The sequence below is a fragment of the Malaya genurostris genome, chromosome 1, assembly GCF_030247185.1.
Source record: "Malaya genurostris strain Urasoe2022 chromosome 1, Malgen_1.1, whole genome shotgun sequence".
NCBI classification, from domain to species: Eukaryota; Metazoa; Arthropoda; class Insecta; order Diptera; family Culicidae; genus Malaya; species Malaya genurostris.
Genome location: NC_080570.1, coordinates 132,650,890 through 132,795,068, shown reverse-complemented (window position 1 = coordinate 132,795,068; position 144,179 = coordinate 132,650,890). Strand labels below are relative to the sequence as shown.

General features: G+C 36.7%; 1 protein-coding gene across 1 annotated transcript; it reads right to left on the bottom strand.

Moving 5' to 3' along the window:
* Window positions 1–117,242: 117,242 nt before the first annotated feature.
* Window positions 117,243–118,512, bottom strand: LOC131425301 (cathepsin B-like). The gene has a single exon (XM_058587088.1). The coding sequence runs from the start codon at window positions 118,475–118,477 to the stop codon at window positions 117,521–117,523; it is 957 nt and encodes a 318-aa protein (XP_058443071.1). The 5' UTR covers window positions 118,478–118,512; the 3' UTR covers window positions 117,243–117,520.
* Between the last annotated feature and the right edge of the window lie 25,667 nt (window positions 118,513–144,179).

Genomic DNA, 144,179 nt, shown 5'->3' with positions numbered 1-144,179 from the left:
GAATTGAACAGCATATTCAGAAAAAAAAAACAGACACAAAAAGGGTTGGTGGGATATATTTTATTCAATGATAAATTGTGAAAAAAACAGCAACCTTCTGGCAGCTCGTACCGGAAGGCCTCAATTAAAAATTAGTCATGGAGACGCCCGTGTCCGCTGGACGTGCTGATAATTAACAGGTGCTCGGTATGAGTTCCGTGTTTGAAATTGTTTCTTCAATTTTTTACGACGAATCTGTTCCTTTGCTACTGGAGGTAAGGTTTTTTCAGTGACAATCTTGATTCAAATTATGCAAATGTTTAATAATTACAAAACTGTAGCGTCCGGGGTTGGTACAGGATCTGCAAAAAAAAACAAAATTGTTACTTCAGTTTTAGCAATGACTAAGTGGAAACATGTATGAGAAACTCACAGAAAAGAAAATTTTTTGGAAAAATATAAGCTCAGAGACAGGACTCGAACCTGCGTTCTTATGCAATCCGTGCCTACACTCCACCATTTCGCCACCCTAAGCCTTGTGATGGACACGACTCTTGCACAGAATTAGGCTAACCCCTTACATATACAGGTATTTTAAACTATGTCAAAGATTTTATTTTTTATTATATTGTTAACTTGACAAAGACAATTGTTAGAAGTGAATCTAAATAATTTTAAAAATTATTTTTTTGTTCTTTGTAAAAATATTTACTTTACGTTAATCGCCAACGTTTCGAAGGTTCAAGAGGTTAGCGTCAGGCGAAAATGACTGCAAACGTTTTCCGTCTAGTAATTATTTTAACCTGAAGATGAGAGAATAAACCTTCAAAACGCCTTTTAACGTGAAACAAATATTTCAAAGCAACAAATGACGAAAAAAAAGTTATCTTTTTTTGGTGTATGAATTAGTTCGTGCCGTTTTTTACAGATGGCGTAACTTTATCGCTATTCCAGTGGTTTATCTTTTCTATTATGTGATGAAAAGCTACAGTCATACAGTTTCAGAATCATGATGTGTCAATTAGCTGAAACGTACACGACAATACTTTTTTCCTAATAAAAATTTCGAGCTTTTTTGGTGAACAAATTGTTTTTTCGGGGAGTTGTTTGAATAACGATCCGGGGCGCCACCAAAATTTAAAGGTGAAGAATTGGAGGAATTGCCCGTTCTAGACCCGTCACAATCGCAAGAAGAACTTGCAATATCACTCGAAGTTAGTCATTTGACAACGTTTAAAATCAATGGGAATGATCTTAAAGGTTGGCAATTGAGTGCCGTATGAATTGAAGCAAAGGTATTAAGGAAAATGTTTTTCTATCGAATTGCTACTGAAGATGAAAAGTGTATCCATTACGATAGTTCAAAACGTCGGGTAACTTTTGTATGCAGAGCAAAAAAAAATGTATCTGTTGGATATTTGTAATCTGCTGACACAAAAGACGAGAAGGTTTTATGCCTGTTGGAAAAAGAGGTTTAAAAAATTTCAGCTGCAGGGTGCTTTTCCAGGCTATAAATAAACAAATAAACAAATAAACAAATAAACAAATAAACAAATAAACAAATAAACAAATAAACAAATAAACAAATAAACAAATAAACAAATAAACAAATAAACAAATAAACAAATAAACAAATAAACAAATAAACAAATAAACAAATAAACAAATAAACAAATAAACAAATAAACAAATAAACAAATAAACAAATAAACAAATAAACAAATAAACAAATAAACAAATAAACAAATAAACAAATAAACAAATAAACAAATAAACAAATAAACAAATAAACAAATAAACAAATAAACAAATAAACAAATAAACAAATAAACAAATAAACAAATAAACAAATAAACAAATAAACAAATAAACAAATAAACAAATAAACAAATAAACAAATAAACAAATAAACAAATAAACAAATAAACAAATAAACAAATAAACAAATAAACAAATAAACAAATAAACAAATAAACAAATAAACAAATAAACAAATAAACAAATAAACAAATAAACAAATAAACAAATAAACAAATAAACAAATAAACAAATAAACAAATAAACAAATAAACAAATAAACAAATAAACAAATAAACAAATAAACAAATAAACAAATAAACAAATAAACAAATAAACAAATAAACAAATAAACAAATAAACAAATAAACAAATAAACAAATAAACAAATAAACAAATAAACAAATAAACAAATAAACAAATAAACAAATAAACAAATAAACAAATAAACAAATAAACAAATAAACAAATAAACAAATAAACAAATAAACAAATAAACAAATAAACAAATAAACAAATAAACAAATAAACAAATAAACAAATAAACAAATAAACAAATAAACAAATAAACAAATAAACAAATAAACAAATAAACAAATAAACAAATAAACAAATAAACAAATAAACAAATAAACAAATAAACAAATTAGCAAATACACAAATAAACAAATAAACAAATAAACAAATAAACAAATAAACAAATAAACAAATAAACAAATAAACAAATAAACAAATAAACAAATAAACAAATAAACAAATAAACAAATAAACAAATAAACAAATAAACAAATAAACAAATAAACAAATAAACAAATAAACAAATAAACAAATAAACAAATAAACAAATAAACAAATAAACAAATAAATAAATAAACAAATAAACAAATAAACAAATAAACAAATAAACAAATAAACAAATAAACAAATAAACAAATAAACAAATAAACAAATAAACAAATAAACAAATAAACAAATAAACAAATAAACAAATAAACAAATAAACAAATAAACAAATAAACAAATAAACAAATAAACAAATAAACAAATAAACAAATAAACAAATAAACAAATAAACAAATAAACAAATAAACAAATAAACAAATAAACAAATAAACAAATAAACAAATAAACAAATAAACAAATAAACAAATAAACAAATAAACAAATAAACAAATAAACAAATAAACAAATAAACAAATAAACAAATAAACAAATAAACAAATAAACAAATAAACAAATAAACAAATAAACAAATAAACAAATAAACAAATAAACAAATAAACAAATAAACAAATAAACAAATAAACAAATAAACAAATAAACAAATAAACAAATAAACAAATAAACAAATAAACAAATAAACAAATAAACAAATAAACAAATAAACAAATAAACAAATAAACAAATAAACAAATAAACAAATAAACAAATAAACAAATAAACAAATAAACAAATAAACAAATAAACAAATAAACAAATAAACAAATAAACAAATAAACAAATAAACAAATAAACAAATAAACAAATAAACAAATAAACAAATAAACAAATAAACAAATAAACAAATGAACAAATAAACAAATAAACAAATAAACAAATAAACAAATAAACAAATAAACAAATAAACAAATAAACAAATAAACAAATAAACAAATAAACAAATAAACAAATAAACAAATAAACAAATAAACAAATAAACAAATGAACAAATAAACAAATGAACAAATAAACAAATAAACAAATAAACAAATAAACAAATAAACAAATAAACAAATAAACAAATAAACAAATAAACAAATAAACAAATAAACAAATAAACAAATAAACAAATAAACAAATAAACAAATAAACAAATAAACAAATAAACAAATAAACAAATAAACAAATAAACAAATAAACAAATAAACAAATAAACAAATAAACAAATAAACAAATAAACAAATAAACAAATAAACAAATAAACAAATAAACAAATAAACAAATAAACAAATAAACAAATAAACAAATAAACAAATAAACAAATAAACAAATAAACAAATAAACAAATAAACGAATAAACAAATGAACAAATAAACAAATAAACAAATAAACAAATAAACAAATAAACAAATAAACAAATAAACAAATAAACAAATAAACAAATAAACAAATAAACAAATAAACAAATAAACAAATAAACAAATAAACAAATAAACAAATAAACAAATAAACAAATAAACAAATAAACAAATAAACAAATAAACAAATAAACAAATAAACAAATAAACAAATAAACAAATAAACAAATAAACAAATAAACAAATAAACAAATAAACAAATAAACAAATAAACAAATAAACAAATAAACAAATAAACAAATAAACAAATAAACAAATAAACAAATAAACAAATAAACAAATAAACAAATAAACAAATAAACAAATAAACAAATAAACAAATAAACAAATAAACAAATAAACAAATAAACAAATAAACAAATAAACAAATAAACAAATAAACAAATAAACAAATAAACAAATAAACAAATAAACAAATAAACAAATAAACAAATAAACAAATAAACAAATAAACAAATAAACAAATAAACAAATAAACAAATAAACAAATAAACAAATAAACAAATAAACAAATAAACAAATAAACAAATAAACAAATAAACAAATAAACAAATAAACAAATAAACAAATAAACAAATAAACAAATAAACAAATAAACAAATAAACAAATAAACAAATAAACAAATAAACAAATAAACAAATAAACAAATAAACAAATAAACAAATAAACAAATAAACAAATAAACAAATAAACAAATAAACAAATAAACAAATAAACAAATAAACAAATAAACAAATAAACAAATAAACAAATAAACAAATAAACAAACACACACACAGACATTTTCCGATCTCGTCGAACTGAGTCGAATTGTATATAACACTATGGGTCTCCGAGGCACCGTTCGAAGGTCGGTTTTTCCAGCAATTCTAATACCTTTCTATAGAGAAAGGCAAAAAGCACAGTTGTATACGCTTAAAAACCTGTTTTAATCTACCTAAACCTTGTCAAGTCTACGAATCAAAACACCAGATGTAATTCAGGAATTATTTGGGAATAGGGATGTTGGAAATTTCAAATTACTCGATTATTCAATAATCGAGTATAATTTTGATACTAATCGATTAAAATTTATTCGATTATCTGGGTTATCAATCGATTACTCGATTATTCATTCGATTATTACTATGGGATTTTTGCCTTTCTCTATAGAAAGGTATTTGAATTGCTGGAAAAACCGACTTTCGAACGGAGCCTCGGAGACCCATAGTGTTATATACCATTCGACTCAGTTCGACAAGATCGGAAAATGTCTGTGTGTGTGTGTGTGTGTGTGCACTTTTCGAAGATATTAGAACGCGCTCAAATTTCTCAGAGATGGCTGAACCGATTTTAAAAAACTTGGGTTCGTTTGAAAGCAACTGTCGAACCATTGATCAAGTTCGAAGATCAAATGGCTGTGACTTTTGGTTCCAGATATATGATGGTATAAGTGACGTAGCCGACAAAACACCTTGATTTTTACCGCTCTTATATATATATAAGGGTGCCAAAATTTTGGGATCACCTTTATATTCGTTAAGTTCTAGTGCTCAAAAGTTTAAGCACCTCGAAAAAAGCCTTCATGCAAAATTTGACCTAAATCGGACATGCGTAAGGGGTGCTGCCCGGTGGTAAAGGTTTGACAATTTTCGATTTTGAAAAAGCACCATAGGGGAAAGTACATGAAATTTCCAAAATCGAAAATTTTTTTTGATGCCGAAACTCTTAAAACTGCATGAAACATCAAAATTTAGTGTCATCTCAAAAAAAATTTTTTTAGAAAAATCAACTTTCTAGGGCTTAGAAAATTTTTGATATTTTTCTAAGTCCCAAAAAGTCGATTTTTGAAAAAAAAAATTCCTAGATGACACTAAATCTCGACGTTTCATGCAATTCTAAGCCTTTTGGCATCAAAATTTTTTTTTTTCGATTACGAAAATTTCATGTACTTCCCCCTGTGGTGATTTTTCAAGATATATGAAAATTCCACTAAGTGGACTGAGAAGGGTTTTGCCTTTCTCTATAGAAAGGTATTAGAATTGCTGGTTTTAGATTAGCATCACTGATTACAAATAGGCAACACAAATGTCAAGCACTAGTTTGGAAAAATGATGCTGACTGTGTGACATAAACACTGAAGCATGCTTTTGTGAACTACTCGAATCAATCTGAATCAATTGGTGTCAAAATTAGTATCCAAATTTATTTAATAAAAGTATGAAACATATTTTCATGAGACTGTTATGAAAGAAGAGAAAGGCATTATCACACCACTAGGTGGATTAAGAAGGGTTTTTAATTATTCGATTAGCTCAATAATCGAATATTAGTTTTAAGCTATTCGATTAAATATTACTCGATTATCTGGGTTATTAATCGATTACTCGATTAATCGATCAATATTACGATATGGGAATATAAGACCTTCTACTTAAACCTAAGTTCATGAAAATCGGCCAAACCATCTCTGAGGGAATTGTCTGAGTTTCATTTTGAAGTATTTAAACACTACTTTCGTTGCTTTCGGTGCGTTGCTTCTTCTGCTTAGCATTTTTTAACACTCTTCACTATGTAATTCCGGAACCGAAAGTTGTATTCGGATGAAATTCTAGAGCTTTGTATGGGATCATAAGACCTTTTATTTGAACCTAAATGTGTGAAAATAGATCACGCTATATCTCAGTAAAGTGAGTAAGTAATCGGCTAAGGTGCTGGTTTTTATTTTCCTTATAGCGTGCACGAAATTGAACCAAGCCCGCTGTGTGAAATTGTTTGTGAAGTCGAGTTGTGTTTTCTTTTTGCGTGCCACCGCGTACCGGTGCGTACTGGTTTTGTATCGTCATTTTATATGGCGGTTTGAAAGCTTTGAAAGTTTGATAGCTTGCCCTGTAACTGCGGAAACGGAAATTTTTGAGACAATATGAGCTAAATTGAAAATCAAGATTTGTGAAAATAGGTTTAAGCATCGCTGAGAAATCGTAGTATGTTCTACTTTTGGAATTTTTCTTTACTAACTTCGGTGCTTCCGGAACAGGAAATGGTGAATTATTAGTGCCGAGTTAAGTTTATATGTCAACAAACTAATAAGTTCTGTAAACTAGAAGAATTTATAAGTCAGTTTTATGAGATTTATTTTTGTTTTGCTATCGTTTGTGAAAAAATACGCAAGAAATTGAAAATTTTCTGCTCATTGCACCTGCATTCCTAGTTTCATTGCTACTGCATTCCTAGATTCTAGTTCCGAAATAATTTCAAGACCTTTCGTTTGAATTTGTTGTTGAAGATGGGTTAACAAACTTCCGAGAAAATTGAGTGCACATTTTATATTTAATTTTCACATACTACCCTATAACTCTGGAACCGAACATCGAATCCAAATGAAATTCAAGGATCCTTCATTTGAATCTAAATTTGTGAAAATCAGTCATCTCTGAGAAAAGTAAGTGGATATTTTTGATAACATACAAACATACACACACGCACTGTCTCTATGAGAATGCAAAACGCATAAAAGAATGTTCCATATGCGGAAGAAACAAAAACTGCTTCCTGAACACTCGAAACAAAAATTTAGCGTACGAGTAACTAATTGACAATAGTTGCGTAGGACATCATAGCAAATTGTAACTGAATGGAAAAATGTCCGGCAAACAAGGTTGGCTTTTATCGAATCAAAGAACGCTCTCTAGCCACTCTTCGCACGATTCAATCAGTGCCATCAAAGAGAGACGGATATCATCTCAGCAACAAAAACCCGGCATGGTTCATTGAACATAGAATGGACACCAGTGCGAGAGCGAATTTCTCGCGATGACCTGTCTGAGAATCAAAAGTTAACTCGCTGCTGTGGGGAGCAACAAACGGTCGCTCATTGTCGTTTTGCGATCCGATTCCATATGGGTAGTAGATAATTGCGATATAATCTGTTAGCGCAAAAACAAATAACTCATTTGAATTCTAGTATTTAAAATTGAATTTAAATTTATTGATGTGTAATTGAATTTATTGAATTTATTGTAAAACCTAGATCACAATACACTACTTACCCTAATTAATTTGAAAGCAATCTAAAATTTGTAAAATCTAATAAGCTAAAATAGTACGACAATTTCATCACATGCGTAAGCGAGATACAATGATTTGATAGCAAATCAAGGCCAGTATATATGTACTTTAGAGAACAATAGATCAGGCCAATAAAAGGAGTTAAGAATCCTACAATCGAGAGAGTAATAAACCAGATTGAAACGATACACATCGTCTTTTCGTCGCGCGCAATAAAATTGCTAGTCTGCACCGGTAGTTTGATTCGGTAAATCGAACATCCGAACATTCTTTGGGACTTAGAATCTTTCCGGAGTGTTGCATAATTCGAATGCTCAGTGGCTTGCCCTGCACTTTCCAGGCAGAAAGTGGGGAAGCAAAATGCATTAGTGCACACAGTCCAACCGCGATTGTGATACAGAGGTGTGTTGTGAACGTGATGACAACCAAATTTTGGTTGAGGCTGAAGGCCGTTGAGTAAACCTTCGTATTCCGTCATCTCAAGCCCATTCGCTTGATCATAATCATTTTACTATTGCCGCTTATTCTAACTATGTGCATATAACCTTTGTAAAAGTTGTGTCTATGAAAATGTCTGTGAATGCTTTGAAATATTGTAACCTAGTATGAGAATTATCAAGTCGAATCATCGATTCGATTTTCTGTGATAATTGTCAATTTGCGCTGCTGTCTTGGTAAATTCCACACAGCACCAATCATTGCAAAACTGTATCTATTTTTGTAAGGGCCGTGAAATACTCAGAGTATGAAGTTGAGCGAAGAAATGTAGAAAAATTCTCTCACGGTACATGCATTGAGAGACAACGAGTTCTTGTAGCATCATCTACCAGATTGACGATTGGCAAATAAGGTGGGTGAGACTGAATTTCCCATTTCAGCGTATACAAATAAATTTAACGGGGACTGGTATAGCGTGATGGGGTAGTCGATGCCTTTCACGCAGCCCACCTGGGTTCGATTTCCAACACCGCACATAGGGTCAGAAAGTTTTTCTGCACGAAGAGGCAAATGATCTTACGGTTAAAACCTCTATAAACTATCTCTATCTCAACAAAAAAAGTTTAGAAGTTTTTTTAGCACGGGTCTGCATCGAACAACGTTTAAAAGCTTCACTTTCAGGGGCGGGTAGGGTCTAACGCATTAGAAAAATCATTTATTATTTTCTTATAGTACAACATTTCATGAATATTCTGTGAAATTTTTAAGCCTATTGGAACGAAATTCTGGAAGTTATGGACCTTTATCTATGGATATCTCATTCTACGAAGAAGCAAGAGCTCGTCGCACAGGCCGAAGACTTCTACTTCGATTGACTTCAAAACTTGACAAAACATTCTTGAAATGTTTCGTTATAATAAATTATAGAAGAAAACATATGAAAAAAAAACTGCTGACGCACTGATGAGATGAATGCGAAACGTAAAAATAAAAACTAGTCATGTGCACTTTAGCACAAAACGGTACACTTGAGGTACCAAACCCCTAAATGAAAAAATATGATTTTTTTGAAATGTTAGACCCTACGGGCTCCCTGGAATACTAATTTTTTTCAAATGATTTTATAGACAAAAACTTTGGACTCGTTTTCTCAACAACAGGTTTTGAAATTCCGTGTCCATCATCATTCAAAACTACTGCACCAATTTTTATCAAATTTTGCACACACTTTCTACATACACTAAGGTCTCTTTTTACACGGTTTACTTTCGCACGGTTTTTTTATACACGGTTTTTTTTACACGGATTCCGGAATTAACAGGGTTTTCTTTTACACGGATTTTTTTAACACGGTACGTAACCCCCGTGTAAAAAGAGACCTTAGTGTATAAAAATCAGACCACAACGTTTTCTTTTTCGTTGTTTGTTACTTTGGAGAGGTTTAACAGCTACAAAATGGCGGATTTTTTCGTGAAAAATCGTAGTTTTCACTTTGAACAACCACCAAAAATTAACGAAAATCAAACAGAAACGTTAGGGTCTAGAAAAACTTCTACTCTAACTATGCTGCGTTCATTTGTTCATTTCTGATTAGTCTGCGCTGAGATACAGTGGACTCCGCAAATCATGATTTTTAAGAAGCGTCTTCAAAAATACCTCTTCACCGACTGATTTCTCAATATTTTTCCACGAAAAAATACAAAATGTTGTTCGAATGATGCTTTTTATCATTGAAAACAGTTGAATTTATTTTGTTGAGCGATATTTCTGGTAAAAATTCGTAAAACTGATGATTTTTATCATCGTCTAACGAATTTTGGAGAAATGGCTACTATCAGTCATCCAGAAACACATCAGTTCTGTATTGTTTTGGACTAATTATTGTAGAGCCTTTTAGAAATGGTGGCAAACAACATAAACATTGTACTAAAACTAAAAAAAAATTGTATGTATATTGCACTGTTAGTTTTGTTCAGTTGGATCTGTCGTATGCTAAATTTTCATTTTGTTTCGATTATAGAGGTTCTAGCCTTAAAGTCACTTGCCTCGTCGGGTCTGAAAAGCTTTCTGTTCCTATGTTTGGGATTGGGAATGGATCTCAGATGGATTGGCATCGTCTTACCCATCGCGTTATACCCGTCCTCGTTATGCTCAAATGTAATTTCCTTACCGGGGGTCGAATACGACAGCGCTCGAGATCGTTGACGTTTGACAATAATTGCGGACTTACTGGCGCCTTTTGTTCGTTAGATTGGCTCATCTAGATCATATCTCGATAGCGATCCGATTTGTTAACTTCTCATTAGGAGCTTTCAACTATGAATTTCCACTGGGATACCATCATTGATATCTATCTAGAAATTTCGATATATATTACATTACACAACACATCAAAGATTTAATCAATGAATGCAAACAACAAACGGAATAGTAGTTCTAAGAATATCAAACGTGACAGATATTATATCAACTAATGACGGCTTTTCATATGATATCAATATTACACAAAGAACACTTATTTAAGTTCAGCCGGGTTTTAATGTAGGATTGCAATCATTGCTTGCACGGCTCCTCCGCTTATCAAAGAGTCAATAATGCTTCGAAGCAGTGAGGGTGTTAAACGATAATTAAGGCCCACTTCCAAAGCAACAGTCAATATTTGCTAAAGGCTCTACTCTGCATTCAAATGGAAATGTCCGGCTTCGGGGAGTGTAATGACCACACGCACACAGCTACGTGTCGTTACGGTAATTTTAGCAACCCGTTCCTGGGACGTAAATGTGTGTTTCTCATTCACGAGTCTGCGAGTGTGACCGACAACGGATGCAAATATAATCTCCTGCGCAAACATTTGGCAAATCCAGATGCCCTTTTCCCCACCATCCATCCCGTCTGCGGCAACTCAATCCAGAGCCGGAGATGATACACCGGAGAAGATTAGGCACACAATAATGACACGGCCGAACCGAGCCGATGCGATGCTGCTGGACGGCTGGCGGTTATTTACTTTCTCGTCCTGATGTGTCCGAGGTGACCTGTGCTATTCATTAACGATTGGCCATTGCCAGGAATAATTGCTGGAGAGACGCTGGAAAGGGTTTTTCTTAATGACAAGGGACTAACGGGCCTTCCCAAGGGGAATCTGATCTGCGACCCAGCAGACGGTATGAATCGCCGGTCTGGTTGTCACTGCCGGTTTGCTGATTATCAACGAGGATGACCATTTATTTGGATTGGAACCCGGCAAAGCTCGTCGAATTGAATGACTGCGGATGGCCGGTTGATTTGAGCGAAAAAGAGGTTCCCGGAAAGTGTGCTTAATTAACCGACGAAGTGAGTGGTTGTCTCGATTGCTGAACGTCGGAGGGGTGGGTGATAAACGGTTCTGGCTGAATCAAATCCGATCTGAAAGAAACTCGTAGCACGAAAGCTGTGTTCATTGATTTTGATTGGTTGTTCTATGCTATTCTAAGGGTGAATTTAACACTATCGGTAATACAGAAATTCAACATAATCTTTAGAACGAATTTCGAAACGCCTTACGGTATATCCACTAACGATGGGAACAACAATCGCACCGCACCGGGCAACTGCTTAACTAATTAGTTTGATTGATGATATGTAGCTTGTGATGATTTCCAGGCTTGTAATGAAATGCCTGGTCGATAAAAAGGCAAGCGCCTAAATACATATGTGTTCTTTCCGTAGATAACATTTCAACGGCAATAGAATAAATGATTAACTTGCAGATGTCCTGACGGCCAGAATACCATCGATAGATCGAAAAAGATATTTATTATGGTTTTCTGAGGATAATGATAGTTTGCTAGTGAGTCGATCGTCAGTATTTTGAGTACCAAGTTGTATCAACGCGTCTGAAATCGTGGCGTCGAAAAAGAATCGAATGAAAAATTACATAGTTGAAGTTTTTATTTGATACGATTTTATAATAATCATTATATTTTGGAAATTGAATTCAACTTCGCTCACTGGAAATTGCTCAGTCTGGAACTTAGACAGTTCATGATGTTCTAAACAGAAATAATTAACATCGGCAGTATTATTCTATCCAACAAACGAATTTGAGAAACTGCAACCTTCAAATTAAAACGGCCGAAATGCCATCTTAGGTCTAAGAGTGTGACAACTAATATCACAAGAAATGGAATTATGCTTACTTAGCACTCCTAATACCAAGCCTAAAAAAGCTACGCGGGGTACCAAGCCTGAAAGAAGCAAGTTACTTTCAATCAACAAATTGTAAAAAAATCGGATACATTATCTTTGCTCCGACTCTAAGAAGCAATACCGCAGAAAATTGGGCAATAGTACTGTCATAGTCATTAGTCTACCGAACAGAGAAAGATCAGATGTCACTCTAACTAATGGTTTTCGTATATGAAATGACTTCTGGAGCTGAGCTGGATGGGGGTGAAATTTAGGAAAAGAGAGACTTCACCATTCATCAATCTCAAGAAATGCTTAAACAATTCTGCAACTTTACAATATCAGAATTTATTTACGTTACATATTACTCCAATCCGTTCAATTTACGGTTACTTTCCTCAAAAAAAGGAAACTAAAAAAATCGTTTGACACTTATAAATTGAGCTGTGTATTGGTATAGGAACTAGTTATTAATTTTCTGTCCATGCGTTTTCGTCACCACTTTTAACCCTTTTCGTTTTAATCTGAGAATGGTAAAATTTGCAATTCGAATCATATATCAATCAATCGAACTTCTATTGCAAAGTTAAAGTTAATAGTTTATAAAGCTTTTACGATTTATGGTTAGTCTTACTTACCTTACCTTACCTATCAAAAAGGCGGGTAGGTAATGTCAGAGACATAACTGGATGACGTGAATACAAACAAAATGAATCGTTCAGTTTTTATAACGATAAAGATTCTGAATTCTTTAACTAGAATTCAGGAACCGAATTTTTGATCCGAATGCTAGAGTAGAATTCTGAAATTCAATTTCGATGCTAGCTTGAATTCTGAATAGTTAAACTTATCACTTAACCTGTGTTGTGGATTCTTTTTCGGCTCTGAATTCTGAACCTGAATCCTAGCACTGAACTCTGGACCTGGACTCTGATCCGCTGAAATTTAGTTACACAATTCCGATCTAGGATTTCGTTTTCAAATTCAGATCCATAATTTTGCTTAGAAGATCCAGAACTTTGTTCAAAGATCTTCCGAATGTAGTTCCTAAGTTCAGTTATATTTCTAGAATTGTAGAACTGAACCTTGGAACCAAATTATAGTAGAATAATATTTTAACACCATTCAATTCCACTATACAATCATTATTCCAGTGAAATTATTCTATTCAACGCTCAAGTGACAAATTAGTGACCAAATGGTCTAGAACTCCGAACCCGGACTCTGGAATGAAGTGTAGAACTCAATTAATGAAATACAACTTAACTTTGGATCTAAGTTCTGTTCCCGGATTTCGGTCTGAAGAATACAGAATTTCAAAGTTTTCTGAACTTGAATTCTGAAACTATATTTTAAATCTGAATTCCGGCCTGGATTTTCTGAACTGAATTCTGATCTGAACCACGGTTCCAGAATTCAATTTCAAAATTCAGATCCAAAGGCCAGGTCTCGAATCAATCCTGATCTTGGATCCAAAATCCCGGCTTAGAATCAAGTTTTGAAATTCGATTACAGTTCCAGAATTTTGGTACTTGGATTCTTATCTGGACTCAACAAGTCAACTACGTAGACAATAATGAATAAAGCATCAATTAGAAGGGTTGATTTTGTATGATTCTAAGCCGGGATTCTGCTCCAATGCAAACGACCAGCAGCAGGATGACGCAATTGCTTTTGTTTGAAGTGAAACTGGCTCTGCAAACGTCCCGCTTCAATGATGAACTGAATTCTTGATACTAGAACTGGAACTGAGCTCTGGACCTGAACCAACCGGAATGATGCACTTACTTTACTTCCTGTTCAGTCAACTGCGCAGGCTGGAATGAACGAAATATATCTAGTGTTAACCTTTTGTCGTGAATACGACTTACTTTACTATGGGGTGCCTTTTCAAAATTTACCCTCTGAGAGAGTGATAAGTTTTTGATCGTGAATATCTCTTGTTGTATCTAACGAATCAACACAATTTTTGCTACCTGCCATCGGAAATATGATTACAATTTTATGATAATTATTTTCAGTTGCGTGACATAATCTCAAATAATTCAAAATTAAACTTTACTGAAATGTTTGGTATAAACGAGTATCAAAGAGGATAATTCATAAGGCGCGTTCACCTTTCTCGTATTTTTAAAGCTCATAGCTCAGTGATCTGTGAAAGGATTTATATAATCTAACTAACACATGGATCAATAAGTCCCGAGACTAACAATGGAAACAACTTTTTTTTTGCAAAATTTTTTTTTATTCATCAACACAATCACCTTTTAGGGTGATACAATGGTTCCAACGTTTTTCCTATTTTTTAATACCATGTTTATAAAAAAATTATCTTTCGCTTCAAAATAAGCTTCAGTTTCAGCGATGACCTCCTCATTTGAGCCAAATCTATTTCCCTGGAGCATTTTTTTCAAGATCAGCAAAGAGCCAGTAGTCACTGTGGGCTAAATCTGGCGAGTATAGGGGGTGGGGAAGCAGATCAAAGCTCAATTCGTTCAATTTCGCCATTGTTTTTATCGGCTTGTGGCAGGGTGTTTTTGTTCCATCGAAAGCAATCGCGGCACCCACTTGGAAAAAACCTTTTTCGTGCTCAATTTTTCATGAAGGATAATAAATACACTTTCATATGATTCTGTGTCATCTCAGCAATCTCACGGAGCTTCACTTTACGATCTTTCATTATAATTATTGTCATTTCACTCACATTTTCCGGTGTAACGACTTCCACAGGTCTACCCGAGCGTTCCGCGTCATTTGTGTCGGTATGACCACGTTTAAACTCGGCGAACCACCGACAAATCGTTGCTTTTGATGGACAAGAGTCCGGATAACATTTCTCAATCCATTGTTTCACTTGCACGGTGTTTTTACCCATTAAAAACAATGTTTCTTCAAAACACGAAACTCGGTTTTATCCATTTTTTAAACAAACTACAAAACGAATTTACTCCAACCTCGATAACTCAGCTGTTTCTGGTCGGATCGACTTAAAATTTTGACCCGTTTCAAGCAAAGGGGGCAGAGCGCCATCTCTGCTTTAGTCTCGGGACTTATTGATCCATGTGTTACCAGTAGAATCGAAATTTTTTAACTTAAACGTGTACAGCAAAAGCATTGAAGTATTTCAATAGTACAATATAGAAAAACCTGTCTCATTTGACCCACGTCAACATCAGCCAATCAGAACGCGTTCTGAGAAAGAGAACAAAGTATAATAATAATTATAATAATAATAATAATAATAATAATAATAATAATAATAATAATAATAATAATAATAATAATAATAATAATAATAATAATAATAATAATAATAATAATAATAATAAAAATAATAATAACAATAATAATAATAATAATAGTAATAATAACATTAATAATAATATTAATAATAATAATAATAATAATAATAATAAAAATTGCCACCTGTCATTCAAGGCACATTTCGAAGAGGTAAAGGCATGCTGTCAGCAACGAATCCAGTTTTTACGAAGCGTAGTGACCAGAAATTGGGGAGGTGATCGTAAAACATTACTGAAGTTATATCGAGCAACAGTACTAGAAAAAATGTTGTATGCAGCACCCATAGTTTCAGCTGTCAACGATCAAACTATGAAGCAGCTAGCCATTGTCCACAACGCTGGATTAAGAGCAGTTTGCGGGGCATTCCATACAAGCCCTGCAGAGAGTATATATGCGGAAACGGGAGTTCCAGACCTTCGAACAACGAGTAGCGATTTTTGCAGTGAGAAAGACAGCCCAGAGAGAACAACTAGTTCCAGGCGACACGTCATCAGCTTCGGAGGATACATACGATAGCAGCTCTGGAGAACTATGGAACTTACCGAGACCAGCAGTGCCCTACAACGCAATGCACCGGGGGCAGAAAGTCCTAGCCAATATCAATGTAAGGTTACCACCATTAAGCATCTTTACTCGACGATCACCGATTTCAACCGATAAGAGCCTATTGACGGAAACCCGGAAAGGAGCAGCCCACAACGAACTATCAAAAAGTTTTCTAGAAACATTAAGCTCCAAATATTCCATTTACCGCGTCATCTACACGGACGGCTCCAAGAAAGGAGGGCGCACAAGATTTAGTGTCATTTGCGAAGATACAGTTATACGCAAGAGAATAAAGGATTTGAGTAGCATTTATCAGGCCGAATATCTAGCGATAAGAGAAGCAGTATTATGTTTAACTGAAAAGGATGAAGTTGGAGCTTACTTGATATGTACCGATTCACTTAGCGCTATCGAAACATTGGAGAATCGTAAAATAAACAGTGTATGGAGGGACGAGATGGTGAACCTGTATGATAGAGTGATAGGCAATGGATCAGCATTAACCTTCTGTTGGGTCCCTGGTCATGCCAATATTGCTGGGAATGAACGAGCTGACGTTGAGGCAAAAAAGGCATTACTGGAACCAGTTCATCCTGGCTCAATGATTGAGTTTAAAGAAATGAAAAATATTATAAAACAACATGTTTCTATAAAATGGCAGTTAAAGTGGGATACCGTAACAAATAACAAGCACAGAGAAGTGAAAAACACAATACTACCGTTTGAAGCAGCATTTACCGGCCTTAGAAGGGATGACGTCGTGTTGGCGAGACTGAGAATCGGACATTCACAGTTGACGCATAGCCATATTCTTGACAAGATAGACCCACCGAAATGCAGTTGGTGTAAGGCAAGACTGTCGATAAAGCATATAATTCAGGACTGCCCAGGTCTGGAAGGCGAAAGAAGAGCTGCGGACGTACCAGCCAACATCAGAGAAGCATTATGTGATGACAAAGATAGGGCAAAGAAACTTTTAACATTCTTGAAAAACATCTCTTTATATAATTGTATTTAAAAATATAAGGTTAGTAGAAAACCATGAAATGTTATTTTGAAAATGAAATGTAAATACTGAGTTGATGGACCCGAATGACGTAACGTTAGAAGGTCCTAAATAAAAAATAATAATAATAATAATTATAATAATAATAATAATAATAATAATAATAATAATAATAATAATAATAATAATCTGGATGAATGTCAAACCAATTTAAAAATGTTTCACCTGACATATGTTAAAATTCTTAATTTTCTTTTCTTTCAACTTTTTTCGGATAAACTTGGCAGAAAATACATGATGCCTAAGGTTTTTGCTATCATTCCTGTGAAATTACGATCGTCCCTGTAAAATTCTAATCGTACTGGTGAATTTTACCTCTCGTTTAAAACTACGCAAAACATTGCATTTCGTTTGTGTGCATTAGATATGGAGTAATTTTACATGGATTTGGCGTAATTTTACATGGACCACGTTACGAACTGCCCAGATGAGCTGCGAAAGTTTCATATGTCGGTATGTGATCACAATCGATGAACTACACAGAAAAAAAAGGCGGGTGGGTAATGTTAGAGACATAACTGGATGTCGTGAATACGAAAACAACTGACATGTTCCTTAACACTTCCGAATATCAATTAGTTGATCAATTGTATGAATTATGCAAGCATTCCCCTTTGCACTATTTTCGCAAAAACAAAGAAGGCTTCACTTTTTGTTGAGAGGCTTGTTTCTACCTGATTTCGTTTGTAGCTTTATCACTAATGGGCGGTCCTAACGGCTATAAAAATAGCCGCATTCAGAATTTTAATGTTGATTATTTCATTTCAGATTTGCTTAATATCAATATGCTGAAGGGACTCGTTTCTAGCATTCAGAAAGGTCAAATTGCGTAATTCTCTACGACATTAAACTCTGGAACATTTTTCGCAAAAACAAAGAAGGCTTTACTTGATCTCGTTTACTGTGAGTTTCACACAGCGAAATATGCACAAATCTAACCAAACTGTTCTTGATTTGCACTAAACTGAGGATATTTACCTTCGATTTGCGAACAACAAATCCTAACAGTTCTTCAGAAAACTTTTAGAGCCATGATTTTGTGCAATGCTCTCCACCGTTGTTTTTTCACCAATGCTAATGACTGGCAGCTGTGACGTAATCGCTCTTGACGAAAGCGAAACTAGCTGTGCAGGCGACACAAAACACATCTGCTCGCAGTGGCGAAAGAATCCATACTGATCCAATTTTTGTTGAGAGGTTTGTTTTTACCTGATTTCGTTTGTAGCTTTTTCACTAATGGGCGGTCCTAACGGCTATAAAAATAGCCGCATACAGAATTTTAATGTCGATTATTTCATTTCGGATTTGCATAATTCATTGAAAGAAACTATCAATATGTTGTAGGGATTCGTTTCTAGCATTCACAAGGACCAAATTGAGGAACTCACTGCGATATTCACCACTTTTCGGAACATTTTTCCCGGACGATTTGTTGTACAGCAGCAGATATTTTGTTCTTTTCCTTAGAACGCGTTCTGATTGGCTGGTGTTGACATGGATCAAATGAGACAGGTTTTTCAATAGTGTACTATTGAAATACTTCAATGCTTTTGCTATACACGTTTAAATTGAAAAATTTCGATTCTATTGGTAGTTAGATTATATAAATCCTTTCACAGATCACTGAGCTATGAGCTTTAAAAATACGAGAAAGGTGAACGCGCCTTATGAATTATCCTCTTTGATACTCGTTTATACCAAACATTTCAGAAAAGTTTACTTTTGAATTATTTGAGACTATGTCACAAAACTGAAAATTTTATCATAAAATTGTGATCATATTTCCGATGGTATGTCGCAAGAATTATGTTGATTCATTAGATACAACAATAGATAATCACGATCAAAAACTTATCACTCTCTCAGAGGGTGAATTTTGAAAAGGCACCCCATAGTAAAGTTAGTCGTATTCACGACAAAAAAAATGTGAAATTAGGTGACGTAAATCCATAAGAACCTAATTCGTTAAATGATTGAAATATCGGTCCCAGAAAATATAAGTTTACACGATTTGTCGAGGTGTGTAGAAACAGAAAACTGTCTTAACTCTTAGCCCATTTCGCTAAACATTAGAAGAATTATCCACATGTGATTATTTATTACTCTGAATGAATGTAGTGAGGGGATGAATTATGAATACACGTGTCTCCCATTTTTGGAGACTGGGATCATCTCGCAACCGGATGTAAACAGGAAAATATAATTCGTCGATACTTTGATACAACATTTTCTACTACCCATCAAAGTGTTAGTCTCAAAGGGTTAATCGGTGGGTTAATTCGAACATATGACTGCAGCATAGGATTACATAAATTCGGTGACAGTACGTGCGTCGTACAGGAGATCAATTTTCTATAATTCCATCCAATCCGGAAGATTTCAGAAGGGGCCGTCTGTAATTGTAACAACGATGACATGAACCGACAGAAGGCACCAGATGCGAGTTTGATACGTGATTGAAACTGTCTGTCATTGAAGTCATCCTACGTAGGATAAGGGTGGCAACTGAGCGCGCTTGCACTTGATTTTTCCGCTTGATCCAACCGTGTTTGAGGTGGTGTTATCGAGTTTGCTCCTGGGGTGGATGGATTTTATTTTATTTTTTTAAACTGATGTTCCTGACTGAGACGGAACCTCAAAACCACCGAAAATTGATTACAATGTCAAACTATCACAATCAATTAGGAAGAAAACAGTGCGTTTTGCTACGGGTGTTTCGCATTTCACCCTCCGCCGCGGTACCGCGCTTGACGACCGTTCGTACCAGCACCGATTAGGGGACAGAACCGCGGCAGTCAGTTGCTACAATGCGGCTAAAAATTTGATTAAAACATGCTGACAGACGGACGTCGACGGAGAGGAAACGAGAAAGAGAAAAAAAAAATCTGCAGCTATTATTAGTATGCAAATCTATGCAAATTGTGTTTATAATAGTGTCAATAAATTGTGAAAATTCGTAAATTATAAATAATAACACCGATAAGCGGAGCAGCGAGCTTCGGTCAAGACCCTCCCATCCTAATCGTTTCGTCGCGTCGAACAGAACAGGAAGAAGACAATACGACTTCGTTTCTGTTCCGATGGAAATTGTGAATTAGAATGGAAGGGAAGGAAAGGTGCGGTGCAGTGACAAAAATTGTTTGCAATAAAATATTTTTTATTTTCGGGTCCCACTTTCTCGGCTCTCTGGTTGGAGTTTCCGTTGTTTTGTTGAATCAGGAAGGCTATCTTGGAAGTAGGGAGAAAAAACAAATTGGCCATCGGTGATCTGACAGAGCATGGCAGGCACTGTAATCTGTATTGTTATGCAAATGTTTCTTCTTTCGAAATGGTCGAATTTAATTTCGGAAATTTCTTTACTCGATGTAAGTGAATTCTGATTTTTTGCTTGATAAGCAACTTTGAAATATAAATGTTTTAGATGAAATCTGATTTGTAGAACATGGCACCATTCGATGATGTTGTTGTAAAATTGCACTGCAGTTGGTTTCAAAACCCGTTTGCCCAAACATTTTCCTCAAAAAGTACTCGTCTCCCGAAAACCCATCGCGACGCTTCTCTGTTACCAAATTATTTACGAAGTTCAATTAAATCCTCACTCTACTGACAACAACAAAAAATAAAACACATAATTCTTCAAATTTATGACACCTGAATGTCCACACTGAAATACACCCATATTGGTTTCAGCACAACAACCCACAAAGAAAACAGATTCTTATCAACAATTTGCCTGACGTCCCTGTTACTGCCGTTGTTACTGGCACTAAAGTTATGTGATGGAGATCGCGTGACACATCATTTTTTATGTGCTATATGGTACTATTATGCTACACTTTGGCCTCCCACTCAACAATGCACCGGGAAGGAATTTCCTTTGTTCAGCACTCGTCATGCACGGTGCGCCGGTGGTTTCGCCTTCTAAGAGCTACTATCAGTCTGACGGGCATCTAGGAAATGCCTGCTGCCCCCAAACTCACCCTTTTGGTTCCCTTCACCAGGAAGTAGCCACCTCAAAATGGACACTAATAAAATTAATTAAATTGACTATTGTAGCTGTTCTTTCTTCGAATCTATTATATTGGCTAGTTGTCGTGACTGCCCCCGGGGCCGGATGAGCGGATGAATGTCATCATAGATATATCAGGAAAGAATTTTCCTTCACCAGATCCGGACACGATAATGCTGCAATCGGAATTCGTTCCACTACTGCCAGCTAGGACCATTAATCTGTTCCGTAATGTGTTTATTAGGTGGCCGTAAAGCGCTGTTATTGAGGCCATTATGGAGCTGCACGGTGATTGATGGGTTTCCTTCTGGGCGGAACATTTTCGCAGTTATTCTCTAGTGCACGGAAATCGACTTTTGTTATGTCCTAATGGAATCCACTATTTTTGTTTTTAATCAAAATTGTCTATCTAAGTAATACTATCAGTTCATGTAATATCCTGCGTGTGCAAGTAGACTAAGAATCGATTTTAATTATCAAGTACCCTTCTAATGATGGTTATTACTAAATAAAAACTAAAATGGTTTGATTTTGCACCTGTCCCAATGGCGTTCCAACGTTTTCACTGCACTCTTGGGCAACCTTTTCTTTTTCATTTTTCAAACATTTCAGTTTCAGCGATGACTTCATCATTCGATGCAAATCTCTTTCCAGCAAGCTCCTCCTTTAAATCGTAGAACATAAAATAGTCACTGGGGACTAAATCTGACAAATATGGTGGATGCGGCACAAATTCGCATTTTAGTTCATGAAATTTCTAACCTATCAACATAATTTCTGCTGCTTGCCATTGGAAATATTTCATGCATTTCATGATAAAATTGGATTTAGTTGTATGACATAATTTAGAATTAAAATTTGCTAAAATGTATTAAAGAGTAAAACTCACGAAGCGTGTTTCTTTTTCTTTTACCCGCGTCGACGATTTTGAAGCAGTAAGCGACATTTCATTTCTACGATGAATGAATGAATGAATATAATTTAAAGTTACGTTAAAAAATGAAGTAAGTTCTGCGTTGCCTACTGGGTATGTACAGGGTCCGGCACTCGAAGTGTAACCAATTAAAAAGGCCATAAACTCAGTTTGGAAAATTACTTTTACTTAATTCAAAGTACAAAATGTGTAAAAATAATACAAAATTCAGAATCAATTTACTTTTGCTCGATATGACCACCTTTTGCCTTGACTTGATGACTTGAGAGAGCGAAGGAGTTGCTTCGTTTGGCCGAATGTGACTTGCAGGTATTTTGGCCCACTCGCGGACAATAACTTTTTTCAGCGCCTCGAGACTGGTGTATCTTTTAGTTCGGACTTTGCTCTCCAAAATGGCCCAAAGAGAATAATCCATTGGATTCGCATCTGGTGAATTCGAGAGCCATTGTGTGGACGTGATGAAGTTCGGAACGTTGTTTTTCAGCCATTCTTGGTTCACTCGAGCTTTGTGAGACGGTGCCGAGTCCTGATGAAACGTTCATGGTCTGCCACCGAAATGTTTGTCTGCCCACGGCTTCAAAGCAACCTCCAGAATACTTTCCCGATAATATGTCGCATTTACCTTGACGCCAGGCTCGATGAAAACGATTGGAGAGCGCCCATCTGCGGTTATAGCGGCCCAAACCATTATCTGTTGCGGGTGCTGCCTCCTGGTGGCCAATCGATGACTCAAATTCTCGTATGAACGGTCGGTCAAGTAAACCCTATCGTTTTGAGAGTTTACGAATTGCTCAATTGGAAAAATTTTCTCGTCAGAAAATACAATGTTCGGAAATTGACCGCTTTCGGCCAAACGAAGCAACTCCTTCGCTCTCTCAAGTCATCAAGTCAAGGCAAAAGGTGGTCATATCGAGCAAAAGTGAATTGATTCTGAATTTTGTATTATTTTTACACATTTTGTACTTTGAATTAAGTAAAAGTAATTTTCCAAACTGAATTTATGGCCTTTTTAATTGGTTACACTTCGAGTGCCGGACCCTGTATAAACGGTTAACACTTGATGTATTTTGTTCATTAAGGCCTGCGCAGTTGACAAAGGAGTAACTAATGTCGTTTTTCATTGAGAACACTCGTGGAGTGTTTTGCTCGATTCGTGCATTTTTCGTGCTGTCGGGCAAAACAGGTGCACTGTGTTTCATTGATTTGCACCGCACGAAAAAAATGCACTTTCGGGGCAGTTCGCGGGCAACTATTTTGCACCCGTTTTCTTTTCAGAGCAGCAAGCATGCAAACCAAACTCTACAAAACCGTTTCATTGATCAACTGTCAGGGCAAAACACTGGCACCGAGCGAGTGGAATCAATGAAAAACGACATAAAACTCAGTTCCTGTCGAAGTTGTCGGACGCAAACAGAAACACCGTTTGATAGCAATCTTGTTTAATAGAGCTTCAACTGAAATTAATTCCAATTAACATAATGAACTCATAAATCTTTATAAACTTACAATTACGGTTTCCTACTCGCAGTAGTATTTTCTGCTCGTCCTACCGGATTAATTTACTGTAAACTATTTTACGAAAATTTTCAATAATTCAACAATTTCTTTTAATTTTTCAGCTATTCTTACATTTTTCTTCCAGGTATTCCAGGTAAGTACAATTTTAATTCACTTTAACTTTATAATTTCAGCGACCGATCACTTGAACGTCCGAATAGAAAAGAAATTCTACGTGATAAAACGTGGTTTTGCCGGTGACGTTTCCCACTGCTATCGATTGACATTTGTCATATGATGACAAATCGCGTATAGACGGTGCGTTGCTCAACTCATCTTTGAGGTCGGCAGTGTGCCCAGCTCGATGGTTTCTGCGTTGACGTATCAAAATTCAGGTTCACAATTCAGCTTCAGATACAGAATCATACATTCGGTTCTAGATTTCAGTTTCATTTGGAGGAGGAATATTTTGCTGTTCCTGCAATGTACATTCTAGAAGAAAATTACAAAATGTTTCGCAAATAATATTGGCTTTGTACGTCGTTAGCAGTACATGCATAAAGATGCCAGGCAGTGTTGGTGATTGCTGAAAATTTGACAGATGCTGCTCTATATTGTACACAACATTTTCAATCCAATAGAAGATGCTACAAGAATTCGAGTCTCTCAATGCATGAACCTCGAGAGAATTTTTCTACATTTCTTCACTCCACTTCATACTCTGAGTATTTCATGGCCCTTAAAAAAAATTCAGTCTAATAATGATCACCGCTATGTGGAATTTACCAAGAGAGAATCTCAAGTTGACAATTATCGCAGTAAATTGAATCGATGATTCGACTTGATGATTCTCATACTAGGTTGCAATATTTAAAAACCCTTATGTGGAGCATTCACATACATTTTCATAGACACAAATTATACAAAGTTTATATGCATTTAGTTAGAATAAGCGGCAATAGTAAAATGATTCTATCGCAATTATCCACTGCCCATACAGAATCGGATCGCGAAACGAGAATATGCGACCGTTTGTTGCTTCAGAGAGAATCCCCACAGCAGCACGCAGACGGATCACCGAGAGAAATTCGCTCTCGCACTGGTGTCTATTCTATGTTAAATGTACCATGCCGGTTTTTTTTTTTTGTTGTTGCGATGATTTCCGTTTCTCTTTGATGGCACTGATTCAATCGTGGAAGAGTGAGCAATCTTTGATACGATAAAAGCCATCCTTGATGCCAGGTTCACAGATTAATCTAAGTTTGACCAATTGACATTCTAACACACACACTTCGCAGTCGCATCGAATGGGCATCATACCGTCCTTCATTCGATTCTCTCTCTACCGAAGCTCAGTTTAACCACTGTTATAGTTTATCTCTTGAAATACCAAAATATCTCTCGCAATTGAATGAGAGAGCGGCCTTCAAGTGAGGTTCATGTAAACATTCGAATTGTTTCAAGACAATGGATGAAAGATAAAACAATCATGATAACTGAAATATCAATTACAAAATAAACATAAAATAATTGTTCAGCTTTTATTTTGATTATTTCGAGACACATCTCAATACATTTCAAACAGTCCAAGTTATCGATTTTAACTTGCTGGTTATAATTGAAAATTTAAATGAGAGCCGCCACCCTCTATTTATCATTATGGCCGGAGTGAGTTTTGTGTTATCGAGTTGATGTCTATGACTAATCATTCCCACTTACTCACTACCCACAGCGAAAACAATGAAAGAGGTAGACTACTTGACACTACAAACTGAGCAAGCAAAACTTCAAGGGACTAGGTACGGTTATTCAATTGTCGATGAATTCTAGGAACAAAAGTAAAATGTATGAGAAGGGATATGCTGACAGTCAACGGCCATAAATTTCATTTTCATCAAAAAATATTCGATTGGAAATAGTTTGCTGTTTTTGTAACGAAAGAATGATTGTCATCAACAGGATGTTCTGCATTTTCTTTCCGGTGCGATTTTCATTTTTAGAAATACTGTAACTGTTTTTATCTCGATACTGTTTCAAATCTCCTATATTTCTGGTGTGTAAGCGATAAAAAATCGCGATCTTAAGCTTTTTCAAGGTGCGTAGGGTTTTCAACGAACGAAAAAGAAATAACTTTAGAAAAATAATTGTAAAATCATTTGGACCAGTGCTAATAAAAGTCATTCTCATTACCTAAAAAACAGACGAAAATGACAAGAAACTACTGTCACTTTCAGCTTCGCTTGCAAACTATGAGAACGAAATCCATGTCCAGTCAATGACATAAGCGTGACAGTGGTTTCAAAATTGTTTTTTCTTTCATTTGCCCTTCCAGTCATTTGCAGTTTTCAGTGAAAATCTCATAGTATTCAGTGCCAATATTCAACCGAAGCTGTGAGAATCGAAAATGACAGAAAAAGTTTTTACAATAACTTTTACCTGTTGGTGCTCGAATTTGTAGTAGTTTTGGTTTCCAAAGAGGTTCTGGGATGTAATTACTTCGATTTGCCATATTTTAGTTACTTTTTATAGCCAAGCGTCACCGATTTTCAATACATCGATGAAAGAATGAGAATTGAAATTCTGCTGATGCTCCCTGAAGACGTTAGTTTGGTTTCGTCTTGTCATAGAGGAGAGAGTGACGTTGGCAATTATACTCTCTCATTTTTTCGATGAGAAACGAGAATGCTTCGTCACTTTTCTTTTGTTCTGGTGTCGGTCATTTACGAATGAGACAGTAAAACATTGAAAATGAGACTGTTGGAATGGGTTCTTTCATTGAGTATGCGTGACAATTATAAGCTCTGATTTGGACAACAAGCGAGGCAAAACGAGATCGAAAATCACATAGAAAACAAAAACGGGTGGCAACTAAAATTTTGGAATTTTTTCGAGGCCTGTATGCTCAACAACAAACGAGTATACGGTACAACATTTTAAAAGCAAAAATGTTGCGGCTTCGACAGTTTACAATATCCTAAAATGCCCAACAACTGCTCGTAAGGAAGGTAGTGGAAGACCAGCCAAAATTATGGACCCAAAAGGACTTCGTTCTCTTTCTCGTTACTTCCCTCTTTCGAAGACGCAGATTCCTGCAAACGATCGATACTATTCAACGGATAGTTCTACTGCACATCCGAACATAAAATATTAGTTTAACATTAGTTCGAACAGAAAGTGATACTGTACATTGTCATTTCCGAGAAAGGCATTCCTAAGCCATGGTTCAAGCCCTCTGGTTTGGCAATCAATCAAGATGTGTATCAGAAGAAATGTTTGTAGAAAGTTATGATCCCGTTTTTTCAAAAACATCATGCTGATGGACGATACGTGTTTTGGCCGGATAAAGCGTCATCGCATTACGCCAAAAAAACACAATCGTTCCTGAATACCCATTCGATCTCATTTGTACCCAAAAACCACAACCCGATAAATCTACCTCAGTGTCGCCTAATCGAAGATTTCTTCGAGGTTTTGAGCTTCTTGGTGTACAAAAATAACTGGAGAGCCACGAATTGCTAACAGTTGATTGGTACAATCAAGAGATGCATTCGCAAAGTTGACATGAAGGCCGTACAACGCTCCTGTTCCGACATCGAACGGAAGCTTCGCCAAACATCCGATTACGGACCGTTTTCAAATGTTCACTAATTTTTTTCAACAATGAACAACGTATCTTTAATTTCAATAAATCAGATCTTCTCCAAGTATGTTTGTCTTTTTTTTGACAGCTTGAGAAAGAAATTCCAAAATTTTAGTTGCCACCCGTTATGAATTATAACTTAATTATTCAAATGACACAATATTCCTTTCGTACAGAATTCTACACATTTGGAATGTAATTTTCACTCGTCTACCAAGTACCGCTATTTGGATTTATATTTATCAATTATTCATCAGGCAGATAAGGGCTTCTGTGGTTCAGTCGATAAACTGACGTGGATTGTGATCTAATGTTTCTGGGTCTCGTTGTTGCTATTGATCCTTCTGTTTTTTGTTTCATTAGATTTCAAGCCATGTAATTTTCAAATCACACATTTTAAAATGTTCTTGAATATAAATTTGTGTGAAATACGACGCTCCATTTATGTGCATCTCAAAAGATGTAAAATCACAAGATTTTTTCGAAATGTGCACTAGATTGTGGAGTTTTCAATGCGACCCCTATGCTCATTTAAAGGGCATGAATCTAACAACGTTATACCACTGTTGACTCGTATTTCAGGCAATTAATGTTCTACATTTTCAAAAAATTGTGAATTTTCGTTCGTTGACAACCCTATGAACCTTGGAATGTTGGATATTAAGAAATTTCTTTATCCACAGGACTTTGTTTTTAATAGAAAAAACCTATTTTAATCCACCTAGTGGTGTAATGATGTCTTTCTCATATCAAATAAACTATTATTTATAATACTGTGGTATTCTTCAAAATAGTTTTTTTTCGATTCTTAAAAGATTAACTAGAAACGGTTTAGTTGACCGTTTACTGATAATGACTACCGATTGGAGTAGGTTTTCACGTTTTCTGTTTCGTCTCTTTAAGTGATGGTATAAAATTTTTAACACACTTTACCCTATATATCCGGAAACAGATGCGGATGAAATTCAGAAATTCCGTACAAGACCACAGGACCTTCCATTAAAACCTAAGTTTGTGAAAATTTGTCCAATCAGCGCTGACAAAAGTGGGCCTCCGGAATCGTAATCTGGCAATCAGGATAGCCGAAATCAGTTTGGTTGGCAGTCTACTTATAATGACTATCGAATGGAGTATTTTTGGGGTCAGTTTAGAATTTTTTCTTCGCATTTTCTTTCGCTCCTCTAAGTAATGGTATAAAAGTTTTTACACACTTTACCCTAGAATTCCGGAACCGGAATTTGGATCCATGAGTACAGGATTTTATCTAGATGACCTCTATTGATTTGTCTTTTCATTCAAATACTGACTCGAATTGCAGGTCAAAAGTGTTTAAGCTACATTCGAAACTAATAAAAGTATTGATGTAGAACACTAATAAAAGTATTGATGTAGAGCACAACAATATACTAGTACAGGTGTCGTTTCGAAGTATGTCGTGAGAAGAAGGAAGGATTTCATAATTAATAAACTCCTGCCATCTGACACCGATACGTTAATCCTCAAACACTGCGATATTTCGATCAGAGCAAAAAAAGGAATTTGCCGGTATTTCGCTATTGCACGAGAACATATTACGGTATAAAGTTCAAAGTCGGTTTAAAAGCCTATAAATCGGTATACCTGCCAACGTTGGCACTGACTCAAATTGCATTCCAAGAAAATGTTCGACAAAATTCAACCATTCAACTGATTATCTCCAAACTTTTAGGGAAACAAGTCAAAAATATTAGTTTTACTATGTTCGCTTTTTTTTATTTTCAATACCATATTCAAATTCAAGAACCTCCTCATAAGGTCTTGTAAAAACGTTTGGCCCAACATTTTTATCCATTTCTCCTTCATAAGTTTGTATATATCGATTGTTTTGGAGTTTTATCGGAAAAATGCGGCTTTCTCAGTCAAATGGATATAGGCAAACGATTTGTTTATGAAATTGCCCATATTTCTTCATATTTCGTTCGATTTTACTTCCAGTATGTTTCCAAAGCAACTTTTTCATAATGGATCAGTAAGTTTCAATTGGCCCCAGTTAATTATACACTGAAGTCTTTTTCTATGTGAGTTTACGTACCGTTGTTTACACTTTGCTCTTTCAGCTTTCAGCAGACAAATGTACAAATGGTGCACAGAACGCGGACTGTCACTGAGAAAGATAGCAAAACTGGAAGGAGTAAGTGAAAAAGCCGTGCGAAATGCAATCAGGAAGTTCGGTGAGGATAATACCTTTGAGGAAAAACCGAAAACGGGTCGAAAAAAAGGTCCTGCTAACTCTCAGTGGGATAAACGTATACTGAAGGCGTTTGAGCAAAAGAAGAAGGTTTCAGTTCGGGTTGTGGCCAAAAAAGTGGGCACTTCGAAGTCAAATGTTCTTCGTGCTAAAAAAAGGCGGGTGGGTAATGTCAGAGACATAACCGGATGACGTGAATACGAATAAACTGTACTTTCAATCGGATCACTGAACCTGTATTTTGGAAGTGAATTATAAAACTGATTTGCATTCAGGATTCAGTTTTCAAAATTGGATCCGGAAGTGAGCTTCGAAATTCAGCTTTGAAATCCAATCCAATTACACTCACACCATTACACTGGTTATGTCATACAACTGAAAATTTTATCGTAAATTGCTGATCATATTTCCGATGACATGTAGCAAAACTTATATTGATACGTTAGATACAACAAGTTATATTCACGATCAAAAACTTATCACTCTCTCAGATGTTAAATTTTCAAAAGGCTCCCCATAGTAAAGTAAGTCGTATTCACGACAAAACGTTTTAATCTTCTAACCTATAAGAAGCAGAAACAACCAAAACGTAGTCCGAAACTAGAAGCATCGATCAGGCCGTGGGTTCGAAAGCTGTACAATACGATTCTTGTTGGAAATTTGACGACGAAACCTACCTGAAACTCGTTTACAAATCCTTGCCTGGACCACAATATTATACGGTGCGAGAAGGGCAAGTGTTAAACCAGTCCGAGACATCGATTGAAGTCGAAAAATTTGATAAGAAAGCTTTGGTCTGGCAAGCAATTTGTAGCTGCGTTAAGATTTCGAAACCCTTCATCACATCTGCTTCAATGAACAACGAAATATACATCAAGGAATGTTTACAAAAACGACTTCTACCCATGATTCGAAGCCACAAGGATCCTGTTGTCGTCTGGCCAGATCTTGCTTCTTGCCACTACTCGAAATCAACGGTAGAATGGTAAAAAAAATACATGAATCCACCAAATTGCCCACAACTTCGACCAATTGAGGAATTTTGGGCATTAACATCTTAGGAAACATGTCTCGTCAGCCGAAACCATTCAACAGTTCGAAACAGATTGGAAAAAAGTGTCAAAACTTGTCGCTAAGAAGTCTGTACGGAATTTAATGAGGAACGTTCGCAAGAAGGTGTGCCAGCTAGTCTACAATGGCTAAATAGCAAATGTTGAGAATAATATTCTGTTGTTGTAGTCTAATATTATCAGTATATCGAATAAAATTTAAATATCTAACACTTGTGAATTATTTACAGCGAAATCAAAGTGCGTCCTTACTTCATGGGATAGTCTTTAAAGGCAAAGAAATTCCTCGATAAAATCTCAGGTTTTCGAATTTTTACAATGGAATAGGATGCCAATTGATACAATCAAGTTTACTTAGAACTTGCACTAATTAAGTTAGAGCTTAGATGTATCCAAAAACGGCAAAAACTTGGTATTCAACCTAATATTTTGTTTAAGGAACCTATGAAACATTTAAAGTGACACTTGCGCACTCGCCGACGAATGAAGCTTGCATGGATTAATACCGAAGGGTGCAGTTTAGTAATTTCATTATCAGATTTTTGATGTTTCCACAGTTCGAATTTCCCATGCAGTCGAAGTGGATGCAGACGGCCACTTATCATTTAGCGATGCCTTCTTGCCCGATCGATGTTGATGCACATTAATAAATCGTTTAAGCGAAATAAAAAAGTGCCATATAAATATAAATAATTGCAATAATGGTAGAGCCAAAATGGAAACTGCTTCATCAATTAGAGGCACTACACAGAAAATGTGAAAAACCCTTCATCCAGACGAACGCCGGTGCGTCAATATTTGTTTAACGATTGAAATCCGGCCATTTCCGGTGCTTTTAACTACTAACGGGTTAAGCGGGGGCGAGAGTGGTGTGTGGTCGGGCGAAAGTACGAAAATACCGCGCAATGCCCGCGGTTCAAGGGGTTAATTGATTCGATACCGGATCATTTTTGAAAAACCGAACAAAGAGATTTCACGACTCGCCGGATTCACCCGTGCTACCACGTGGGAGAATCTGCTGACAATGTCAAATTGACAAAATGGAATTTTGATTCGATTAATTGATTTCACACAGCAGTGTAACCGGTCAGCGAACAAATTACGGGCGGTCGATTGCCGCTTGATTTATACCTCATCGGGAATGCAATTTTTCATGACGATTTAGCGTTTTTCCAATTGACAATGAGTAAAATTGTCAATTAACTCGAATATATTTGGAACATGCATGTCGAATTTCGTAAAGCACGTGGAGCGTATCGTTTTGGATTTTTTAATACAAAGCCCGAAATTGTTGGTATTCAACTCAACTGTAATCCTCGGATCAATTTACTTACAAATTACATCCAAAGTATCCTCCCGGGCTAGAATAAACAATCCGAATGGCTACCGCATCGCACCGCAATCAAGGATACTCGATCTCAATTAGCCAAATCAAGAATAGGTCACATTTTTACAAACAGCATTTTTTTTCTTTTCGCTCTCGGCCAGTTCTTTTATCTTTCCTTCCAATCAAAGCCCTAACAGGCCGACGCTCCTCTCGTTGAGTTTGCATATGTGGAAGCCGAGAAAACACAAAAAAAAACGAGTTGCCCCCTTTACACGTATGCAACGGAAAGTCCAACCCCTGCGGTAACGAAGTGAAAGTGGTGCAGCATACCTTGCAGGGGCAATCTTTTCACATACGTGCCGCATCCAGCGAATCCAGTGTCCGTGATTGTTTTTATCTGTTTCTCTGCCGGGCTTACTTCTCCTTTGAATCGTAACCGCGAAATGCACTATTGAAATCTGTTGGTTTTCTAGAATATCGTAGATTTTCGAGGGTTTTTTACCGATAAAACCGATTTTCTTTGTATTTTTTCACAGTGGTTTTTTCCAGGACAGGCCGTCAGCTCCCTGAAAGGGTCAATTGCTGGCTTGCGAGGATTGTGTTTTTCTTTCTTCCGAAGCTTCCGCGTACGGTCCCGGGCTACTAGTCCTTTGCATATCATCATCGTCCTCCGTGAGCAGTAACAGCAGTTTCGCAGATTGATATGAGATTTACGCCTCCAGGCGATTTATGGGAGTGCTAACAACTGCTGCTACTGCAGAGAAGGCAGTTGGATGCTTGTGAGTCCGGATTCGGACGTTTGGTACGTGAGCAAAGAAGTGATTTTTTCCCTTTTTCGCAACCTTTATTGCAGCCACACCGGGGTAACACATGTAAGTGATGTAAATTGCAGATAGTCAGCCTCGGCAGCATTGCGAACGGAGTCGGAGTTCGCCCTATCCTTTTGATCCACCACAGACGGGGTTTGTCGTAATTGAGTGTACTTTTTTCCGAGCCTTTGGAGGGCTGCGGTAAAACTAAAAAACCGAAAGTCCATTCCGTATCACTGCAGGACAAAGTGATTCAGTCACTTCGGCCCGGGAGGGGGCGAATCTTCAAAGTAAATTGGACTGCACGAAATTGGAACTGTTATGCGAATTTGTTTTTCGGCTCATATTTGCAATGTCGGATAGATGCGATGCTAAATTTTCCAATGAATGGGAATGGGATATTTTGTTATTCCGGGCTTTCCATTGAACTTTCTACAGCAAATGAAATACACCTACACAATTTTATATTTTAGTATTATAGTTAAAAATATTTTAAATAACCACTTGAATGTTTCAAATTGACGTTCTCGTTATTTTAATTCGAACCAAATGACGAACTTGGCGAGATTTAACATTCCAAGAAAGCTTCCAAACAATAACGACCAATTAACCTATGCAGCATTTTCTTAAAGCCAAATAAATAGGATGCCAATTGGGGACGGGCATAGCATGATGTGTTAGTCGATGACTTACACGCAGCCCACCTGGGTTCGATCCCAACCCCGCTCATAGGGTCAGCAAGCTTTTCTGGCCCGAAGAGGCGAATGACCTTAAGGTTGTGAAACCTCTATAATTGAAACAAAGAAGAAGAAGGATGCCAATCGGCACAATGAGGATGGTTCTGAAGTTACGCTAATCGGGTTAGAGCTTGAATAATGCCAATAACTCCAAAACCTTGGTATTCAATCTAATGTTTTGTGTGAGGAGACTATAAACTAATACTGATACTGATAGCAACAGCCTTTACTTGAACCGAGAATCATTGGATCGCAAAATTACGAATTGGATCGCAAATCATTAGCACCACGTTTGGCTAAAATATCGGCTCTTTCATTGCCTGGAATGGAGCAATGAGCCGGGGCCCAAACTATTGTGATTTGATAATTATTATTCAATATTATTATATTATTTGTTTTTTCACCAATGCAAATGACTGGCAGCTGTGACGTAATCGCTCTTGTCGGAAGCGAAACTAGCTTTGCAAACGACACAAAATACATCTGCTCGCAGTGGCGATAGAATCCAAACTGATTCAATTTTTGTTAGGAGCTTTCTTTTTACGTGATTTCGTTTGTAGCTTTTTCACTAATGGGCGGTCCTAACGGCTATAAAAATAGCCGCATATAGAATTTTAATTTCGATTTTTTCATTTCGGATTTGCATAATTTATTAAAAGAAACTATCAATATGCTGTAGGGATTCGTTTCTAGCATTCAGAAGGACCAAATTGAGGAACTCACTACGATATTCAGCAACTTTTTGGAATGTGAAGAAATAAATAAAAAAGATTTGCTGATTACGGCACTCATACGATTTCCGAAGTTTACCCGCAGTTCAATTTAGGTCTCAAATAAGTCTAAAATTATTGATATCGATTAATCTATAAACTAGAAAATTGAGCGGTAATGAGTTTTGACTTTTACGTCACTTATGGCTTTATATCACTAGAACCATAAGCAACCAAACCTGTTCAATGAATCAATAGTAGTTTCCAAACGAGCCTAGTTTTGTTGCAATCATTATGACCATCACGAGAAGATTGAGCGGTAATAACACAACGCGATTTGTTGTTTACGTCACTTATACCATTATATCTTCGGATCAAGAAAAAATTTAGATTGTGTGTTTGGAATCTTGTAAAATTTCGTTTAAATCTAAGTTTATGAAAATCATTCACTCATCTTCGAGGAAAGTGAGTGCACAAAAATGTTACACACATACACAGGACTCACATCACAATCAACATTTCTAGCAAAATAACAAAAAATAAACTGCACTACTCATATCGTACAAGAATAGTGAGATTTCAAGTGCGGAGCAGCACACTCACATAAAAATCACTATAAAATGATTGTCGAAATAAAATTGGCGCCATAAAACAGTTATCGATTTCTTTAGATTACCGCCATAGGTGCTTTTTCGTTCTCTTGGAAACACTTCCTATTTTACGAGAGACCAGATTGTGAAGATTGTGATTGATTCGGTCCTGACCGATGGAACTCAAACCCTTCTGCGATTCTGGTAAATTTGTGCACCCGTATTTCGTACCATACTCTCCATCGCAGCAACACAAAGTACTTGAAAAGTTGCAGCTTGTTTATTTCCTCCGGACGTGGCGAATGCTCGGAATATAAACAAATCGTACCAACAGGAATCGGGACAAAAAGAGTTCATTAGATGAAAAGCACTAAGACTGAATTACAAAACGACTCGCACAGGGAGATGGAAGGGAACAACAACGATATCGCAAACGGCACTGAATAACGGGATATGGTTTGGGAATCCGTTGCTAAATTGACAACGAGCAGACAGAATCTCTGGTTCTAATCCGGTAAATTCTTTTAATCTCGATTGCTGTGCTCTTTCCGAGCTAACTAACCGAGAGCGTAAGGCACTGTCAGATGGAAGGAACCGGACGAGTTGGTTTATCATTTTTCTTTGTTTCGAAAATGTTGGTCTGCATTTCCTCCAACATTCAATTCAACTGAAATTATAAATACCAACGAATGCATCTTGAATTAAAATTTTACCATTTTTTCCAAAGTCGCACCAGCTTACATTGTTTCTGGTCAGAAGAAAAAAAAAGCACTGTCACGAAGCACGATGAATGTTCACAGATGCTGTTTGTGCTTTTGGAGATTATTTTCTCATTCTGGGATGTATTTCTGTTGGCTGTGCACTTACTCGAAAAAAAAAAGTCACTCTCAAGTAAAAGCGATTAGTGTACAAAATCCGATGGAGTTAAAATTAAAAATTCATTCAGCAATGGCTTGTTTGATTTTGCGAATAGCTTGTCATCGTATCCCAGTACCATTAGCGGATTAACAAAAAGGTTTCGTTTTGAAAGTGGACGCGCGGAATAAAACTGCTCTCTGAAACTGGAACAAGTTTTCATTCAGTGACAAATAAACGATAGGTTGTATGTATGGCCCCTAAAGCTCTGCATCATCGATGATGTATTGCAGGGTATGCAAAATTAGTACCGCATATAGCAAGTAAAGATAGAGAAAGACTGATTATAGATTTGTGTACAAAACAAAACTCCTATAACAGAGAGTGTCAAATGTCAGTCTGTCAATTTATTACCTTGCAATATTTTGTCCCTAGCACAGAAATTGGTGCAATTCGATCTCACGTTGTTATTTGCTATTTTCACGGCAATTGAACGGCAGCTTCACGAGGGATTCCTGTATCTTCCTGACAATCACAGGACATCAATGTTGCGATCAGACAGACACATTTGGCACTGAAGCGACATAACAAGCGCCAAATAATAACAAATACGCTGATTTTCTCGATGCTCGTCAGATTTTCTCGAACTTATCTCTCAATTACGTTGAAAACTTGTTCGATGTGACAAAGTCGACAAAGTGCATGGATGCTATTTACGAGCAGTTCTGATGATGACGAGTACGCATCTTCAATCACTGATGCCTGCAGTCGTTTACGAAACCCGTCGGAATTTTCACCAATCTGCCACGGCCAGGATTGTTTTTTTTTACAGCCACGGCTGCTGCTGCTGCTGCTGCTTCTGTTGAAGATTGCCTAGCAAAGATTTGTTATCGAACAGCATGTGTGATTTTGATGGTTCCCCCTGAAGGAACCCCGTTCCGAATAGCTATCGGTACTTGTCGGGATGTTGGCTGCCTTTGTCATCAACACGGGCAAAGTCATGGGGGGTGGCGATGTACTTTTCAGAAAAAAATATAAAAAAGAAGCAATAACAGATTTTGCTCGATGATAAGCGTAGGACTGCCGGTGATCGTAAAACTTGTTGGCTAGGGCATAAAGAACTCAAGCAATGGATAAATCTTTACATATGACGTGACAATAGGGAATATACGAACCGCGGCACTTGTCGCACATTTTCAAATCTATTTAAAAGAACAGGGACATTTTGCGTTTCAGATCGAGAATGAAGAATGTAGATGGAGTTATATTTCATGAACGTAATTGCTTTACGATTCCTCAAATATACAATCAAAAACTACGATCGTTCCTCAAAATATAAACGTAACAGTTCGGCTGAAAAGTTCGTATCGTTTAATAGAAACACACATTTTTTGCCAAAATTCGTTTTTATTATTCAACATAATTGCCATCAGAGGCGATACAGCGATTATAGCGATCATCCAACTTTTCGATACCATTTTTGTAGTACGATTTGTCCTTTGCCTCAAAATAGGCCTCAGTTTCAGCGATTACCTCTTCATTGCTTCTAAATTTTTTACCAGCGAGCATTCTCTTGAGGTCTGAGAACAGGAAAAAGTCACTGGGGGCCAAATCTGGAGAATACGGTGGATGAGGGAGCAATTCAAGGCCCAATTCGTTCAATTTCAGCATGGTTTTCATCGACTTGTGACACGGTGCATTGTCTTGATGAAACAAAACTTTTTTTTTCTTCAAATGAGGCCGTTTTTTTTTAATTTCGTCCTTCAAACGCTCTAATAACGCTATATAATAGTAACTGTTGATGGTTTTTCCCTTTTCAAGGCAGTCGATGAAAATTATACGAACTTTTCAGCCGATCTGTTATTAGCTATATGGAAAAATAAAAGGAATCAAATAGCATCACTTTCAAATGGCTGTAACTTTGTACCCAATAAGTATTTTCAATTATGGGTAAAACTAATCAAATGTGTAGGATTAACATTTTGCAAGCCACATCTACAGTTTTTAAAAAACGTTATCAAAATTGAGTCGGAATAACAGCAGCAGCGTAAAATAGTTTTGCTCAAGTACCTTAAAAATCCTGATCTCACTCTCGTCATTTCAGCGACAGGAAGCTGGAAACTGTACAGTTTTCTCGTTTTTCAAGTCGATATAACGAACGTTTAACTGTTGTTCGGAGATACAAAGGTGGCCAAAATAATGAAAAATATCACAAATTATGTAAGAGCTATGGCGAAAAATCACAAAAACAGGATTAACTACACATGCACAAGTTCCAAACGGTATCAAATTGTAATAAACTGTAGAACACATGCACGGAAGGTCTACACATAGATGTTGACATAACCGCATTGTTTCGTTACACAGAAAAAAGTAATGAAATTTAATCGATACATAAATCAATACTAAGTAAATAGAGAGTAGTGGAATCGAAAACTTGATTGAAAACCATCATTGATGCAAAAATCTATGGGAATAAGACTTTAGACTTAAATTATCTTAAAGTTTTTGGAGTGTATCGAAAATAAGCTATCCACATACACTTGTGTTGTACGCATGTATTTGTAATGGTTTTTTATGCTTAGATCACAGCATGCTGTGCGTTTGGCTGTCAGCTTTCGTTTGTTCACTTGTTTGTGCGGTTGAAATTCTGCGTTTTCAAAATATCGCGTATTGAAAAGGAAGCGAAAATTAAGGTTCTGGACACATGACTAAGTGAAAAGGGTATTACTATGCGAACATTAATAAGTTTGGGGAGCACTATTCTTTCGATGAGCTACCAGGAAGAGGCAGAAAACCCGGTTCTTCCAACCCGAAACTGGACCGGGAAGTGGTATCTCTAATCATGAAGAACAAATCAACGTCAATACGTGATTTGGCCTAAAAAGCAGGAACGAGTGTCGGAATGATCCAGCGTATCAAGAGGCGAAATCACCTGAAGACCTGCAAGAAGCAGAAAATCTCGAAACAAAATGTAGAACAGAAGAAGCGAGCAGCAACAAGGGCCCGGAAATTGTATTCGCCACTTTTGCAGTGTCCGGACGCATGCGTTTTGATGGACGATGAGACTTATGTAAAGATGGTCTCAAAAACCCTTCCTGGTCCACAATACTTAACTGTCGTTATTGGGGGAAGATGTGGGCGATGCGGACAGGTCGATTTCAAATGGTGAAATTCGGTCGAAAGGTACTGGTATGGCAAGCAATATGTTCCTGTGGTTTGAAGTCAACCATTTTTTCGCTACCGGAACTATAAATGCAGAAATCTATTCATTTGAGTGTCTCCAGAAGAGATTGCTACCTTTATATAAGAAACATAGTACACCTGCACTGTTTTGGCAGGATTTAGCGTCGGCTCACTATGCCAAAACCACTCTCAATTAGCTTGCGGAAAAGGGTATAAATTTCGTTGAGAAAAATATCAATCCACCAAATTGCCCTCAGCTTCGACCCATCGAACGTAACTGGGCAATCGTGAAGAGGGTCTTCAAGAAGACTGATGAGGCAACTGGGAACATGCAGGAGTTCGAAAAAATTTGGGCTCAAGCGTCCAAAAAAAGCGACGCACCACTTGTCCGGAACTTGATGAAGAGCGTTCGATCGAAAGTTCGAAAATTCGTGAAGGAATAACTTAAATTTCATCCGGTTTTCATGATGCTCAAGTTTAACTTCTTACAATAAAGGATCAATTTTTAGTTTGAATAAAATATAGTTTTTATCATAATTTGAAAGTGAAATTTGTGAATAGCTTATTTTCGATACACTCCTTAAAGTGTTTTGAAAAATAAAAATACTGTGATGTAACTTTATATTCAACTTCGTGCTCCAAATATGTGTATAAAAACAGATGTAAATTTACCAAATATTTCTATCTGTGTATGTAAGATAAGACGTATGTTAAAACATGTTTGCGCAGCTTCCGGGACTCCCAATTTCGATACTCATCATAAGTTTGACGCCCCAGAAAACGTTAGCAAGCAGATAATGCCATAAATATAACCGCGAGATTGTCGTTGGACTGCGTTCGAGATGTGTGTGAATAATAATGGATTTGATACCGTTTTACCGTAGTGCTGAAAAAGGTTTCAAAAGATTGCGTTTGTATTCTAGGAAGTAGGGCGGCGATATAAGAGAGTTTTCTAAATAAGTTCTTTACGTTACCTTTGGGGCCCTGAAAAGGACCGTTAGAGGCTTTGAAATCTTGGAAAGGATTATTTGGTTACAGATGATTTCGCTTGTATTCCAACCATAATCGTAACACAAGTCGTACAATCGCTCATATATAATACTTTATACATCTCAATATTTGAGTGGAAGAAAGTATCAAAATGCTGTACCGGATTCATTTCCGTCTTTCAGTAGGGCCAAAATGAGGAATTCTTCACTATTTTGAACGCTTTTCGAACATTTTGCTCGAATGCGATGCAGCCAAATGCTAGTTTTATTTGTGCTCGGTTGTTGCGAATTTCGCGATAAGTGCACATAACTAATGAAATTATTCTACATTTGCACTAAACTGATAATCTTCACCTTTGATTTGCAAAGAAGTAATCTTATTAGATCTTTTAATAACATTTAGAGCCTTCAGAACGGCTGATCGTTGTCCACTTTTCGTTATCTTTTTCTCCAATGCAAACGACCAGCAGTTGGAAGACGCAATCGCTCTTATTTGAAGCAAAACTCACACTCCGAATTTCCAACAGTAGATATGCTCACAGAAGAACTAGTTGTCGTTTTTTTCCGTTTAGGTTTGAGGAATAGAACCTCATATTCGCCATCGACCTAAGCACCAGTTGAATAATGCCGGGTGCCATTCTAATTTTTTGACGTAGATGACGGTCGATGCACTCAATCCGCTCATGGATTTTCATAGACTTAAGCTAGCAAACGTGCAACAGGGTCTATTTATAGGTTCGGTTGATTCTTATGGTTCGTATTTGGACCTATTTTCACTATTTAAACAATGTTTTCGTAATAAATATGGTATTAACAACAATCTTTCACCTCCTTACATTCGTTTAATGAAAGGATTAGAAAAAATAACTCAAACAGGGAAAAAGTTATTAAGAAATCAGATCTGGAGCAATTTCGTTACACTTTCATGTTGTGAAATTTTGAAAATGCATCCAGGTGAGCATAGTAGTGAAAGACGTAGTCCTACGTCAAAAATACATGATTCGACAAGTAATTCATTCATGTGAAAAGCAGAGCACTTCGTTTGTGACAACCGTGACAATAAACATTCAGGTGTGCATAAAGGAATGCTTTCAAAACCATCTACATCCTACGGTACTCTACGGTCACACAATGGTCCTACGCTTTTCTGTGCGGATTTAGCCTCGCGCCATTATTTTGAAGATGTTTTAGAGTTGTACATAAAATACAAGGCTAATGAGGTCAACTTTGTGTCGAAGAACTGCAATATCCCGAAGGCACCGGAACTGCAACTGGGTATTGGTATTGGTATTGGTATTGGTATTGGTATTGGTATTGGTATTGGTATTGGTATTGGTATTGGTATTGGTATTGGTATTGGTATTGGTATTGGTATTGGTATTGGTATTGGTATTGGTATTGGTATTGGTAAGTATTGGTAATACAAATAAGTTTCCCGGGCCCGAAGAGGCGAATGGTCTTAAGATTAAATTCGAAACGAGAAACAACTTAGACTCAAACAATAGTTCCTTCTGTCTTGCAAAATATTAAATTATATTCAGATTAGATTTACAATATCGGAATTACATGGTGATACACTGAAGTCTTTTTTATGCGAGTTTACCTACCGCATAAAAAACCGCATAACTCTGAAAATTTGCATAAAAAAATCGCATAACTCTAAAAATTCGCATAAAAATAGTCGCATAAAAAACCGCATAAAAAAGACCTTAGTGTATATGATTAAATTACACTTTGAAGAACGTATTTTCATAAGTAATAATGGAAATAAGTCCGAGTTCTTTAGAATTGATCGAAAAATGTTTCTAGTTTCCAGGACTTGCTGGTAACCAAGTAATCAAACTTTTACTATATCGATGTTCGGCTCTGGAATTATCAGAAATAATTTGCTCTTCGTTTGCTCCCATAATAATGCCATCATGACTGTCTCTGAAGATTTTATTTCTTCGCCTTCGGCTCGTCAGTGCTTAAAGCAGTTCAAATTGAACTGCCATCTCGTGCCTAGCAGTTCAACTTAAACCGCTAAGCAGACGCTAAGTTTGCAGTACTTATGCAACCCTCAAACAATATTGCACAAGTGCTGTATTATTTCTGACGTCTCAGGCGTAAACGTAAGCTTATTACTGGCCGTCGCAGAATGTGAACATTTAGGGTTTTTTTTGGTTTGTGCAAAAAGCACATATTTTGTTTCTATTTCTTCGCGTTTCGCCTTCGGCTCGTCAGTGCTTAAAGCAGTCTCTGAAGAGCAAGTAGTATCTGTACGAAGTTTGTTAGTAATCCATTGCGTAGATCCGGAGTTATACCGTTTCAAATATACATACGTTTTTCTTTATATACTGAGTTTTAAGGGACCGTTTTATTTCTTAAAATGACTACTAATTTTTATGAGAAAATGATAAAAAAAATCAAAGTATTGACCATTGCTTTCTACATATCTTCACCATCTGTCTGGAAATTTATACATTCTCCGCCAACAGATGGCCCTATATGCAAGCAAATGATAGTTGAAAAGTGCCAAGTCTGGTGAATATGGCGAGCGAGGTAGCAACTCCGAACCATGTGCTTTGATTGTATCCGATTACCGGTTGTATTTCAGCCTATTATGATCGTTTTGCGTTCAATTCATGGTTCAAATTGATAATTTGTTGTCTGTAGCGTTTAATATTAACAGTTTTTTTCGGTTTAATAATCTCATTATACACCATACTTTTCTGATTCCACCAAACGCAGAGCATTGCATTCTTCTTTGCGAATCGATCTGGTTTTGCAGTCGATGTTAATGGTTGTCCTGAATTAACCCATTATTTTCTCCGTTTAGACTCTTGAAACAAAGCCATTTTTCATCGCCAGTAAAAATGCAAAACCAATGTTCTTTCAATTCTTCAATGCAAAATTCAAATTATGTGGCACCCAATTTCCACACTTTTGGTCTTTTTCATAACTTTTAAACCAACAGAAATTGTTTGTTGAGCAACATTCTTCTCATCGTTTTCCAAATTTCAACGGTAGCAAACAATACTTCTAAGCTATGGACACTCTTCTCAACAATCGATAAAGTCACAGCCCCACCAGTGAAAAAGAGTTGCATATCGCACCTAACCAGATCGCCAGCGTCATTGACGAAAAGTTTTGATTTGCTTTATAGTCAATCCAGAGCACAGCCGATTACTGCAGAGCACGTCTGTCGTTTGCGAAGGAAATGCTGTTTTTACGAGCCTTCGCAATCGATTCCCGCTCGGTGGAACTTGTCCTGCTCCTACGTCGGAGGACATTGCTACCGACCAACAATGTGACTGTGCTCGGCCAAGCTGTTGTAACCCCAGCAGTGCCATTCAAACTGTGTAGTACTTAATCGCTTTTCAAAGTTTATAGCTGCACCGATACTGACGCTGATACGGATGGACTATTTTGTAGTTTCTCTTGGGAGTTCTATTTCGGACCATAAATTCTCCTATGAGGGATCAGCATCGGCGAGTGGTGGAATTAAATCTCCAAAGTGGCATCATAAAGCATAAAGATTTCGCTAGAATTGCAGGCTGAATTTCAATCAATTCATTGGCTAAATTTACTACTTTGATTCTGGTTTTTTACGAGTTCGATAGTTCAGTGTTCTTGCGAGTGTTTCGAAGCAGCTTTCCCCAGTCGAAGTAATATTCAATTGGGCAGTTAACGGTTTATTACTGATTCGGCATACGCATTTTTCGGGTGCCCCATCTGGAAGAGAGGAATTTTTAAATCACAATCTGCACACGTCCGCTTTTACAACCCATTTCACATTCGCTCGAATGTCGTTTGTCGCTAGTAAAAAGCCACCGGCAGCTTAATTAAATTTTTCCACACATCGACAAACTTGCGGCCAACAATCCGACGGGTCGGTTCGAAAAAATGACACACCACTGCGGCGCCAGAGACAAGCGGATGACGTTTAACAATTTGTAGAAGTATGATTTAACCCTTAGTTTTCATGTTTCAAACGTTTTCCACGTCTACTTTCCTGTGGTAGTGCCTACCAGCGTTCTCCAGAGCGTGGCCACGAAAATACCGCCGAAGAAGAATAAAATTTTATTAATGCACAAGCTTTAATCCTTGCATATTTCCGTCTGTTTTGGATGTGGAAAAATGGCCCGGGTCATATGCAAAGACCATAAACATGTGTAATTTCAAATCCCACCCGGAGTTGTCAGGTTCACGACACGACACGACACGAGTCTCGTATGTTATTCCGCCTTTGGTTGATCGGTCGGTCGCTCGGTTGGTCGGTTGGTTACACATGTGACAGGTTCTTCAAAACTGTTCTCCCCCACACCCAATTGAGACGGCGGCGATGATGATGATGATGATGATGATGGTGACGCCCAACCCCACCGGAATGGCAAAAAATATGGGATTTTTATTAAAAACCACAATTTTAACCACCCAACCAAGCGGCGCTCCGGTGTTTGATGGTAGCGGCAAATTCAATTTTCGGCGGACTAGCTTCAATGATACGCATATGAGAGTAGTAATTTCGTTACTCAACCTCTCTCCCACTCGGCATTTCTAGAATGCAACTAATCTTTGCGGCTTTTTGGATTGCGTTCCCGCACCGACGTTTGACATAATTTACAGTAATCACGCAGATATTATCGTAAAAAGTTACTGCCGTAGCAATCTCGGTAAATAACATCCACGTGAGGGGAAGAGTTCCGACATTTGTTGACAAGTGACGAGGTTATGCGAGATGCGTCAAATTAGAACCCTTCATTTGTTTAAAGTTCTGATTCGGAGCTTGCTTGAAATCAATAATGCTGAAAACTGCGAGTTAAGATCTAGTAGGTAATAAGGCCACAATGAAAACGTCGAACTTCTATTATTGAAAAGTTGATTAATTCAATCCCTAATGACCAAAGAAATATGTTTAATTTGAAAAGAGCATCACTTCGCCATGTATCGATAAAGCACATTGTATATGTGTTTCTAGTTCGAATATTACAAAAAATCGATTAGTTAGAAAAAATACTTGTACTAAATATTCAAAATCAAATCCAATATGCAATTAGATTTAGAACAACATTTGTCAATTTGTCATTGATCTACAAAAACTAATCTGTCACGAGCAAAATACTCGAAAGAACAGACTGCAGTCTAACAGTAGGGGAGACCTAGACTGGTTGGCCGAGTGGCTTTTCTGAAAAGGCTAATACGCGCACTGGCGACATCCACAGCGATTATAGTGGAGCACTAAGGCACCAATGACATTATTTCAGGGGTATTTGTGTAGTCGTTTGTGGCACGTTCAATAAATGTTCGATAATTTTTTCAACAAATGTCTACTAACGCTGGTTGACAACCCAATGAATCATGTCCTTGGCATCGTAGAACTTATGTAGTGTGCTCTATTAACCATACCTTTAAAAAACCCCTGTAAATCTTAAAAATGCTTAAATTTTAAAATTCTCATAACTTGAATTCTCGTACAGAATTTTACAAGTTCCGAGTGTAATTTACATTCGGTTCCCAAGTGCCGCTGTATGGATTTATATGAATCAATTATTCATCAATGTATTGGGCTTATGTGGCTCAGTCAATTAGCTGCCGTGCTTTGTGCTCTGATGGTTCCTGGTTCAAGTCGCGCTGTTACTATCGATCTTTTGTTTTTTATTTCATTCGATTTTAAGCTATGTTATATAAAAATCACACAAATTTACATGCTCTTGAATAAAAATTTGTGTGAATTACGACGCTCCATTTATGATGTAAATAAGATGTAAAATCACAAGATTTTTTTGAACTAGATAGGATAGATAGCAACAGTGCGCGAGTTGAACCGAGCAATATGAGATCACAAAGCACGCCACTCCATTCGTCCCAGTGCTTGGTCATGTCACTCATAGGTGATATTCAACAGCAGGCAATGTTTGCAGCACACGGCATTCAAAGTAAACTTCTACAGATTTAGATACCAACATAGGAATTTCTTTTAAACTGTCACGCGGAGAAACCGTTTCCAGCACTTCATGACATATACAAGTCGACCCACATCGTCGAGTTCGCAAAATTGTGTGTTCGAGTGTGTTAGTGTTATGAAACTATGCATTCAATATTCTCAAAAATGGAAGGTATTGCGAGTCTGAGGAATTCTAAGTTACAGGATGTGCTAAAAAAATATTTTAAATTTTTATATAATTATTACAATTTCTCAAAGACGGCTAAACCGATGATCACGTACTTAGGAACTTAGGTCGAAATGCACGGTCAAATGTATAAGACCATATATACATTGCATTTTACTTTTCACGACTTACTGATCCGGAAATTGTTGAAAATTTCAACCCGTCATATGAGCGACGACGTTAAAGCGGAACAAGGTCTTTAAAACTGATTTGGAACTAATTAAATTTTGGGGTCATGTAAGCTGATTCTAGTTTAGAAAATTCATAACATAGTGATCAACAACTCCAAAATAGAGCTCATCACGATTTTTCAGAGATGGCTGGATCGATTTGAGTAAATTGAGTAAATTGAACATTTAAACCAAATATTGCTATTGAATTTTATTTAGATCAATGGTCTAGCCCGATGAATTTTCAAAATTTGAAACTGGCATATAAACGACAACCTAAGACAACCTGTTCTTGTTGAATGATGACGAAACAAACACTCCGAAACGGAACTCACTTCGATTTCTAAGTGATGGAACCCAAAGTTTAAATCTTTTAGTCATATGAATAACTAATAAATTTTATCCCGATCCGACTGTGTTGAAAATCGATGTTCAAACGAATCAAACGGAGTGTCAATCTTAAAAGCCAAAATTTCTGATGATCTACAATCAAAAAGTTCAATCAATCCGAACCAACACCGAACATTATTTGTCTTGATTTGCAGTTGTTTTATAACCGACGAAATTACACCATTATCCCAAATGTATGCAATTATATCTTTGTACATACTTGCGATTTCGATAAATAAGCCTCTGAATACGACTTACTTTACTATGGGGTGCCTTTACAAAATTTACCCTCTGAGAGAGTGATAAGTTTTTGATCGTGAATATCTCCTGTTGTATCTAATGAATCAACATAATTTTTCCTACATGCCATCGGAAATATGATAACAATTTTATGATAAAATTTTCAGTTGTGTGACATAATCTCAAATAGTTCAAAATTAAACTTTTCTGAAATGTTTTGTATAAACGTGTATCAAAGAGGATAATTCATAAGGCGCGTTTGCCTTTCTCGTATTTCTAAAGCTCATAGCTCAGTGATCTGTGAAAGGATTTATATAATTTAACTACCAATAGAATCGAAATTTTTCAACTTAAGCTTGTATAGCAAAAGCATTGAAGTATTTCAATAGTACACTATTGAAAAACCTGTTTCATTTGACCCATGTCAACACCGGCCAATCAGAACGCGTTCTGAGTAAGAGAACAAAATATCTGCTCCTGTACAACAAATCGTTCGAGAAAAATGTTCCGAACAGTTTTTAATACCGTAGTGAGTTCCACAATTTGGTCCTTCTGAAAGGCAGGAATGAATCCCGTACAGCACCCTGATAGTTTCTTCCAATGAAATGCAAATCCGAAATGAAATATCGAAATTAAAATTCTATATGCTGCTATTTTTATAGCCGTTAGGACCGCCCATTAGTCAAAAAGCTACAAACGAAATCAGGTAAAAACAAGCCTCTCAACAAAAATTGGATCAGTTTGGATTCTATCGCCATTACAAGCAGGTGTATTTTGTGTCGTTTGCAAAGCTAGTTTCGCCTCCGACAAGAGCGATTACGTCACAGCTGCCAGTCATTTGTTTGCATTGGTGAAAAAACAACGGTGGAGAGCATTACACAAAATCAGCTGTTCTAATGGCTCTAAAAGTTTTCTAAAGAACTATTAGGATTTATTGTTCGCAAATCGAAAGGAAATACCCTCAGTTTAGTGCAAATCTAGAACAGTTTGGTTAGATTTGTGCACTTTTCGCTGTGTGAAATTCACAGTAATCTAGATCAAGTAAAGTCTTCTTTGTTTTTGCGAAAAATGTGGAATAGGGAACTGCTTGCATAATTCATACAATTGATCAACTAATTGATATTCGGAAGTGTTAAGGAACATGTCAGTTGTTTTCGTATTCACGACATCCAGTTATGTCTCTGACATTACCCACCCGCCTTTTTCACAGTAACAATAAAGCAATTACTAATCAAACAACAAAATCATTTCCGTCACTCTTAAATCATAATCCACAGATTCGGGCTTCTTTTCTCGAACCGGAAGCTATACAATTTGTTACCACTAAGGACTGTTCTCGAAAAAATTAAAATAGAGAAAAATTTTCGCGAAAAAAATTATATTAAATATACACATATTAACTATGTTTTTGAAGGGATGGTTTGTTCAACCTTCACTCGTAGGGTAAATGCCAGCACCTTGGACAGTACCCTTCAAATTCTATGCAACATTTGACTGTTTCTTGAAATCCAACATTTGACTCTTTTTTGAAATCCTTGTCGTTATTGAATTTTGTATTGGACGAAATTCTGGTAAGAATGATTAGTTTCCAGCTGCTCCGATTCTATTGTTTGTCACTTTAATAAAGAAGTGAGCTTAGCTCATAGGAAAAAAAAAACCTTTCAAAACCTGTAAAAAATATATGGTAAACGTTATTTTTGGAAATATTAGTTAAAATTACAAAAAAAATGCAACTTTTGTCAATCCATTTCAAAATTATACAAACAACTCTTAATCGAAAGGAACAAAAAAGTACACCACCAATGGATAGGTATTTTAATAACCTTTCATTCACCAAAATCAAATTAGTAGATATTCCCCATTTATTGAATACAGGCTTACGTTCTGCTATAAAAATATTAAAATTGAATATCTCAGTAACCGTTACGTTTTTGAATTTTTTCATGTTTTCGGCTTCTCTATCCAGAAAGGTTCTACATTTTGTCATTGATGAAACCGATCGTTATGTACGGTTTGCTAAATTTATAGCTCCCACAAATCGACTTCCATACCTAGTACATCTAGGCAAATTTTTAGCCCTGATTCTTTCGAAACTTCTCCGGAAAATCCAAGCGGGATATGGCGTCAACCTCTCGCGGTTCAGCTTCCAGTCGTGGGATTTGGTAATCGTATTCTGTTTATTGGACCTCTTGTTATCTCGCAGACATGAAGTCCGACCCGTTTCATTGCTTGTTGAATGAACCAGATGGTCGAAGGGATCTTTTTTGCCTCGTCGCGAATCAAATCGAATCGTTGCATCATGTTTAAAAAATCGAACGATCTTTATACTCTGTATGATGTTATCAGTTGAAAAATCCTTTTGGTTGAATTTCAGCGAATTTTCAACGAGGTGACTCTTTCGGCGAGACCACTTTCGACGAAATGACTTTTGGGCAAACTGACCCGTCCCATTCGAAATGTAATGCTAAACAGAAGTTAATGGTAAATAAAGTTTCCAACTTTCACCGGGTAAACCTACATTCCATCAAAGCTTGACAAAATTCCGATGACTGAAATAAACATATTGTTAATTTTGGTTTATATAAGACAGATAGCTCAACAAACTGATGGAAGAAAACACGCAATTCGTACACTTCCCTTATCTGTATTATTTGTTTGATAATTCGTCTACAATTCCATTAAGGAGTGTATCGATAAGTAGTTAGCGACATTCAAACAGTTATTACTCAGAAATGGCTTAATTTTTTGCAGCGTGTTTTGCGGTGGCATGTTTGTTTACATGTCAATAGCAGCTGCGCAATCGATTGGTTTCGGTACGGTTTATCGTTTCAATGATGAGTCGCATTGATCCGGAAACGCGAAAGAAAATTTTGCACACTTGGTGCTCAGAAAGTGGTGTAACGTACAACGAAATTGCAAAACGGGTAAAAATGCACCACACCAGTGTCAAAAATATTATCGAAAAGTTCGGTAAGACCCTTTCCATGAAGGATTTGCCCCGATCCGTTAGGAAAACGGGTCCCAGCCAGCCCGGCCGGGACTTAAAAGTGGATGAGTACATCAAGAAAAACCCATCGGCGTCGACGCGGGATTTGGCCAAGCAGATCAACACCAGCATCGGGATGATTCAACGGATCAAAGTTCGGAACTCCCTGAAGACGCACAAGAAACAGAAGGTGCCGAAAAAGTCCCTGGTACAGCAAGTTCAGGCCAAAACAAGAGCGCGAAAACTGTATAACCGGATTCTACAGAATAAAGACGGATGCATCCTGATCGACGTCGAAACCTACGCCAAGGAAGACTCTCGAGCGCTGCCCGGAACACAATATTATACGAAATCGGTGTACCTGGACGACGCTGACACCACGGTGGCGATGGAAAAGTTTGGGCAGAAGGTGTTGGTTTGGCAAGCAATTTGTACCTGTGATTTGCGGTCGTCGATTTTCTTCACGAAGGGCACAATTAACGCCAAGGTGTACGAGGAAGAATGTTTGAAGAAAAGAATGCTGCCACTTCACAGAAAGCATAAGGCTCCGCCTCTCTTCTGGCCGGATTTGGCTTCAGCCCACTATGCCAACTCCGTACTACAGTGGTTGTCAAAAAATAATGTAGAATTCGTGGAAAAGGACATCAACCCACCGAACTGCCCGGATCTTCGGCCAATTGAAAGGTTTTGGGCAATTGTCAAGCGGCACTTTCGGAAGGAAGGTACAGTGTCCCAAAACATGCAGGAGTTCAAAAAAATAGACTGCTGCCACCAGGAAAGTCACAAAAGTAACTGTGCAGAGTTTAATGAAGAATGTTAAATCCAAACTACGAGCGTTTCACAGAAACTATTATTTTCTTCAATATAATCAGTGAAATGCATAAAAATGTAATTTTTCTACAATATATCGAAAACTGATGTCAAAATATGTTTTTTTTTGCTTTTTTATTCAATAATCAATGTTGCTAACTACTTTTCGATACACTCTTAACTCATAGTGTTCCACTAATAGAATACCTTATGACAAAAAAAAAAGAACCGGAATTTTCATTTTAAAATTCCCGCGCTTGTCCAATCGGTAAACTTTTATTCTCTCAACGTTGGCTACACTTTTATACACATTCTGTCAAATTTTGACGCATATCGTACGATTAGTTTTTGTTTGGCGTCTATACAAAGAAGTTGAAAATTTTTCGTGTGGCGATTTTTATAATGGATGAAAATTTAGAACAACGTGCGTGCATCAAATTTTGTGTTGCAAATGGATTTAAGTATTCCGAAACGTTGAAAATGTTAGAAAAGGCGTTTGGTGAATCGTGTCTAGGAGAAACACAGGCATACGAGTGGTATAAACGCTTCAAAGGTGGTCGTACAAGCTTGGATCATGATGAGATCCCTGGCCGTCCAACAACATCTGTTACTGTTACCGAATCGTTCTGTGTCGATTAGAGAGATTTCTGTGTTGTTGGGCATCTCTTATGGATCAGCCGAACACATTTTAACTGATGTTTTGGGTTTGAAACGCGTCGCTTCTCGGCTGGTGCCAAAAAAGTTGAATTTAATTCAAAAACAGCGTTGGTTGTGTCGCAGTTTTTGGCCAAAAACTCAACCAATATCATCAACCAAGCACCGTACTCTCCAGATATGGCCCCGTGTGACTTTTTCCTCTTCCCCAGACTCAAATTGCCATTGCGGGGAACGCGTTTTGAGACCATAGAGACCATAAAAGAGAATTCGCTGCGTGAACTAAAGGCCATACCTTCGGCGGCCTATAAAACTTGTATGGAAAATTGGATCAAGCATTGACATGCATGTATTGCCGCAGGAGGAGAGTACTTTGAAGGCGATAATAAGGAAATTTATTAAAAATTGAAATTTTGCGATTTTTAATAAAATTCCGGTTCTTTTTTTATCATAAGGACGTGTAATTTTCTTGAGTTTTAATTTTATTGCCAACTTTAAATGTATTACCAATTACACCTCAAATGTCTCCGTCTTATTTTCCGTTTCGTCTTCTACCCATCAGTGCATTAGCAGTTTAGATTGAACAGCTAATTACACATCGCGGTGCCACATAAACCGTTAAACTTCAACCTCACGTTTGCATAGCAGTTCAATATAAACTGCCAATGCACTGATGAATTGAAAATGAAACAAATATGCAATTAGACATATGCACTGCACACGAACTGGTTACTCACGAGATACCAAATAGCCTACAGTGATTCAAAACATATTTTTGGAGATATAAGAATAACAGAATCCTGTTTTATAAAAATGTGGCATTAAATTCTAGAATTATTTCGAAATTTTACTGAATCCACCAGGTAATCAATAAGCTCATACTAATATCGCATTATGACAGCAAATAATCGTTAATTGGCATTTCATTCGCTCTTGAGACTGAATAAGAGCCGACTTTGGCAGAATATACGGCTAAGATAATGCCTATTTAGGTGAGCATTCTGAAAGTTAAATTTTAATTGATTTACAGCAGATGATCTTTTAGATGGCAGATATAGAGCTATAAGAATTTTGGGTGCTCATAACAGGCTATTTTACTGCCATTATTAGTGCTTACTGGTTATCTGGACCATTTCGTAGCATTATACGTATATTGTTCGAATCACCAGAAATCATTCAACATTGGACATCAGTTGTTACACTGTACCGACCAACCGATTCAATATTCGTTGCTGTTAAAAATAACATTTGAACATCATTACAAGAAAAATACATCGATCAATCTTCCTCGGCCGGAACAAGCTTTTCAAAATCGTTAATCTGCCATAGCGTTCAGTTGTACGTTTTCGTCCATTTGTCGAATATTTCAACCACTTCCGCAATAAATCGTCACACGCGTTTGCAAAGATTCGGCCAAATTTCCATTTTTCGATCAATCATGTTCAAGGCGCGGTCACAATCGAACAACAATGGTGAATAAGAAATACCGAAAGGCAACAGAACATTTGAAAATGGAATTGTTTCATCCACAGGAAGGATTCGTTGTCCCACGCACCACCGCACCACGAGTCCTGCTAGGTTATTCGATCGATTGCAACCGTCGAAGCGTGTCCCTTGCCGCAAAACAGAACGACTGACAGTGACGGTGTACGGAAACCGTTTCCCGAGGACTATCAATCGAATCAATCAAAGCTACGCGTTTCGCTTCAGGTCCCCGAATGAATAACGCAGTTCGGGGGTGCACAGGATAAATCATCATCTATTCTTTTTTCTTTTTTTTTTTTGGCTGACCATCATCCCCAACGGAACGGTTGCTCCGGTCTTAATTTGATAAATATTTATGTGAGTGTGGAGAGCGGCGCATTAATTGTCCACTAAATGGTGCAAAATGGCAACGAAGCGGATCCGTTGTCATCGGGGCGAAATCTAGAAAGAAGGAAAAAAATCGCCGAATGTACGTACAACAAATGAACGACGAATGAATGAATCAGTGAATGAAATATTCAAACGAGAGGCGAAGGGACGACGGCGAGCCGGCAACTGACCGAAAGCAAGCAGCAGCACAGGGGCTGCGCTGATGAATAGACGAGTGGTTGGCAAATAAATTCAAATTAAAATGTTTTGCGTATTATGCTTTGTTTGCATCAGTTCCGATTTTGTCGCACATCGACGTGGGTGGAAGCAGGATGCGTGACCCGTTTTGACCCGAGAGTTAATTGTTCATCGGTTCTCCTGGTTGGTAAATGCTTCGGCCGGGGAATTTTGCCAATTATTTACTCTATTCATGCTGCTCGCTGCCATCAAAATGAGTGATTCAGAACGGTCTCAGACAATGCATCAAAAGGGTACTTGTTGGCTTGGATGACATATGTGCTCGAGGTATTTTTGCTATATCGACGAATCTCGGCAAATCCTCGGCGATGACCGATTGCCGTCCGAAACAATGACATGAAAGGATGTCTAGAGACAACTGAAACAAGGAAGCCGGATTTTTCCGACCGGAATAAGATAACAAATAATATGACTCGTTGATTAGGTTCAGTGCTTTATCCGAGTGCTTTGATCAATTTATGCTCGCTTGTTGTTTTAGGAATCAGCATAGAATATAATAAGGACTCGAGGAAGTAGAGTACAATAACTTGTGCTGCAACCAGGTGGAAACAGTTCTCACTGTGACAGCTCATGTCTCCTAATCATATCTCGGTTAATTTTTCGAAAGGGCGTATAAGCAAGTGACAGTTTCTCTTTAATCACTCTCTCTTTCGATTATTGTGATGTGATTAAAAATATTTTCTTTAATATCACTATTCTGTTTGAAAGTCGAAAGTTTCGGGTATCATTTCATGCCAAGAGTTTAGTGTTAAACGTGGAAACCGCTTAGTAATTAATAGAAGAGAAAGTAAACAAAGAGAAACTGTCACTTGCTTATACGCCCTTTTGAAAAATTAACTGAGATATGAGTGATTCCACTGATATTCGAAGGTCATTTTTTGAATATTTTATCTAGCTAAAATTAAGTTGTTAAAAACCGTTACCTGGGTTAGATTCTTGCGGTAAACGAGTTACGATGCGTTACTTTTAAGGTAATTATAGGTGTTGCAAAGTGCGTTACTTTTTGTAAGTTTTAGGCGATACGGAGAGTAACATGCGTTACTTTGTTGTAGGTTAAAGGAGTTACGAAGCATTACAGCCGTTACTTTTTTGTAAGTGATAGGTGTTACGAAGCGTCACATGCGTTAATGTTTTGTAAGTTATAGGCGTTACGAAGCCTAGCCGTTACATGTGTTACTGTTTTCATAAGTTATTAGCCTTACGAAGAGTTACATGCATTACTTTTTGTAAGTTATAGACGTCACGAAGCGTTACATGCGTTACTTTAAAGTAAGTTACAGGAATTACATGCGTTACTTTTGTGTGAATCATAGGCTTTACGAAGCGCTAAGGTGTAACTTTTTTGTAAGTTGTAGGCGTAACGAAGCGTTACTTGTTTTGTTAGTTATAGGAGTTAGGAAGCGTAACATGCGTTACTTCTTAGTATGTTTTAGCCGTTACGGAACGTTATATGCGTCATTTTCTGGTGATTTATAGGCGTTACAAAGCGTTACATGCGTCACTGTCTTGTGAATTATAGGCGTTACGAAGCGTTAACCATACGTAGCAAGCGTTACTTTTTTTTTGGTTATAGACGTTACAAAGCGCGTTATTTTATATAAGTTTTTTGCGTTATAAAGCATTACATGCGTTACTCTTTTGTGAGCTATAGGCATTACGAAGCGTTACGTGCGTTACTTTTTGTAATTTATGGGCGTTACGAAGCGTTACTTTTTTGTGAGTTGAAACGTTACGAAGCATTTGTAAATTATAGGCATTAGGGAGCGTTACAAAGTGTTACTTTTTTGTAAATTTAAGGCGTTGCGATGTGTTATAGGCGTTACTTTTTAATGAATCATAGGTGTTACGAAGCGTTACTTTTTTGTGAGTTGTGGCGTTTCGAAGCGTGTTTATGTTATAGGCGATACGAAGCGCTACTTTTTTGTAAGTTATAAGCGTTACGATGCATAGCATGCGTTACTTTTGTGTGAGTTGTGGCGTTTCGAAGCGTTCGTAAGTTATGGGCGTTACGAAGCGTTACTTTTTTGTAAGTTGTAGGTGTTACGAAGCGTTACACGCGACACTTTTTTGTAAGTTATAGACGTTATGAAGCGTAACGTGTTACTTTTTAGTTAGTTATAGGCGTCACGGAGCGTTACATGCGTTTTTTTTTGTTTTTTTTAAATACTACGAAGCGTTACATGCGTTATTTTGTTGTAAGTTATAGGCGTTAAGAAGCGTTGCATTAGTTATGACGTTACGAAGCGTTTTTAAGTTATAGGCGTAACGGAGCGTTATGAAGTGTTACTTTTTTGTTAGTTATAGACTTTACGAAGTATTACAAGCGTTACTTTTTTGTTATTCATAGGTGTTACGAGGCATTACATGCATTACTTTTTTGTAAGTTATTATCATTGAGTTTTTGTAAGTAATAGGCGTTACGAAGCATAACATGCGTTACTTTTTTGTGAGTCATGGCGTTTTGAAGCTTTTGTAAGTTATATGCGATACGAAGCGTTACTTTTTTATAAGTTATAAGCGTTACGAGTTGTGGTGTTTCGAAGTAATAGGCGTTTGTAAGTTAAAGGCATTACGAAGCGTTACTTTTTTGTAAGTTGTAGGTGTAACGAAGCGTTACACGCGACACTTTTTTATAAGATAGACGTTATGAAGCGTAACGTGTTACTTTTTCGTAAGTTATAGGCGTCACGGAGCGTTACATGCGTTATTTTTTTTAGTTTTTTTTTTAATACTACGAAGCGTTACATGCGTTATTTTTTTGTAAGTTAAAGGCGTTAAGAAGCGTTGCATGAGTTATGACGAAGCGTTTTTAAGTAATAGGCGTAACGGACCGTTATGAAGTGTTATTTTTTTGTTATAGGCTTTACGAAGTGTTACAAGCGTTACTTTTTTGTGAGTTGTGGCATTATGAAGCGTTCGAAAGTTGAAGGCGTTACAGAGCGTTACGAAGTGTTACTTTATGGTAAGCTATCGGCATTGCGAAGTGTTTCTTTTTTGTAAGTTATAGGTATTACGAATCATTACAAGCGTTACTTTTTTTTGGAGTTATAGACGTTATGAAGCGTTGCATGTACGCTTATCTGTATTCTGGCATTACGAAGAGTTACATGCGTTACTTTTTGTAAGTTATAGACGTTACGAAGCGTAACATGCGCTACTTTTTAGTAAGTTATAGGAATTACACGAAACTTTTTTTGTAAATTATAGGCGTGACGGAGCGTAACCTATTTTGTAAATTACAGGAGTTAGGAAGCGTTACATGCGTTACTTAATTGTAAGTTACAGGTGTTACGAAGCGTTACATGTGTTACTTTTTAGTGAGTTAAAGGCGTAACGGACCGTTACGAAGCGTTACTTTTTTGTAAGTCATAGGCGTTACGAAGTGTTACATACGTTACTTCTTTGTTAATTATAGGCGTTAATTATAGGCGTTACGAAGCATTACTTTTTCACGAATTATTAAGGTTAACGAAGCGTTACATGGGTTACTTTTTGTGAGTCAGACGTTACGATGTGTTGCATGCGTTATTTTTTAATGAGTTTTAGCCATTACGAAACGTTAAATGCGTCAGTTTCTTGTGATTTATAGCCGTTACGAAGCGGTACATGCGTCACTGTCTTGTGAAATATAGGTGTTACGAAGCGTTACATGCGTTACGGTTAGGCGAATCATACGCTACAAGCGTTTTTTTTAGGTTGTAGACGTTACGAAGTGCGTTACTTTGTTTAAGTTTTAGGAGTTATAAAGCATTACATGCGTTACTCATTTGTGAGCTATAGGCGTTACGAAGCGTTACATGCGTTACTTTTTTGTAAGTTTTAGGAAGTTATTAGTGTTACATGCGTTTACATGCGTTTCTGTTTAATAAGTTATAGGCATTACGAAACGATACATACTTTACTTTTTAGAGAATCATAGACGTTACGGAGTGTTAGGAAGCGTCACTTTTTTGTAAGTTATAGGCGATGCATGTGTTACTTTTTGTAATTATGAGCGTTACGAAGCGTTACTTTTGTGTGAGTTATGACGTTACGAAGCATTTGTAAATTCTAGGCGTTAAGAAGCGTTACAAAGTGTTACTTTGTAATGAACCATTGCGTTACTTTTTAATGAATCATAGGTGTTACGAAGCGTTACATGCCGTACTTTTTCGGAAGTTATTGGTGTTACGGAACGTTACAAAGCGTTACCTTTTTGTTAGTAATATGTGTTACGAAGCGTTGAATGTGTTACTTTTTGGTAGGTTATAGGTGTTACGAAGCGTTACAAAACGTTACTTTTTTCTAAGTTATTGGCGTTACCTTTTTGTTAGTATTATGTGTTACGAAGCGTTAAATGTGTTCCTTTTTTGTATGTTATAGGTGTTACGAAGCGTTACAAAGCGTTATTTTTTATTAGTAATGGACGTTACGAATCGTTAGATGCGTTACTTTTTTGTAAGTTATTGGCGTTACGGAACGTTACAAAGCGTTACCTTTTTGTTAGTAATATGTGTTACGAAGCGTTAAATGTGTTGCTATTTTGTAGGTTATAGGTGTTACGAAGCGTTACAAAACGTTACATTTTTGTTAGAAATAGGCGCTACGAAGCGTTACATGCGTTATTTTTTTGTTAGTTATAGGTATTACGGAGCGTTATAAAGCGTTAGATTTTTGTTAGTAATAGGTGTTACGAAGCGTTACATGCGTTACTTTTTTATAAGTTATAGGCGTTACGAAGCATTACATGCGTCACTTTTTTGTGAGTTGTTGTGTTTCGGAGTGTTTGTAAGTTAGAGGCGTTACGAAGCGTTACTTTTTTATAAGTTGTAGGTGTTACGAAGTTGTAGGTGTAACGAAGCGTTACACGCGTCCCTTTTTTGTAAGTTATAGACGTTATGAAGCGTAACGTGTTACTTTTTCGTAAGTTATAGGCGTCACGGAGCGTTACATGTGTTATTTTTTTTGTTTTTTTAAATACTACGAAGCGTTACATGCGTTATTTTTTTTTGTAAGTTATAGGCGTTAAGAAGCGTTGCATGAGTTATGCCGTTACGAAGCGTTTTTAAATAATAGGCGTAACGGACCGTTATGAAGTGTTTTTTTTGTTATAGGCTTTACGGAGTGTTACAAGCGTTACTTTTTTGTTAATAATAGGTGTTACGAGGCGTTACATGCGTTACTTTTTTGTAAGCTATTAGCGGTTTTTGTAAGTAATAGGTGTTCCGAAGCATTACATGCGGTACTTTTTAGTATGTTATACGCGTTGCGCAGTGTTACATGCGTTACTTTGTTGTGAGTTGTGGCGTTACAAAGCGTTCGAAAGTTAAAGGCATTACGGAGCGTTACTTTATTGTAAGCTAACGGCATTAAGAAGCGTTTTTTTGTAAGTTATAGGTGTTACGAATCGTTACACGCGTTACTTTTTTGAGAGTTAGTAAATTATAGGCGTTACGAAGCGTTACGTGCGTTTTTATTGGAAAGTTATAGGTGTTACAAGCGTTACAAGCGTTACAAGCGTTACTTTTTTGAAAGTTACAGACTTTACGAAGTTTTACCTGCGTTACTTTTTTTGTAGGCTGTGAGCGTTACGAAGCGTTACACGCGTTACTTGTTTGTAAGTTGTTGGCGTTACATGTATTGCTTATTTTGTAAGTTAAAGCTATTACGAGGCGTTATATATTTGTAAGTTATAGGCGTTACGAAGCGAAATTTATAGACGTTACGAAGCGTTACATGCGTTACTTTTTTGAAAGTTGTAGACGTTACATGTGTTTTTTGTAAGCTATAGGCGTTACGAAGCGTTAAATGATTTTTGTAACGCATGTAACTTAAGCGTTACTTTCTAGTGAATCATAGACGTTACGAAGCGTTATATGCGTTTATGTCCAGTAAGTTATATGCGGAACACAGTTCTTCATTCATTGTCTTGTCCATTTATACTTAGTTAAAGTGTCTGTCAAATGAGATCTTGGTGAAAGCTTCAGTTGGTTCAAGATAATAGATGAAACCAGGTAAACCAGTCTGAATAGCCGAAAGGTCAATTCCCGAATGTGCCTAAATTTGGTACTTCCTTTATTAATCTTCATTTTGAATACTTTGGAACACACCTCAGTACATAAAACAAGAATAAAAAAATATATCGATTTACATTTACTGATGATACTTAGAAACTCAAATCACCTTCTGGGTTTTATACTGGCCGGAGCTGAAAACGAGTTGATGTTCATGCTTATTCATTCTAACTTGGTCACTGCCGACAGCTGAGACAGTGAAACTAGTAGATTCATTGATGGCATACCGATGAGCATATTACAAACTGAATATCCGAAATGCGTTTAACCGAGAAACATTTGATCACAAAGCACGTCAGTTAATCGACTGAACCACAGAAGCACATGTCTGGTTAATGAATAATTGATACAATAAAAACCATACAGCGGCACTTGGTAGCCGATTGAAAATTATATTCGGATTTGTTCTTGCACTACGACCTAAACTTCAAGATTGAACTAGTTACTTGTAATTTCGCAATATTTTTCAATTCAAAACGTAACGGCCACCGTGAGAACAAACAAACACCCATGTGTCACAAATACCGAAATTATGGTTTAGATTCTAATAACAGGGTAAATTTCAACTATCCCGTAAATTATTTACCCATAAAACCGCAACGAATCTATCGGTAACACATTCTGGACAGAAAACAAGTCATTATTGCCACCTTCAATTTGACCCGATGCATTGTACACATATCGCTAGATCCTGAATAGAGATATCAGCGCTGCAAGCCCGATACCGACAGACGGTATGACCCGTAATCAAAAGTTTTTCCTCCACGTGGGTTATAATTTGTCAAGAAAGTCCGCTGGCACGCTTCCGTGCCCAGTGTGGTTTCATGTTCTCGGCTCCGCATGTGACAAAGTGGCCGGTGCACGAGCGGTTCGCTGCCTAATTGTAGGGGTTTTCAACTATGGTTTCTGTTGCGCCGGACATTTGACGACGCCGGACGTTTGTTTTTGCCTTTTCTCTATCAAACTAAATGCCCTCGCGGACAAATTATTTCGTATCACGACAGCTTGGTGATAAGTAAATCTTTTTTTTTTTGTTTGACTGTTGGGAACATATGTTTATATTTCCAATCGGAGTCAGGCATCCGTTAAAACAAAAGAGGAGATATAAATTGGACACAAAAAATGACAATCGGCAGGTGTTAACGGTCAGACGCGGAAGGTGTGAAGTATGCTCTAATGGATAATAAATTATAACTGTTGGAAAAAAAAGGTCTTGTTCGGTACGAAGCGAAGGATCGAATCCGAGGCTTTGGAAGGTGTTAATTATTCAGGCTTCGGTGCATGCTCCTCATTAGGCTCGTGTTGTTGTATGTCTAATTATTGAGCACGGAACTGAAAAAACCGTTTTCAGTTCCGTTGCGTTCCATCCTATGACGCATTTTGAAAAGAGAAGGACCAACAAAATCGAAAAAGTTTTTATCGTCCTCGATGCACATTGTTTACACATTTTACTACTTAGTCGTAATCCTTTTATTAGCTAGACAAAAAGTAACGAATTTTCATTAATCATCTACTCTCAAGACGACAAACCGACAACAAACAACAGTTTTATGGCCAAATTATGTCTCACTGAGCAACGTCCGTCTTCTTCGTATTCCATGATCCTGGTGCGCCCTGGTCAACCAACCAGAAAGATGATAATAAAGTCAACATCAACACTCGTACTTTTAATTGATCGTTAACTTGTGCCCAGAGTCCCGAACCCCCTGCTAAATGGTTTGGCTTTTTACAAGATTAAAACAATGTTTTATGCGGCTTCCGTGATGGAAATTGTGTTCTTCTAACTGTCAAAACAAAACTTTGAATTTGTGATCGACGATGGGAATTACGTTCTAGTAGTGGTTTCCTTCGGTGAGTGCTACATTTTTGCTCTGTTCCAATCGATATCGATCGAAATGGATTTCCTTTATTGAAAGCTGCTCCTCGTCATGGGATACCTTTTGTTCGATACAACTTGTGGAAATTATCGATTTGTCTCCTTTTTTTTTTTCATAAATACGTTTATTTCTTAAGGCAATTTACATAAGTTTTTCTTCGCCGTATCATCACTTTTACATAGAATTCTTGACCTAATATATTACTAATATAGTCACAGCGATTTGAGTTTAATAAAACATATTCCTTTTATATTTTAAATATCATATTAGCTATTTCGTTATTTATTATTAAATCTACTTAAGAACATTATTTGAACCAAGCGATTAACTGCTATAAATTATAAGATAAGCTTAAATTTTTATACATTTTGTTGTTGATTTCGTAACCTATTTTGAATTTGTTTGTATCAGCACATTATTTTTATTAAAATTTTGCTATTGAATGAACTAATGGACGCAGTAGGAGTCAGAACTAACTTTCAAAAGGGTCAATTATTAAATTGAAACTTCAATTGTCTTTATGAAATGATAAAGAAGTTTCATGTAAGAAAGGTCACGACATGCAAGAATGTCTCGAACTGGGACATTGGATAGTCTACCTTGGGTACGCAGGGAATTTATTAGTTGAGATCTGACATCACGATACTCCACGCATGTCCAAACGACATGATCAATATCGCGATAGCCTTTGCCACAAGCACAATGATTAGTCTCGGAAAGTCCAATTCGAAGGAGATGTGCATCTAAGGTGTAGTGATTGGACATGAGTCTGGACATCAAACGAATGAAGTCCCTACTCACATCCAGCCCCTTGAACCATGCCTTTGTCGATATTTTAGGAATAATCGGTCGCTCATAAATTTCACCTTCAATAGCACAGCGTTTGGCAAAACTATCGGCTCTTTCATTGCCTGGAATGGAGCAATGAGCCGGGACCCAGACTATTGTGATTTGATAATTATTATTCAATATGTCGTTCAGACACTGTTTTATTTTGCCCAAGAAAAACGGTTCATTTTTGCCAGCAGCGTTTGAGCGAATGGCTTCAATTGCACTCAGACTATCTGTGAAGAGGAAATAATGGTTTGGAGATAATGTGACGATTACATTCAAGCTATAATGAACTGCTGCTAACTCTGCTATATAAACAGATGCTGGTTCTTGAAGCTTGAATGAGGCCGAAACATTATTGTTGAACATACCAAACCCTGTCGCTTCTTCAATTCGCGATCCGTCCGTGTAAAACATTTTCTCAGAGTCAATATGCCTGAACTTACGTGAAAATATTTTTGGGATTTCCATCGAGCGTAGGTGTTCCAGGATTCCACGCACTTCACGCTGCATGGATGTGTCGAAAAATAGAGTTGAGTCAGCGACATTTAAGAGGGTGTCACGGATAGGAATATATCTTGAAGGGTTGATTTCCAGTGACATATTATTAAAATATACTGTCATGAATCTTGTTTGAGATTGAAGCTCAACTAGCCTTCCGAAGTTATTAATAACTAGAGGATTCAGTACCTTACATCTTATTAGCAGTCGCGATGAAAGTTCCCAAAAGCGATCTTTCAATGGAAGAACTCCCGCCAGAAATTCAAGTCTCATTGTATGCGCCGAATGCATGGAGCCTAAAGCAATTCGCAAACAACGATACTGAATTCGCTCCAGTTTGATAATATGAGAGTTTGCAGCGGAACGAAAACAAACGCATCCATATTCCATCACTGAAAGTATCGTTGTCTGATACAATTTTATTAGATCTTGCGGATGAGCACCCCACCAAGACCCTGTTATCGTTCGAAGAAAATTTACTCTTTGTTGGCATTTTGTTATCAGATACCTAATGTGTCCTCCCCACGTGCATTTGGAATCGAACCACACCCCGAGGTATTTAATATTGAAAACCTGTTGGATCATTCTTCCCATCATATGGAACTGAAGCTGCGCGGGATCATGCTTTCTTGAAAAGACGACCAGCTCTGTTTTCTCCGAAGAGAATTCGATACTCCGATGAACAGCCCAAACGGACAATTGATCTAATGTCTAATTGATGTCTAAAAATACAGAGTCCATTTGTTGTTTTTGAGCGAAGGCAATTTGGATGTCAGACGAAAGCAATGCAAGGCAATCATTCGTCCCTTTATTTCTTCGGAAGCCAAATTGAGTATCTGATAACAAACCTTTCGTCTCGACCCAAGTGTCGAGACGTCGAAGAATAATTTTTTCGAACAATTTTCTGATGCAGGACAACATTGCAATAGGTCTATATGAGTTGTGATTGGAAGCTGGTTTCCCCGGCTTTTGAATGGCGATAACTTTCACTTGTCTCCAGTCAGGTGGAACAATATTTTGCTCAAGAAACTTGTTGAACAATTCCAACAAACGTCTTTTTGCTAGGTCGGGCAGATTCTTCACCAAATTGAATTTAATTCTGTCCAACCCAGGAGCGTTATTGTTACAAGACATGAGTGCTATGGAAAATTCCATCATTGAAAAGGGGCTATCAATGAAATCATCATTTGAAGAAGACTCCCTAATAATGCTATGCGTAGGAACAGAATCTGGACAAACTTTCCTCGCAAAATCAAATATCCATCGATTCGAGTACTCTTCACTCTCATTTCCTACGTTACGATTCCTCATTCGTCTGGCCGTATTCCAAAGAGTGCTCATTGAGGTTTCTCTTGACAAACCTTCCACAAAATGTCTCCAATAGCAGCATTTCTTGACCCGAAGTATGTTCTTGTACTTGGTTTCTATAACCAAGAATTTTTCAAAATTCTGAGGAGTTCCTCTTCCTCGTTTTAAAAACGTCTTGAAAGCATTTTGTTTCGCGTGTTTAGCATCTGAGCACTCTTTGTCCCACCAAGGATTTGGAGGTCTTCTATTAGACGATGGACCAAGAAATCGTTTGGTTTGTGCTTGTTCAGCGGCCTCCAGTATCGAACAAACGAGGAAGTCATATTCTTCAACTGGGGGGAGCTCTTCCATGGAATTCAAGATACTTGACATATTACTTTGGAATTTAATCCAGTCAATATTTTTTGTCAAATCATATGGAATATTAACTGAATTAGCAATGCCTTTGTTACTGCTAATTGAGATGATGATTGGTAAATGATCGCTACCGTGTAAATCAGGAAATACTCTCCAGGTGCAATCTAGTCGAATTGAAGTCGAGCAAAGAGATAAATCTAATGCACTTGGACGTGCAGGAGGTCTTGGAATCCGTGTCATGCTACCCATATTCAATACTGTCATGTTGAAATTGTCGCAAATATTATATATTAAAGATGATCTGCTATCATTGTAAACGGAACCCCACATCATTCCGTGCGAATTGAAATCACCTAAAATCAAACGTGGAGCAGGAAGGGCTTCAACCATTTCATTAAGCTGTCGTTGTCCAACTTGAGCTCTTGGAGGAATATATACCGAAGCAATGCAAATGTCCTTTCCTTTCATGTTTATTTGACAAGCAACAACTTCTATACTAGAGGTCGAAGGAATGTTTAATCTATAAAAGGAATAACATTTCTTAATTCCTAAAAGCACTCCACCATACGGAGAGTCTCTATCGAGACGTATAATGTTAAAGTCATTAAAATTTAAAGCTATATTTGATGTAAGCCATGTTCCGCACAAAGCAAATACATCACATTTTTGACTATGCAACAAAACTTTAAATGAATCAAGTTTTGGCATGATGCTTCGACAATTCCACTGCAGAACAGTGATTGAATCATTTGCGGCGGATGATAAATTATCCATCAAATGATACAAAACCTGAAAGAACTAGCCATTGAGCTGATAACTGTTTCAAAAAAGTTCTAGCTATTGGAAGGAATGCCGTTATGATAGTCTTTAGAGGTTCAGAAATATTGAATGCTGCGAAAATCCATTCTACAATTTCCGAAAACTTCAGTAATCCTGATGGTGGCTGTGAAACGGAGCCCACTGGATTATTGTCTTTTCTTGTGCTAGTTCCTGGATTGGTTTGTGAATTTGACAAACCAGGAGGCACAGTTTTTGGTTTTAAATTTGGCTTTTTAGATTTAACACGGGGATCTTTTTTTGAAGGTGCAATTTTAGGTGTCTTTTTTGGTATTTTGTAGTTTGTTAATCTCCTCTTAACAGACCCTTGAGGAGTGACAAACGAGGTATCTTCACTAATTCCGTCAGAGTCAGATTCCTCTGGTTCCGCCAGATTTGAAAAACCGCTTTCGGATTCCAAAGGTGGGACATAAATGATAGTTTTGAGCATTTCCGCATATGTGCGCTTAGACCGTGCTTTTAAAGAGAGCTTCATTTTGTCCTTACGCAATTTAAATGCAGCGCATACTGAAAGATCATCATGAGGACTTTTCCCACAATAAACACATTTTTCAATATCTTTATCGCAAAGATTATCCTTATGAGGCCCTTGACATTTTGTACATTTCGACTTATTGCTACAGTAAGTAGCTGTGTGGCCAAATTTTTTGCAGTTCGTGCAATTCATAACATTTGGTATGAAAAGCCGAACAGGAAGGCGAACTCTATCGATGTGGACATGGCTAGGCAAGGCAGATCCAGCGAATGTTACTCGATAAGTTTTGTTTCCTTCTTCGAAAGATGCTGAGTACAATTGCTTGCACTCGAGTATCCTTACTCCCTCAAGCATGGAGTTTTTAAAACGTCCAACTCCATGCTCAAGCAACTCTTTAACCGAAAGACCCGCTTCGGTGATAACACCGTCTATTTCAACGTCTTTCGAAGGAATATATACGCGATATTCGCGGGTAAATAATTCACAAACAACAATCTCATTAGCCTGCTTCAAGGAATCGACTACAACGCGGATCTTATCTTTATGAACTCTTACTATCTCTTTGGTAGCGGGAAATCGTGATGTCAATTCTTTAGATATATAAAATAAATTCAATGCCTTCATTTTACGCCGAAAATATACTATCCATGGGCCCGCTGAAGTTTCATTGTAAAACTTCGTTCTCTGCGAGTTAGGAACCGTTAAATTTTCGCCTGGTGGCAGAGATGGATCTCCTGGATTCTCATCCATTAGATCATCCATTACATAAATGTGTTTAAATAATTGATCTCAACTGAATTATATAAACGAGAATATTCTTTGAAGTGAAATAAAATAAAATTATAGATCTACCTGTTAGTCGCTTTCTGCTTTCCACAGGTACTCGGCATGAAGCTCGCTCTAACTATTTCAAATTTGCTGTCTTCTATCTCCGTTGCTCTGCCGTCGTGGTCTTCGCTGAGCTTGGTCTGTACGCTGTCTGTACCTGGCCTTAGATACAGCGTTGTAGCTCTTGTTGACGATTAAGTGTAATGCTTCTTGTATAGCTATGCGCCCTAGCACCTCTGTGCCTTTACACCCCTCCGTCTGCGCACCTCTGTGACTGAGCACTTCTATGCGTTCGCACCTCTGTGTTTCTTCACCTCTGTGCGTATGAATGGGATGGCCTTCTTCGATTGCTTCCAAGTCGGGAACGCCCCGAATATTGAATGTACACCAGCTTTTGCTGCGTTTGCAATAGGCGCAGGTAGGTTTTGTTTACCTGTAGCTAAAGTTGCCTTGACTCGGTGATAGCCGTTAACTCACAAGCCAGTAACACAACCTGTCTGCTTGAACGCTTTTTACTGAATGGTGATTTGTCTCCTTATTCACTTATCTTTTGTCTCGTCTGATTTGTTATCCTCCATATAAGTAGGAATGCAAAAAATTACTCTTGTGCAGGCGCGTATACAAAGGGGGATTTTAGGGTTTCAAACCCCTCCCGAAACAAAAATAACCTATATGACTGAATAAGACGAATTTCACGTCAACTCGATTTGTTGTCCCAAAAAGTCCCCCACTTTGCATACTTTCTTTTCGAAAATTCCAGACTGTCTTTTGAAAACGGGTTAACATTTTGAACCAATTTTTTTGATGTTCCATCTTTATTTTCTATATAGGGGTGCAAATCAGAAACTCAAGAAAAAACACACATAGAAATATGGTCAGGTTTCAAACACTTACAGCTCAGTGTATTTTGTATCAATTATTAATATTATTTCATCGTTTGATTGAAAATATTTCTAAGTTTCGATTCGAATGTACCAAGCCAAGTATTTTCAATTATATATGATTGAAATTTTGATTCGAAGCGAGCAGTGTCCTATTTTGTCTGCTAAAAATCTCCGGGATATCGGAATACCCTGCCATAGACGACGGTTTTGAAGGAGTAAGCGATATATCAAAGGAAAAGCATCGCTCTGATTGGTCAATCAATGCAAAAGCGAAGCTGTTGGAAGTAGAGATGGTCGGGTCTCGGGTATTTTACCCGAACCCCGACCCGTACCCGTACCCGACGGGTTTTTGGTCGGGTACGGGTAAAAATTTTTATTTGTTATCGGGTACGGGTAAATTTTTTTGCTGATATCTCGGGTTCGGGTATAAGAATTTCTATAAATAGAAGCAAATAGCAAATAGAAGCAAAATTATAGCTAACGTTTAAGTCCTACACGTAGCATGCTAGAGGTAGGTTGTTGCTAGACAGCAAGACAAAAAGTGCTATAGAACGATTTGAAGCTCTATGGTATGCTCTGATCTTGTGTCATGCAAGCTCGGATGAAATTCCATGTTATGTCGTTTCGCCTGAGAAATAGGACAAATTTTGAGTGCTTGAGATTGATTTCTAATTTATGTAAGATGAACTCGATTGATAATGTTTAGAATGGTAGGAATGCTTGCATACAAAACTTGAACACAAGCTTGGCGAAGAGAAGTTTAAATATCTAATTCGCAAGTAACTAACAAACAAAATCTGCCAACCAGATGAATTTGCCAGTAAATTTTATAAAATTTGCATCTCGTTTCGCTTCCGCTTGTGAAAAAATACTCACGAAACAGAAAATTTGCCGCTTATTGCGCTGTAATGCTGCAACTGGAAGTCGGATCTGGATCAAATTTTCGGGGACTTTGTAACAAATTTCAAGATCTTTTATTTGCTTCTTAGTTTGTGAAAACGGTTATGAAATTTCCGGAGAATTTAGTGCGTATTTTTTCACATATTTTCACATATTTCCTTGTACCCCGGAACCTGAAGTTGAATCCAAATGAAATTCAAGAAAATTTTATGCGGCTATAACACGTTTCATTTGAATCTAAGCTTGTGAAAATCGGTTCAGTAATTTCTAAAAATAATTGAGTGACATTATTTGTCACATACACAATTACACACAGACAGACATTTTATGATCTCGACGAACTGAGTCGAATGGTATAGTACACTTGGCCCTCCGGGCCTCGGTTGTAAAGTCGATTTTCACAGCGATTACATAGTCTTTTTAGTCACTCCAAAATGGGTGTTTTCGGAACCGGTTTAATGAGTAGACGTCGGAAAACGATACTTGAGTTCGTTCCGAAATCCAAAATGGAGGCTTCCGGATAAGTACACTGAGGAAAAAAATATTTCAAGAATCATAATAATTGCTTATGAAATTCAACCAAAGGAAAATAGAATGGATATCATACGATCGCGCTATGAGAACATAAGTTTTCAATAGGACATGATTTGTGTAACGTATTGTTACGAATTCCATTGAGTCGACGTATGAATAATATATTGCTTTGATCGTGAATTTTGTGTTGTAGTCGAATGAAAAACAAAATGATTTATAGTGACCTCCAAGCTATTCTGTTATGAATTTCAATATAAATACTCTCATATTTTTTTCAATATATCATCCTGTATTTCATAAAAGCAACGTATGAAAGATATATGGATTATTTTATGTACCTTTTAATGTGGTCGTATGAATATGAACATTTTGTAAAATGATTTTCACTTGGTTCTGTCATGAACTTATATAGATGATTTTGTATTCCTCCTGTTCTGTATTTCGATTGAATCGAAATATTTCGTTTAGATGTAAAATTTTGCATTTTTCATATTGATCGAGTTCGAGTTTTCTATGCAAAATACATTGTTTTACATGCGATCGAAATATTCAGATTCGATTGAAATACAAAATAGGGGTGAATACATAATCATCTATATAAAAGTTCAGAATAGAATGATCGTGAACAACAATGAGGTTGTATATGATTCATTTCGCAAGACAACATAAATTCTTCTTTGTTAAAAGTCATTTGTTATATTTGCATGATTCTGGCAAAAATATGACATTTACTTACTTTTTATACATTTAGTATAAAAATTAATTAATATTAGTACACGTATAATATATAAGTATTTCAATTAAATTGGTTAATTAAGCTAAAGTTTTTCTTAGGTCTATAATAATAATTATTGTTTATGTTAATAATGAAAAATGGTGGACTATCAATTAAATCAATACCCACAATGATCATATTACATGTTCGCTGAGTTGCTGTTTTTGATAAAAAATGATCATCGTAATCGCCAGTAATCCATTTTCTAGCTACTATAAGAACTTTTCCGTTACGCTCTATAAATTCTTCGATTTCTAGCAGTTGGTTTTCTGAATCTACCCTGTGAGTTACAAACTGACCTGTTTTGAATAACGTGCCTTTATAAGTGCAAGACGAAGCAAAATTAACCATTTCATTCCTTTCAAACGAATATGTTCTATCAAGATTTTCTAGATACGGCCTCGTGTTAAATTTATAGGACTTGAAATTTGATTCTAAACTGCATTTTAAAAATGACTCGTGATATAAATCGTAAGAAAATTGTAAACTTGACTTCAAACATAGTGTGTATCCTATATTAACCCTAGAAGTAATTATGTGAGCATATTCTTTGAACCCTTGATGTTTTGACTCATTTCGGAAACACATCATATCAGCAATAGGTCCACCATCTAAAGGGTGATTTTTTAAGAGCTCGGTTCTTTATTTTAAACGTTAGATTGGTACATGACATTTACTTTTTGAAGATAATTTCATTTAAATGTTGACCGCGGCTGCGTCTTAGGTGGTCCATTCGGAAAGTCCAATTTTGGGCAACTTTTTCGAGCATTTCGGCCGGAATAGCCCGAATTTCTTTGGAAATGTTGTCTTCCAAAGCTGGAATAGTTACTGGCTTATTTCTGTAGACTTTAGACTTGACGTAGCCCCACAAAAAATAGTCTAAAGGCGTCAAATCGCATGATCTTGGTGGCCAACTTACCGGTCCATTTCTTGAGATGAATTGTTCTCCGAAGTTTTCCCTCAAAATGGCCATAGAATCGCGAGCTGTGTGGCATGTAGCGCCATCTTGTTGAAACCACATGTCTACCAAGTTCAGTTCTTCCATTTTTGGCAACAAAAAGTTTGTTAGCATCGAACGATAGCGATCGCCATTCACTGTAACGTTGCGTCCAACAGCGTACAAACCACACCAAACAGTGCATTTTTCGGGATGCATGGGCAGTTCTTGAACGGCTTCTGGTTGCTCTTCACTCCAAATGCGGCAATTTTGCTTATTTACGTAGCCATTCAACCAGAAATGAGCCTCATCGCTGAACAAAATTTGTCGATAAAAAAGCGGATTTTCCGAATGAACCACCTAAGACGCAGCCGCGGTCAACATTTAAATGAAATTATCTTCAAAAAGTAAATGTCATGTACCAATCTAACGTTTAAAATAAAGAACCGATGAGATTTTGCAAATTTTATGCGTTTTATTGTTTAAAAAAGTTCTCAAGCTCTTAAAAAATCACCCTTTACAATGACTTTTGGGTAGTGCACTAAAAATGATGTTTCGGTTTCAAGTGATCATTGAAGAGCTGAAGATACAAGCAATGATGAAATTCTATTAATTCTCTTAGTTCGTCTATGTCGTTGCTAGTAAATGCCCTAAAAAGTATTTTATCAGTCATTTTGATTAAGGTTTTGCAATATTCCCAAACTTTATTATCAAAAGGGATGAAATGTCCCACGATGAATGAAAAATTATGGCAAAAAGCTCGCATTTCGTTAGCTGTCATTCGCATTGTAATAGTTTTTGACTTGGTATTTTTATTGTAAGTTTCACTATAGTCTGCTATACGTGATAATGTAGGATCTTTTGATGATTGTGCCACGAAATGCTTGCGCAAGTTCAGATCGGATACCGTAAAATATTTTTTATCGCAAATGAAATAATTTAACGAACACGTTATGCCATATTTACAGACACCTCCGCTAAATAAATCATGCATTGCATCTACGCTCGTATTGTTGATTACGTGAAAAGAAGGTAAATCGTTAAATTCTGATCGCCCTCTTATTCCTGTTTCGGAATGCTTATTAGTTTCAACATCTTCGTTATAGTTATTAATCGTCCTCAAGCTATTATCACATTGTTTACTATCTTTTTGCATTTCATTCTTAGGTTTACGACAAAATCTACAGTAATATGTTGCGTTGAAACTGCTAGACAGAGAGAGTAGCGAATGTACGCCTAAATTATCTCCTTGGAACAAGCAGAGGATGAACCTAACATTAACTTCGACTTGCAATTTGATGATCATTCCATCTTCTTCTAGTTTCTTGAAAGGATTTATTATTGCTTTTATTAACTTTTGAATCCCGATGTTCTGTATAACCATTTTTCGTACGAGACCAGCAACGAATATGTTACACAACTTTGATGTACATTCTTCTGGTAACACTGGAAATGAGTAATATATCCCGCAAATAGAGTCTACTTTATTGTGAGGTTCTTGTGCATCATTGATTTCATACTCATCCGCGTATATCCAAAGAGGGATAAGATAACTTTTGTCTTGTCTACTGGAATATTTTCCTTTGATCTCTTTCCATACCCTACCATTAATGTAATGACATATTTTCGATGATTGTTCCAAAGCTTTTATACGTTCAATGGTCCTGTATAGTATATCCTTGGATTCGAAAAACTTTTTGATTTGAAAATGGATGGGGTTTAAAACTAGATACGGCTTACGGCTTTCTTTCTCTGGATCAGCTAGGCTTCTGCAGTTATCGTTGCATAACTCAATTACTGTAGGAGGTTCGAAAATACCTCGACTATTCAAGATTTAAAAAAATTTATAATCCCTGTTTATTGACTGAAATGATGACTTCATTGAATTCAAGCAAGTTTCCAAATAAAAGTCTGTTTCAGGTTTGTTAGATTTTATATCCAAGGTTTCAATGCAACCAGCGAACTTTGTACATATATTTTGTACTGCATTTTGTATATCACGAACATCTTGCCTAGAGAAATTTGGTCTCTTGTGTAAATTAAGAGTGATTTCTAGAAATAATGCTTTAAAATCATCAACATTTGAACTAAAACTATTGCTATTATTTTTGCTACCATCTACTACCTCGACATCCTCAGAAGAGGAACAGTATTCTATTGAATTCTCTAAGTTTGGTCTATTGGTTCTATACGGTTGTTCTTTATACAACGATTTTGGATCTTCGATTGATAAAAATTTGTGTAATTTAAAATGACGCTTGAATGAGTATGTCTTTTTGAATAGCTGAGGGCAGTTAGGAAACGGACAACGATATTCAAAGTTATATGGTGGTCGATGCTCATCGATATGTGCTAAGAAAGCATCCATGGTTGAAAACTCCACCGAGCAGTTCATAACGCAACATTTGACGTACATAATTCGATAAATTTGATCAATTTTTTAACTGAAACGTAGTTGATGGTTTTATCAGTATTGTAAATGAATTTTAGCACAAACTCCCAGATCAGTTTGGATACCTTTGAAGTAGGCAACCCAAGCACCAAAGCAATTTTCACGAAAACGTCTAATCCTCTAACTACGTTCGGTAGCACATAATGGTTATCTCCAAATACAATAACGCATTCTTCAACAGCAAATAGATTTTCTCCCAAGATAAATAGTTTTAGAACGCCAGTTTCATTCTGCAATACGCTGTTTGTCTTCTTTAAATTCTCAAAGACTTCTTCCTTTGATTTGACGATGCAAAAAGTGTCACTTTGCGCTGTTGCTATAGTAGGCTTGAAACCATTGGCAGCTTTTACTGGAATCAATACTGCGCTCAGTCCTCTTAGGGCTGCGAGTAAACGAGTGTCTGAAATATATGTAAAAACGTGATTAATCCACCTAGCAGTGAGATGATACCTTTTTTTATCAATCCGCATGTGTTTTTTGCATGAATATTCTTCGATGTTTAAGTTTTCATTACATTATTTTAATGACCGTCGTTTTAAGCGACAATTTGAGATTGTAATCACTCATTACTCTGTAATGTCGAAACTGCAAATACAATCGAATTTAAATCTAGAAGTGTGATAATCGATTAAACATGCCATGATATGTAAGTTCCACTTTAGAGTTTACGGTAATTTAAGGTACTTCCAGAGCCGGTATTCAGGAACCAGCATAACCCAAACCGATTCGTATGGCCATATGACGAATAAATTACAGTTTTGAGTACAACTTTGAAGCTTAATTGGATAAAATTCATTAATTTTTGTATGTATGTATAAAACTAATTGATTTTGTATATAAGTTTAATTCAATTTGAATTTTTGTTTCTGAAATTTGATTAGGCTTTTTTGAGAAAACGATTGAGCTTTGAGAAACGATTTTATACTGGAACCGGAATTCTAAAATCGGTATGGCCGAAGTCAGATAAATTCACCTGAATAGCTGAATAGTTCACATTTGTTTCAAAATATTCGAAAATCAGTGAAGACATCTTTGAGAAATCATAGCACGAATTAAATTTTTAGGTGCCTTCTGAATCGACAAAAAGTTAATTTTTTTTATCGGCTATCCAAATCTGCTAACCCGATAAACCTGATTAATTTATGTGGAATAGACATTTTTATACTAATCACCCTGTATCCCCGAAACCGGAAGTTGGATCTGACTGAAGAGCAAGATGTTTTAAAGAATCTTGAAACTTTTCATTTGCATCTTAGATGATTCTTAGATTTCATTTGAATCTTAGATCGGTTCAGTCATCTACGAGAAGAATGAGTTACACAATTTTGATTTCGTTTCATATATCATCCTGTAGTTCCGGAACCAGAGGTCGGAACCAAACATAATTCAGGAACTTTGTTTGGGAGCATACGAATTTTCGTATGAATCTGAATTTGTAGAAAAGAAATTTTTAGAGAAAATTGAGTGAAATTATTTGTCACAAACCCATTTGCTGATCTCGACGAACTGATTCGAATGGTATATGGATGTTATGTTCTTCCAGCATTTATTGCTGTAAGTAGTTTAAAACAATATAATTAAAAAAAATCTGCCATCATCTGGTTTATATATGTCATATTCGAACGATTATGTTGCCAAAAACGAGCCGTGCTAAAATCGGTCCGAGGCAAATTGTAATGAAAAAGGATGCTGTACACAGTCTTTTTGGTACTTAGAAACAATTGTATGTAACAGAATAAAAAATCGTGTTTTCCGTTGCTCCCAAGCATTTCTTTGTCATACGGCGCTCAAAACTCCTACTGCTGGAATAGGGGGAAAAGTCGTTTACACAAAAATTTCGATATCTCCGTTAAAAATGGACGGATTTTAACAATCTATGGCTTGTTGAATAGGTATTATCGTGCGGAATCGAAGTCTGAAAACATATTCTGTTTTCAAGGTCAATTGTGACAGATACTGTCAAAAAACTGAAAATTTTGACATAAAACTTCGAATAACTCAAAAAGTAAACATCCGATCTCAAAACCATTCAATAGCGTTTTGGGTGACGGGGAGACCTTTCATTTGCGACTAGTTTGATCAAAATCGGTCCAGCCATCTCTGAGATCTCGACCTCTTAGTTGACAACACACATACAGACACACACACACACACACACACACACACACACACACACACACACACACACACACACACACACACACACACACACACACACACACACACACACACACACACACACACACACACACACACACACACACACACACACACAGAGAGAGACATTTGCTCAGTTCGTCGAGCTGAATCGATTGGTATATGTCATTCGGCCCTCCGGGCCTCGGAAAAATTTTCGAAAGTTTGAGCGAATTCTATACCTATTTTTTATATATATAAAAAAAGGTAAAAAAGGTAAAAATCATTAAAATTGAAATAAAATATACAATATATCAGATTTTTTAAATGTAATCGTTTATAAATATTCATACTCACCCAAAGAATTTTCAGTGTTGGTTATTATAGGCAATAGTTCTTTAACTGAGAGGTCTTTTCCATTTTTAGCGGCGTACTCGGCGATTGGGTACAACAAAAGGGCCCACCTTTTCTGTTTTTCTGACGGATTTCCAAAACCTAGCAACTGATAATCGATGTCTAGCTGCTCGGAATAGTAGATTAGTTTCTTTTGGACAATTTATACAATTAAAACTCACCAGTTGATAGCCGAACTCATCTTGAATTTGTGGATATTTATCCAAGAGCTTAGTGAATTTTCTTTTGTCCCTAAGCATAACTTTCCTGTCCGGAAAGGTGATTTCCCAGTGAGACATTACACTCGCCCATGGCTGTCGGTTTAGTTGCAACCATGCAATTGCAGTAATAATTTCCGAACTGAGTATCTCCGGAACGACAGAGGACGATGATTGACGACTCTCTTCAATTTTCAATTTTTTCCGGTCACTTTGTCTAATATAGTTGATTCGGCTGTAAGGCTTTCCACCAGGGTTTCCTTTCTTCGGGATATAATATGTATCCTAGGCAAACGTAAAATGATTCTATAATAGCTTGAAAAAAGTGATACTACCACTCTGACTACCTTTTGCTCCTTTTTAAACAGCTTTACGATAGCCGATGCGTACTCCGAAAGCTGTTCGCTTGTTGTCTTTCGCTTTTTGGAAAGATGGAAATTTGGCCACAACGTTTAATTTAAAATTTTATTTCTAAGTCACATGCATTTCACAAACAAGTTTTTCGAAATCATGCGTGCCACAGACAGTAAATTTTACACTATGTCTCATTATAATTGTTGCAAGAACGTCGTATGAAATTCAAATCACAGATTTCTGATAGTTATATGTATCGTATGAAACAGATTTGAGCTCATAAAAAAACTGTTCATACGACACAAGTTATGAGCTTCGTACGTTCAGTTTTCTCAGTGTACTATTCCTTGAAAACGCTTACAGTTTGTGTCGATATTACTCGAACTGCTCACCTACCATCGCAAGATGCATATTTTCGGAACGGTTTTCAGGAGTAAGCGCTTTTTTTTAAGCAGTAGTATAATGTCTGCGGCAGATCTAAATTATAGCCTTACCTTACCTTACCTAACAGCTATAGGCCTGTGGTGTCCTTTGCTGTATCAAGCATACGTCTCCATATAACTCGGTCCATGGCTGCTCGTCGCCAGCCACTCAAGGATCGGACGCTTCTGAGATCACCCTTCACTTGATCGATCCACCTCGCTCGCTGCGCTCCTCTTCTTCTTGTACCAGTCGGATTAGATTCAAGAACCATTTTCACTGGGTTGTCGTCCCACATTCTTATGATATGCCCAGCCCATCGTAGACGTCCGATTTTAGCTGTCCGTACGATAGGTGGTTCTCCTAGCAGCTGTTGCAATTCGCGATTCATACGCCGTCTCCACGTTCCGTCTTCCATCTGCACTCTGTCATAGATGGTCCTCAGCAGTGCTGTTGTTGTTCTATTTGCTTTGGTTAGTCGCTAGCTTCTTTAATGGGGCGCCATAATTTCTTTGGTGCAGGGGCGCAATGCAATTGGTTGAAGATAAAATTTAATTTTTTTGAACTTGTCTTCGACGAATTTTGCTTTTTAAATTTTTCTGCACGAAGCGTTTCAATTACAGTGTTTAGTGAAATGCACTCAGCTGCAATTGTTAAAATTGATTTGAGATGCAAATGCTTGGCATCGTGTCCCGGAGAACTTCCTCCCTCCTTAAATTCGTATTTGGTTTAAAATTATTTTTAGAAATTATGAATTTATTCGAATTTAAACTGCATTTCGACTGAAGAACTATCAAAGATTCTAAGTTATTCGCATTTCACTATGAATTTAATACATTTATTGAATAAATTCAGGACTTTGTTTAATTAATCGAATAAAGCTCAAGCATTCTCTTTTTTTTTTTATTCACATTTAGCTACAAAAATTGTTAGAATAACCTTTACGAATCCAAAAGACTAATATATGAATTATCAAATTATATGCGGAAAAGCAGTGATATGTTTTCTTTTATATGTCGAATCAATAATTAATAATTTTTATAAGTTAATTAATAATTAACTTGTAAGCTCTCCTAAAATATTTGAATCAAATAACAATGTTTTGAAAATAATATTTTATTTTGTGGCATTTTTATAGTACATGTTCAAATTTCAGTGTTGTTATTTAAGGCAATAAACAAACTGGTTTGGTCAGTTAAGTCAACGGTGAGAATTTAACATCTTTGTGGTGCCGAACAACATTTATGCGCTCGCTGTAACTACCCGGGTAGGTGTAAATAGCAAACAAAGGTTAAAATAATAACAAATTTTACCATCATATCTTGGCTTGATGTTTCTGTGTTGTCAGAGCGATACTTGATATTTTCGTGATATTTCATCAAGGGATCAAGACATTGTACAATATCTGTTCAACATCAAAATTAGTTATAATATCTTATTTCGTTATTGATGAGCTATTTCTATTTCATTAAGTAAATTGACCCAGTAGTTGTATCTTCAAATAAAATACCATTGAATAAAATGCATCAGAACCAGATAAGAGAATTATTTAAGATATTACTCTATTCTAAATGCTAGAATATAAAATAATTAACAAATTCATCTTCTAAAAACATTTTATTCTTGGTTTGATATTACAATGACAGAATTTTTTATTTTGTTGTTATTTTCTCATACAAGCTTTGTTATGATTTTTGATATTTTAACTCTTATTTCAAACTAAATAATGTTAATTTCTACCATTGAGATGTTTGATTTTAATGACAGAATTTGGTATTGGTTTGCAAATCACTTCTACCCGGGTAGCAGTTATTATTTACTGTTCACCAACTATACGTATTTTTTATTCCATCCTGAGTTCATGCTGAACAAATTAGTGAAACATGCACGCAAAGCTATGCATCAGCTAGAGCGCATTCATCACATTCATCTATTTCGAATTATCATTAAGAACCAATTTCACTTTCTTTCATCGAATTCTACTGTCAACTGTCACCTCATTACACTTCCACGAAGGTGTAATAATTAAAATACAGATACCAGTCCCGATCTAATTTTGTAGTCTTCGTCAATGTATATGTTTGAAAATTAATAATGATTTGCGCCCTCAGTAGGAATAATGAATGTAGGTATTTAAAAATTCTACCACCCTGTGTCTCTACGTCCCACGGCCTCACCATGATTCTGTGCCCTGGAATCATTCTTTGGGCGCCCTTAAAAATTTTCTTTACAAGAGTTAGTTATCTGGTTTGAAAATAAATAATGATTTGCGCCCTCAGTAGCAGTATTTAATGTTTTCAAAAATATTACATGAAGTTATTCATCTAGTTTGAAAATTAATTATGATTTGCGCCCTCAGTAGGAATATTGAATGTATTTAAAAATACTACCACCCTGCGTCACATGGCCTCACCATGATTCTGTGCCCTGGAATCATTCTTAAGGCACCCTTTAAAATTTTTTTTACAAGAAGTTATTGATCTAGTTTGAAAATAAATAATGATTTACGCCCTCAGTAGGAATATTGAATGTATTTAAAAATACTTTCACTCTGCGCCCTGGCATCAATTATATAAGCGCCCTATTGAATTCTACTTTCATGAACACGTTCTTTTAAAATTTTAAATTACTTTTGCACCTTTCGTGTTTACTTGAATCAGTCATTATTTAAATTTCCGAAAACCAATTGTCTCATTTTCTGAGAAGTTTCAGTTTCATGAACTGGTTAGTCATTGACTAACTGTGACTAATCGCAACTACAGCACTGGTCCTCAGTACCTTTCTTTCAAAAACACTGAGGGCGCGTTGTTCCTCTGCCAGCATAGTCCAGGTCTCGTGGCCATAGAGAACAACCGGTCTAATGAGCGTTTTGTAGATGGTCAATTTCATGCGTTGGCGTACTTTTCTCGATCGAAGGGTTTTTCTGAGTCCAAAGTACGCACGATTCCTTGCCAAAATACGTCGCTGTATTTCTCTGCTGGTGTCATTGTCGGCGGTTACCAGTGAGCCCGAATACACAAATTCGTCAACCACCTCGATATCGTCACCGTCTATCAATATTCGTGGTGGGAGGCGTAGTGTTTCTTCTTCAGAGCCTCTTCCTCTCATGTATTTGTTTTTCGACGCCTTTATGGCCTGTCCGATACGCCTAGCTTCAACTTTCAGTCTGATGTAGGTTTCCGTCATCTTCTCAAGGTTACGTGTCACAATATCTATATGGTCAGCGAAGCCAAAAAGTTGTACGGACTTTCGGAAGATCGTGCCACTCGTGTCGACCCTCACACCTTCCAGAGAAATATTGAACAGAATACAAGAAAGTCCATCACCTTGACGTAACCCTCTCCGAGATTCGAAGGGACTCGAGAGCGTCCCAGATACTCGGACGTAGCACATCACTCTATTCATCGTTGCTTTGACCAATCGCGTCAGTTTATCCGGGAAACCGTATTCGTGCATGATCGATCGATTGTGTTGTATGCCGCTTTGAAATCAATGAATAGGTGATGCGTGGGTACGTTGTATTCACGACACTTCTGGAGTACTTGTCTTATCGCGAATATGTGATCCGTAGTGGCGCGAGCTCCAGTAAATCCCGCTTGGTACGGCCCTACGAATTCCTTAGCTATTGGTGATAGACGACGGCAAAGGATTTGGGAGAGTACCTTGTAGGCGGAGTTCAGCAATGTGATTGCGCGGTAATTGCAACAGTCTAGCTTATCGCCCTTTTTGTAGATTGGACATACCACTCCATCCATCCATTCCTGCGGTAGAATCTCCTCCTCCCAAATCCTAGAAATCATCCAGTGCAGCACTCTAGCCAGTGCCTCTTCTCCATGTTTGAGCAGCTCGCCTGGCAACTGGTCATTGCCCGCGGCTTTGTTGTTCCTCAGCTTGCCGATCTCATCACTTATCTCCGACTGATCAGGGGCTGGGAATCTGTCGTCGGCTGAGCGTGCACCCAGATTGATTCCTGTGTCGTTCTCTGTATCCTGTGCTTCGCCATTCAGATGCTCGTCATAGTACTGCTTCCACCTGTCGATCACCTCACGTTCGTTCGTGAGAAGGTTACCACTGGTATCTCTGCACATTTCGGCCTGTGGCGTGTAGCCTCTACGTGAGCGGTTCACCTTCTCACAGAACTTTCGTGTGTCATTTGCGCTGTACGGCTGTTCCATCGCTTCGCAATCTTGGTCTTCCTGGTGGCGCTTTTTCTTCCGGAAAACCGTGTTCTGTCTGTTCCGCGCTTGTCTGTATCGTTCCTCGTTCGCTCTCGTGCGATGTTGCAGCATCCTCGCCCTTGCTGCATTCTTCTCTTCGACCAACTGCTGACATTCGCCGTCAAACCAGTCATTTCCTCGATTCGATAACCTCGTACCTAGTACGATTGAAGCAGTGCTACTCACGGCGGACCTTATGTTCCTCCAGCCGTCTTCAAAAGTCGCCGCGCCAAGCTGCTCTTCCGTTGGTAGCACTAACTCCAGTTGTTGCGCGTATTCCTCTGCAGTACGAATGCTACGTAGCTACTTGAGATTGAGTCCCGGCGTTCCTGTGCGACGAGTATTGTCCACCGTCGATAGTTTTGAGCGCATACAAACCGCGACAAGGTAGTGGTCAGAATCAATGTTGGCACTGCGGTAAGTGCGGACATTGATGACGTCGGGAAAGAATCGTCCGTCGATGAGAACGTGGTCGATTTGATTTTCCGTATGTTGATCAGGTGATCTCCAGGTGGCTTTGTGGATATCTTTGCGGGGGAAGAAGGTGCTTCGAAATACCATTCCTCGGGAGGCTGCAAAGTTCACGCATCGTTGACCGTTGTCGTTTGTTACCGCGTGCTATCACTGATTGGCTGCCACCAAATCACGCGCTGGCGCATCTTGCCCAACACTACAAATCCCGTTCCTAGAACGTTGGTTGTGCCACAGCTCTGGTAGAAGGTAGCCGCTCGATAACCACTTTTCCACACCTTCTGTCCCGTCCATCAAAGTTCCTGCAATGCTACGACATCGAAGCCGCGGATTTGAAGCTCATCATGCAGCATTCGGTCGTATCCTGGGAAGCCAAGCGATTTGCAGTTCCATGTGCCAAGTTTCCAATCGTAGTTCTTATTTCGTCGCGTAGGTCTTTGCCGATTATTCCGAGTCGTATTTCTTTCTTGATCGTACGTAACATGTGTTTTCCGGGCCCTCCTTTCACGCCGGAGGGCCATCGTGTCAGCACTGTTTAGAGTCCCACACTGACACAAGGACGGTAATCAGCCGCTCTTAACATGGAGAACAGACGCTGTTTTGAGCCTCCCCAACATGGGGAACAGACGCTCGAGCAGGCTCGCTTTCTGTAAAGAGAAGGCAAGCACCCCCTTCCCTGTCATAATACAACCAAGGTCCCACCGGGGTTAGTTACCCGATCTTTCCTATGGTTACTCGTACCCCAGCCGGCACCGCGGGGATGTAGGGATAGGAGGTACTGGACAAGGGGCTATGAACCACATTGGGGCCTGAATTGCGCATTGTTCAGTCGTTTACCAACCCTAAATTATAGCCGGATTTCGTAAAAAACTAAAATACCAATCAAATCAGTTTCTGATCTGACATCTGCACATCACACTCGTTCCGAAAATACCCATATTGTAGTAATTTCGATGGAATGTAAATGAGCCGGAAATGATTTTCCTTGTATGCAAAAACTTCGTGGTTCGTGAAAAAAGTTTACGTTATGTGGGAAGAGTTACAGCACAGAGAAGTACTTTTCGTTTCCAACCGAATTCAGACACAGGAGCTAATCAGTAGCCCTTCATCACGCACTTTTTCGCTTCCGTCACAAAATTCCGTTTCTAAACCCATCAGCAGTTCGATTTCCGCAGCCGCTTCGTTTTCGCTAACAATTTATTATCAAAATGTAAGAGGTCTTCGTACTAAAACAAACGATCTGTTTTTGGCACTGTCACAATGCGACTACGATATTATAGTTTTAACAGAAACATGGTTAAACGATAACATTCTGAGCAGTGAGCTTTCCAACAGCTACTGCTTGTACCGATGCGATCGAAATTCAAACACCAGCTCATTTCAACGAGGCGGCGGAGTGCTGGTTGGAGTGAAAAGAGATGTAAATAGTATCTCAATAACAGCAAACAGCCAGCAGCTAGGACAAGTGACCGTTCGAGTTAATTTAAAACTCTTTTCTTTGTTTATTTGCGCTGTCTATCTTCCACCTTATTCGGATGTGGCCCTGTATGATACACACTCGTCTTGTGTTCAAGAGATATTTAAGCAGGCTGCTGAAAATGATGTTGTTGTGGTGATGGGTGACTACAATTTACCTCATTTAAACTGGCATTATGAAGAAGTTACAAGCTCGCTGCTTCCAATTAACGCATCCTCTGAGCATGAAATTGTTTTAGTAGAAAAATTGTTATCGAACGGACTGCGGCAGATCAATGATCTTAAGAACATGAACGGGTGATTACTAGATCTTGCTCTAACAAATGACCCTGTGATATTTGATTTACTCGAACCACCCTGGCCACTGTTGAAAGTTGACCGTCATCACAATCCTTTTTTGCTTCACCTGAATCTTACTGCAACTTGTATACCAGATGGAATTGAACCAACTTTTGATTGCAATCGGGCGAATTATTCTAACTTGAATGAGCTGTTTAATAGGATTTACTGGACCGAAATCGTTCTCGGTGACACAATTGATGACGCTGTCTCATCTTTTTACACCAAACTGTATGAAATTATTCAGAATAACGTACCAATCAAACAACGTTCTCTTCAGAAGAAATTCAAACAGCCCTGGTGGAATGTCGAACTGCAACGTCTACGAAATCGTTTGCGAAAGGCAAAGAATCGGTACTTCAAAACCAAGTCCACATGGCACAAAGCAGAGTCACGGGAATTAGAACGCCAGTACAACTCTTTGAACGCAACTTGTTTTCGGAATTATGTGCAGCGTATTGAGAGCAACGTGAAAGACAACCCAACTTCTTTTTGGAATTACATCGCCAGCCGCAACAAATCTAAAGGCATTCCTATTAACGTTCGTTACAAAGGAGTTTCAGCCGAAACATCGCTGGGCACGGCGAACCTGTTCTCGTCGTTCTTTCAAAGTGTGCTAAGTAATAACTCACCACCCTTGTCAGAATCGTACTTGAGCGGCTTGCCTAATTATCATCTGGATATTCCACGCATATTTTTTAGCCAACAAGACATCCTCCGTAAGATGTTAACTATCGATGGTTCGAAAGGTGCAGGGCCTGACGGTTTACCACCTGTTTTCATCAAAAACTGTGCAGCTGCACTCGCATTTCCCGTCTCTATAATATTTAACCGTTCTTTCGCGGATTGTGTTTTTCCGAGTGCATGGAAAATTGCTGCAATAATTCCAATACACAAGAGTGGCAGCATTCATGACGTAGATAACTATCGACCCATTTCGATTCTTAGTTGCTTACCTAAATTGCTAGAGAGCATGCTACACGATGCTGTGCATCACATCATCGCAGAAGAACAGCATGGTTTCGTGAGGAAACGTTCTACTACAACAAATCTGATGTGCTACATTTCTGATTTAATCGATCAAATGGAGCGCAAAAAACAAGTGGACGCAATTTACGTTGACTTATCCAAGGCATTCGACAAAGTTCCTCATCGACTTGCTGTTGAAAAATTAAGCAGACTTGGCTTTCCGGAGTGGCTGACACAATGGATTAGGACATACTTGACTGGACGCAGAGCTTTTGTACGCATTGGCAACATACAATCTTCTTCGTTTGCAATATCATCAGGTGTTCCGCAAAGAAGCCATTTGGGTCCGCTGCTTTTTGTATTGTTTATAAACGACCTCTGCAGAGCTATAAAATCTCCCAAGCTACTGTTCGCGGATGACCTGAAGTTCTTTCGCTGTATAAATTCATTATTGGACTGCAACGCTCTTCAATTCGACATCGATGCACTTGTTGACTGGTGCAAAATCAACGGAATGGAAGTAAACGTACGCAAATGCAACGTAATATCTTTCTCTCGTTTGCGTGGCTCAACAACTTTCGACTACAAAATTTCATCAAAAGGCATTGAAAGAGTCGCTGTTATAAAGGATCTTGGTGTATTATTAGACCACAAGCTAAAATTTTCAGAACACGTAGCACTGACCACTGCTAAGGCCTTTTCAATGCTTGGTTTCATTCGTCGAAATACTCAGGCTTTCGAAGATGTTTACTGTCTAAGAACATTGTACTGTTCAATTGTTCGCAGCATTTTGGAATATGCTGCTCCAGTCTGGGCACCGTACCACAGCGTACATATTAGCAGAATCGAAAGCGTGCAAAAATGTTTCATACGTTACGCTCTACGTCTGCTGCCTTGGTCCGATCCCGTTCACCTCCCCTCCTATGAAGATCGCTGTCGACTTATCCATCTTCCAACATTAGAGAGCAGAAGGAAAACCTTGCAACGTCTTCTAATCTTCGACATTGTTGGTAATAATATCGACTGTGCTGAATTACTAGGAAAACTACAATTTCGTGCCCCGTTGAGACGGACCCGGCGTATGGAACTGTTTCAGCTGCCTAATCATCGCACACAAAATGGACAAAACAACCCTCTTAATGTATGTTGCCGATTGTTTAATGAAGTTTATGACAAATTTGATTTTAATGTGTCTAAAAATGTGTTTAAATTAAGAATTAGCATTTAAGTGTCTGTGCGATGTAAATTTTCGAAGACCAAATAAATAAATTAATAAAAAAGTTACGTAGGAAGAGGTAACGTAAAAAAAGTTTACGTAAACGGAGGTTTGGGTGTACACTATTACTGCAAAAATAAAATAAAATAAACACTCGCGGATGCTACGATTTTCTTGTAAATTTTCCCACATTCCATAGAGATCTGATAACACCGACAATGATATGCAGATGGCGCTCTGATCGGTTGACGATGTATAATTTTGGGCGGTAAATTCGCAGTTTCCGTCGCTTAGGCAGTTTTTAGTTTCGTGAATCAGCAGTATTCAATAAATAACACTCACTTGCCACAGCTGCACTATCACTCAAAATAACTGTTTCGATCAATTACAAGTTGTTTGATACACATTGTAATTAGACTTTTTTCTAGGGCTACAGTTAGGCACCGAATGGTACTCCCAGTGATGCCAACTCTCCTACAATGTACAAAAAAAAAACTTTTGCATCATTCCGATAAACAATAACCTCTCCATGACCAAGTTTAAGAGTCCAATTATTTATAAAGATTTTTAGCTGCTTTAGTTCGCTCGATTTTGAAGATCGTGTTTCGAGAAAAAACGCGTTTAAAGATGCACTAAACGCGGCGCGTGGACTGTCGTAAACAACTGTCGAATCTCGAACTATTCGTTTTGACCACAAGACAGATTTTTGCCTTTCTCTATAGAAAGGTATTAGAATTGCTGGAAAAATCGATTTTCAAACGGAGCCTCGGAGACCCATAGTGTTATATACCATTCGACTCAGTTCCACGAGATCGGAAAATGTCTGTGTGTGTATGTATGTGTGTGCACTTTTCGAAGATATTCGAACGCGTTCGATTTTCTCAGAGATGGCTGAATCGATTTTAATAAACTTGGGCTCGTTTGAAAGCTACTGTCAAACTACTTGATCAAGTTCAAGCTGTGACTTTTGGTTCCGGAGACATCATTATATAAGTGACGTAACCGACAAAACAGGTTGATTTTTACCGCTCTTATATATATATATATATATATATATATATATATATATATATATATATATATATATATATATATATATATATATATATATATATATATATATATATATATATATATATATATATATATATATATATATATATATATATATATATATATATATATATATATATATATATATATATATATATATATATATATATATATATATATATATATATATATATATATATATATATATATATATATATATATATATATATATATATATATATATATAAGGGTGGTATACTTTATAAAACCGTAAATTTTTTTTATGCCAAAAGTTTCAAAACTGCATGAAACGTCGAGATTTAGTGTCATTAAAAAAATTTTTTTTGAAAAAATCAACTTTCTGGGACTTTGATTTTGATAAAAAAAGGCGATTTTTTCAAAAAAAAATTTTTTTTAGGTGATACTAATTTTTTTTACTTTTTTCTTTTTGACGACTAAGTCAATATTTCTTTTTTCTTTTTTATGCGATATTCACCTAACCAGAGACCATTTTTGTAGAAACAGAAAATGAAAATTATAGAATGATAGTACTCAAGAGAGAGCAAGGATGTGAATATATAGAACGGAAAATGAGAGACGTGACAGAGGGTCATTTAGGCAAGCAGAAATCTTTTAGTAACTTAACTTTTACCTTCTACCAGAGGACTAAATAGAGATAAAGAAAAAAAAACATCCATACAGCGAAGAACTCATTGTGTGTGATAAGGCCGTCGCAAGCAAGTGACAACTTCTAGTAACTTTTCTTTTGCCGGTTCGGATAGTAAATGGTAAAAGACCTTTATCACTACTTTCCGACATACCAGAGACTTGGGCGATTCGCATTGTTCAGATGCCTAAGCCTGACTCCTCTGGTAGAAGGTAAAAGTTAAGTTACTAAAAGATTTCTGCTTGCCTAAATGACCCTCTGTCACGTCTCTCATTTTCCGTTCTATATATTCACATCCTTGCTCTCTCTTGAGTACTATCATTCTATAATTTTCATTTTCTGTTTCTACAAAAATGGTCTCTGGTTAGGTGAATATCGCATAAAAAAAAAAAAAAAAGGTGACACTAAATCTCGACGTTTCATGCAATTCCAAGCATTTTGGCATCAAAAATATTTTTTTTCGATTTCGGAAATTTTTTGTGAATTTTTGGAGGTTTACGATTTTTCACGAAAAAATCTGCCATTTTGTAGCTGTAAAACCTCCCCAAAGTAACAAACAACGAAAAGGAAAACGTTGCGGTCTGGTTTTTATATGCAGAAAGTGTGTGCAAAATTTGAAAAAAATTGGTACAGTAGTTTTTGAATGCCACGGACTTTCGAAACCTGCTTTCGAGAAAAACGCGTTTAAAGTTTTTTATCTATAAAATCAATGGAAACAATCCATTACTCAAGGGAGCCCGCAGGGTCTAACATTTTCAAAAAATCATTTATTTTTCTTTTATAATTTGTTATAATGAAACATGTTTTGTCAAGAATATTCTTGAAATGTTCTACTATAAGAAAATATAAAGACAATAATAAACGATTTTTCAAAAGTGTTAGACCGTACCCGCCCTGGTTTAAGGCACTCTAATTATTTTATGTTACATTATATTATATTATATCATTTTATGTTATATTAATTTTATTACACTATGTTTCATTGTATTTATTAATATAAATCATTTATCATGGGGACGTAAAGGGGAGGGAGTATCAGGGCATCGGGCGAATCGATGACTGGACGAGGGATTGTGGATAGCCAGCCTAAGTCACTTGAAGGAAACTTGTTTCCTTCTGAAGGTTGGACATGAGTCTGACGCGCCCTTCTCAAACAAACCATCAGACGGGTTCAAGCATGTATAGCGATATGCTTCATCCATGCACTGGATATTATGGTTGGAAGAGCATCTTTTTTCCCGCGGAATACGACTAAGTGACTCTACTTACACATAAGCCCAACCCTTTTTGTTCGCTTTTCGGTAACAGCTATAGTAAGAAGGTTGAGTTTTTTGTATGGCAATTTCTTCACTATTTAAATAATGTTAATGAAGGAATTCAATGAATTTGAACTGCTCTGCACTGATGAGTCAAAGACGAAACGCAAAAATAATAAAAACGGTTATGTGCCCTAGAACAAAATTTGGCCAAACCTGCATCGGGCAGAAATAGTCGAAAACACGTTTTCGTTCGGCACACCAGAAAAGACATTGCACTTCGTTGCAAAACAAAAAGTGTTCTGTAAGTAGCAGAAACTTTACGTCTGCTTAGCGGTTCAAATTGAACTGCCGAGTTTGGCACTAAGCAGTTCAATTAGAACTGCTCTGCGCTGATGAGTCAAAGACGAAACGTAAAAATAATGAAAAAAAAGGAAATTAAATACTTGGCAAAATAAACTGGAAATATATCCTGCCGGCCGGATCTCGCACATACTTATTTAGGACTAAAAAGACGAGCGCAAGTGCACTTCGAGTACATGTTTGGCTGGATCCATTATTATACGCCAGAGAAATGTTTACCCGACAATGGACTGTAGTCGTCGCGGAACGAGTGCCTGGAAGGGAGGTTCAATAGGTCGGAAAGATAATGATGTCGGTTTTCTGGTCAAAGTTTACTTTTGGAGTACTACCACTTCTCAAAATCCATCACAAGTCTTGTGAATTTTTTATGCCTTAGAAATGAACATTTAATTTTGTGTCTATTAAAAACGCTATTAAATGGCGCACTGGAAATTATCTACTTAAGCAATCTTCAGTAACATTATTTTTTTAATTCTGGGCTCTTGCCGAAACCAAATCCTAGGTACGGGCCTGAACAAAATAGACCAAAAATCTCCAAATCTCAGGCGATAATCACAAATGCGATATTACCGACGATGTGTGTACGTTTCTAACGCACATGCGGCATCGGCAGCACAAAAGATGAGCAAAGAATGATTTGGACAAATACCAGGTCGCGCCCATATAAGTAAAGATATGTACCTCAAACAAAATGCGTTTTGCAACTGAAGGCTGTAGTTTTCGAACAGTTTATAGCATTCCAAGTAAAGATATTATTTCCCGTACTATTTTTCGCGCAAGATGGATTCAAGTGATGGTATAAAATTTTTATCCCGACTTTGTCCTGTAATTCCGGAACCGGAAGCCGAATCTGGATAGAATTTTGGAATGGAGCCACAAGACCTTTCAATTGAACCTATATTTGTGAAAATCGGTTGATACATCGCTGAGAAAAGTGAGTGAGATCCATTTGGAAAAATATTATTACTGTTTTCGGTGCCTCCAGAATTGGAAACTGAGAACAAGGATAGCCGGAATCGGTTACTGATAATGACTACTGATTGGAGTAGTTTTGAGGTAAGCTTGGAATTTTTTTCACGTTTTTTGTTTCGCCCCTTTAGGTGATGGTACAAAATTTTTAACATACTTATAATTCCGGAACCGGGAGTCGGATTCAGATGAAATTCGAATGTTTTGTATGGGACACAGCGCTCCATCAACGTATGGATGGGCCGAGGGGCAATATTTATTTGTGTGCCCCTTTTTGCGCGATGGGTTCGTCAATGGCTTTCTTAGACCGTGGGCCCGGGGGAACGAGCCCCCAATTCCCCCTCTATAGAAGCGTCCCTGATAGGACCGTAAGACTATTCATTTGAATTTAGGTTAGTAAAAATCGGTTTCACCATCTCTAAAAATTGATTAGGTAATTAGAAATTTAAATCTTTACACTAATTACTCTATAAATCCCGTACCGGAAGTCAGATCAAGATGAGATTCAGGATTTATTTATAATACCATAAGACTTTTCATGTGAATCTGATTTTATGAAAGTCGGATCAGTCATCTCCGAGAAAAGTTTGTGCTCATATTTTCATTTTTTGTACATTTTACCCCATTCTTCCGGAACCGGAAGTCAGATCCAAGTAACATTCAGAAATTTCGTATGGGACCACAAGATTTTTTATTTGAATCTGAATCGGCTTGTGAAAATCGGCCGAGCCTACTCCGAGATAAGTTAGTGCAAAATAACGTTACATACACACATACACACGCATATATACAAACACACACAGACATTTTGCATAACCTTCCCATATGAGAAAGGCAAAATACGACAACCGAGGAACACACGAAAGGGAGCGATGATTGATTAGTTCGAGCTGAATCCAAAAATTTCGACTTAAGTTTTTTCAAAAAACAGAAGAGTCAGGAACGATCCGGGTTGAAAACGTACAATATGCTGGACATGCCTAATCACTCCCGGAAACTCTACACGGAACCGCAAAACTACCTAATTTTAAGTAGTTTCCTAAGGGGAACTTGCAAAAATTTACTGAAATGTGAGTTTAATGTACACAATAGTACGTTATTTCTATCGAAAAGTAGAGTGATATTGATTCAATTTCAGGTTGACTTAATTTAAGTTCCTTGAACGAAATTAAGTAAAAATAAAAATCAAATAATAAGTAATTCTGACTTTCTGTGTACATGAAGTTTAATTTAATATCTTCCAGTTATATAAAATTTTTGAATTGTTTTACTGCTGACTTTGAAAGTCTTCTTTTATAGAAACGAATAAATCTTATAACAACGTGTTATAATAGTTATTCGTTTCTAGAAAAGAAGACTTTCAAAATCAGCAGTAAAACAATTCAAAAATTTTATAAAACTGGAAGATACACCGAAACCTCCATTTACGAACTGAACGGGGGTTCGTGAAAAGAGGTAGTTCGTAAAAAAGTTTACGTTATTTGGAATTTACTTCGTAAAAAAAGTTTTGTGTGATTATTGTGGAAACCGCGCATCATATGTTTATTTTCGGAACGGATGTGAAGAGTAACTGCAAGAAAATGATGTTTGGGCTCGTTTCAAAATCCAAGATGGCGGCTTCCGGTTTATTGAGATTGCTAAAACCCCTATCAATATGGGTATCTTCGGAACGGAATTCATGAGTAGATGTCGGAAAATTATGTTTGAAGTGGTTCTGAAATCCAAGATGGCGACTTCCGGTTTGTTGATATTTCTTGAGAACCCATACAATATAGGTATTTTCGGAACGGGATTGATGAGTAGATGTCAGAAAACGATGTTTGAGGTAGTTTTGAAATTCAAGATGGCTACTTTTGGATTGTTGACATTCTTTGAAAACCCTTACAATATGGATATTTTCGGAACCGGATTGATGCGTAGATATCAAAAAAGGATGTTTGAGGTGGTTCTGACATCCAATATGGTGACTTCCGGTTTCTTGATATTTCTTGAAAACCCTTATAATATGGGTGTCTTCGGAACGGAATTGATGAGTGGATGTCGAAAAACGATGTTTGAAGTGGTTCTGAAATCCAAGATGGCGACTACCGATTTGTTGATATTAATTGACACCCCTTACAATATGGGTACATTCGGAAAGAGATTTAAAAGTAGACGTCGGAAAATTATATTTGAGGTGGTTTTGAAATGCGAAACAGTGACTTCCGGTTTATTAGTATCTTTTGAAAGTTTTTGCCATTTTCTTTAACTTGGTTTTCCTTTGAAACTTTAAACGAAAATATCCATATTGTAAGGGTTTTCAAGGAATATCAACAAATCGGAAGTCGCAATCTTGGATTTCAAAATTATCTCACACATCGTTTTCTGACATCTACTCATCAATTCCGTTCCGAAAATACCCATTTTGCAAGGGTTTTCAAAGAATATCAATCAACCGGAAGTCGCCATCTTAGATTTCCAAAATATCTCAAACATCATTTTCCGGAATCTACTCTTAAAACCCGTTCCAAAAGTACCCATATTGTAGTAGTTTCCACGAAGTAGATTCGTAAAAAAAGTTCACGTTATTTGGGATTTGGTTCGTAAAAAGAGGTACGTAAAAAACGGTAACGTATAAAAAGTGTTCTTAAACGGAGGTTTGGGTGTATTAAATTATTATTCGAGTACGCGGATGGAAATGTACTCTACGGTTAATGTTTATTACTCATTTTTTATTTAAATTATTAAAAAAAAATTATTAGGAAATCAAATCTGGGAAAAAAAAATCATAACAAGCTCGAAGTGTGGAAATTTGAAAATACGCCCAGGTGAGTATACAGAAGAAAAACGTAGTCCTACGTCAGAAGCCCAATTTATCTCAGTGAAATCTTCGAACTTGATAAATTTTACAAAAAAAAAAATTACACTAGAGTCGGTCGATTCGTAGTAGTTATAGGATGGCCCTAAACAGAACTAAGACTTGTCTTATGAGTTCTAATTGGTATTTCGAATCCGAAAATCATACTCTTGTTGCTCTTCTTTTTTGCAAAGTGCTATTTACTAAAATCTACCACACGTGCACTTTGTGAAAGTATTCTTACGACTAAATTAATCTAGTTTCATTCAAACACCCCTGAATTGCGCATCACAAGAAGTTCATTCAATAACTTGCAGGAAAAACATGAACAAATTGTACACCATCTTATTAAACTCTGCAAAAGTAACAAGCGACATATTAAACATCCCGCCGCAACTGATGTCGATGTTCTGCTGTGAGTTAGTCAAAATAATTAGAAACGTTGTCCGTATCTCTCGATAGTCCTTTCGAATGGCAGGCTTGTCACATAGTCGCTGAGGCCAGTCTAAGTTGTACAACGAATCTCCGATATTATTGTTCTGTAGAAAAAAAGTATAAAATAAATATGCACATAAAAATTTAATTAAAGAACAAGGTAGAACTTAATAAAACAAGTCTTACTCACCACATCACTTAAATTTTCAATCAGTCTGCAGTACCAAAAACACTCTAGCGTAACAGCAATCAGGCAGCATATTAAAAAGATAATATTAAAAGACAATTTTCGCCATTTTACGTAAAAGATTCCTGTTCCCAGATTCAGTAATTGCCCATAAAACATGAAAAGGAAACTGAATTTGAAAAATGTTTTCAATTGGTCCAAATTATTCAACGCGTCAGCATGTTTACGAATCAGGGTACCCAATTTCTGTTTTAGGATTTTAAAGAAAAGCACATCCTTCACGTTTCGCTTATATTCGAGTGCTCCTTGGATTTCACTCATAGCTTCGGTAATCTCTTCGTCGATTTGTTCGAATAAATCTCGCACAGATTCGTTGATGTCTTCCAAAATAATTTCAAACCCCATCAGGTAGGTATTGAAGATTGCTATGAGACTCACAAACAACGTGTTGACTACAAGAATGTTAAATAAGTTCAATTTTTCAACAAGCAATACAATCAGTCCCTGGAATTGCAACAAATTCTCCGGTACGGCAAATAGTGGATCTTCAAATCCTCCGCAGATGTGAAACACAAACAGATTCACGGTGAAAATCCCCTGGTGGCAAATAGCCATCCAACGGATTAGTCGGTACGAATTATTCAGCCTGGCGCATTGATTATTGCTGAAATAGCCTTGCATGTAGTTCCGTACTTCTTGAAGCTTAACTAGGTTGGACCGAACCAATCCCGCACGAATGAACATCACCGAAAAATTCTCCCAAGGCTGCTATTATTCCCAGAAACACATCGGGCGATTTTCCCGCGAATACATTCACAAAGAAACGATCCACCCAGATCAGGAACTGCAATGCAATTAGTACTCGATAGACGACCAACAGCCCGCGCCAGAATCGGTTCAATGGGCGTTCTTGAATTCCTGAGGAAAGACATTTCAGTAGCAAAAAATCAACAATAATCAGGAATAATTGGACTTACCTAAGAGCAATAGAGAACAATTCATTGGTCGGAAAAAAACATTTTCCATCATCCAGTGAAAGTATGGCACTCTTGATACGGACGAGTAATTTTCTTACCGCACGGAACGACCGAAATTAGCTCTGCGCCTAATTCGTATTACTGTTTTTGAATTAGTTGATTTTAACAACAAAATTTCCAAAATAACTATAAAATTAGTTAAAATTGAGAATTTACTTTGCTGAAAAAACTCTTATTTTTTAGAGAATGTGTTTAGTTGGTGAATATCCTGGACTCAAACCAGCAATATTTCAATCCAACACGAAATTCTCATTGACAACTAATTTTGTTATTAAAATCAGAAAATTTGTTTCTATTTATCTATCACCATCATTACTGAAGGACAGCACAAAAAAACCAAAACTGAAATGGGTATTATTAACAAGTTTATTAGCCAAAAACTCATGAGAAGTGTCAAAGCAAAACAATCCATTAAAAAGCTAAAAAGGACAGTCTTATTGAAACTGCTTGAACATTGTTTTGATGTTTTTCGCATGTGTTCGATATATCTTTATTTAAATTTCTTAACCGATATGTAAAAATGTCGTAAACTGTTAGTGGAAATCGTATTTATTCAGAATTTGTGCGCACTTGAAGCGATTGTGCGTAATAATGTTTTTACGCGGAACAGTGAAGTGAATTTCGAATGTTTCACTCTAATTGTGATGAAGTTTTTTTGTATCTTCAAACCTTCCGAGCTGCGCCGTCCGGTGTACTATTTGTATTCGGTTTTTGTTTTCCGAGTGCTCAAAGTTTTCAGTGAGAATGAGGAAAACAGTGATTTAGAAGAAAAAAAATTCAAAAAGATGTTTACGTTTCGTTTATGTCTTTTTCTCCAACACAACATCGTATTTATACCTGCCAATATAGAAAAGACAACCGCTTCTGAATTTTTTTCGGCAGTAGTGTGCCATCTAGTGGCTAGTAGTCATTAAGGTGTTACCGTTTCGGTGACAGGGCGCCATATAGCTGCAGATTGCAGAAGCCAATTCAACCATTCATATTGGTTGAAAACAACATTATATTTCTTTAATTCAACTAAAAAATTAGTTGACTGGATATGAAGTGTGCCTTAGCTAAGAAATGACAGTACGTTTAATTTGTGAATTCAACTAAAAAAAATAGTCATTTCAACAAATATTTTATTATTATTAAGGGAATGAGAATAAAAAATCTAAATCAGTAAAAGTAAGATTTTTTTAGTTGTCTCAAAAAATAACTAACTAAAATCAGCAAATCAACTAAATTTTTCGCGAAAATGCTGATTTCGGTCGTTCCGTGCGGAAACATTTTCGCGAGATGGACCGAACTTGGACAGTGCAAACGACAGAATGAATTCCACCGCTGACCTCGTACCAGCACAGTCGGTTAAGTTTGTTGTGACTGTTTAGAACAGGAAACGCATATACTTCCCGTACCAGTTGACCCGTAAGTTGCACAGTAAGGATTAAATAATTTATTAAGACGTTGCTTTGAACACCGATGGAAGCCGGCATATTGTCTTAGTTAAAGAAGACACGTCATTATGGTTGTTTTATTCCAAATACATGTGCTTATGTATTTGGAATAACACAAAAGAAGTGAGTACCCGTATTACGTTGAATTAAAAAAAAATCGTAACTTGGCAGTGCCCAAATTTCTCAAAATTCTGAACATTTGAACATTATCATTTCATGATATAACGTTCAAAGCACACTGCTTGAGCTCTAAGATGCCGAGGGCATTTTCAAGGAATATCAATAGAGTTGAAGTCGCCACCTTGAATTTCGAAACGACCCCAGATATCGCTTTTTGGTACCCACACATCAAATCCGTTTCGAAAATACCCATATTCCAAGCATTTTGAAGGAATATCAATGAACCGAAAGTCGCCATCTTGGATTTTGGAACATTGGTTTCTGGCTGCTATTCATGGAATCCGTTCCGATAATGTTTGTTTATTTAGTCGAAACTGGCTGTCCCTCCCAAAATTCATATCTGAATCAAATTATTTCATGCAGAAGTGAAAACCGTTGGAGCATTGAATTTAGAAAAAAAAACATTACTTTGTAGTTTCGTAATTTATTCAAGGCACACTGCTTGAGCTAATTTATATACATATCTATGCAAGCGTAACATTAAGTTGATGCTATCTATACGGATTTCACTGCAGCATTCGACAAGATTAACCACCAAACTGCAATTGCAAAGCTACAAAGCGTTCCTCAGGGAAGCCATCTAGGACCGTTCATATTTCTACTATATCTAAATGATCGGAATGATCTAATTGCAAAGTATGAAGCAATGTACCAAAGATCTGAAAGACTCGGATTTCTTGCAGTCACAGTTGGACGTATTTTCTAACTGGTGCAACGCCAACAGAATGGTACTGAACGCCTCGAAATGCACCGTTATCTCCTTCTCTCGTAAACGAACCACGATCACGTATGATTACACTATTTCGCAAGCGGTACTGAAACGGGAAACATCAATCAAGGATCTAGGAGTGCTATTGGATTCAAAACTTTGTTTCAAAGATCACATAGAATATACTCAACTATTTATTTATCCGGAAAACAGCTTTTGGAACAGAAAATATTTAGTTTTGTTTATTTTGTGTAGCGCAATCTAATACAAATGCATTGAAGTAGTGTTTCTAACTTCTTTATTAGGAAACTAAAATCTACATTCATGAAATGTAAGCCATTTTCCATCAAACGTTGGTGAAAAATTGAACAAAATTGATATTTCATCCAAAAAGTCAGGCTAAACATTCATTTGAGAATAAATTATTGTTAAAAAAGATTGTTTGAAACTCAATCGTGCAAGCCACTTTGATAAACTGGTTGTACTAATACACAATTTTTCAACACAAGTTAAGTTGGTTTACTCTTGATCCTTAAGGTGAAATGTAGTCCCAAAAATAACTAGCGTAAAATTTCAACCGCTGGAGTTGGACGAATCGTCGCATAACAAGCAAAACCGTCACATAGAAACCAGGAATATTTTCAGCGTTCGAGCGCAGTGGGCTTACCACACGTTTTGTTGGGTTGTAAAAGAGACTTGAAACCGAGGGACATCGAGCGCCGCCTATTTGTAGGTGAGCAACTGCTTCAAAGACATCGGGGTTTTTACATCGAATCGTAACCGGTGATGAAAAGTGGGTTCGATACGATAATCCCAAACGCAGAAAATCATGGGGAAAGCCCGGGCATTCACGGCGCCATGGTTATGATTTGTATTTGGTGGAATCAGCTCGGTGTGATTTACTACGAGCTCTTGAAACCGGGTGAAACCATCACAGGAGATCGCTACCGAACGCAACTGATGCGCCTTAGTCGCGCGCTAAAAGAAAAGCGGCCACTATATCAAGCGCGACATGACAAAGTCATTCTCCAACACGACAATGCTCGGCCTCACGTCGCAAAAGTGGTCAAAAAGTACCTGGAAACGCTGCCACCCGCCGTATTCCCCAGATGTCGCCCCTTCTGACTTCCACCTATTCCGTTCGATGGCACACGGCCTGGCAGATCAACATTTTCAATCCTTCGAAGAGTTGGAAGAATGGATTGCTTCATGGATAGCGTCCAAAGAGGACTTCTTTTTTCGATCCGGGATCCGAAAATTTCTGGAAAGATGGGAGAAAGTTGTCGCTAGCAGTGGACAATACTTTGAATAGTACATCTGTAAGCACTTTTTCGCAATAAAGCTTTTAATTTTGGGAAAAAACGGCGGAAGTAAAGTTGTACACCTGATAATCTAGCATTATACAACTAATACAACTAGCTGACCCGTCGAACTTCGTCTCGCCTGAAATTATTTTTTTAAATTTGTGTTTTCGAACAGCAGAGTTGCCAAACGTTAATGTTTCTTTCCATTATTTTACTGATTACTTGGCTTACAATAAACGAATTACGACAAATTCATATCCAACACAATAACTTCGTCTCGAAGAAGAAATATCATCAAGAATTATTGTGGATATGTTCATTGCTTTTGTTACGCAAAAACTAAACAAATGCACCGTTTGCCATCTCATCCTTCGAGTCAGTGTATTGGACAGAGATTGTAGATCTCTCTCAAACTAAAGATTTGACATGTGGGATGATGGATTGGATTGAATCATATCTGACTGGTCGTAGTATGACCGTGAGAATTGGTGATTGCGTTACTCCATCATTCATCGTGAGCTCTGGCGTTCCTCAGGGAAGCCATCTAGGACCATTCATATTTCTGCTATATCTAAATGATCTGAATTTCGCATTGCAATGCATGAAGCTATCATTCGCCGACGATTTCAAACTGTTTCATCTCATCAAATATCTGAAAGACTCAAACTTCTTGCAGTCACAGTTGGATGTATTTTCTAACTGGAGCAACGCCAACAGAATGGTTATTAACGCCTTCAAATGCTTCGTTATCTCCTTCTCTCGTAAACGAACCACGATCATGTATGATTACACTATTTCGCAAGCTGTACTAAAACGGGAGACATCAATTAATGATCTAGGAGTGTTATTGGATTCAAAACTTAGTTTCAAAGATCACATGGAATATTCTCTAAATCTCTAATTAAAGATGCTAGGATTCATTTTTCGCATCTCAAAAAATTTCAATAACATATACTGCCTGAAATCGTTATATTGCGCTCTACACGGAGAAGCGTTTGGTGAAATTGTGTTCATTCGATTTGAGAAATTTATGATAACAATTGTTTATCTAACAGCGGTGTTGTGATAAAGTTAACCTTGTTCAAGATGAAAAAGATTTGGTGACAAACTAGAAAATGTTAATGAATGATCATCTCGTAATCTTTCAGGTATGCGAAAAAAGTTTATGCTTCAAATTCGATCATTGATTTAATTCCAGCAGGCTGTTTTACTTCCAGCTGTTTGATGATGATGTTCATGCATTAGCAATAAAACGCTTTTTGACATGAATTTGATTTACAAAAGTAACAGGAGCGAAGGGTTTCAAACACACAGAACGCGCTGCGATTGAATGGCGCGTTTGAATAGCCATCGCAAAATTCCAATTCCCAGCAGTTGATGCACCCAAGCTCATATAAATTGACTAAAATTATCAGTGCATAACTTTGAAGGCATCATCTTTCAATACTCATTTTAGGTAAATTTAATAATTTCGCGCTCGCCCCTCCGGGCACTTTTGCTGATTAAAAACTTTTTTCTACATCAATCATTTCCGATCGAATCAGAAGTATTTTTTTTTAATTTAGATCTTTACTGATCTCGACTTGACATGATCATTATCATACAAAAATCAAAATCAATTACGAAATCAGATCAGTTCTGATTTCGTAATGATAATTTATTCCAACTATTTGCAATGTCTAAAACAAATAAAACCGATTTATTTTTCAACTAACAGAATTTTGATTCAATAACAACACCAGTTATTCCAACTAAAATATTTGTTGAAATTGGAAGGTATGTGTCCTCACTAATTGACAGCATTTTTTTCAAACAGTTAAATTAGTTGTTTCAACCATCGTTTCTGCTAATCGAAAAACAAAAATGACAGTTTAGTTAAAACAACAATCGATTAGTTGTACCAAATTTTAACCAATCGAATTCAGAAAATCAACTAATATTCTGGTTGAAATGGGATCGCGGGTGTTTCCGTGTAGTTCGCGAGTATGCTGTTGTTGTTTGGGCAGCATATTATCAAACAGATAAGCTACGCATTGAAACTGTTCAGTGCAAGTTCATTCGTTTTGCTTTGCGTCGCCTGGAGAGATCCATTTAATCTTCCAAGCTACGAAAATCGTTGTAGACATACACTTCGATTTGCTGTCTGTCCGCCGTGATACACAAAAAGCTGTTTTCGTCGCGGACCTCATCCAATCTCGAATTGATAGTGCAGATCTCCTACAACAGCTAAGTTTTGACATTCTTCGGCGTAATTTGCGGTTTAGTCCCTTTCTCAGAATTCCTCGTGCTAGAACTAACTAAGGGTTCATTGAACCGTTTTCGAGTATATGTCGCGTATTCAATACTTTCTCTGATGGATTTAATTTCGATTTATCTCGTAACGCCACTGAAACCCGTTTTCTCCAAATCTTTTCCCGCTAGTTTTATTAGGATAATTAGTCAATATGAATAGTTGTTAGTTAGCTTTGTAGTTTAAATAAGGGTAATTAAAGATTTCGTTATGTATCATTTGGTCAAATGTTATTTGTTGATACAAAAGATGAGAATGTTTTATGCCTGCTGGAGAAGGAGAACCAAAATCTCAGCTCCAGCAGGCTTTTCCCTTGTTCCTAAATAAACAAATAAATAAATTAACAGATGGATGAAAAAAAGATGACCAAGATAAATACTTTAAATTGACACCACAAATTTCCAAAAGCAGCCCTCGGGGATTGTTGTTTATCATTGAATATTAAGACTTATTTGTACTGAAGACATTTAAAATTTAATAGCAAATCCTTAGGGATTATCGAAAGTAATAAACTAATTTTGAACGGTTGTCCATAACCTACTTCACCGCTACTGATATTACTTAGTCGTGTTTGATGAATGTTCGTAGCAGGATAATGACAGGATCAATTTTCGAATAACGAATTAGCGATAAAATGAAAAATACTTGGACATTCGAAAGTTCAAATTACCCTTTTATAAAATATTGTGTCCATTAACTTTGACATGAACGCTATATTCGTTCAAGAATTGTATCAAAAGGCTTCTCATTCGTCGAGCCACCACATTGTTTTTCTTAGTATTCAGTCCTGAGAATCAATATTCTGTTCTAGCGGAGTGAACATGAGGAGTGATTATACCAGTATTCTTCTTATCGTTAAAGCCAATGTATAAAACAGCAGATCTCACAACTAATGGTTCTTACATGCCACGATTTCTCCTTCAGATATGATATTCACGATTCGCATATGGTAATTCGTCAAATAATCCAAAGTTCGGAAAATGAAATGATTTGGCTTAAGCAGCTTAGAAATGTCATGAATACCATAAATATTTTCATCTGAACTCATTATTTCAACAGCAGAATCTATCATTGATACGTAAAAAAATCGTTACATAATTTGATTTGTTCAACTCACGGCCACGATGACCAACATAATTCATCTAACTACATCTACTGTTAAATGACTTTAGAACTTGTGCTTCTGTTTACGGTATAGCTAAAACAGTCATTTGGCAAGTAATGATTTTGATACCCTATTAAGCACGTGTTTCCAAATGACGAATCAGTCATGCATGTAAAATCTCCACCCAAATCTACTCGTTGCGCGCCAAACGATTTTCCAAAGATCTAGTATTCTTTTCTTCAACGGCGAAATACTGAGCATCTCCTTGCGCGCCAAACATCAATTGTAGATCTAGCAATCATTGGCGACTTTTGCAGTGGAAAATTCCATTGTCCATACAAAATAACTTTATTGGTTTTTCCCACTTTTCCGGTAAGTTTTCCTAATTTTTTTGATGTACGAACCCGGTGGGGGTAAAAACTGATCAAACAAAAAAAAAGCATCTCAATCCGTCCATCCGTTCTTACGTGATGCGATTACAAAGAATGATCTCTGCATTTTTATATATATAGACTAGCTGACCCGTCGAACTTCGTCTCGCCCGATTTTTTTTTGAATTTTTGTTCTCGGACAGTAGAATTGTAAAACCTCTTATGCTGTTAATGTATCTTTCCATTACTTTACTGATAAAGGCTTTTGTAACGCAAAAATTAAGCGAATACACCATATCATCTTTTAAATCAGATGATCGAATAGCGATTGTAGATCTCTCTCAAACTATGGTTTCGACATATGGAATAAAAAGTGAAGCAAAAATAACTATGATGACTACTTTAAATTGATTCCACAAATTTACAAAAGCTGCCCTCGTGACTTGTAGTTCGTCACTTCTCGCTAGTCTGGTGATATTATTTAATCGCGTTTGATGAATGTTCGTAGCGTGACAATTTTGATTAACAATTTAGCGATAAAACTTTATTTTTACTTTTAATTTAGGACTTCTGGTCAGTCAATAATTATTTAGTAAATTTTTGACATATCAGAGACTCGGATGTTTCGCATCGCTAAGTTCGACTCCTCTGGTAGAAGGTAAAAGTTTAGATGCGAAAAACCTTCTCCTTACTTAAGGGGGGGTAGGGTCTAAATGATGACAAATATCATCATATTTGCGATTTTTTTTCAGAATTATCGTTCAACAAAAAAAAAATTCAAATGTTTTGCATGATGAAAAGCATCATTCAAACAACATTTTGTAATTTTTTCGTGGAAAAATATTGAGAAATAAGTCGGTGAAGAAGTATTTTTAGGACGCTTCCTAAAAATCATGATTTGCGGTGTTCACTGTATTTCAGCGCAGACTAATCAGAAGTGAACAAATCAAAGCAGCGTAGTTAGAGTAGAAGTTTTTCTAGACCCCAACGTCTCTGTTTGTATTTTTTTTAATTTTTTGAATTTTTGGTGGTTGTTCAAAGTGAAAACTACGACTTTTTCACGAAAAAATCCGCCGTTTTGTAGTTATAAAACCTCCCCAAAGTACCAAACAACGAAAAGCAAAACGTTGGGGTCTGATTTTTTATATGTAGAAAGTGCGTGCAAAATTTGAAAAAAAAAAATGGTGCAGTAGTTTTTGAATGACGATGGACACGGACTTTCCAAGCCTATTTTAGAGGAAAACGCTTTCAAAGTTTTTTGTCTATAAAATCAATGGAAACAATTTATTACTCAAGAGACTGACATTTTCAAAAAATCATATTTTTTTGTCTTTAATTTGTTATAATGAAACATTTCATATTCAATATTTTGTCAAGTTTTTAAGTAAATCGAAGCAGAAATCTTAAGCCTGTGTGCCGAGCTTTTACTTATTCGCAGTATAAGATGAACAAAGATGAAAGCCCATAACTTGCTGAGATTTGTTCCGATAGGCTTGAAAATTTCACAGGTGATTTTTTAAAAGTATGTAAAGATGACGAAGATAAAATGAGTAATTATTGGACATACGAAAGTTCAAGTTAACATTCCTCTAAATATTGTTTCCATTAACTTTTACATGAACACTGAATTCGTGTAATAGTTTTATCAATAGTCGTCTCATTAGTCGACACCACATCACATGTATAGTACCCTACCTACGATTAACGAATGGTATCTGATAATCAATATCATACAAAATTTAGGGAAAAATGTGCAATTCTTCTGTTATAGAGAAGCGAATATGTGAAATAAATATACCAGTTGTCGTCCTTTTTTTTAGCTAATATGTATTTGTTCAAGTAACCCAAAGTTCGGAAAGAGGGAATGATTTTGTCTTAAGCAACTTTCAAAGTAAATGAATAGTATCCTAAGCCACCCGTTTTCAAGTCAGAATCCACCGTTCAAAATTAACCAAGCGTAACTGAACGAACTATAGCTCGGTGCAGCTGAAAAAAATAGCTCAAAACCTGTTCTGTACCTTCAAGTTTCCAGAAACTCCTTGTCTACTTTGAAGCAACAAAAAAGTGATTATTTTCATATAATGTGAAACTTTTGATTTGTGAAACTTTTGATTGCTTGGGGAAACTCCGCTATAATTTTAATTTTATCTTTATCTTACCAATTTGAAAATACTTCACAAAAATAAGCAACTTAAAATCAAATATTTATGCTAATCATCATCTACCGATTGGCATTTAATTGCCATTTGTTATGTGTGCTTATCTACATGATTTGTAAATAAATGCTAGGAACATCTCTTTGTTTGTCCTCATTGTTTCAATAGCGGAATCGTATCATTGATTGTTTTTTTGTAATTTCATTTTTTAACTCACGCCCACGAAGACCAATATTATTCATCTAACTGATTACATGGCACACACATTGCATCTAGTAAACGAAATCAGAACTTTTGCTCCTGCTTACGGTATGGCTTGAATAGTATATCGAAATAGCTAGAACAGTAATATGCATTCCACCAAGTCATTTTGCAAACAATTATTTTTATACCAAATTAAACACGTGGCTCGAAATAACAAATCATATACATAAAGTATACCTGTGAATTCTCCACACGAAACATCTTGTTGCCCACCAAACAATTTTTTCAACGATCTAGTATTCCTTTCTTCGAAGGCCAAACACTCATGCAACTCGTTATGCGCCAAACACCTATCGATGATCTAGCAATCATTGACGACTTTTTCTGTGGAAAATTCCATTGTCCATACAAAACAACTTTATGGATTTTTCCCACTTTTCCGGCAAGTTTTCCTAATTATTTTGATGTACGAACCCGGTGGGGGTAAAAACAGATCAAACAAAAAAAAAATCATCTCAATCCGTCCATCCGTTCTTACGTGATGCGATTACAAAGAATGATCTCTGCATTTTTATATAAAGGGTGATTTTTTAAGAGCTTGAGAACTTTTTTAAACAATAAAACGCATAAAATTTGCAAAATCTCATCGGTTCTTTATTTTAAACGTTAGATTGGTACATGACATTTACTTTTTGAAGATAATTTCATTTAAATGTTGACCGCGGCTGCGTCTTAGGTGGTCCATTCGGAAAGTCCAATTTTGGGCAACTTTTTCGAGCATTTCGGCCGAAATAGCCCGAATTTCTTCGGAAATGTTGTCTTCCAAAGCTGGAATAGTTACTGGCTTATTTCTGTAGACTTTAGACTTGAAGAAGCCCCACAAAAAATAGTCTAAAGGCGTCAAATCGCATGATCTTGGTGGCCAACTTACCGGTCCATTTCTTGAGATGAATTGTTCTCCGAAGTTTTCCCTCAAAATGGCCATAGAATCGCGAGCTGTGTGGCATGTAGCGCCATCTTGTTGAAACCACATGTCAACCAAGTTCAGTTCTTCCATTTTTGGCAACAAAAAGTTTGTTAGCATCGAACGATAGCGATCGCCATTCACTGTAACGTTGCGTCCAACAGCATCTTTGAAAAAATACGGTCCAATGATTCCACCAGCGTACAAACCACACCAAACAGTGCATTTTTCGGGATGCATGGGCAGTTCTTGAACGGCTTCTGGTTGCTCTTCACTCCAAATGCGGCAATTTTGCTTATTTACGTAGCCATTCAACCAGAAATGAGCCTCATCGCTGAACAAAATTTGTCGATAAAAAAGCGGATTTTCCGAATGGACCACCTAAGACGCAGCCGCGGTCAACATTTAAATGAAATTATCTTCAAAAAGTAAATGTCATGTACCAATCTAACGTTTAAAATAAAGAACCGATGAGATTTTGCAAATTTTATGCGTTTTATTGTTTAAAAAAGTTCTCAAGCTCTTAAAAAATCACCCTTTATATAGATATAGACTAGCTGACCCGTCGAACTTCGTCTCGCCCGTTTTTTTTTTAAATTTATGTTTTCGGACAGTAGAATTGTCAAACGTTATGCTGTTAATGTATCTTTCCATTATTTTACTGATTACTTGGCTGCGATGAATTCATAAAAAAAATTGTGAATATGTTAAAAGCTTTTGTTACGCAAAAATAAAGCGAATGCACCGCGAATCATCTTTTGAGTCAGTGCATCGAATAGCGATTGTTGATCTCTCTCAGACTATGGTTTCGACATATGGAATAAAAAGTGAAGCAAAAATAACTGAGATGACTACTTTAAATTGATTAGAAAAAATTTACAAAAGCTGCCCTCGCGACTTGTAGTTCGTCACTTCTCGCTAGTCTGGTGATATTATTTAATCGTGTTTGATGAATGTTGGTAGCGTGACAATCACAGGAAAAAATTTCCACCAACAATTTAGCGATAAAACTTTATTTTTACTTTTAATGTATGACTTCTGGTCAGTCAGTAACTATTTAGTAAATTTTTTGGTGTGGGGGAGTGTGGTGGGCAAAAAAAATTAACATATCAGAGACTCGGATGTTTCGCATCGCTAAGTTCGACTCCTCTGGTAGACGGTAAAAGTTTAGATGCGAGAAATATTCTTCTTACTTAAATCATAAATCAAATAAACATAGATTTCTCACTGTACGGTGACACTAACAGCACCTCTAGTGACAAACGGGTGTACTTTTTTCCATTAGCTACTGTGGTTGTGTTAAATGCGCAGGCAACTTTTTGAATGCATTTTAGGACCAGACCGACGACACGACCTGCCACTCGCTTTAAAAACTGTATCGCAAATTTAACTACCCCTCAGTAACTGGTACTGTCAAAACGTAATCGCTTGGAAAAAGGTTGAAACTGGCAACACAAGTTGATAAATCATTGATTTTGAATAGCATAACCATGGTTACTGCATATTGCAGAAATGTAATAAGTAAACAAAACAAACTTCATATCGGGTATTTTTAAAACGATAAATTCAAATGGATTTGCGGAGTGGAGAATCCTCTTCTTGTGGTAAATTGCAAATGCTCCAGCATCATACCAGTGGATCGATTTGTCATTCGAAATAACTGACAAAATTCTTTTGTTGGGAAACTTGAAATGGGCCCACTTGCGATTAAACGATAACTGTTGTTTTGGGAATTTACTATACTATACAAGAGTGAGTTATAGAAGTCTTTTTGTGATTTGTATCAATATATTTATATTTATAATCAGCCTCGCACGAAGTTTTCATGTGCCACACAGTAGATTGAGATAAGCATAATGCGGGTTATGAGTGTATTTCCCATTTACAAGCGATAATCAATGATTGTAAGATGACGCAAGGATATCAAATGATATAAAGAGAACAACTCTAGAGAGCTTGAAAATCTAACAATTTCTGAGAATCGAATCAATTTTGGTTGGAATGTACATAACAATCAGTTGTTCGGAGAAAACAGTAGGAAATTGATGAATAAGTGAATGTCGAAATTATACTTTGAATACGAATAATACATTATGAAAATATATTGATAAATAACTCGTTTAATGCTATTTTCAGAATAAACCAAGTGAGGGAGATATTTTTCTTAAAGAAAAAAGCTATGCAATGAATGTATTTGAATAATAAAAAAAAAAATATTTGTTTTGTGTATACAAATGCTTTCAATTTACATACTTTCCAAATTTTATTTATATACTATATTGCTTATGTAGCAGTTCAGCTTCATTTGTTGTACTGAACACCACCTGAACAGGTCGACCGGGTTTCACGAACCCAAGCAACGAACGAATCAAACTTTTCATCCAATTTTCATTGCCGTCAATTTTAAAATGTTTCACATCTAGACTAATATCTTCAGAAGAAGCATCTTTCCGTTTATTATCGACACCACATTCTGTTTCATTTTCATTGCAATCTATTTCGAAAATTCGAGCGTCATCTTTATCACCAGTTTTTTTTCTTCCGCCAGAAATAATATTCTTTTAGTTACGTTTCCAGAGCTTTGATTTTGTATTTGTAGTTCATGTTCAACTTTAGGAGCACTACGAGGAATAGAAATCTCTGTTAGGAACGTAAGGATGGTTAGTTTACATACAAAAAGTTAATGTTTCTCTACTCAGAAAACACAGACACAAAATTTCGGGACTCACCTTCTTTGTGATAATGACTGTTGCATCTCTACATCCATGAGTCGCTATCAGGAATTCCACAAATTTTCCAAAATGTTTGTTTATTTATTCTATGGATCCTAGGTAACTAGTTCGTAGCAACGAAAACAGTGTTGCTCGAGAAGATTATTTTTATCATTTACAAGGGGTCGCTATTTTTGTGGTAACTGGCGGTAAATCGATAACGGACAATTTTATTGCTGATTTTTCTTCGAAGTGTCTGGTCGTGTCGTCGACCAGACGGTGCTTTTGGTGTCACGGGTTGCTCAACTACATTACTATTACACTGGGAAATCTATGTTTATTTGATTTATGCTTAAATGAACCTTGTTACGTCGAATTTTCCGCACTTTATCTTCAAATCCTTACTCCTCCTTGAGTACTATGGTTAGTTTGATATTGTTAAAAAATCGAATGATAAAATGAGTAATTCTTGGACATTCGAAAGTTCAAGTTACCATTCTTTTAAATATTGTATCCTTTAACTTTTACATAAACACTGCATTCGTTTAATAGTTTTATCAATAGTCATCTCATTAGTCAACACCACATAATTTTGTTTAGTACCCCACCTACAATTAATGAATGGTGGAGTTCGGCACTGAGAATCTATATCAGAAAGTTTTATATGAAAATAATGTGCAGTTCTTCTGTTATAGAGGAGTGAAGATGAGGAGTGATTGTACCAGTATGCAGCTTATCGTTCGAGTCAATGCATAAAATCTCACAACTAATGGTTTTCAATCCACCAGAATTTACCCGACTCAAACGTACTTCAGCATGCTAAATGCAAGGCAACCCTCTTTGTTTGATCTCATTATTTAAACAGCAGCATCTTATCATTGATTCGTACAAAAATCGTTCTATTTATAAGGTGATTTATTCAACTCACGCCTACGATGGCCAACAATAAACAACTAACTGATTACATTGCACACAATGCATCTTCTGGTAAACAGTGTCAGAACTTTTGATCATGTTAACGGTATAGCTAGAACACTCATATGCGTTCCATCATTGAATCATTTGGCAATCAATAATGTTGATACCCAAATAAGCACGTGGCTCGAAATGACGAACCACATGAATTCACACAAAACAACTCGTTGCGCGCCAAATGATTCTTTCAACGATCTAGTATTCCTTTCTTCGACGGCCAAACACTTATGCAACTCGTTATGCGATGATGATCTAGCAATCATTGGCGACTTTTTCAGTGGAAAATTCCATTGTCCATACAAAATAACTTTATTGGTTTTTCCCACTTTTCCGGTAACTTTTCCAAATTTTTTTGATGTACGAACCCGGTGGGGGTAAAAACTGATCAAACAAAAAAAAAGCATCTCAATCCGTCCATCCGTTCTTACGTGATGCGATTACAAAAACGATCTCTGCATTTTTATATATATAGATAGATATATATATAGACTAGCTGACCCGTCGAACTTCGTCTCGCCCACATATTATTTGTTCGAATTTATGTTTTCGGACAGCAGAATTGTCAAACGACTAAACGGTTAATGTTTCTCTTCATTATTTTTCTGATTACTTAAACTAGAATCAACGGAATTCGACACACATTCGCTTTAGCTCAAAACGAAATATCACCAAAAATTTATGCTTATTTCATAGTGCGAAGAAGTGAGAGTTCGGCGCACAGGTCCATTATTTCTGCTTCGATTGACTTAAAAACTTTACAAAACATTCTTGATATGTTTCATTATAACAAATTATAAAAGAAAAATCATGATTTTTGGAAAATGTTAGACCCTACGGGATCCCTAGAGTAATAAATTGTTTCCTTCGATTTTATAGACATAAAACTTTAAACGCGTTTTTCTCGAAAGCAGGTTTTGAAAATTCGTGTCCATGGTCATTCAAAAACTACTGCACCAATTTTTTCCAAATTTTGCACACATTTTCTACATATGAAGAACCAGACCCCAACGTTTTCCTTTTCGATTTTTGTTATTTTTGGGATGTTTTACAGCTGCAAAATGGTGGATTTTTTCGTTAAACATCGTACTTTTCGCTTATTTCTCAATAGTTTTCCACGAAAAAATTACAAAATGTTGTTCGAATGATATTTTTTATCTAGCAAAACATTTGAATTTATTTTGATGCACGATAATTCTGAAAAAAAATTCTCAGATATAATTATTTTTTGCATCATTCAAATCCTATTCCCCCCTTGAGCAGCATTCTGAATAGTCCGTTTTAAGGAATACTTGAATGTTCACCCGACGCAACAGAAAAAACTTTAAAGCAGTTCTTTGTACAGATTTTATGCAGCGAGGAAGTTTTCTCAGAACTTGTTTTGTATGTTCAAGTTGCCATAGAGTGCTACGCGTACTTTAGAGCTCTAATAAAGTGGATACTTTTCAGGTACTTCGGAATTTTTGGTTGCTTAGAGAGACTACGCTAAAATTTTAATTTGATATTATACCAATTTGAACATTCTTCACTGAATTGTGCGCTTAGTCTAATCTAAATTATTAGAAAGAAAAACGCAAGGAAAATTTCTTAGTGTGACCTTAGCGCTTCTACAGCACAATCTTTTTATTGATTCATTCAAAAATTTTCTGATTTATTAAACTCGCGCCCGCGATGACCAATGAACTGGTAAATGACATCAGACCATTTTCTCCTGCCAACAGCGGTCTTCTAGAACAGTCATATGCATTCCGTCATTGAGTCATTTGGCAAGCAATAATTTAGATACCCAATTAAGCACGTGGCTCGAAATGAAAAACCACATGAATCAAGTTTTCACACGCACACAACTCGTTTCGCGCCAAAAGATTCTTTCAACGATCTAGTATTCCTTTCTTTCGACGGCTAAACACTTATGCAACTCGTTGCGCGCCAAACACCAATTGTAGATCTAGCAATCATTGGCGACTTTTTCAGTGGAAAATTCCATTGTCCATACAAAATAACTTTATTGGTTTTTCCCACTTTTCCGGTAAGTTTTCCAAATTTTTTTGATGTACAAACCCGGTGGGGGTAGAAACTGATCAAACAAAAAAAAAGCATCTCAATCCGTCCATCCGTTCTTCCGTGATGCGATTACAAAGAATGATCTCTGCATTTTTATATATATAGATAGAAGATAGATATAACATAGCGTAATCTAATACAATGTAATATATTGCAATATAACATAATATTATAAAATATGATGTAATATTATATAAAATAATGTAGTATAATATAATAAAATACAGTATAATATGATATAATGCAATGCAGTATAATACCATGCAACATAATATAACATAACATAAAAAAATATAAAACGAATTATGGAATGATATATGCGAATTATGAAATAATATGCTATGATATAATGTAACAGTTATTGTCGCAGTGTAAGTTATGCTCTTCTTTCGTCGCAATACTGCAGGAACGATAATGTTTCCCTTTTAATTATAATAATAATAATAATAATAATAATAATAATAATAATAATAATAATTATTATTATTATTATTATTATTATTATTATTATTATTATTATTATTATTATTATTATTATTATTATTATTATTATTATTATTATTATTATTATTATTATTATTAAAAATAATAATAATATTATTATATAATACAATGTAACAGAATGATATGTTGCAATATATTATGATAAACATTGCACTTTAGGATGGGCTTTAACTTTTTTTTTTTTTTTTTTTTTAAAATAACTATTAATTGGAATATGAGTTAAAATTAAATTATTAGGATTCAAATTGGGTGTTCAGCCACAAGTGGTGACTTTTCAGCCCTATTATATATATGATTTGGTTATTACCATGAGGACATTATTTGCTTCCGCAATTCTGAGATTTTTGTGTAGGGAAAATTCTAAACCTACTTGTATTGTGTAATGGGGAAAAGGAACTTATATACTAACTTACTAACTAATACAGAGATCGAATCGATTCAATTGAAGATTGCATCGATTTTTGTCGGAATTTGCTTATAATATTATGTGACATTACATCTAATGGTTCTATATTTGTGAGTCTGTGTAACTCATTTGTACTAAACCAGGGAGGACGCTTCAAAATCATTTTCAGAATTTTATTCTGAATCCTTTGAAGCGTTTTCTTCCTGGTGGAACAACAGCTTGACCAAATTGGTACCGCATAAAGCATGGCTGGTCTGAAAATTTGTTTATAAATTAACAATTTGTTTTTTAGACAGAGCTTAGAATTTCTGTTTATAAGAGAATACAAACATTTAATATATTTATTACACTTTGCCTGGATTCCTTCAATGTGATCCTTGAAAGTGAGTTTTTGTCATACGTTAAACCTAAGTATTTTGCTTGATCAGACCATGTCAATTCCAAGCCATACAATTTGAGAATGTGATTATTGTTTGGTTTAAGAAATGAAGCTTTTGGCTTATGAGGAAAGATAATTAATTGCGTTTTTGCTGCATTTGGTTTATTTTCCATTTTGACAGATAATCACCGAAAATATTTAAACTTCTTTGTAGGCGACTGCAGATCACTCTTAGATTTCTACCTGTGGCTAACAGACTTGTGTCGTCACAGAATAGCGATTTCTGACAACCAACGGGTAGATTTGGAAGATCAGAAGTGAAAATATTATACAAGATTGGAGCTACACTCGAACCCTGCGGAACACCGGCTCGTACGGGTAGCAATTCAGATTTACAATTCTGATAGCTAACCTGAAGAGTACGATCAGTTAAATAATTTTGAATCATTTTGATCAAATAAATAGGAAACTGGAAATTAGACATTTTTGCTATTAAACCTTTGTGCCAAACACTGTCGAATGCTTTTTCTATGTCTAGAAGAGCAACTCCAGTGGATAACCCAGAAGATTTATTTGATTTTATCATGTTCGTTACTCTGACAAGTTGATGAGTAGTTGAATGTTCATGACGAAATCCAAACTGCTCTGGTAAAAAAATTGAATTCTCATTTATATGAGTCATCATTCTCAACAAGATAATTTTTTCAAAAAGTTTACTGATAGAAGAAAGTAAGCTAATTGGGCGATAACTTGATGTTTCTGCTGGGTTTTTTATCAGGTTTTAGGATAGGAATTACTTTAGCGTTTTTCCATCTTTTTGGGAAGTAAGCTAATGAAAAACACTTGTTGAAAATTTTAACCAGGAGTCTCAAGGCAACATCGGGAAGATTTTTAATAAGAATATTAAAAATTCCATCATTACCAGGAGCCTTCATGTTTTTGAGTTTCCTAATAATTGATTTAATTTCATCAAAATTCGTCTCAATAATGTCATCGTGTGATAACACTTGGGTTGAAATATGATCATATTTCAGTGAGACTTCATTTTCAATAGGACTCACAACGTTTAAATTAAAATTGTGGACACTCTCGAACTGCTGAGCAAGTTTTTGAGCTTTTTCACCATTTGTAAGAAGTATTTGATTTCCTTCCTTGAGAGCAGGAATTGGTTTCTGAGGTTTCTTAAGAACCTTAGAAAGTTTCCAGAAAGGTTTAGAATATGGTTTAATTTGTTCAACTTCTTTAGCGAAATTTTCATTTCGCAAAAGAGTAAATCTATGTTTAATTTCTTTTTGTAAATCCTTAACTATGTTTTTCATAGCAGGATCACGAGAACGTTGATATTGTCGTCGACGAACATTCTTCAACCGAATGAGCAGTTGAAGATTGTCATCGATGATAGGAGAATTTAATTTAGTTTGAGCTTTGGGAACTGAAAGATTTCTAGCTTCGATAATATAATGATTCAAATTATCAATTGCTGTGTCAATGTCCGCAGAATTTTCTAAAATAGTTTCATGATCCACATGATTTTCAATGTGAGATCTGTAATCCAACCAATTAGCTCTATGATAGTTGAAAATAGAACTAATTGGATTAATTATAGCTTCGTTGGAAAGTCTGAATGTTACAGGAAGATGATCTGAGTCAAAGTCAGCATGAGTAATCGGTTCACTACAAATGTGACTTTGATCTGTTAGAACCAGATCAATTGTAGACGGGTTTTTCACGGAAGAGAAACAAGTAGGATTACTGGGATGAAGAACTGTGAAGTAACCAGCTGAGAGTTGATTATGAAGTATTTTACCATTACTGTTATTTTGCCTACAATTCCACTGGACATGCTTAGCATTTAAGTCCCCTATTACGAAAAATTTCGATCGATATCTTGTAAGTTTTTGCAAATCGCCTTTAAAGAAATTTATTTGTTCGCCGGTGCATTGGAATGGCAAATATGCTCCAGCGATGAAATAAATTCCATGAATGGTTTCAACTTCGATTCCCAAGCTTTCAATAACTTTAGTATTGAAAGAAGGTAAAATTCGATGTTTAAGTTGCCGTTGGACAAAAATGGCAACTCCACCACCCATTCCAGTAAACCTGTCAAATCGATGAACCACATAATGTGGATTACTTTTCAATTTGACATTTGGTTTAAGAAAAGTTTCTGTCACAATGGCAATATGGATTTTGTGAACTTTGAGAAAATTATAAAATTCATCTTCACTCGATTTCAAAGATCGAGCATTCCAATTTAAAATATCCAAATAATTATTTAACATCACTGTTAAATTTTAAATTCATTATAATATTATTTGCAAATTTCCATCCGATTTGAAATGCTTCAAAAAGTGATGAAGTCGAATTCATTTGGATGATCATTTGAAAAAGTTGATCTTGTAGGTAGATCATTTTATTTTCAGTTATATCGCCTAAATCGACTTCATTTAAAGAAGCGAATGGCATTGAAGGAATATTTGTAGGTAGACTGCCATTAGAAGAAGATGATTTGGCCGGTCTACCTATTAATAAATTGTTTTCGTTAGAAGAAGAACTGCAAGGCGGTCCTGTGTTTTGATTATTTACATTAGAAGAAATAGGTGATAGATTTCTACCTAATATACCAGCATAACTGACATTAGAAGAAGATGATGACGAGGTCGATCTACCTGTCAATAAATTGTTTTCGTTAGAAGATGAATTGGCAGGCGTACCTGTATTTTCAGGTATGTTCTGTAAATTTAAGGTCGTTGATTTGACTTGTTGTCGAAGCGAACGAGCGTTTAAAATTTTTTCCCTGACAGGACATTTCAAATAATTGGATTTATGATTTCCATTGCAATTTGAACATGAAAATTTATCAGTGGTTTCATTCATTGGACAAACGTCTTTCGAATGCGATTTACCACAATTCAAACACCGTATATCCATATGACAATTTTTGGTTCCATGACCGAAGCCTTGGCAACGACGACATTGCGTTAAGTTTGCAATACGATTATGCCGTTTATAATGTTCCCAATGAATTTTAATGTGGGAAATGAAACGTACTTTTTCTAAAGTTTTCAAATTGTTTACATCACTTCGATTGAAGTGTATTAGGTAAAGTTCATGGGAAATTCCAGAGCGTGGTTTAGAAGTACCATTCGCTCTTTTTTTCATAAGTATTACTTGGGAAGGGGCAAAACCAAGCAATTCTTTTAGTTCATTTTTAATTTCATCAATACTTTGATCATTTGATAATCCTTTCAAGACAGCCTTGAAGGGTCTGTCTGATTTTATATCATATGAATAAAATTTATGAAGTTTCTCGGACAAATATCGAATAAGACGTTCGTAATCTTCCAATCCATCCACCAAGACTCGACATTCTCCTCTTCGTCCGATTTGAAATGAGACTTTTACTTCCGGGAGAAAAGTAGAAAGCTCAGTACGGAATGCTTTGAAGTCGGAAATCATCACCGTCACTGGTGGCATAGATTGATGTTTCTTCCCAGAACGACAAGCGTCCATTTTGGGAATTTTTGAAAAATTTTCTTCTATGTCGCTACAATCGGATTCAGGAAGAATCTCGTAAATATTGTTAGACGGCATAGGATCAATGGAAGGGAAATCCGTCCGTTGTCTTTTATTTTTACATTCAGATTCTATAAGATCGTGAATGTTATTAGAAAAATGTTGAATAACGGATTGTGATTTATTCCGTATTGAATTATTTTTAGCCTTAGGCTTGTTGCCTTTCCGGTTGGACGCAGGCATTTTTTAAATTAATGAAATTTTAAATTAAATTAACTAGGCTAAATTAGTCTTCGATTAGACTCCTAGCTAGCCTTAAAAAAGGCTGATTAATTTCTTAGTCACTCTAATATCACTCTTTGTATCACTTAGTCACTCTAATATCACTCTTTGTATCACTTAGTCACTTGGTTAGTGATTCAGGTAGCCTTGAAAAAGACTGAAGCCTTGAATCAATGAAACTCTAGGTAGCCAGAAAAAAATTCCAGGAGCCAAGAGCTATACGCGTGCGGTGCGAACGACGACTTTAACTTATAAGCCATTTCGCACCGTCTCATTCTGCTACTAACGCAGAATGCGAAAGAGTTTAAGACTAAGATTTTCGCTTTTCTTGAATTGTAATTTTAAGCAGAATGATACGATTGGTTTATTTTTCAACCATATGGAAGATTTATTGATTAAAATTAGGAAAAGAAGCGCCGGAATTTGTTTTTACGCACACATTGTTGATATTACTCATACGCTTGCAAGGAGTCTTGCTCCTTAAGTTAATATGTAGATGAAGTTGAAATATTTATTGATTACCAGTTTATTTCCGTTTGCTACAGTCTCGTGCTGTTGTTAGCATCTGAAAGGTAAAAATTCGTGAACTCAAGATATTGCAAAACATACTTTCAAATTCGATGGGTATGATCGAAAATTCTGATAATTTTGACATTCGACGTCATAAAATTTAAGACTACACTGTGTTCAAACTTTAACGCACTACCCTATTCTCGAACACTAGTTCTTTGACGCAAGTCAACTAACTCATAATATTTCGAAAATAATTCCGAAAAAGCTCTTACACAATCCCCTCTGTTTGGTTTATCGATCCATTTAGGTAAAATCAAAATAGTGATCCCTTCATAACCTAGCAAATACGCAACAACGATCCACTCCTTCGAACTTAATGTCGGTTTTTACGATTAGACGAAAATAAAAATGATTCAACTGCTCGCCCGGAGCTATTGTCCCTGGTGGACAGAGTAAAACAAAAAAGTGCAGTGCAATAAGAACTAAAAGGAAAGCAAATAAAAATGCTGTAAAAATTCCCGTCCCGAAAAAAAAATCCATCATTCCATCAGGTCGCACCCGAAAATGAAAATAAACAGTTTCATAATCGTAATAACCTATAAAAACCTCTGCCTTCGGGAGAAAAGCGGGAACTTTTTCCGGGCTTACCGTTGCCGACCGTGGAAAAACACGAAGAAAATTAGATCATTCCTATGCTTCGCGCTCTGGAAATAAAGTGTTAATTTTGATTTTGCGACGTCGCCTGCTAAGGTTTTTATTTCTTTTATTTTTTTTTGTTTCCCCTTCAAACTGACAAACAAAAATACCAGGGGGGGGGATCAACCCTTTTTTCCTACCGCTTCCTCGCGGCGAGAAGTCACGGTGGACGAAAGTCATCAAGTCGCGGAAAAAGTGTTCCGTTTTTTTTACGGTCGAAATATGCTTCGTTTATGATAATATTTTTATTGTCCGCCGAAGAAGCAAAAAAAAACTGTCCCTTTCAAAGCGAGTCTCCTCTGACGGGATGAATGCATTCATTATCGCGACACTGACGGCGGAGAGAAGGAATTCATTTCGGAAAAAAAGGTAACTGAACCATCGAAACCGCTGGTGCCAAATATTTTAATAAAGAAATCTCCACGCCGAGTGGGTTTTATTGGTTGAGATGGGCTTTAAAATGAGTAAAAATTCCAACGAGATTCGTTCCCAAAAAACGGATATTACAACGGAACGCCATGGTGGGGGGAAAGGATTAGTTAATAGTCGCCGTTGTAACGACGATGTTTCTTCATTTTAGAACGTGAAAAATGACGCATTTGTGTTCGGTTTGGCACAGGTTATACGGAGTGGTATTGGTATTCAGTATTCCAAGTCGAACATCGCTGCGCTTTTGCTGTAGTCCGGTAATCCCGCATGAACGTTACCTTCGATATCGAGATGGTTTTCGCCTCTGATGATTTTGAAGAACCCGTTGTCTCCCCAATCATCACCCCAGGAGTTTGCACATAACCAATATTTGACGTTGTTTTCAGTGCCCCAACCAAAAATCTTGATCGCATGGCCGGTTTCGAACGGACCCCAAACGTGACGATAGACACCACTTCGGTAGGCTTTGAAGTCCTTGTACAACTTGAACGAAGCTTGCACGGGTCCATTCAAAAAAATTTCCTCCATAATTCGTCCCTCGTCCATCGCAACGGAGTAAGCTTCCCTCCCGAACCGAAGATCCCGGAGATAACTCGTCTGATTGTAGCTCAGTTGGCACTTTCGCGAACATTTGAACTGTTTGTCGTCCTCGTCCTTCGAGTGACAGACGTCGATCGGATACGGATGACATCCCGTTTGGGAATTGTATGGTCCTCCACTGGAAACTCCACGTTCGACCCAATACTTCCAGGCTGGGCCCAAATTGCCACCTTCACACCCATCGCCACAGTGATGACAGCATGCGATCAGATCGTACGATCCGAACGAAAACTGTGACTTATTCTGCGAGTGTATGCACCACCGATCCGTCATTGTGGATGCAGCGGAAATCGCCCAGCACGAACCGCAGCAGCCCTGATTACGGATCTCCCGTAGACTCGGACAATCCGGCCATTTCTCGCGTGCATCAAATGAGTCCGGTAGTTTGACAGCACTTTCCAACAGCAGTATTCCCTGCGGCAGTCGAAACAATTCCTGCTCTTCGAGCCGCACACCGCCCTTATAGAAATCCGCCGGCATCGGGTTGCGACCCGGAGTCCAAGTTTTTGTTAGATTTTGTATTCTGTCGGCAATCGTATTTCGCGACAAACGAACCGAACTGAAACCCATGCTCGTCTGGCAAAGCGCGACCTGACCAAGGGCCAGGATGGCGATTAACACGTTGATCATCTCGGAAGATTTGCTATTCACTAATCAGCACTCAAACTGGAACTGATTCAAACTGATTTGCAATGGCTTTTATAATGTTGGCTGTTTACATTTCAGTATCATTTCATTCTTAAGTTCAATGCATCCTTATCAACAGATCGTTTGATTACCGATTGGTTGTTGTTTATTTAATCAGTTTAATGTGTTGATACTAAGTTAGTAGTATTTAGATCCCCATTTCCAACGGAAGTGAGGTTCCGGAACCCAGGTCAGTTGGAACGAGGATTACGACGATTTATGCAAATAGTAAACGATGAGTTTCGTATTTAATCGACAACAAATCTAATTTGAGCCCATTGCAAATCTGAATGCAATGTGGCGTTGATAATTGTTCGTTAAGTTTGACTTTGTATACACCTTTCCTTTCGTGCTAGAGGTTTTTTTAAGTTAATTTGGTAAATACGTCTTGTTTGGAAGCGGTTACCTGTGATTCGTTTTGGCTAGACGTTTTGGAAGCATTTCCGTGTGGAGTTCTAACTGATCCAAGTTTTACGTGCCGGTAAACCCCGAGTAAACTCTAGCAAAAGTGATTGGTTGCTTGCTTTGTGTGCGTATCCATTATCGTCGCTGACAGCAGCTTCATCGACTTCGTTAAGTTCTTCAGTATTCATCGGCGTGTGCTACGAATTTGAAGAGAAACGCAATGGACAAAAAACAATGCGGCGAGTGCCAAAATGAGATCAACGATCTCGAGCCCATGCGATGTGGTTTTTGCGATGCCTTTTTGCATATCAACCAAACCTGCTGCGGCATCAACACTAGGGGTTTGAAGGAAGCTTTTGCTCTCGGCAAAATTATGCTGATATGCACCAGATGCAGGGAGGAGCTTCAAGGTCGTAGCATTCGCGCCTATATTGATGATCAACTTCCAGTGAACCACCTAATTCTAAGAGTTTGTTACCTGACTTAACAGCTCAAGTACAACAGCTTTCGGATGCGGTGGCTGTCCTGAACGATAAAATCATTAATATAACGGGAACAGTAAACCAACCCGAATGGCCTAAACCGGACAATCCCACATGGCCTAGAAACTCAAAACGCCGTCGTGTGGATGAAACGACTACCATTCAAGCCCCATCCGACCATGGAACCAGTCAGATCGATTTTAATGATCTTTCCGTGTCTTCTGTTAGTACCAACGTGGAAAAGTTCTGGTTGTACCTTTCAGGGTTGAACCCGTTAGTCTCGGACAGTGACGTCCAGAAAATCGTCGCTCGTTGCCTGGATTTGAATGATCCAATCAACTTAGTACGGCTTGTACCAAAAGGCAAGGATGTATCTGGCATGTCATTTGTGTCCTATAAAGTTGGACTGAATCCTGATATGAAAACAAAGGCACTGGACCCATCGTGTTGGCCGGTTGGATTACTGTTTCGGGATTTTATTAACCAGCCAAAAAACTTTGACCGGCGAATGACTCCCCCCAGCTCGGACAGTTCGTAAGGAGGCACATTCCATTGCGATGCACTGCGATAATCAAATCTAGATCTATTACCAAAACGTACGAGGCTTAAGGACAAAGGTTGATGATATTTTCCTGGCTACGCATGACTGCTGTTACGACGTCATCATTCTGACGGAGGCTGAACTTGACGATCGAATAAACTCGTTACAACTTTTTGGAAACTCATTTAACGTGTTCCGTTGGGATAGGAGTCCAGAAAATAGTAACAAAAGAAGTTTTGGCGGCGTTTTGATCGCCGTTTCACAAGCGCACTCGTGCTCATTAATCGAAACTGTGAATGGTCGTTATCTAGAGCAAGTGTGTGCTAGTGCCACCGTGCGAGGCAAAAGACTGCAGATCTGTGCTGTTTACATTCCTCCCGATAAAAGTCAAGACGTTGGTATTATTGATGCGCACATTTGTTCTGTATCGGAGATAATCAGTAAATCATCACCCGATGATATTGTTTTGGTGTGTGGTGATTTCAATCAGCCACGCATTGTGTGGACGTATGGAATCGATGGAAATATAAATTCGGGTTTCTCTCAGCTCACCGCTGCTAGCACCGCTTTGATCGACGGTATGGATTATTTAGACCTTTCCCAAGCAAACAAACAAAAGAATCACAACGGACGTGTTCTCGATCTGGTTTTTGGCACTTCCGAGCAGCAATTGAATATAAATAATTGTATTGCTCCACTACAACCCGTTGACCTTCATCACCCTCCATTGACAATATCGTTTTCAACTAACCGTGATGAAGATATTAGTCGTGCTGCTCCTTTGAATAAACCGAGAGCATTAAACTACAGGAGAATTGATTTTGATGCTTTGATTGAGTTTCTTCGAAACATAAATTGGGAACCTCTCAAGGAGCTCGATCATGTGGATGATATGGCTGTGCAGTTTCGAGATCTTTTGTTGGAGTGGCTAAACTTAAATTTGCCTTTTGTAAAGTGTGCGATTTCTCCTCCGTGGGCAAATTCTCGTCTTCGAGCTCTGAAACGTGAACGGAATTCATGGCAGCGTAAACACCGTCGTTGGCGTTCTACTGAAACTAAGAAAAACTTCAAAAAGTCTAGCGATGAATATCGTTTACTGAATACCGGATTGTACAAAGCTTATGTTATGCGAGTGCAGAATGACTTACGACGGAACCCTAAAAAATTCTGGAGCTTTGTCAACTCGAAACGAAAATGCTCATCAATTCCTCCATACGTTCGTTTTGATGGGGTAGAGTCCACTTGTACATTTGATTCTTGTGAACTGTTTGCAAGTTTTTTCGCCTCTGCCACGCAGGCTGAAACCGCCGCAATGGACGTCCCTGTTAGTCTAGTGGATTTAAGCACATTTGCAATCACTCCGGATATGATCGTCACCGCTGCAAAAAGGTTGAAAAAGTCATACTCTACTGGACCTGATGGTATTCCAGCAGTAGTTTATAGTCGATGCGTCCACGTCTTGACTGATCCTTTGTGTGTGATATTCAATAAGTCGTTCGAGCAAGGCGTATTTCCGACAATCTGGAAACAGTCTTATACGAGGTCTGTTCAAAAAGTTCCCGGAATTTTTTAACTGCGCGCGTCTGGAGAGTTCGGTGGTCAATTTTTTTTATTGTGTTGGTACATATATCCCTAATATATGGTGAAATTTTCAGCTGTATTCATTGTTCACATTCTGTCTTGTAGCGGCTGGTGAAGACGTGTTTTTTTGAGCTCGGCGATTTTTGCCTTGGTGACGTTGGGTGCTTCCACGTGGACGATTGTGCTTTTGTTTCGACATCATAACCGTACACCCATGTTTCATCACCAGTTATGACCCTTTCAAGTAAATTTGGATCGTCGTTGACGTCGTTTAACAGCTCCTGAGCGATGGTAATGCGTTTGTTTTTTTGATCAAAATTCAGCAGTTTTGGAACGAATTTTGCTGCCACTCGTTTCATGCCCAAAACATTTGAAAAAATATGATGGCATGAGCCAACTGATATGCCAACTTCATCAGCAACTTCTCTAATAGTGATTCGGCGATCATTCATAATCATTTTTTCCACTTTTCCCACATTTTCATCGATTATTGACGTGCTGGGTCGACCGGAGCGTTCGTCGTCTTCAACGTCTTCGCGGCCATCTTGGAAACGCTTATACCACTCGTAAACACTTGTTTTTTTTTTTCATAGCAGACTCACCGTAGGCTCTCTGTAACATTTCGCACACTTGGTTACACTTTATTTCATTTTTCACGCAAAATTTAATACAAATTCTTTGACTCTTCAATTCTTCCATTGTTTAAACTAACAAAAATCGCCGAGCTCAAAAAAAAACACGTCTACACCAGCCGCTACAAGACAGAATGTAAACAATGAATACAGCTGAAAATTTCACCATACATTAGGGACATATGTACCAACACAATAAAAAAAAATGTTGACCACCGGACTCTCCAGACGCGCGCAATTAAAAAATTCCGGGAACTTTTTGAACAGACCTCGTATGTTCGCAGTATTCAAAAGTGGCGATCGCCTAGATGTACGAAGTTACCGTGGTATAACCAGTTTGTCAGCAGCGTCGAAGCTTTTTGAATTGGTAGTTAGCACTGTCGTACTTTCCAAAACTAAAACGTACATCTCTACTGATCAGCATGGTTTTTTGCCTGGACGATCGGTGAACACGAACCTGTTGGATTTTACATCTACCTGTATCACTCGGATGGAAGAAAAATCTCAAATTGACGCAATTTATACTGATCTGAAAGCAGCGTTTGATCGAATAGATCATGAAATACTTGTAACAAAATTATCCCGACTAGGCGCTTCGAGAATGTTTGTTAAATGGCTGAGCTCTTATTTATGCGACAGAGTGCTACGTGTGCAGTTAGGCTCGTGTATTTCTTCTCCTTTCACGAATAAATCTGGTGTTCCTCAGGGTAGTAACCTAGGTCCACTATTGTTTGTGCTGTTCTTTAATGACGCTACTTTACTACTTGGCTACTTTACTACTGTATCTGGCAGTTCGGTCTATTGAGGACTGTGTTCGTCTCCAGGAACTTTTAAATATTTTCGTTGGCTGGTGTAGAAGAAATTTTTTAATTATTAGTACCGTGAAATGTCAAGTTCTAACATACCATCGCAAAACCAACCCCATAATATTCGACTATCAAATCGATGGACAAACTCTTGGAAGAGTCGACGTTGTCAATGACCTCGGCGTTTTGCTGGATGCTAAGCTTACCTTTAACCAACACCGATCAACTTTGATTTCCAAAGCAACACGACAACTCGGCTTCATAGCGAAAATTAGCCGAGACTTCAAAGACCCGTACTGTTTAAAAGCGCTATACTGTTCGTTGGTGGGTCCATTACTCGAAAATGCGTGTTTGGTTTGGAGCCCGTACCAACTCGTTTGGAACTTACGAATAGAACGTGTACAGAAGAGATTCGTCCGGTTGGCTCTGCGGCACCTCCCATGGCAAAATTCTCTGGATTTACCACCGTACCCTGACCGCTGTCGTCTGATTGGCCTGGACTCATTAGAGCGACGAAGAAAGATGCAGCAAGCATTACTTGTGGCTAAAGTAATCAATGGCGATATTGATTCACCAAAATTGTTATCTCTTCTCGACTTCCGTGCTTCTCAGCGATCTCTACGCTCGACGAGTCTACTTCAACCAAGATTTCATCGTACTACTTTCGGACTACATGAACCAATGACAGCATGTATACGTGCATTTTCCAAAGTTGAACATCTCTTTGAATTTGGTGAGCCGACGCACAAGTTCTCACAGAAATTATAAGGTGTATCCTTGTTATAAGTTTGTTCGTTGTACTTCGTGTTATTCATTAAGACTTTTAATTGTCAGATGGATTATTTTAACAAATAAACAAATAAACAAATAATAATATCAAAATAACTAATGAAATCTAGGTCTATTGGTGAAATCAATAACTAACGTTTTATTGTCGATTCCGTACTATTACATAGAAAAAGTACGGGTGTGTAATGTCAGAGACATAACTGGATGTCGTGAATACGAATAAAACTGACACGATTTCTTTGCACTTTCGAATTCGAATTGATAGTTGATCGATTGTGTGAATTGTGAAACATTCTCCCTTTTCACTACTAAAATTTTAAACGTTTTTTGACGTCGATTATCTTATTTCGGATTTGCATATTTCATCGAAAGAAACTACCAAGATGCTTGTACAGGATTCATTTCTGCCTTTTAGAAGAACCAAATTGAGGAATTCTCTACACGGCCAAATTCCGATTCTTGAAATGAGCAAAACGAGTCATGATTTGGGGAAAATAATATATTTTCATATTATGATAATACACATCATGATCAAAATGAATTCTATTCGGACTGATTTCTATGAAATTTTAAAAACCCGTTAATAAATCGTCGCTCTAAGTTATCCATTATTAACAAACTTGCTCCTGTGTGGAAAACATGCACACGAACACATCAACTAAAACTACAGAGAGTCCAAAACCGCTTCCTCAAAATAATTTTAAATCTACCAACCAGAATCAGCACAGTTGAGGTCCATCGGTTAGCAAACATTGAACATATTTTCACTAAACTGATGATATCTACCTTCGATTTGCAAACAAGTTATCTTAAAAGTTATCTAGATAATATTTAGAGCCATTAGAGCGGCTGATTTTATACAATGTTATCCATTTTTCGTTTCTTGTTTTCTTTCTCTCCAATGCAAACGACCAGTAGCTGATGCAATCGTTCTTGCTTGAATTGAAACTAGCTTTGCGTACAAACCGACACATCCACTCGCAGTGCCAAATGATGCGGAACTGCGGTTTAATGCGTCTTCTCGCCTTAACGACCGGAAGGCTAATGAGAACTACGACCTGAACGTTTGAGATTTTTAACCACGCAGAAGGGGCGCTCTCCGATGCCGCTGTTCGAATGCGCCCCGACGTCTGCTTTCATCCAACGCACAAGAAGAAATTATCGATTTTCGCATGCATGCATAAATATCTGTTTATTAATCTTATTTTTGTGTATTACATCAACATTTTACAGTACAAGTGTTTTGACCCTTTGGCATTTCATCTTTGTTGTTCATACGATTCGTTATTAATATTAGGTGTTTTAGTTACTCTTGTTTTACATACTAATGTTTAATCATAATATTTATTTTAATTATTTATAAAATGTCTACCTACTTATAACTATCCCTAACCTAATACGTACAAATTTTGAATTATTTGTATTTCAGAGATTAAGCACCTCTCTTCAAATTTCGTGCAGTATTGTTCGAATTTTTGTTCTAGTATATCCAGGGAGGCCATCTCATGTACTTCACTAGTCCTTGTCCAAGGGGGTGGAATACTTTGAATGCGCTGAAGTCCTGAGTGAGCAAGCATTCCAATTTACTATAACCAACTCATTATATTGCATATTCGATGATGAATTTGCCTAAGGCGTTGATTTGATCTAACCGCGTTCTGCAGTTTCGTAGTTTTGTTGTCATTGTTTCAAAAATGACGATCAGTTGTTCAGCAGAGAATAAATCACCAGAGTCATCCTTTGCTTGTGGTTGATTATTGCCCCATCCAGGAGGGATTTTTGAGGAAGATTCTTTTTGTGATCCAGCGGCTGAAGTCTTTGGATTGCTGCGAGGAAGTGGCGGCAAATTCGGAATATCCCTCTTCGGTGGGAGCCGTGGGAAATTAATTTCATCCTTCTGTGGAACATTCTTGCGCGTTGATTGTTTACGGGATGCCTGTTGTCTAATTTTTGTGAACTCAGCACGTTTGGGACACGATTTGCTAGTAGATGGATGGTCGCCATCACAGTTCACACATTTTACAGCGATGGTATTGTATGATTCAACACATTTCCCGCACCGACTTTTCATGTGGCAATTCCTCGCTCCATGGCCGTAGTTCAAACAGTTCGTGCACTGTGTGACATCCCGATGTACCGGTTTATACTTTTGCCATTCGATGATTATGTGGAATAACGATTTAATCGTTTTCAGTTGACTCATGGTGATGGAGCCCTTCTCCAGATGAATCAGGTACAGTTGATCTCTAAACTTTTTGTCCGTATTATGTCGTTTCATTTTAAACACCATCAAAGGCTTTAGTCCAGCCTCCGACAGTGCCTGCTTTAGTTCGGCTTCCATCATGTCGGGTAGTCCTCGAAGTACAACCTTCATAGGTTTGTTGGCGGCAATATCGTGTGTGAAGTATTCCGCTTTTGTCTGCTTCAGATAACATTCCACTCCTTTGTAGTGGTTCAAATCCGGAACAGTTATTTTGTAGCCTTCAGTACATAAACGGATTGTTGCCTGTAGTCCTTTGCTGATCAGTGTGTTAAAATCCGAGCGTAGAGTTGGTAGAAAGGGGGCATTTTTTCCTTCTTCTGCAGTTCCTCTTCGACATCAACTGGCAGATCAGCGTATTGGTTGTTACTCAGCAAACGGTCGTTTACCTGTACATCACTTGGCTTCAGACGTTTAGCATCCTTTGGATCCTTCTCGGATCTATGGCGCGTTTTACCCATAGCTTGGGTAGGTAGACAACTGCGAATAAAAGATAAAAAAAATCGAAATTAGTCGTAGTAGGTTATTCGTCTATCCACATCGAGTGTTAGATGATGAATATTGTGATCGATTTTCGACCACGGTTCCCCTTTTATAACGTTCAGTTGAAGATATGTGCCTGACTACCTCAAAATCGTCGTCCTTGCGCGAAAAACCCAAGCAAAAGTAAAGAGTTTTCCGCGTTGTTTTAGAATTTTCAGAAAAGATAATTTTTGAGTTGTTTGTGGCTATCTCACAATGTTCAAAATATTATCCTAAATTCCTGATCATATTTTTGATGAATTAGTGAAAAAATTATGTTACTGCCATTAATACAAGTCGAGATATTCACGATTAAGTTCTGCCCATTCTTCCATATGGCTAATTTTGAAAAGGCGCCCAATAGTAAAGTAAGTCGTATTCACGACAAAAGTATCATATCCGTTGGATAAGTTTTTGCTTAGAAAACTTCCTGAAAATGTAAAAAAAACAAATATGATTTTTTACGTAGGACTTCGTCTTTCTTTACTATGCTCACCTGGGGGCACTATGAAAATTTCCCAACACGAAAGTGCAACGAAATTACTCCAGATTTAATTTCCTAATAACTTTTTCCTTGTTTGAGTATTTTCTTTAATTCACGAAACGAATGGAAAAAGGCGGGTGGGTAATGTCAAAGACATAACTGGATGTCGTGAATACGAAAAAACTGACACGCTCCTATCACTTTTCCGAATATCAGTTAGTTGATTGATTGTATGAATTGTGCAAGCTTTCCTCTTTTTCACTAATAGAGTTTGAAGCGATTAAAGTACAGATTAGTTACATTAAACAGCTACTATTCTACAACTATATATTCCAAACTTGAAACAATTCCTTTTTAATTTGCTAATATAGGAGGCTAGGTACGACAAATTTGTAGTTTATTTTTATTGAAGCTATGAAGTTCGAAGATATCAGATTCTTCTCGACATTTCAGTACGAGACAATTCCAATGGCCTGGTCTGAAATGTATCGACGATCTTCGGTATGCAAGAGTAATTTTAATACTAATAATGATAATAATAATAATACTAGTATAAAGATGTGTTCAACATTCGCTTTCGCATTGCCGTTCGTACTTGAATGAGTTAGTGACGGTACAAATCTGCCATCGTGCTGACGGTGTCTCGTACGTTCAGAGTGGCTGCTTTAACTTAAATGACGCTATTTCTCACATCACGTTTCATTTTATACCTGCTACTGGCTACTAATACTACTTGCTAAAATTCCTTTCCTGTTCGCAGAACGGGGAACAGTGAGACGATATAAAAGAGAGAGTTAGTAGAGTGGCAGCCAGTAATACTGAATTGGCTGTCTAGCTGTTAACAGCATCTTGTGGAATTTTTACGCAGAAACACGCACACAGGAGGAACAGTTAAGGGCAAGGCAAAGTCCTGCTCAAACCGTGCCGGTCTGCAGTTCCCAGTTGGGGGTAGAGTCCATCGTTTGCTCCGGAAGGGGAACTACGCCGAGCGTGTCGGTGCCGGTACATCGGTTTATCTGGTGGCAGTGATGGAGTACTTGGCTGCCGAAGTGTTGGAATTGGCCAGTAACGCTGCCCGTGACAAGAAAACGAAAATCATCCCTCGACATCTGCAGCTGACCATCCGTAACGACGAGGAGTTGAAAACCCCGTCCTTTTCAGGACGACCGCATCACTGTGATAAAGAAATATTTAAGATTGCTTTAAGTTTAGCCTGTTCTGATACGCCTGGAAAGTAGAATGCGCAAATCAAGTGGAAACCTTTGTTCTAACAATTTGTTCATTTTAGTTTTCGGCTGAACACTAAAGAATTTACAACATTGATACATATTACAAAATTGATACATATTGATCTGTATACGTGGCACCTCTGTTTCGCACGGCATTTTGGATACTAGTATAAAGATGTGTTCAACATCATCACTTCCACTTTCGCATTGCCGTTCGTAATTGAATGTGTTAGTGACGGTGCAAATTATTTAAACTTGCTTGCTCAGAAAATGGTTGGAAAGCGACAAAATTCAACTGGATCTTTAGGATGATCTTTAGCACTTAAAAGTGTTTTGAATGGACCTTGCTGGACTTTTAGACTGCCTTTCTACCGGTTTTCGGTACCATCGTGCTGACGGTGTCTCGTACGTTCAGAGTAGCTGCTTTAACTTAAATGACGCTATTTCTCACATCACATTTCATTTTATACCTGCTACTGGCAGCGGTGTACGGACAGCCCCTTTGCTAAAATTCCTTTCCTGTTCGCAGAACGAGAAACAGTGAGACGACAGGTCCTCGATGATGCTCTTGTGTGTCTTGTTTCGGTAACAGTTGCTCATCAAATAGTAGGAAAAATGAACCACTCAACTTTTATATGGATGCCCTTGTATTGATGCAGATATCTCGCGTTCTGATTGGCTGGCGCTGTCATAGGTTAAATCAAACAGGTTTTTCAATAGTGTACTATTGAAAAACTTCAATGTTGTTGCAATACACGTTCAAGTTGAAAATTTTCGATTCTATTGGTAGTTAGATTATATAAATCCTTCTACAGATCACTGAGCTATGAGCTTTCAAAATACGAGAAAGGCAAACGCGCCTTATGAATCTTTGATACTCGTTTATACCAAACATTTCAGAAAAGTTTAATTTTGAACTATTTGAGTATATGTCACAGAACTGAAAATTTTATTGTAAAATTGTGATCATATTTCCGATGGCGTGTAGCAAGAATTATGTTGATTCGTTAGCTAAAACAAATGATATTCACGATCAAAAACTTATCACTCTCTCAGAGGGTAAATTTTGAAAAGGCGCCCCATAGTAAAATAAGCCGTATTCACGACAAAAGGGTTGAGATTGTTGTTAATCTTACGTTTGCTATGATGATAATCCATGAACGGAGACACATCGGGTGCGCAGGCTGCCATCTACACCAAGACAGTTGAACTACATCCGACATTATTCAACTGGTGCTTCAGTCAATAGCGAACATGAGGTTTTGTTCCTCAAGCTTAAACACAGAAAAACAACAACTATGGTAAGGGCTCCCTATTTCATCTCATTTGTTAGAACGTCGCCTCAAAACCTCGATTTAGCCACTAAAATCACTATAACTTTTTCATATTACTACTTCATTCGCCTTGCTCCACCGTTGAGAATTGGTTCACATTTCTTGAAAATATAACTAATATTCATGAAACAGCTAAAAACACTTATGATGTGTTCACTACTCTGCTCCTAATTTCATCTCAATGGATTTTTATCCATCCTTTCGTTGGTCCTTTATTCATCCTATAAATTAGTGATGGCGACAGCAATCAAAACAAAATATTCCACTATTACACTCTCAGGTTCACAATGTCAGAATTCTTCTTAAAAACGGCCTAATGCCAACTATGAGACAACACACGATATTTCTAGAACCAGTTTGAAATCTTTTCAACTTTTAAAAAAATTTCAGTCGTTTCCGTTACCTTTCGCTTTAAATTTAAAATTTTATTGCAAAGTTAATTTGGTGAACTTTAAATAAAACCAAAACCGGAATTGTTAGGCATTAGCCCTTCTTAAAACAAAATGCAGAGTCAGCGATGCCATTTATACAGATTTATCTGTATTGTATAGTATGCGTTCGCATACTGATTTGAATCAATGTACAGATTTTATACAGATTTCCTAAATTTAATACATATTTGTACAGGTTCATAAAAAGTGAGAAGTAAAAAATTATTACACTTTTCTCTCTGAGTATCTATTAGTATTTTATTGTAGTGATTCTTTAAAAGTTTATTAATCAACCGACAAATCACATGTTAAAGTGGAAATCTTTTATGCAGATAATTGATTATGATTAACACCTAAGTAAAAAACTTTCATCTCATATTTTTGAAGAGTTTTATTGCTTGTCGGGTAATTTTTGAAGTTTTTAATCGTGAACTAAACAAGTGGCAAGTGAACATTACTAATTATGAAGTCATCCGGCATTCAATGGTAGTGTAATTGTGCGAAATAGTGATCATGTTTTGAAACGAATCGATTAGTAGGTAATCAGAAACATGACGAACTGTAAATCTTGAGATTTCTAAATTGAAAAGTTAGTTTATTTAATATGAAAAAAAACGATCACCGAAGAACTTAAAACCATTTGTATCAATGGGAAAGTGTAACAATAGCTTTTATAATCATTTTAAAACATTTCACAGTTTGGTTCAGGTATGTTGTAAAATATTATTTATGTTCAAAGTAATAAGGTGACGGGATGAGATGGAAATAGGAGCTCAGATGAAATAGGGAGCCGTATCTGCTGTTGGACATTCGCTGTGTGAGTTTCGCTTCTAACAATCGCGATAGCGTCATCCAGCTAGTGATCGTTTGCGTTAGAGAAAAAGAAACCCGAAAAGTGGACAACGATGGGGACCATTATAAAAAAAATTAGCCGTTCTAATGGCCCCTAAATGTTATCTGAAAAACTATTTCGATTGCTTCTTTACAAATCGAAGATAAAAACCATCAGTTTAGTGCAAATCTAGAATAATTTGATTTTTTCCGCAGTGTACCAAACCAAACGAGTGCAAATAAAATCAACATTTGGCTGCTCCGCATTCGAGAAAAATTCTTCGACAGCGTTCAATATCTTAGAAAATATCACCTTAAATGAATTCCGCGGTTACATCATTCAGCAGCGGATCGATTGCGAGCGAGTAACAGAAAAAAGGTAAGTGGGTAATGTCAGAGACATAACTGTATGTCGTGAATACGAAAACAACTGACATGTTCCTTAACACTTCCGGATATCAATTAGTTGATAAATTGTATGAATTATGCACATTATGCCGACATCTATACATCAATGAAAAGCTAAAGTCCCTAGCTAACAACTGACTAAGAAACTAAGTTGATTCAATTTTGTACAAAAGTCTTCATTGTCTGATGGTGACTTCGCCTTGGCTCTCTTGGTCGATGACTTGGATGGTGGTGCCTTTGGTGTTGATTGCCACGATTTTTTTCTTAGCCGGAGCATCCACTGCATGAGTAGCTAGATGTTTGGCCAAAACTTTGGTTTGCTTTGTCTCGACAACAGCCTGCATATCACTGATAATTTTTCACGATTATTCGAAAAAAATGGAGTGCCGGTAAGCGAACACCTTCGGGTTCCGGTAGCCGAGATCGGTAGACATTTGGAAAATGAAAAAACAAATCTTTGGTTGCGAAAGTCTTGATAGCATCCGGTACTAAATCACGAAATAGATCGATTTCACTCCACCTCACCTCACCTTTTAAATACAGTCACCTTCCCGATTTATGCTCTTCAATTTATGATACCATGAAAAAAAACCCTTCTTAATCCACCTAGTGGTGTGATAATGCCTTTCTCTTTTTTCATAACAGTCTCATGAAAATATATTTCATACTTTTATTAAATAATTTCGGATACTAATTTTGAAACCAATTGATTCAGATTGATTCGAGTGGGTCACAAAATCATGCCTCAGTGTTTATGTCACATACTCGGTATCGTTTTTCCAATCAAGCGCTTGGCATTTACGTTGCCTATTTATATGAGAAGAGTGATGCTAATCTAAAAAACCTGTTTTAATCCACCTAGCAGTGGGATGATACCTTTTTTTATCAATCCGCATGTGTTTTTTGCATGAATATTCTTCGGTGTTTAAGTTTTCATGACATTATTCTAATGACCGTCGTTTTAAGCGACAATTTGAGATTTCAATCACTCTTTACTCTGTAATGTCGAAACTGCAAATTGGATCGAACTTGAATCTAAGAGTAGGACAATCGATTAAACATGCCATGATATGTCGAAGTAAGTTCCACTTTAGAGTTTACGGTTATTTAAGGTACTTCCAGAGCCGGTATTCAGGAACCCAAACCGATTCGTATGGCCATATGACGAATAAATTACAACAGTTTTGAGTCCAACTTTTAAGCTTTTCGGGATTCTCATCTTTTATATCGGTTTGAATTTTAAAAATTCATCATCATGTAATTCGAGAACCAGAAGTCATAATTGGATAAAATTAATTAATTTTGTATATAACAGATCGGCTGAAAAGTTCGTATCGTTTCTATGAGAGGGCGCCACCAGAATTAAATCCACACCATTTTCAGTTAGGAGCAACCTTCAAAAGATACGTGTATAAATTTGACAGCTGTCTGATTATTAGTTCGTGAGATATTGCATTTTGAGTGAAACTACTTTTGTTATTGTGAAAAAAATGGAAAAAAAGGAATTTTGTGTGTTGATGAAACACTACTTTTTGATGAAACAAAGTGCCGCCGATACCAAAAAATGGCTTGATGAGTGTTATCCCGACTCTGCACCGGGCGAAGCAACAATTCGTAAGTGGTTTGCAAAATTTCGTACTGGTCATATGACCACCGAAGACGATGAACGCAGTGGACGTCCAAAAGAACCTGTTACCGATGAAAACGTGAAAAAAATCCACAAAATGATTTTCAATGACCGTAAAGTAAAGTTGATCAAGATAGCTGACACCCTAAAGATATCAAAGGAACGTGTTGGACATATTATTCACGAATATTTGGATATGAGAAAGCTTTGTGCAAAATGGGTGCCGCGTGTGTTCACCATTGATCAAAAACAACAACGAATTGATGATTCTGAGCAGTGTTTGGAGCTGTTGAATTGCTCCCTCATCCACCGTATTCTCCAGATTTGGCCCCCAGTGACTTTTTCCTGTTCTAAGACCTCAAGAGAATGCTCGCTGGTGAAAAATTTAGAAGCAATGAAGAGGTAATCGCTGAAACTGAGGCCTATTTTGAGGCAAAGGACAAATCGTACTACAAAAATGGTATCGAAAAGTTGGAAGATCGCTATAATCGCTGTATCGCCTCTGATGGCAATTATGTTGAATAATAAAAACGAATTTTGGCAAAAAATGTGTGTTTCTATTGAACGATACGAACTTTTCAGCCGAACTGTTAAGCTTGTTTTAATTTGAATTTTTGTTTCTGAAATTTGATTAGGCTTTTTTTGAGAAAACGATTGAGCTTTGAGAAACGATTTTATACTGGAACCGGAATTCTAAAATCGGTATGGCCGAAGTCAGATAAATTCACCTGAATAGCTGTATAGTTTACATTTGTTTCAAAATATTTGAAAATCAGTGAAGACATCTTTGAGAAATCATAGCACGAATTAAATTTTTAGGTGCCTTCTGAATCGACAAAAAGTTAATTTTTTTTCTAGGCTATCCAAATCTGCTAACCCGATAAAACTGATTAATTTATGTGGAATAGACATTTTTATACCAATCACCCTGTATCCCCGAAACCGGAAGTTGGATCTGACTGAAGAGCAAGATGTTTTATAGAATCTTGAAACTTTTTATTTGAATCTTAGATGATTCGTAGATTTCATTTGAATCTTAGATCGGTTCAGCCATCTACGAGAAGAATAAATTACACAATTTTGATTTCGTTTTTACATATCATCCTGTAGCTCCGGAACTAGAGGTCAGAACCAAACATAATTCAGGAACTTCGTTTGGGAGCATACAACTTTTCGTATGAATCTGAATAAAAGAAATTTTCCGAGAAAATTGAGTGAAATTATTTGTCACACGCGCATTTGCTGGTCTCGACGAACTGATTCGAATGGTATATGGGTGTTATGTTCTTCCAGCATTTATTGCTGTAAGTAATTTGAAACAATATAATTTAATTTTTATTTTATTTCTACCATCATCTGGTTTATATATGTCATATTCGAACGATTATGTTGCCAAAAACGAGCCGTGCTAAAATCGGTCCGAAGCTAAATGTCATGAAAAAGGATGCTGTACACAGTCTTTTTGATACTTAGAAACAATTGTATGCAACAGTATAAAAAATCGTGTTTTCCGTTGATCCCAAGCATTTCTTTGTCATACAGCGCCGAAAACTCCTACTGCTGGAATAGGGGGAAAAGTCGTTTACACAAAAATTTCGATATCTCCGTTAAAAATGGACGGATTTTAACAATCTATGGCTTGTTGGATAGCTATTACCGTGCGGAATCTAAGTCTGAATAATAAATTGAAAATGTTGACATAAAACTTCGTATAACTCAAAAAGTAAACACCCGATCTCAAAACCATTCAATAGCGTTCTGGGTGACGGGGAGACCTTTCATTTGCGACTAGTTCGATCAAAATCGGTCCAGCCATCTCTGAGATCTCGACCTCTTAGTTGACAACACACATACAGACACACACACATACACACACACACACACACACACACACACACACACACACACACACACACACACGGAAATTTGCTCAGTTCGTCGAGCTGAATCGATTGGTGTATGTCATTCGGCCCTCCGGGCTTCGAAAAAATTTTCCCGGAATTTTTTAATTGCGCGCGTCTGGAGAGTCCGGTGGTCAAAAATTTTTTTTATTGTGTTGGTACATATGTCCCTAATGTATGGTGAAATTTTCAGCTGTATTCATTGTTTACATTCTGTCTTGTAGCGGCTGGTGTAGACGTGTTTTTCAGAGCTCGGCGATTTTTGTTAGTTTAAACAATGGAAGAATTGAAGAGTCAAAGAATTTGTATTAAATTTTGCGTGAAAAATGAAATAAAGTGTAACCAAGTATGCGAAATGTTACAGAGAGCCTACGGTGAGTCTGCTATGAAAAAAACAAGTGTTTACGAGTGGTATAAGCGTTTCCAAGATGGCCGCGAAGACGTTGAAGACGGCGAAAGCTCCGGTCGACCAAGCACGTCAATAATCGATGAAAATGTGGGAAAAGTGGAAAAAACGATTATGGATGATCGCCGAATCACTATTAAAGAAGTTGCTGATGAAGTTGGCATATCAGTTGGCTCATGCCATCATATTTTTTCAAATGTTTTGGGCATGAAACGAGTGGCAGCAAAATTCGTTCCAAAACTGCTGAATTCATCGTTGCTTATTCGTGATTTTTTGGCTAAAAACAAGGCTTTAATCATGCCCCAACCTCCTTATGAGTGTATTATATCTAGGGGGGATTACTTTAAAGGGGACCATATAGATGTAGACGAATAAATAAATATTTTTTTAGAAAAATGAGAATTCCGGGTACTTTTTGAACAGACCTCGTATATAAAAAAAGGTAAAACCTTCTTAGTCCACTTAGTGGAATTTTCATAGATTTTGAAAAATCACCATAGGGGGGATTTGAGATGACACTAAATCTCGACGTTTCATGCAGTTTTCAGATTTTTGGCATCAAAAAAGTTTTCGATTTTGGAAATTTCATGTACTCGCCCCTATGGTGCTTTTTCAAGATTGAAAATTTTCAAAATTTTTCCGCCGAGCAGCACCCCTTACGTATGTCCGATTTAGCTCTAATTATGCATGAGGGCTTTTTTCGAGGTGCTTAAACTGTTGAATACTAGAGCTTCACGAAAATAGAGGTGATCCCAAAATTTTGGCACCCTTTTATATAAGAGCGTGTTTTGTCCGTTAAGTCACTTATACCATCATATCTCCGGAACCAAAAGTCACAGCCATTTGATCTTTGAACTTTATCAATGGCCCAACAGTGGCTTCCAAACGAGCCTAAGTTTGTTTAAATCGGTTCAACCATCTCGGCGAAAATTTAGCGGCAAAAATATCTTTGAAAAGTGCTCACACATACACACACAGACATTTTCCGATCTCGTCGAACTGAGTCGAATGGTACATAACACTATGGGTCTCCGAGGCTCCGTTCGAAAGCCGTTTTTCCAGCAATTCTAGTACCTTTCTATAGAGAAAGGCAAACATGCAGAAAAGCTTTTGTGTGGATTTTCACCAAAGTAAAATTTGTTTTGAACGTAGCAAAAAGTTTCGGTATTTGGCACATAAACAACGTGCTGCTGTCACGCACACATGACATTTGTCGGAATGACGCTATCTGCTTTCTGTCGAAAGTTACGGTGGGGTGCCGGCAACCGAACACCTAGAGATTTATTAATTTATTTATTTGTTTATTTATTTACTTATTTCTTTATTCATTTATTTATTTATTCATTTATTTATTTATTTATTTATTTATTTATTTATTTATTTATTTATTTATTTATTTATTTATTTATTTATTTATTTATTTATTTATTTATTTATTTATTTATTCATTTATTTATTTATTTATTGATTTATTTATTTATTTATTTATCTATCTATTTATTAATTTATTAATTTATTAATTTATTAATTCATTAATTTATTTATTCATTAATTTATTAATTAATTTATTTATTTATATATTTAATTACTTATTTACTATTGTTATGTCCATCGGATACAAACCCTAAATGAACAGTTAGAGTGGGAAAAACTCATTTCAGTTGAACTGTTCGTTTGTCATTCTCAAACGGGCGCGAGAATCACTATCTTTTCAAAAACATAATAAGTATAATAATAAGTATAACAAGTATAATACTAATCTGAAACTTAACCTAATTTAAATAGTTTTCCCGAAAAAAACGACAAGAAATACAATAACAATTTTTCACCAATTCTATCATGAAGGATGTTGGCGCCCGAAGCGGTCGCCTCACTCAATTCACCCTCACTACGGCACTGGGTAGAGCTATTGGGTTCGATTCCTAATTTGTTGAAGAGGATCTTCCCGGGTTGGAAATTTTGTTGATCATCTCTGGATAGTAATTGTAATAAGGTATGGTCATTTTTTTTAGTTGCTTGGAGAATCTATACCATCTCGTTTCTATTTAGGATTACTGGTTAAAGGATGTGTAAAAATATAAATTATCACTTAGATACCTCATTCAGCTCACACCTTTGTAGCCTGGTACCTCAGGAACCATCATCATCATTAATATTATATTCTTGAATAAAAAAAATATCAAATCCGTTGGAAAAGATTTCACTTAGAAAGCTTCCAGAAAATGACTAAAAAGCCCACATGATAGTTTTCATCTGCAGCTTGACCCACATAGCCTCAAATGACGATGTAAAAATTTGATGATGGGAACCTCCAAGTGCTCGAAGCTATGCAAATACACTCTCCTTATTGTATGTTACATTATTGTGACGCAAATACGATTGAGTCTTTTTTTAGCTATTGGCGTGATCCAGTTCTTCGTTGGATAGAAGCTTCAAAGAATAATACCATTGGAATATAGAGTCTGTAATTCCCAGTCGACTTGCAAATAATATAGTCCAAGTTTGCAATACACTTCCACCGGACACGTCATGGGAAAGACTGCAGATGTTGGACGGTAAACAAACATCTATCGGACCCATAATTAAGCTTCCTTCGTTTGATTCCATGACCTTGTGGAATCCTGGTTCTGCATGTGAAAAAAATATGCCGCGTAGGTCATAGCGGCAATGAATGTACCTGCCAACCATTCCAATAGCAACTTTGTACTAACATTTGCGTCATTTGCCCCTCGAATGACGATGCACTAGCCGTTACTTTACATGTGAGTCAGGTGATGCACTTTGTTTGCGAAACGGAATAAGATCAAACCATTCATAGTTCTTTGTGTTGCTCTTCATCAAAGTTTTATGTCGTTTGTTTTCATCGGCTATTCATTTTGCTGTTGTTTTGGTCATGTTAAGTTAGGTGTTGAAATATCAAAATTGAAAGCAAACAAAAATTCCGATGATATCAAACAAAAAAACTATTTCTGCTATCAGCGAATGCAAACTGAAATCCAAATAAGATATAGAACTTCTCGGGTTGATGACAAAACTTGTTCTCAATTTGACGTTATCATCAGTTATTGATTTGTTCTAAAAAGACATCACTGAAAACAAACAAATCGCGAGCATAAGCTAAAAATACACTGGACAGAAAAGCTCGGGATAGTATACGCTTTAGGCGATATTACTTGCAACAATAAAAAAACCTGTGTTATGATCTGTAAAAATATGCATATCGTTTTCGAAATCATTAATTTAGTTTGCTTGTTTCTGATTTGAAACAGTGAAGTGAATAGACACAACACATTTACAGAAATATATAGAACAGATTTTAAATCTTTCCGTTGAGATAGTCAAGCTTGAGTTTTATTTTTGACAGTTTTAAATTATACAACAGTAGGGTAAGGGCTCCCTATTTCATCTCATTTGTAAGGACGTCGCCTTCAAACCCCGATTTAGCCACTAAAATCACTGTAACTATTTCATATTACTGCTTCATTCGCCTTGCTCCACGTTGAAAATTGATTCACATTTCTTGAAAATTGAGCAAATATTTATAAAACAGCTAAAAACACTAATGATGTTTTCACTACTCTGCTCCTAATTTCATCTCAATGGATTTTTATTCATCCTATCGTTGATCTTTTATTCATCCTATAAATTAGCAATGGCGACAGCAATCAAAACAAAATATTCCACTATTACACTCTCACCCGCATTCGCATGGCTGCCAGATGGCTGACTAAACGCTGCCAGCTGGAAAAATATGGCTTGCAGACATTCTGGTGACCGACTGCCTTACCGCTGCCAGATATACAACTCAAACGATACAACCGTACCCACCAGGATTTTTCCACATTATTATTATTGGTAAAAAAATTTACTCGTTGAATTATCTAATTAATGGGGCAATGACTTACGGAGATCTAAAGAACTATCTTTTAACATCATTTTATTAAAGAAAACAGATAGAACAGATATAGACTTTCTATGCAAAGTAATACATATTTTCTATGAAAATACCTGGCATCTCTGTACACAGCCGATGAAATACACACACACTTCACAGCGTTATGTTGGCGTATAGCGGAATGAAACCAGTGCTACTAGATTTGCCACAATGGTTATTTCATTAGTATTTAACACGCTCTTTCTGGTAATATTCGAAGCCAAAACAGTTTTATTTATATATTAATATCAATAATATAATTAAACTAATGTCACGGATACCAAAAACATACTTTTTGGTAATAATTTGAAGAAGAAAATCAATTTATTTTTTGTAACAATATGAGATAACTTGGCAACTTTGCGAAACCAAATGAGATGAAAACAAAGCGCAATCAAGTGAACTAAGTGAAAAACTTTCATCTCATATTTTTAAAGACTTTTATTGTTTGTCGGGTAATTCTTGAAGTTTTAAATCGTTAATTAAACAAGTGGCAAGTGAACATTACTAATTATGAAGTCATCCAGCATTCAATGGTAGTGTAATTGTGCGAAAAAGTGATCATGTTTTGAGACGAATCGATTAATAGATAATCAGAAACATGACGAACTGTAAATCTTGAGACGAAAATGTGTCCTAAATTGAAAAATGAGTTTATTTTAAATGAAAAAAACGATACACGAAGAACTTAAAACCATTTCTTTCAAAAGGAAAGTGTGACAACAGCTTTCATAATCATTTTAAAACATTTCACAGTTTGGTTCAGGTAGGTTTTAGAATATTATTCATGTTCAAAGTAATGAGGTGAAGGGATGAGATGAAAATAGGAGCTCAGATGAAATAGGGAGCCGTTGCCCTATGTCATTTTAGAACAGATATCCATCACCGCATTGCGAATAGCATTAGAGTCTATATTCTGGGGTCGCGTATTCGGTGTTGGTTCCTAATAAAGATCAATCTAAGCAGACTCTCGTGCATTTGAGGATTCAAAAATGTGACGATTAATTGAAAAAATCGGTCACTAGAAATTTTGGTTGCCTTGTTCCACATCAGGCGCATACCCGCAGAAAAAAATTTCGGGGGGTGTTTCAGAACATGTTGATCAATTTCCATACAAATGGAACTTTTTATATAATTATTTGAAATTTTTTTATTGTGGAATCGTTTGTTGAAAATTATTCATTTTATTTTTTACTTATTTGAAAAAAAGAGTTTACATAATATCATACTTTTTTGAGTTTCGGAGGGGGTTTGAACCCCTAAAACACCCCCCTGTATACGCGACTGTTCCACATCAATGGCTCGAACAACCCCAGGGGCTGATCCTTGTAGTTTTTTTTAAATTCAACGTAATACGGGTACTCAATTCTTTTGTGTTATTCCAAATACATAAGCACATGTATTTGGAATAAAACAGCCATAATGACGTGTCTTCTTTACCTATAAGACAATATGCCGGCTTCCATCGGTGTTCAAAGCAACGTCTTAATAAATTATTTAATCCTTACTGTGCAACTTACGGGTCAACTGGTACGGGAAGTATATGCGTTTCCTGTTCTAAACAGTCACAACAAACTTAACCGACTGTGCTGGTACGAGGTCAGCGGTGGAATTCATTCTGTCGTTTGCACTGTCCAAGTTCGGTCCATCTCGCGAAAATGTTTCCGGTAAGAAAATTACTCGTCCGTATCAAGAGTGCCATACTTTCACTGGATGATGGAAAATGTTTTTTCCGACCAATGAAATGTTCTCTATTGCTCTTAGGTGAGTCCAATTTTCCTTAATATTAATTTATGTTAGTGAAATGTTTTTCCTCAGGAATCCAAGAACGCCCATTGAATCGATTCTGTCGCGGATTGTTGACCGTCTATCGAGTACTAATTGCACTACAGTTCTTTATCTGGGTGGATCGTTTGTATGTAAGTGCATTCGTCAACAATTCGCCCGATGTGCTTCTGGGAGCGATAGCGTCTTTGACAGAATTTTCGCATGTTTTAATTCGGACGGGGTTGGTTCGATCCAACCTAATCAAACTTCAAGAAGTACGGAACTACATGCAAAGCTATTTCGATAGTAATACGTGTGCAAGGCTGCATAATTCGTACCGACTAATTCGTCGGATGGCTATTTGCCACCAGGGGATTTTCACCGTGAATCTTTTTGTGTTTTACATCTTCGGAGGATTCGAAGACCCGCTATTTGTCGTCCCGGAGAATTTGTTGCAGTTACACAGATGGATTGTATTGTTTGTCGACAAATTGAACTTACTTAACTCTATTGCAATCAATACGTTGTTCGTGAGTCTCATAGCAATCTTCAATACCTACCTGATGGGGTTTCAAATCATTTTGGAAGACATCAACGAATCTGTGCAAGATTTATTCGAACAAATCGATAAGGAGATTATCCAAGCTATGAGTGAAATCCAAGGAGCACCCGAATATAAGCGAAACGTGAAGGATGTGCTTTTCTTTAAAATCCTAAAACAGAAATTAGCTGCCCTGATTCGTAAACATGCTGACGCGTTGAATCATTTGAGCCAGTTGAAAACATTCTTCGAAATCAGCTTCCTTTTCATGTTTTACGGACAGTTGGTGACTATGGGAACAGGAATCTTTTACCTAACATGGCGAAAATCGTCTTACAATATTTTATTACTTTTAGCAGGCTGCCTAGTTACAATTACGGTAGAATGTTTTTGGTACTGCAGAATGATTGAAAAGTTAAGCGATGCGGTGAGTAAGACTTGTGTTATTAAGTTCTGCTTCTTTATTGAGTTAGTCATATATTAATTTTCTTCTATTCAATAGAACAATAAAATCGGAGATTCGTTGTACAACTTAGACTGGCCGCAGAGACTGTGTTACAAGCCTTCCATTCGAAAGGACTATCGAGAGATACGGACAACGTTTCTAATTATTTTGACTAACTCACAGCAGAATATCGACATCAGTTGCGGTGGTTTGTTTAATATGTCGCTTGCTGCTTTTGCAGAGTTTCTTAATATGGTGTACAATTTGTTCATGTTTTTCCTGACAGTTATTTAAATGAACTTGATAAAATATGCAATTTGAGGTGTAAGAATAAAGCTAGTTGAATTTAGGAGTAAAAATATTTGCAGTGCACGCGTGGTAGAATAGTGACTTCAGTAATGGCACTATATAAAAGAAGAATTACAAGAGCATAATATTCAGATTAATTTTTACCCTTCGAATCATTCAAGGAACCTAATATGATGCGCAGTTTTGAGATGTTAGAATAAAACTAGATTAATTTAGTAGTAAGAATACTTTCACAAAGTGCACGTGTGGTAGTAAAATGCACTATGCTAAAACAAAACAAAAACAAGAGCATGATTTTTGGATTCGAAATACCAATTAGAATTCATAAGACTAGCTGAATTACCCGACGTTGCTCGGAAATGTTTCATGAAGGCAAGGCTAGAAATTGTCCTCCCCATTGATACTCTGATTGTAATGAAACACAACTTAGACGACAACCCGATCGAACAATCTCAGATCTCACTATAATCATGATTTTGTAACGATCACGTGTTAGCCAATAAAGCATCAAACCGATACCACTTCGATAAGGCATACTTTATCATGAAAGCTCATCTCTCCAAACCTGTGAGGAATGAAGATCGGGCGGCTGATTCGTGTAAGAAGCGATTGCTATTCTCTCCAATTCGGTGTCTCTTCGGTGCATCGTGACCTTTGGACTCGCGAAGCGACGATGCGACTTAATTTTCATGTTCTTGTTATTCAAACATTGACCCGAAGTTCGTTGATTTGAGGATATGAGACGGTTAGATGTGGACTACTAAAGGAAAAGCGAGAATTCGGTTCGATTCCGAGTGGTCCAATATGAGTTCGTAATGCGATTTCCGATTTCTTCAATCCAAAATCTCGTATCTGAGGATTAACAGTTTCTCCGATCAATCATTTCAATTTGATCAGTGCAAGAGGTCAGAGTGGTTAAATTTGTGTAGATCGTGATTTCGTAGTAGGTTAGTATTCTAACTTGAGACTTTTTAGATGAGGCAAAGTTATAGAAAGTATCTTTTTTGTTATAGGAGAGCGCAGTTAGGGGATAGCATAAAGTGCGGAGACTTTGCGTACAAGTGCGAGGACCACAAAAGATAATACAAAAGTTAACGTACGGCGCACAGTGGTTCAAAACTGGAAAAAACGGTCAAAAGTTTTTACTGACTTTCATTGATTTTTAAAAGCTAACGTGTCTTCTAAAAAGTTTTACGAGATTATATGACGCCTCTTTTGAAAGTGGCACCTTAATTTTCGTTTCGTTAGCACCAACTTCGAATAAAAATAATTTTTTTTCACAAAAAAAAATTTTTTCTATCTCATTTTGAAGAAAAAAACATTTGAATTATTTTTGCTGAAGATATAAATAGTGTAAAAAAATATATTTTGAGATATATTCACTTTATTTTTGGATTTATCTACGTAGAATCTACCTCTATTACCTAAGTATCTACCACAAAGTGCGCGTAAACACGCATAAACATGCTTATGCTTGCACGCGCAACTTAAGCAAATTGTTGGGATTTTTATTTTGTTTACTTTTTGACAATTAACAATATTATAAAAAATCTACGTGGAACTTGATGCAATTTTTTTAGACCCTTTCAAAGTGGGTTTTAAATATTGAAAATCCGAAAAATTATCAAAAGTTCAACACATATTAAAAACCTATTTTCATCCACCTAGTGGTGTAATGATGCCTTTCTCATATTACTTATTACATCATAAATATAACCGTGAAATTCGCAAAACCAACTGTTTATTGAATAGGAATAGGATAATTTGTTCGGATCTAATCTCACAAACTGTATAAATCCTGTTTAACCTGTAGTTCCGGAACCGAAAGTAGTATCCACAACAAATTAAGGAATTCCGTATGAAACTGTAAGACTTTTCTTTTGAACCTATAAGTTTGTGAAAATCTGTTCGGCCATCTCC

Excerpts from the sequence above, each read along its gene's own strand:
- LOC131425301 (XM_058587088.1), bottom strand. The coding sequence starts at position 118,477 with ATGGGTTTCAGTTCGGTTCGTTTGTCGCGAAATACGATTGCCGACAGA.